Source organism: Polypterus senegalus, chromosome 9 (assembly GCF_016835505.1).
Source record: "Polypterus senegalus isolate Bchr_013 chromosome 9, ASM1683550v1, whole genome shotgun sequence".
Classification (NCBI taxonomy): Eukaryota; Metazoa; Chordata; class Cladistia; order Polypteriformes; family Polypteridae; genus Polypterus; species Polypterus senegalus.
The window spans coordinates 147,341,327-147,485,505 of record NC_053162.1 but is presented as its reverse complement, the minus strand read 5'-3'; the positions used below and the strand labels follow the sequence as shown (position 1 = coordinate 147,485,505).

At 38.0% G+C, this 144,179-nt stretch overlaps 1 protein-coding gene across 2 annotated transcripts; it reads right to left on the bottom strand.

Moving 5' to 3' along the window:
* Positions 1 to 45,982: 45,982 nt before the first annotated feature.
* Positions 45,983 to 100,779, bottom strand: LOC120535882 (uncharacterized protein DDB_G0271670-like). Of its 2 annotated transcripts, none has more exons than XM_039764032.1 (2): positions 100,704 to 100,779; positions 45,983 to 47,334 (listed from the first exon to the last, which is right to left on the bottom strand). In XM_039764032.1, exons 1-2 carry the CDS (start codon positions 100,735 to 100,737, stop codon positions 46,673 to 46,675), a joined length of 696 nt encoding a protein of 231 aa, XP_039619966.1. In that variant the 5' UTR covers positions 100,738 to 100,779; the 3' UTR covers positions 45,983 to 46,672. The 2 variants fall into 2 exon arrangements, with proteins under 2 accessions (XP_039619966.1, XP_039619965.1); XM_039764031.1 differs by lacking the exon at positions 100,704 to 100,779 and adding an exon at positions 55,294 to 55,411.
* Positions 100,780 to 144,179: the final 43,400 nt, after the last annotated feature.

Genomic DNA, 144,179 nt, shown 5'->3' with positions numbered 1-144,179 from the left:
TGAAATTTCTCAAATAAATTGTGATGCGTAAGGTGTGACTAAAGCTGATTGGTGACTACTTTCTCAAGTATTTTAGAGAGAAAGGGTAAAGTTGAAATGGGTCAATGTTTAATAAGAATGTATCGGTCTAAGTCTGACTTTTTAAGTAATGATTTAAAATGATGACTGACACTTTTAGTGCCTCATGTACTGTGTCATGCAATAATGACCTATTAATAATGTTAAGAACAGGCACTGCAAGAACATCCATTGCACTTTTTACTACTTTTGTTGGCACTGAATCTAGGGAACAAGTAGTAGGTTTCATTTTAGAAATTACAGTCTAGACTTCCGACTTTGTTACAGGATTAAAATTTCTAAAGTGTTGAATGGAATGTGAGACAGGGTCTGCCAAGCTAGTATGCGGCTTGCACGGTGATTCTGAGATCTGGGATCTTATGTTTTTAATTTTCTCTTTAAAGAAGTTCATAAAGTCTGTACTACTAATGTCTGTTAATATTTTGCACTGTAGATCTGAATTCCAATTTATTACATTAGCCACTGTTCTAAACAGTAGCCAAGGATAATTATTATTGTTATCTATTATTTTAGAATAGTAGTCTGAGCAAGCTTTAAAGAGAGCTTTTTTTTTATATTTTTAACACTCTCTGTCCATACACTTTGAAAAACCTGCAGCTTTGTTGTTCTACATCTGCACTCCAGAGGGGTATTTTCTGTACGTCGCTTAAATCATCCGAGATCAGATGCCTCGGAATATGTTGGTTTTCAAACGCAGCTGTGTAGTAGATTAGTCTAGCTGAATCTAATCAGCCCGTGCTGATTGAAAAGCCCATATACAGTCACCTAAAGGATTATTAGGAACACCATACTAATACGGTGTTTGACCCCCTTTCGCCTTCAGAACTGCCTTAATTCTATGTGGCATTGATTCAACAAGGTGCTGAAAGCATTCTTTAGAAATGTTGGCCCATATTGATAGGATAGCATCTTGCAGTTGATTGAGATTTGTGGGATGCACATCCAGGGCACGAAGCTCCCGTTCCACCACATCCCAAAGATGCTCTATTGGGTTGAGATCTGGTGATTGTGGGGGCCATTTTAGTACAGTGAACTCATTGTCATGTTCAAGAAACCAATTTGAAATGATTCGAGCTTTGTGACATGGTGCATTATCCTGCTAAAAGTAGCCATCAGAGGATGGGTACATGGTGGTCATGAAGGGATGGACATGGTCAGAAACAATGCTCAGGTAGCCCGTGGCATTAAGGGGCACTAAGGGGCCTAAAGTGTGCCAAGAAAACATCCCCCACACCATTACACCACCACCACCAGCCTGCACAGTGGTAACAAGGCATGATGGATCTATGTTCTCATTCTGTTTACGCCAAATTATGATTCTACCATTTGAATTTCTCAACAGAAATCGAGACTCATCAGACCAGGCAACATTTTTCCAGTCTTCAACTGTCCAATTTTGGTGAGCTCGTGCAAATTGTAGCCTCTTTTTCCTATTTGTAGTGGAGATGAGTGGTACCCGGTGGGGTCTTCTGCTGTTGTAGCCCATCCGCCTCAAGGTTGTGTGTGTTGTGGCTTCAAAAATGATTTGCTGCATACCTCAGTTGTAACAAGTGGTTATTTCAGTCAAAGTTGCTCTTCTATCAGCTTGAATCAGTCGGCCCATTCTCCTTTGACCTCTAGCATCAACAAAGCATTTTCGCCACATACTGGATGTTTTTCCCTTTTCACACCATTCTTTGTAAACCCTAGAAATGGTTGTGCGTGAAAATCCCAGTAACTGAGCAGATTGTGAAATACTCAGACCGGCCCGTCTGGTACCAACAACCATGCCACGCTCAAAATTGCTTAAATCACCTTTCTTTCCCATTCTGACATTCAGTTTGGAGTTCAGCAGATTGTCTTGACCAGGACCACACCCCTAAATGCACTGAAGCAACTGCCATGTGATTGGTTGATTAGATAATTGCATTAATGAGAAATTGAACAGGTGTTCCTAATAATCCTTTAGGTGAGTGTATATTGAGTCTAGAAAACATGATCAGCAAGTCTTTGATAGGCTGTAACAAAATGACAAATGAACGGGTGCATTTTTTCACACAAGCAGAGTAGGACCTTTTATTCGAAGGATATGAAAAATTTCAAGATTTAATATGCACAAAGGGTAACACTGCAAAATCAGCCCAAACCAGAAAAGACGGCTGGCAAAAAGAGGTCAACAAATTAAACATGTAAGTAGTGTGCATTGTACTTACTGAATGCAGCGTTTCATTTCGTATGTGTCAGATTAATTATTATTTAATACTTCATAATTCCAGATCAAACGTGAGCACAAGGAGAACATGGGAACAGGTTAAAGTGAAGTAAAAGAATATACTTCAAACTGGTAAATATTGGTACAGTATATAACTATTTAAAGAATTGTTGACATAAAGAATCATATATAATATAAAAAACATTAATTGTAAAGTTTATAAGAAGGCAGACAAGCAAAAAACAGGTGGAGGTCCACACTTTCCAGACCTAACCCCTGCAGAAGAGTTGGCTCTCCAGCAAAATGCACCATCGCCCTGTTTCTGAAGGCATTCCAGGGCGAAGCTCCTCCTCAGAGCCAGTGGCAGGATGCAGTGGTCACCTCATTTCAGGTAAAGGATGGTCATTGGATATATTTGTCCTCAATGTGTACCATAGGTATGTTCCATATAGCCCTCTTTTTTTGTTGGGTCAGTAGCAGGGAATGTCATATCCCTAGCACCTGTGTCTGACCAACGAGATATTGACGAAGGTCAAATATTTGATGAAGGCACAGTGTCTGATTATTATTCAGGAGGAGAGGTAAATTTTCCAAATAATGTTTGATCAAACTCCAGTCTGATCAGTCCCATGTGCCCCTATCACATTTGGAAATCCTTGGTAATGATAATGTTAGGCTGATTGTGAGATTCTTTATGGAACTGTGGGTGTTTTTGCCTGTGTATTACCTACCTGCAAATGACATGAAACACCTCTTTTATTGTCTGCACATGCAGGTGTCCAGGAACCACTATGACAACCAGAAGGAAATATTTCAGAGCCAAACAGACTTTGCAAATTGCCTGGCAAACTGCACTTTTACATAGATTTTCTCCATCACCTACAATACATAAAAAAGTGCAGCTTGCAAAAAACCTCAGAGCAATGCATACTGTCTGTGTGGTTGAGAACCTGACTTCGCCTAGTTTGACTTAAAATATAAGGTGCTAATAAATCCTTGAGGTACAATATTCCCCACCGGCTAAAGCGGCATCTTTCGAAAAGAATTTCCTCCGGGAGCAATAAAGGATCTTGCCAATCACCCAAAATCCTCTGCATATGAAATTCTCTTCTTATAATTTGTGCACCGATATCAATTAGTCTCTCATTTATGAACGGCGAAGCCATGACTGAATAAATTCCATGCACGGACACTGATTAAGTGTGTGAGCTAATCCTTGTTTACATAGAACAAACCTGCTCCGAGCAGGTTTGAAGATTTGGATGTGCTGCTATGACAACACATCCAGCAAGAGTTTCAAAAAACCGACAGATCCAGGATCATGCCAAATCGTCAACAATTACATCCGGCTAAAAGAGTAATTCACGTACGAAAAATACCGCCCCAGGTTTGACTATCTAATTTAAGAGCTCTAGTGTTCTCATTAAACCAGGGAGAGTTACTATGTGCTTTGATCACTTTTATTTTAAGGGGACCCACTTCCTCCAGAGCATCTCTCAAGGTCATATTGTAATGTGATGTTAGCTGATCTAAATTGTTTTCCAATGACTTATTCAAGGTATCTATAGATTTTGAAGCAGAATTACAATCTAGTCTTTGTTTTAATCTGTAAGTGCATTGGCAAGGGCAGAACCAAACCAAATGTAATTAAGTAGTGATCAGAAATAACTCAATTTAATAGAGTAACATTTAAAATTTGAATTTCAACTTTGTAAGTTATAATTAAATCTAAAGTGTGGTTATATTATAAGTTGGACGCTTGACAATCTGACAAAGTCCTACTGAGTTTAACAAATAAGTAAAACATTTGCTAAAAGTAAAAAATCCCCCAATCAACACTATGTGATCATAATTTATAGCCAAATCAGATAAAAGGTTGCCAAATGCAGTCATGAACAATGAATATGCCCCTATTGGTCTGTAGATTAGCATGACAATTGTGTTGAAATCTGTTTTAATATTTAAAATGAATGCCTTAAAGGATGTGAAGTCGCCTAAATTTTTAGCAGCAATTTGCATTTTGTCACAATTAATTATTCCAAGGCCTTCCCCTCGACCAGAAACTTTATGAAGGAATGTGTATCCATCTGGTGACGCCTCAGCTAGGGGTACAGTGTGACATTTACTAAGCTAGGTTTCAGTGAGAAGACACAGATGAGATTTTGTGCTTAATATAATATCATTTACCAAAACAGCTTTACTTCCAAGAGAGCGAAAGTTCAATAAGCAGCATTTAAAACTCCATACTTCTTTCTGAACTGATTATATATTTTTTGTTTTTCTTGGTCTAATTATACACCTTATTTTTTGGTTATCAAGTAATTTAAGGTCTGCATCAAGACTAAATTTACTGGATGCCCCACAACAAGGATTATGGATAACAGCTTCAGGTAAGTAACATATGGAATAAACAATAGCCTGTGATTTAAGATCACACGATTGCAGCCTGGATGGTGCTCTAATCAGTCAGCCAGGCAGTTTTATTGCCATATTTTGGGATAATACAAAAGATCCCCTCCCGTTAGAATGAAGACATCCAGGCCTTTCCCAAAAATCATCCTAATTGTCCACAAAGGCTATGTTTTTATTAGCACTCCAAGTTTCTAGCCAGCAGTGAAGGGAACGCAATCTGCTTTAAATCACATCCCCACTGTATAATCTTAGTAAGGGTCCAGATAAGATTAAATTGAGATTTTACTTTAGCTTTGGTGTATAGAGAGATGAAGTTCCCCTTTAGTACCTCAGATTGCTGTAAATAAATATCATTACTGCCGACATGCAGCAATAAGGTAGATACTTCATCGTCTGCGATACGGTCCAATTGGGCCTCTGTGTCAGAGACCTTCATCCCTGGGAGGCATGTAACATTAACTGCTGGTTTAAAATTTAAAATAGTCTGCAATTCTAACATTCTGTATTATGGAATCACCAACTATGACCATTTTGTTGTTTCTGGATCCACAGGCATGCTGCAGAGTGCTGGGAATCTGTTCTGGGTCTGAATTAGTGACCTGGGTGCCGAGGGACTAAATTTTGGCTTCTTAGACCCCTGTTTTACTGTTACCCACTCACCCTGTTGCTGCATTGATGCTGCTGATTTCGGCCGTGCAACGACTACAGTGGGACCTGTAGCTAAAGTAGCTAAATTGTCTAAACAAACTGAGTCGATCCAATTTTCAGTTTGCCGAATTTCTATCAGGTTCCTAACACAGTCCTCCAATTCACACCCTAAATCAACTAAACACTTTTGGCAGGTGAAGCTGTCTACATTGTTGGCCAGAAAACCTGAGCTGTACATGCTGCAAGACTCACAACATATAAACATGCCTTCAACGGGCAGAGAACAGATGGAACTTAGTTTAGCGCTGAGTTCATCTTCTCTGTTTCTGAAGTACCTTCAGTGCTTTTGCCACTTTTCGCATTCAACTGAATCACTAGGCGACCCGTCAGCTTTAAGTTTCCACCACCCACTGGGTGATCGACTTTAACTCACCGCCAGTAATTTTTCCTCGTCGGATATCGGCTTTACTCAAGTTGACCTTACTCTGGTGTTTGTGAACTGCTACTTGCGTGTGGGAGACACTGCTGCTCTGTGCTTCCGCTTGCTGCTGCTCAGAAGAGATGGGGGCCTGAAAGATTTCTGGATTTCAGTAATTCACTATTTTCTGGTCTCTTTATTAAATTCTGTAATAAATTAGAATACATATAAAATTAGCTGAACAGGATTTTTGAGGTCTTTGATAAAACTTTCATGGAAAGCTGAGAGCTGTGTACCACAAATAATATGAGTTGACCAGTCTTTCTCGCTCTCTCTAGTAATTGGAGATCCTGGATTATTCTTTACACCAATAGCAGTAATGGAGACACCTACATTAGACATTTCTTCGAATGACTTAAGATGTAAACATGTGGCACTCCTTCTTGATGATAGCTTAAATATTTTGCAGTTAGGTTAGGTTACTGGTGATGGAGATTCCAAAAAAGTAAGCTTTTTGATTGATATGTCAGTCACAAGGAACATGAAATGGTTTGAAAAGTCTTAATGCAAATGTTCACAGCCCACCTTCCTCTCGAAATGATCTGGCAGCTTTCTTTTCTGACTGCTCCAAGTTTCATGCTGGTATGATGTTTTATGAAGGTGACTGGGAGATGCACATTTACTTCAGGAACAAAATAAAAAGGCTTCTTTTTCTCAAAAACTGAGAAATAAACTCTTAAGCAAATGATAAACTTTTTGGTGCACAAGTAGTCAGAATGGAATTAGAAAGGAATTGTTCACCAAGAAAATCCTATAGAATAACAAGAACCAAAAAACAAAGACTTTAACCTGGTCAAGAAAAACAAATCCAGTTTCCTTTTGTTGTCACAAGACATGCCTCAGCAACATGGGTGTCATGTTTTCTTGACTCAAAACTTTTGTGGCTTGAAAACCAACATATTCAATAAGTCTTAAGACTTTTGTTTTCATGTTTAACTTCACTTTTAAACACCTATGTATTTTTTTCAAACTATTAAAGTTTCACATTAGAACACAATTTTATGTGGAAAATTAATATATACTATAAGTACAGTAATAACTAAGACGTGGAAAAAGCTCACCTTAGCCTTTAACATTATCTAATTGATGAAAATATTTTTTAAAAGAACTAAAAAAGGAATGCTCAGGGTTAAATGTGTTTAGTTCTTTCTGTATATAACCATAAAATTACACATCCTTTTCGTTTGTTGTATTTCTTGACCTTGATTGTACCTCATTCGACAGCATCATCATTTTTAACTCGTGATTCTGGTGTGGAGGTTGCTAAAAGAACATATAAAAATGAAATAAATGTTATTTACCATTGTCATAACTGAAACACCTTGCATAACTAAAGCTTTGTAAAATATAAAAATGGATAGATATTATGTGCACCAATACATATTTCCTTAATGTGAAGCTTCACCTCCTGTATTTGAAAGAATTTAATAACCTTGATTCCAATTACATTTAATTTTATTTAAAAAAAAATCGTACAAAGAAGACCTCATTACACATTGTAAATAGATGGCTGTCAAGGCTGCCTGCTACTTTAGTAAAGGTGACTTTATGCTAATATAATACTGGATTTTAATAATTATAGATGTTTCTTGAAAAGCCAAACATAGTTGGATTTTTAAGTCTATTTCAGTTTAATTAATTGTCATATACTGTGATTTGTGTCCAAAATAATTAACTAAATTAGGAATTTATTACATGTGTTACGGGTGCAGCAGTTTTAGAGATACTTTAATCAGAGACTTTGCTCTACTACTGTAAAAAGGCACATTTAACAAACTCAATGCATGAATTACAGCATAGTGACACTCTGACTACCTTATAACTCTTCTCCATGAAAGAGTAACAATTGCACGTGGATACTGAACAGTAAAGTGATTTTTTTTCAGTTCTGAAATTAGAGGATTAGAATCACATTAAATTTATATCAGTGTCTCAGAATTGTGATTATTATAGATGATTCTGACTACTACCTCACTTTGGCATATAAGTTCATACACTTGATAAAGATCATTTAAATCATCAACTGAAATTCTGAAAGAACAAGCTTTATTTCATTTCCTAATCCATTTTCTATTTAGGTGTCATGTTTGATAGCTAACTACTCTTTACTGCTCAAATTCTATCACTAAGACCTTCTTCTTTCAGGTATGAAATCCTTCAGATTTAGGAAGATCTCCCTATGCAGGACAATGAAAGGACAGTCTAGCCCATTTATTTCTTTCACACAAAAATGGCCACTGCAGCACTGTTATTTCAGACTTCTCAGTAACAATTTAATTTAGGTACTGCAAAATGCATCTACTGTATTATTCATTCACTCTTATGTAACAGGACCTTAACAAAGGCTTCTTTTGGTTTTCATAACACTTATAAAACATCAGTAGATAGGTCATTTATCTCTGTACAATGTGGCATTTTGACATGATGATAATATTATATGTTAATACAGTATGAAGGATTCACAGCTCTTATACTAAATATGTAAAATCAAGAGAAATGCGTCTCAGTTAAGCCACCTCAAACCACTCAAAGTGAAGTTTTGTTAGTAGGATACACTGCAGATATGAATAAACACTTTAATTAAGCTTTGTAAGTGTTATAAGGACCCAAATAAGTGTATGTTTAGGTCTTATTACAAATGAGAAATAGATGCATTTTTGCATTACCTAAAGTATTATCGACTGTTCTGATAATTCGGTTTCCAGCAAGATATTAATTCAAAATCCTGCCACAAAAATTGTTCCTATACCTCCAAAGAATGTTGACATGATACTTTTTCTTTAATGGCTTCCCATTATGTATAGGGATAAATTCAAATAGTTTTTGTGAAATATAAAGCTGCATAGCAATACTATCTTATTAAAAATCCATCCATCCATCCATTATCCAGCCCGCTATATCCTAACTACACGGTCACGAGGGTCTGCCAGAGCCAATCCCAGCCAACACAGGGCACATGGCATGATCTTATTAAAAATATCACATAAAATATTTTAATAGCAAACAACAAAGAATATAAAGTTAACTTAACATAGAATATAACATTTTTAAATATTAAAACGAGCAATTCTTTAAAAGTTGTATAAAAATTTGCCCTGATAATGGAAAAGGTGTTTCCAAAATGCGTTGGCCTGGTGAGTATCACTGAATATCAATTAGATGGACTTTAGTCTAAGTTGTTTCCCCATCACGTCTTGATAATTGCAGGGATTCTACAGTTGTTTCATTTAAAAAAAAAACTTAAAAGCATATAAGCTCACATTTGAAGGTAATTGTGCTGAATTTAGAATATTTAGTTGTAGCTATTAATTGTAGTTTGCTTGACTAAGTTTGTTACATATATTTTGTATCAAATTAATCTGCTGTTCCTTGTTGTTTGCTAAAAATGAAGCTGCCAATGCATTCAATCCACTGTGTTAATGAAACATATTTGTAGGATGAGATAAAACACATCTGACAATTCCGAGAATTCCAAGTAAAAATACTGTAAAGCTTTTATTCATTGGACACTTAAACATTTTAGTACTTGCAATGGTTTTGACATCAAAATACACAATGAAGACCTATCAATATACTTCTATTCAGATCCTGTCAATCCAGTAGACAACACAGGCGACTGCCTAGGGTACCGTCATCTGCCAGAGTATGCACTCTGGATACCAAGGGATACCAATGTTTTCGAACTCTGATCATTCTGAGTGGGTTCTGTTGCCCACCATTTATTACAGTAAAAGTGCACACATTCCATACACAAAGGGGCAGGCATCCATTAAAGTCTGCAGTATATACACAATTGGGCATTGTTTATGGTACAGTTTGGACACAGAGCAGGACCACAAGGTCGTCGAACTCTGAAGTACTGAGTGGCTGTTGTTACCCTCTTGGCACCGTTTTTGAAAGTAAAAATATGCACACTCCATAAACCAAGAGGTGTGCCTCCTTAAAGTCTGCAGTATATGCACAAAGGTGTGCTGTTTGTGCCACTGAAGGGGAAAGTGCTCCAAACATTGAGGGGGATCTAACAGGTCATCAAAGTATAATAATACTGACTACATTGACAAGGACTTCAAATAGGCTTTCACTGGCACTGCTTTCACTAGAGCTCCAGATTTGACAGGTCCCACAGTAAACACCTCTGCTGGTGTAACCGTTTAAACTTTCACAATCATCTTCATCCCTGCTTCACACTATTATGTCTGCACTTCATGAACAATCTTGCAATGATTCTCCAGATCAGTAGGGGCATACTGGTTCATTCAATCAGTCAGTGTACCGAGATGGACATTGCCACTCAGTCAGAGTGAACCGATCAGTGAGAGGTGCTTGTTGTCCTCTACCATGTCGGTCATTGGTTAATTATCGTCATGACTGTTTTGCTGAAACAGTTTACTGATACGCTATTTCCTGAAGACAGTAGCAATTTAAGTGAAGTTAAGATGATAGTCACGGAATGCAATATTAAATGTAGCACACACTGAACATGCCTCAAAAAGACACGTTCTTTAATGTCATTGTACCAGTTTGTTATTCAGAGACCAAGACAAGTACAAAATGAGTAGTTTGTTTGTTCATTACACATCGCTACACATAATCCACAACTCCTCCTGCAGGTCAACCTAACTGAAGGGAAAATCAGTTACTATGCTGGTCAAACGTATTGTTAGAAAATTTAGTCGCCGGATCCAAGCACGGATAATGGAGGAGGGTTGGAAAGGTGGTTGCTCCACTGTTGTGAAAAATATGTCAAAAATAATGGTCAGTCATCACCTGTGATAACAAAGGCTGTGCTCTAGCTTTTAAACTAGAGAAACTGGAGACACAATGATCAGCAATAAAGAAATCAAACAGGATAGTCACAGTAGATTTCAAGATCAAAGTGAGGAAACTGGTGGTGTTTGGAAATGTATGCAGGATGAAGGATGACAGAAGAACAAGCTCAGAATTCAGATGGTAAAAGGAAGGGGATACAAGCTCTTGTTTCCTGCTAGCAAAAGATGCTTAAGTTTACAAAGACATACAGAAAAATATGATGTTTACAGCATCTTATAGGTTATATAAATTCTAATTATCAGTAAAAGTCATAAATAATCGGAAATTAAATGTAAGTGTATAGTGTTATTAAAATGTATAGCTTATGAATTTACCTCTTCTAAAAATATATTGTGAATGTATTGTTTATTGTAAATCTGTAATATTTGCAATTTCCTTTCTGTTTCACTCTATCTTCCTTTCTTCTTCTTCCTCTTCCCCTTCATCTTTCCCAATTCTATGTGAGGTTAATGTTTTATAGGTTTAGAGTGATTTCTACAGCCGGATGCTGTAAAAATCACATTGACTTCATATATCCAAAATAGGTGAAAGGTGTTATTTACTGACTCTATGAGACATTGTGAAGAAGAGCTTTGCTGCTGTTTAGTATCTGGAGCTAACATCTAAGAAGAGAAAAATATAGCAGTAGTACAACATAAAATCTTTTCTATGCTGTTTATCATCATCATAATTTGGGAGATAGGCTAGGATTATATTACTATGGGGTAGCACTGTATTTATCTATTACGTAGTGTTTTTTGAACTGTTAATGTATATTTCATACCAAAGTACTCTTCATAAAATTTGTATTGCTGTATGCAATGAAAAACAAAGGTCCCTTCATCTGTTTTACAAATTAGTTTGCTTATTACAATAAATGAAAATATATATTATAATTCTTTCAACTACTTTATGCTACTTGGGTAGTGATCTATTCAATCCTATGTTTCTCTTTAAATTTAAAAATCTAACAAGGCTTGTCTTTCAGTAAAAGAAATAGATAATTCTAATGCAATTGCATAAACTACAAATTTTATTTTTGTCTAATAAACATTAGTATAAAAACATTTTTTGAATATAAAACTTTTTTGCATTTTATCAGGCAGGGTCTCTGAATTGAGAGGTCCGTGAAGCAACACTGCCATCTTCTGTGTACATAAAGTATATCAATTAATATTTTTTGTGATATAAAATGCACTTAGTAACACTCTTCTTTCCATCTGTTTATTTTAAATGAAAGGTGTAATAAATGCAGTATGGAAAATATGAACATAAATAGATATATTTTTATTACTGCTAGTATAAGACAATGCATTCTTAAAAAAAATAAAAACACTAATAGAAATACTACCAAATTATTTGTAATTTATTAACTCCATGATGAATTGTTTAGTAATATGCAATAAATTTTACCAAATTATTTATAACAATGGCTGACCTTGCACTCCGACCCCCAAAGGTCATGTGAAAAGACAATTTCCCCTTGGGGATTTATACAGTATATCATCATCATCATAATACTTTATTGACTCTAAGATGAATTATTTAGAAATATTCAAACTATGAAAGGGTCAGTTTCACAAATGGCTACAAGATAAGAAATACAAAGATTGCACGAGATAATGGAATAGCCAAAGTTTGTCCAAATGAGAAAAAAAAATATTTGTGAATAAAGAATCAATCCAAATGCCAACAGGGGCATAGAGGAGTGATAACCCAGGTTTATGTAAAATGTATCCTAAAGGAAATTTCCCAGGGTCAGCAGGATAGGAATATGATAAGGGGAATTTTCTGTGATGATACATTTCTTTCCTTGAACTTCACTAATGACAACAGGCAGGACAGAGAACGTATATTGATGCAGCAGCTTTTAGCTGAGGACTGGCACCACTATGGTATTCTGGTTTTCAGGTTTAAATGCAGACTCACCACTTCAGTGTAGAATTTCCTGATTAGAACTGCTGAATAGCTGTGCATATTGCATCTAAAACCAATTTACTAACCCTACTTTCTCTGTATCTTGTTGTGGCACTTGGCACCACTGCTCTACTGCCAAGCTGTTCTCCTGCTCATGGAAAACTCATTTGCAATACTAGGAGCCTTGTAATCACTGGATGCTATCAGATTGGATGGCATATCAGAGATTACTGTAGAATGCCCTGTCCTGGGCAGCCCTTTAGGGCTGTAAGTAACTATGTCTGACTTTGTCTATAATTGACCATGGATTCCCCCCAGAGGTTTATTTTCTCCAGGGATCCTGCTGAATGGATATTTAGTTTTCCTCTCCTCTGTTGTCATCTGGCCATAGTCCATAGTTTAACAGTTAATTAGTAGGCAGATACTGTTGGGTTTCAAACTACTTTGTTTTCCTGTGTGTTTATACAGATCTTTGTCCTTATGTGTATTCATTATGTAATTAGTAAGTAAAATGTACACTGGCATTTTACCTTAGAACTTGTCACAGTGCTTTGTGCCTACACTCAGTGAAGAGTGCTACAGTGATCACACGCCTATCGTGGAAGTTACATTCCAGACCCATCAGCGATAGGTGAAAATCCGCGATATAGGAACACCATATAAATAAACTTTTTTTTTGTAGTTTAACCCTTAAAATACCCATCCCACACGCTTTACACACATGTAAACATCTCTCTATTATAAAACATTTTAATGTCACGCAAGACAAGGCAGTTAGATAGAAGAACAGCTGCTCTACAGGCTTTTAAATGATTGACATGCAGAGCGACAAGCAGAAAGAGCATCTTGGCAGAAGCAGCACAAAGTCCACTTCTCCTTAGCGTGCATTCAGCTCCACCCCTTCACAACACGAAGTGGCAGGAGCGTAGCATGCCTCCGGGGGGAGTTTGAGCAAATCGATCGAGACCAGATCATCTCAGACAGACACTTTGACGACACACCCTACTTACAAACAATTTAAAACAACCATGCCCGGGGCAGGAAATATAGGACAAATATTGTTTTTACAAAAGTTTTAAAGTAAAAATGAAAATAATGCATATGTAACAATTCCCATGAAAATTACAATCTCTTTAAATTGTTTATACAGTAAACCAAGGCGAGCAAAGTGAGCGGGGGCGGAGCCCACTAGAAATAATAATAGTATTAATAAATCTGCGATGTAGCGGGGGCGCGATAGCTGAACCGCAATATAGCGGGGGATCACTGTATACCAAAAATAAACTGAACTGAATTGAATTTTACATTCCCTTTAAGTACAAAAGGGTAAAATGAAGTACAAAATAACCTAAGGCTTCCTGAAATACTCTAAACAAGAATTCAAAAGACTTGATCTCCTGAGCAGTAGAGCAATGAGGACAGAAGAATGTGCTTAGCCAGAGTGGAGTAGGTTGTCGACATTCAGGGCTGGATGATTGAAAGGGCACAGAGATAGAAAGCATAACATGGAGGAGAATTCCTAGAGCAAGTAAGGTGGAGAGGAAGATTCACCAGAACAGTGCCTTCTATGATGACCTCCATGAACTGTGTGGTGTTGGGTGAGATTCAGGGCTGGATTGATTTCTTTTTGAATTCTGAGAGTTTTTTGTTTTCTTTTTACTTTTTGAACATTTTGATTTTTCTTGGTAATTCTATTTATTATGTTCTTTAAGTTACATTTAAATTTAAATTACTATGCTGCTAATTTCTAGACTATGAAAGAAAAACCTACACACTTTTAATGCACCAGTGTTGGCATAGGAAAAATTAATTACATTTTTTTTTACCACCTGTATAGTGGTCGGTGACTTTCATTGTTTCTCCCTAAGTCTATGAACTACTGGATGTCGCAAACAAGGATGCGGACACAGAACATTAGATCCATGACCAAACAAATATGAGTTTCTCCAAAATGTGTATAGTTTTCAACAACTTCTTCTTCTGGTGTACCCCATACTATTTGGCCTTTAAATACTTTAACAGTGCAATAAGGAATTTGAAACTGTGCTGAAAAGTCATGATGGATTTTTGTAATCGGTCATGCCTCACAAATTCTGGTCAAATAATCTAACATTTTTATGTAGGACCCAGATTAACTGCATTCATTATATGTGTAATCTCTCCAAATCAAGGCCATGTACTGTGATGCTGCCTTATGCTATATAAATAAAAAGTATTATTATTATTATCATTAATAATAATAATAATAATAATATTACTCAAAAACTGTAGAGGACATGATAGGATTATGTTAACATTGTGCAATTTAGGGGTTAGAAGACCAGCCAAATAAGATGATGTGACTATCTTATTACTTTTGCAACCCCTAATCAATTATAAGGAAAAATAATGGAACCCCTATTTCGTTTTAATAAATTTAAACATTTAACATTGTGCAATTTAGGGGTGGGATGATCAGCCAAATAAGATGATGTGACTAGCTTATTACTTTTGCAACCCCTAATCAATTATAAGGAAAAATAATGGAACCCCTATTTCGTTTTAATAAATTTAATAACATTTAATAAATCACACATTGTTGATATTTCTTTACTCTATTATTCTACCTGCCCTAATGTGACTTGGCATCACCTAATTTCGTAATCTGTTTAGTAGCTGAACCATGGCCTCTCATCCACCTGTACTGCTTCTGTATTCCTGGCACGTTTACGCACATATACTGGGTTTATCTTCTTGTGTTGGCTTTTCAGTCTTTGATATCTGTTGCAATTCCTTTTTCATTAAACTACAGCTAACTTGGCTTTTCTCATGCTCCTCTCCTTAATCTTTATACCTTCCGTATTCCTGGCATGTTTAAGCAAATGTACTGGTTTTATCTTCTTGTGTTGGTTTTATGGTCTTTATTTTTTTCTTTAATGTCTGTTGCAGTACTTCTTTTATCACAAAATCATATGGTATTTTCCTAGACCTCTATAGTCTTGTTCTCTTTCCACTCACCAAAGTAAGTTCACCTCTTTGGCATAGTAGATGTTAAATTTCTCCTTGCTTCCTGATGGATATCTCCTGAATGAATCACTTTTTAAAGAATTGGCTTTCTCATTTCTATAATTTGATTGACCAGTAGTTATAGTGAATTAAAAGTTTACAAGGTATCTGGTGAGTCACCCAAAAATGTGATTTTGGTACTCTACTGGTTTACACCTTTGTTACGTGTGGTGAGATAGTGTCGCCATTCTTCCTGGTAGAATTTCATAGAGGAATGTGGGTGGGAGAAGAAGATAACAGGAACCATTTGCTTTTGTTATTTGGTATATTTATATAATTTCTTACTACAAAGCTTTTTTTATTCTTTGTTCATATTATTAAAAAATTGATGCCATAAAAACGAATGGGTACAATGGGAATCACCTGAGTGTAATTAGATCATCTCAATGTTTATTCATGAAACCTGTCACATCTGACTCAACTTAATGGTGAGAATTCATTGAGCTTGTGTTCATATTTTGTTACTGAGAAAGACTAAAAACAATATCACTGATGGCATTATGGAGTTTCATTGTATCAGGTGTTTTTAATTAAACTGAATGGCAATGCTTAAACAATATTGCAATTACACTTTGAAAGTTTTTCTGCTTTTTACTTTTGGTGTTTCTTTTTTTAATGTTGTAACCTGACTGATTGGTTTGTTTTATTAATTGAGTTTGAATTTACTGACTATGCTATATAGCTTTGAGGAAAGGAAAGTACTGGGGGGCAGTCATGTTAAAACAGCAAGGGGCCTGGACAAAATGAAAGCAGGCAACAAAGAGAAATATGATATGGAAGGACTTGTGGTGGGAACAGCAATACTGTGTGAAATTCCTGATCTCGGCATTTTATGATGTTCTTCTGAGCTCATCCAATCTGCACTGCAGAAGCCTTGTGGAGAAACCTGACTGCCACCTTTGCCCAAAGATGGGAATGCTGAAGCTCATTCTCTTTTAGCTGAAGGTCTCTATAGGAGGAAACATGACCAGGGGCCTCATGCATAACGCTGTGCGTAGAATTCACACTAAAACATGGCGTACGGACAAAAGTTGAAATGTGCGTACGCACAAAAAAATTCAGATGCACAAAACCATGGGTAAGCCAACTTTCACTCACTTCCGCTACATAAATCCTGGTCATCAGGAAATGTAACGCTTGTGCCCACGCCTGCTGCCATACCACATCTTCTCCCAGAATTACGCCTCTTTGAATATGCAAATCAATGTAAATATTCCCTTATGTGCCCCATTCTGTGAAAAGACAATGGCAAAAGCACAGGGAAAAAGAACAATTTCAGCAAATGCAAAGTGGAGGTAATGAAAAACCTACTATTTGTTGGATTAAGCAGTTGTATAAACAACAAAAGGAAGCCAATAGAAAGGTCAAGTTCAGAAAGTTGCACAGTGCCCGAAATAAAAAAGAAGTTGTCAGATATCAAAGTCACCATGAAAAGGCGATTCGTAGCCTACCGTCTGAGTGTCATACAAAAGTGTATTAGGGTACAGAGGAAAAAAAATACTGACACGGTGAAAAAAAAGGTTGAAATGTCCACATTAATCTCATAGTTTATTTTGTCATTGAAGTAGAATGTCGTAAACTTAATCTTGAAATCAATGTGCAATTAACTAGATTTTCTCAGATCCCATCATAACTAAAGTAGCATTTTAAATGCTGTGTATTCTATTTGTTCTTCTACGTGCTCTATGTGTGTGAATCACTACGTGCTTTTTAACACTAGAATTACCAGAGCCTACAAAAAAACTTGTAAATCCTGCCCACCTTAAATCCCTTCGCACCTCTCTGTCAGCGTTTTTTGTCTTGTAAATATGTCGATAAGCCCCAGCAGCAAGCAGCCTGCAGCTATACCATCCCCCAACCCCACTGCCGCAGAATGAGCAAGAATTTCTCCCAGTTCCTGCCTTGATTATCTGGGAGAGAGCTGTCTGAGTGATTGGTCTTTATATGTCCATGTGGGATTTCTCCAAGAACTCCAGTCTTTATCCCACACCCTAAAGATGTGCAGCATTGATGGGCTATTCTAAACTCTCTCCATATGAGTGACTTTATGCATTGGTAAGTGGTACTACACCTAGGATTATCTCCCAGTTCCTACACTTCCCATCATAATCCTTTATTAGGATAAGTAGATTTAATAAAAGAATACATTTCTTCTCCAGAAGTAATGTGTTTCTTGTGTGTCGACTATTCATTGGTTATTGCTCCACTCCTGCCTCATTCACCAAACAAATGTTTAGAGCTGACCAACTATGTCAGTGAAGATACTTTTCCTCCTAATGGTACTGCACTGTGTTTAAACGTAGTCTTGTAGTAGGCTACTTAATCGTGGCAAGTCATATAAAAAGAGAAATAGTGTTGTTAAAATGTCTAATGGATGAAGGTAAATGTAATTAGTGTCACATGTATCAAATGGAGGTTTTTAGTTTGGAAAAAACTGAATATTCTGGGTCAAGAATTATTCTGTCTCATCCTGTAGGCAGAAGGCTAATTCTTGCCATGCAATTTCATGCATTTGATATCAGAAAGAAAAAAAAAATACATCCATAAATATCTTAACTCACAGCCTTAATATAATTATTAAGGATGAATCAAATCACAAGTTGAAAATATTTAAGCTCTATAGCCTATGCGAAATATCCTCAGAATCATGTAGAGGCCCCACTGACCTCAGCATTTAAATCAATGTTTAAAAGGCACAAGATTAGTTTGCTCATATTTATGGAAAGATTTTTCGTATTGCTTTTCAATAAATAAATTAATATTTTGATTGGGTCTTACTAAGTTTTTCCCATTTCATTTCCTTCTTTTTTTAAGTTCTTTGATGGCACTGGTGTTGCTAATGAAAATATCAGGTCTTGAATGTATATTATAACTAATGTACTATAGTATAGTAAATGATAGTACAGTATAGTCTACTATAGTCTAGTATTTTTTTTTTAATTTTAAGAAAGCTAAAAGGAATATATACAGTACTTCTGTATATTGCATGGTCTTTATGTTTTAAGTACATGTTTTGTTTTTTCTTTGCAGGTTAGCTTCTGTTTTATATATTTTTAATTATCTGTTTTATATTTTTAATTTATAGTAAACTGAGATTATTAATTGAAGTGCACTTTGTAAGAATAAATTGAACTTAACTTAAATTACAATTAAACAATTAAAATACATTTCAGCTTGTCATAATTTTCTCATTGCCCATTTCTAAGCACGATTGCACATTATTCCCATGAACGCAAATGCCTCAGCTTATTTAAGCGAAAAAGTCTGCATTTATAGAACAAATTGCTGTTTACTACGCATTAAGATAAATTTTGTTAATATTCTGATGTTACAGCTTGATTTTTTACTGACGATGTATTTTGACGCTGCCTTACAGTTCACTGTTCCATCAGAGAATGGAAATATTTCCCTGAGTTTACAGAGGAGTTCTTCCCACATACCCAAAGTTGTACATGTACAATGAATCTGGGGCTTATTCTGTGGAAGACTGATGTTCTGTCCATGAATGTTTCCATCTTGCACCCAATGCTGCTGCAAAAGAATCTGCATCCTTTTGAACTTTTAATTAAAAATATATATATATATATACTGTATATATATAAAATTTATATAGTATTTAAATATATATATAGATACATACATACATATATATACAGTGCATCCAGAAAGTATTCACAGCGCATCACTTTTTCCATTTTTGTTATGTTACAGCCTTATTCCAAAATGGATTAAATTCATTTTTTTCCTCAGAATTCTACACACAACAACCCATAATGACAACGTGAAAAAAGTTTACTTGAGATATTTACAAATTTATTAAAAATAAAAAAACTGGGAAAGCACATGTACATAAGTATTCGCAGCCTTTGCCATGAAGCTCAAAATTGAGCTCAGGTGCATCCTATTTCCCCTGATCACCCTTGAGATGCTTCTGCAGCTTACTTGGAGTCCACCTGTGGTAAATTCATTTGATTGGACATGATTTGGAAAGGCACACACCTGCCTATATAAGGTCCCACAGTTTACAGTTCATGTGTGAGCACAAAGCAAGCATGAAGTCAAAGGAATTGTCTGTAGACCTCCTAGACAGGATTGTCTTGAGGCACAAATCTGGGGAAGGTTACAGAAAAATGTCTGCTGCTTTGACATTCCCAATAACCACAGTGGCCTCCATCATCCGTAAGTGGAAGAAATTCAAAACCACCAGGACTCTTTCTAGAGCTGGTCGGCCATCTATACTGAGCGATCGGGGGAGAAGGGCCTTAGTCAGGGAGGTAACCAAGAACCCGATGGTCATTCTATCAGAGCTCCAGAGGTCCTCTGTGGAGTGAGGAGAACCTTCCAGAAGGACAATCATCTCTGCAGCAATCCACCAATCAGACCTGTATGGTAGAGTGGCCTGACGGAAGCCACTCCTTAGTAAAAGGCACATGGCAGCCCGCCTGGAGTTTGCCAAAAGACACCTGAAGGACTCTCAGACCATGACAAACAAAATTCTCTGGACTGATGAGACAAGGATTGAACTCTTTGGTGTGAATGCCAGGTTTCATGTATGGAGGAAACCAGGCACCATCCCTACAGTGAAGCATGGTGGTGGCAGCATCATGCTGTGGGAATGTTTTTCAGGGGCAGGAACTAGGAGACTAGTCAGGAAAAAGGGAAAGATGACTGCAGCAATATACAGAGACATCCTGAATGAAAACCAGCTCCAAAGCGCTCTTGACCTCAGACTGGGTCGATGGTTCATCTTTCAGCAGGACAACGACCCTCTGCACACAGCCAAGTTATCAAAGGAGTGGCTTCAGGATAACTCTGTGAATGTCCTTGAGTGGCCCAGTCAGAGCCCAGATTTGAATCTGATTGAACATCTCTGGAGAGATCATAAAATGGCTTCCCATCCAACCTGTTGGAGCTTGAGAGGTGCTGCAAAGAGGAATGGGCAAAACTGGCGAAGGATAGGTGTGCCAAGCTTGTGGCATCATATTCAAAAATACTTGTAATTGCTGCCAAAGGTGCAGCGACAAAGTATTGAGCAAAGGCTGTGAATACTAATGTACATGTGATTTCTCATTTTTTTTTAATTTTTAATACATTTGCAAAAACCTCAAGTAAACTTTTTTCACATTGTCACTATGGGGTGTTGTGTGTAGAATTCTGAGGAAAAGAATGAATTTAATCCGTTTTGGAATAAGGCTGTGACATAACAAAATGTGGAAAAAATTATGTGCTGTGAATACTTTCTAGATGTACTGTATATAAACTGTTTAAAAAAAATTAAAGGAACACTTTGAAAACACATCAGATCTCAATGGGAAAAAGAAATCCTCCTGGATATCTATACTGATATAGACTGGGTAATGTGTTAGGAACGAAAGGATGCCACATCGTTTGATGGAAATGAAAATGATCAACCTACAGAGCCCTGAATCCAAAGACGCCCCAAAAATCAGAGTGAAAAAATTATGTGGCAGGCTAGTCCATTTTGCCAAAATTAAATTGCAGCAACTCAAAATTGTACGCAACACTTCGTATGGCCCCTATTTTGTTGTATACATGCCTGACAACATCGGTGCATGCTTCTAATGAGATGACAGATGGTGTTGTGGGGGATCTCCTCCCAGATCTGGACCAGGGCATCACTGAGCTCCTGGAGAGTCTGAGGTGCAACCTGGTGGCATTGGATGGACCAAAACATAATGTCCCAGAGGTGTTCTATTGGATTTAGGTCAGGAAAGTGTGGTGGCCAATCAATGGTATCAATTCCTTCATCCTCCAGGAACTGCCTGCATACTCTCACCACATGAGGCCAGGAATTGTCGTGCACCAGGAGCCACTGTACCAGCATAGGGTCCGTCAATGGGTCCAAGGATTTCATCCTGATACCTAATGGCAGCCAAGGTGCCTTTGTCAAGCCTGTAGCGGTCTGTGTGACCCTCCATGGATTTGCCTCCCCAGACAATCATTAACCCACCACCAAACTGCTCATGCTGAATGATGTTACAGGCAGCATAATGTTCTCCATGGCTTCTCCAGACCCTTTCACTTCTGTCATGTGCTCAGGGTGAACCTGCTCTCATCTGTAAAAGCACAGGGCACCAGTGGTGCATCTGCCAATTCTGGTATTCTATGGCGAATGCCAATCGAGCTGCATGCTGCTGGGCAGTGAGCTCAGGGCCCATTAGAGGACATGGGGCCCTTGGGTCACCCTCATAAAGTCTTTCTGGTTGTTTGGTCAGAGACATTCATACCAGTGGCCTGCTGGAGGTGATTTTGTAGGGCTCTGGCAGTGCTCATCCTGTTCTTCCTTGCCCAAAGGAGCAGATACTGGTCCTGCTGATGGGTTATGGACCTTCTATGGCCCTCTCCAGCTCTCCTAGAGTAACTGCTTGTCTCCTAGAATCTCCTCCATGCCCTTGAGACTGTGCAGGGAGACACAGCAAACCTTCTGGCAATGACACGTATTGATGTGCCATCCTGGAGAAGTTGGACTACCTGTGCAACCTCTGTAGGATCCAGGTATCGCCTCATGCTACCAGTAGTGACACTGACTGTAGCCAAATGCAAAACTAGTGAAGAAACAGTCAGAAAAGATGAGGAGGGAAAAATGTCAGTGGCCTCCACCTGTTAAACCATTCTTGTTTTGGGGGTCATCTCATTGTTGCCCCTCTAGTGCATCTGTTGTTAATTTCATTAACACCACAGCAGCTGAAACTGATTAACAACCCTCTCTGCTACTTAACTGACCAGAATATCCCATAAGTTTCATTGACTTTATGCTATACTCTGATTAAAAAGTGTTCCTTTAATTCTTTTGAGCAGTATATATACTCACTATACTAAATATATATACTGTATATAGTATAGTGTTCAGAAAATATATAAATTACAAATAAGTTATTTAATGCTCTTTTTCATCTATGTGGTTAAAAAAACTGAATATGTGTCCAACTTCAAACACGTGCCTCTAGCGCTAATACCCAATCATCTTTCAAATACACCTAACGGCAAATTGCTTAACAAAGTGGGGCTGGATGCATGTAATGTGCAATCACACTCTTGATTATTTTCACAGCTCAGTTTAGTCAACTTGTCACTAGTGATCAGTAAAGTTTAGGTTCACATACAGTTTCATAAAATTGATGCGTATATTCACTTTACAGATGATTTTGCATTTGAAAAATGAGAAAGTCAATATAAAGTGCATTTTTGGGTGTAAAGGTACAGAATATTGTTCTACGGGTTTGCTCTTACATCAGTTTTACACAAAAAATATAATTCAGAAAAAGGGTCCAGATAACAGCAAGCGCTTGGGGGAGTTGAAATTGACTAACAATGTTTTGGTGTTTCTTTTAGCCAATTTCTTGATCTGTGGAATGTTTCAGTCAGGAATGCATGGTGGCAATAAAGAAAAATACATGTGATGGGCATGCACCTGCTCAAATTTTTGATTATGGATAATATAAGTTATGGGGGCAAAACTGAGTTGTGCGAGTGTGGTTTTGCTAATCAGCCTACACATAAAACAGGTCATACGTTAGACTTAAAGTTGATTTAAAGAAGGTCATTGATATTGGTCTATCAGACCATTTCCTTCTACTATTTAATATAGAAATAAAGATAGAAAACACTCATGAGAAGCATTTTGTTAAAAAACGCTTCTTTGACTCATCAGCAGCTTTAAAACTTACAAACATTCTAAGCAATCAGTCCGTTTATAATGCCAGCTATAATAGCGAGGATAATGTAAATAGTAAAATGGAAAACTTTAATTCTAAAGTAAGAACTGCTGTTGACATAGTTGCACCTGAAAAGACAGTTAAAAATCTCTAGTATTGTTATTCCATGGAAGACCCAAAGAGTGTCTGATTTAAAAAGAACATGTCGTAGAGCTGAGCGTAAATGGAGGAAAACTAAACTAACTATCCATTATGAGATATTGAAGGCTAAAATAACAGAATACAATAACACTGTCCGTCTTGAGAGGCGCTGCTATTTCTCTAATATTATAAATAACAATGCTAGTAATCCCAGAGTCTTATTTTCTACAATTGATCGTCTGTTAAACCCAGGTAACACAAAGGAATGCCCCAGAATACTTCCAGTGAAACCTGTGAGAACATTGCTGTATTTTTCAATCAAAAAATTAATGATATTAGAGATAACATAGTATATCTCCCCAACACTGCAGAACCTCCAAAGCCCCGGTACTCCATTATAAACAAATTAAATGCTTTCACCAGGATAGATTTACCTGAATTACATAGTATAATCTCTCAACTGAAACCCTCCACCTGCGTCCTTGACCCAATACCAACAAGGTTTTTCAAAGAAATATCAGGCTGCTAATTGACAATATTCTGGACATAGTTAATTTGTCATTAGATATGGGGGTCTTTCCAGACTGTTTTAAGACTGCTGTAGTTAAACCCCTGCTCAAGAAAAATAATCTTGACCCTCTGCCTTTGAAAATTTTAGACCCATCTCTAACCTGCCCTTCTTAAGTAAAATTCTAGAGAAGGCAGTCATTATGCAGTTAAATGACCACCTCAATAAACATGCTATTCTTGATAAATTTCAGTCAGGCTTCAGAACAAATCACAGCACAGAAACTGCACTTGTTAAAGTAGTAAATGACTTGCGAGTAAATGCAGACAGAGGCCATTTATCTGTTCTCATCCTCTTAGATCTGAGTGCTGCATTTGACACCATTGATCACAATATTCTTAGAAATCGCCTTAGTCAATGGGTGGGCCTCTCTGGCAGTGTCTTAAATTGGTTTGAATCCTACCTGGCAGGTAGAAAAGTCTTTGTGAGTTGTGGTAATCACATCTCAAAGACACATGATATCCGATATGGTGTTCCACAAGGCTCTATCCTGGGTCCTGCTCTTCTCAATCTATATGCTTCCGTTAGGTCAGATTATCTCAGGTTACAACGTGAGCTACCACAGCTATGCTGATGACACACAGCTGTACTTATCAATAGCACCTGATGACTCCGACTCTTCGATACACTAACACAATGTCTTACTGGTATTTCTGAATGGATGAATAGTAATTTTCTCAAACTAAATAAAGAGAAAACTGAAATTTTAGTAATTGGCAATAATGGATTCAATGAGGTTATCAGAAATAAACTTGATGCATTAGGATTAAAAGTTAAGACGGAAGTAAAAAACTAACCGTTGACTGTAATCTGAATTTTAAATCGCATATTCATCAGACCACTAGGACAGCATTTATTCACTTAAGAAACATAGCAAAGTTAGACCTCTTATATCATTGAAAGATGCTGAGAAATTAATTCACGCTTTTGTTTTCAGTAGACTAGATTACTGTAACGCACTCCTCTCAGGACTACCCAAAAAGACATAAATCACTTGCAACGAGTGCAGAATGCAGCTGCTAGAATCCTAACTGGGAAAAGAAAATCCGAACACATTTCTCCAGTTTTGATGTCACTACACTGGTTGCCTGTGTCATTCAGGATTGACTTTAAAATACTGCTTATGGTTTATAAAGCCTTAAATAATCTCGCTCCATCTTATATATCGGAATGCCTGACACATTATATTCCAAATCGTAACCTTAGATCTTCAAATGAGTGTCTCCTTAGAATTCCAAAAGCTAAACTTAAAAGAAGTGGTGAGGCGGCCTTCTGCTGTTATGCACCTAAAATCTGGAATAGCCTGCCAATAGGAATTCGCCAGGCAAATACAGTAGAGCACTTTAAAACACTGCTGAAAACACATTACTTTAACATGGCCTTTTTATAACTTCACTTTAACTTAATACTGATACTCTGTATGTTCAATTCATCACAATAACTATTCACAGTGGCTCCAAAATCTGTACTGACCCCTACTCTCTCTTCTTTTTCTTTTTCCGGTTTCTTTGTGGTGGCAGCCCGTGCCACCACCACCTACTCAAAGCATCATGATGCACCAACATTGATGGACTGAAAGCCAGAAGTCTACGTGACCATCATCATCAGGTCCTTCCATGAAAACCCTAAATACAAAGAGGACTGTTTGATTTATGTTAGGTAGATTGCCCAGAGGGGACTGGGCGGTCTCTTGGTCTGGAACCCCTACAGATTTTATTTTTTCTCCAGCTTTGGAGTTTTTTTTTTTTCTGTCCACCCTGGCCATCGGACCTTACTTATTCTATGTTAATTAATGTTGACTTATGTTTATTTTTTATTGTGTCTTCTATTTTTCTATTCATTTTGTAAAGCACTTTGAACTACATTTTTTTGTATGAAAATGTGCTATATAAATAAATGTTGATTGATTGATTGAAATGTTGAATTGAATCGTGGTCATACTAGAAAAACATTTTGCTACGGATTTGCGCATGGAGAAAAAGATTACAGATTGGATAAAAATATAGTGGAGAAAAGGTTTTTATATATAAAGTTTGTGACAGATAGGGGGCACTATCGCTCCCTTGAACCCCTGTCCACGACTCCAGACACCAGGTAAAAGTCCAATCCTTGACTTCATTAAATTGCCACAGTGCACAAAGCACCCTCTCCTCCACTATACTCATATAAATCACAATAATCACAATCAATAAACAATCCTCCAACTCCCAGATGCGTTGCCATCCTTCCACCCAGCTTAGCTCGCTGTCTGGTAGCTCCCGTAGTCCTTTTATATAGCTTGACCCGGAAGTGTTCCCAATCACCAGTCCATGTGATCCTGTATCACTTCCAGGTCAGGTAAAAGTTCTTTTCTTCACCCTGGAAGCACGTCATTCCTCTTGTCCACGTGTGCTTCCGGGGCGTAGGAACAATATCCGTTATTCCTCCCTGCAGCATCCCCTAGGCCCCCATGGCATCCAGCAGGGCTGCGTATAAAAACTACAATGTCCATGATGCCCTGCTGGTCTTCTGGGGACCTCCATACTGCAAGGAGGGCTCCACCTGGCGGCTTGGGGGTAGTGGCCGGGATAAATGGTCGGCCATCCATCACAAGTAAAACATCTTTCTTTTTTTGTTAGTGACATGAATTTTGCTGGTTGTGAAAAGCCATAGTTTTCAATATCACAGAATTAAATTTCGAGCAAACTGCGTATTCACCACTATGTGTCATGTGTGTTGCTCATGTGTATACTTGTGCTTTCTAGGGCATCATTGCTCAAAAAAAAAAAAAAAACAAGGATGATCAAAAGGCAATTCTTTTGAATGTGACTCTTGAAAATAAAATTGTGTAGGTAAATAGGGTTATTAAAGAATATTTAATGAGGGAAAAATTCCACATTAGGGTTTGTCCATATACAGTATACTGGTGTTATTTGAGTAAAAATGGGTGTAATTTTTTGGTGTTGTTTAAAATTTAGGTCCTTTTAAATTAATTATTTCAAATTGTCTTCACATTATAACAATTGACCTTATGAGTGGATTTCTTTTTAAATTATTTAGCCTTACAAAGTGTTGAAATCCTGGATAAGACATTTTTTTGTCTTGAAAACTAACGCTCGTATACATAGTAATATGATATCTTTGTACATCCAAATTTTTGTCTTGTTGATGTTATATGCTTGCTTTAGTGACATCAGTGTTCCTATTTAGTAAAAAGTTTTGTTATACATTTGCCATTTGTGATGTGGTCTTTGGCCGGCTTGTCATTCCGGCCAATACCCCCAGGCCGCCAGATGGAGCCCTCCCTGCAGTATGGAGGTGCCCCGAAGACCAGCAGGGAGTCTTGGACTATGTAGTTTTTATACATGACCCTGCTGGATACCACAGGGGCCACAAGAGGGAGCTGCAGGGAGGACCGAAGAATCATTTGTGCCCTATAACCCGAAAGTGCGTCACAGGAAGAGCGACAACAGGAGTGACGTGCTTCCGGGGTGAGAAGAAGGACTTGTACCTGACCCGGAAGTGATAGAAAATCACATGGACTGGGGATTGGGAACACTTCCGGGTCAGGGTATATAAAAGGACTGTGGGAGCTCCCAGACGGCGAGCTGAGCTGGGTGGAAGGGTGGCAACATGTTCTGGAGTGGAGGATTGGTTTATTGTTAGTATTGTGTTTTGTTTATGAATAAAGTGGAGGAGATGGTGCTTTGTGCACTGTGGCATTTAAATAAAGTCAACATTTGGACTTTTACTTGGTGTCTGGAGTCTTGGACAGGGGTTCAAGGGTGCGATACAGCCTTAATCTGTCACAGTGCAGAAATTAAATTCTATTTCATAAAAATGAGAGGACTCCAAACTTTTATCTCTACATTGAAAAAAAATCACTTCCTACTAGTATAGGCTCATCATGCGGCTTATTAAGGGAAATCCTGCATTGTGGAACTATTTTGCTTTAGGACTCCCTCCACATTCATATCCTCACATATGTAAATAAAAACAAAAATAAAAAAAAAAAATTATAGAGTATACTGTTCTGAGGATGTTTTAAGAGAAAGTTCAGCTGAATATATAGGTTTTGTGTGATCGTAGCTCATGCATACATGCTAACTAACTGTCTAGTGTAACAATGGAACTCTGTATTGACTCAATGGCAAGCTACTATTCTAAAAAAGGGACATGAAATGTTCATAACAGATAGCATGATAGAATACTTTTATTTTTAGCATGCTTTTCCTCTTCTTCTGTTTTTGCTTTCGAAACTGTTCACCTGAAGTCTTCGCATTTTTTGTGATTAAGGAAGAAGATGCACACATGCACTTTTCAGAGAAAGAGCATAACAACTTAAACACATTTTTGATAACTTTGTCATCACAGTCGTACAACAAAAATGTTGAATTTGCAGTTTGTCATGTATTGCACTGGTTGGAAAATATACAAACTGTGCCGGATGTGTTACTACCCTAACGAAGTGCTGGTGGGGTTTGGGGAATGCATGCGCCTACATGAAAACGCTACCGTAGGTAATTGACAACAACGCCTGTGCTAAAAACTGCCACTATGTCCAGGTATCCTTGCTTTAGATCAAAAGGCTAAAAGAAGCAAACTTTTGTTATTGCTATTTAGATGTAAAAATACCAAGATAAAATTAGCAATCTTTACTTACAAACTTTTTTGGTGGACAACAACTTTAGTTTTGTGATTTTTGGTTTGACAATCTCTTCTTTATGGTACTTATGATTCTGTGATTCTTTTCTAAAGCTCTGAGCATGAGTTTTGTCTGCTTCTTTGTTCATTGTTACCCTTTAGTGGGATTCAGAGAGAATGAGGTCTTTTCTCTTGAATACTGTAAACCTAACCAGCAGAAGGATTTAAGACCTGAAATCTTGTGGTTTAAACCTTAGCTCCAAAGTAATATGTATCAATCATCTGAATATTTAGAATGCAATAAAAATTGTGTACTACATACAACACACATTACACGAGCATTTAGACTTAAATTAATATGTACAAACCTGTAACTTTACAAAGACTGAATGATAATGAATCTGGTAATTATTACATTTCAGGTAATAGGTGCTGGCTTTTAAATATACACAAAATTATGCATGTACAATACAATATAAAGCTGGTATGTAAACAGGTCCTGTTCACTGAGGAATGGAACACCCAGTGCCTGGGTGTGCATCTGTAACTAAACAGATGCAAAATGCAAAAGTAAACAGTATCATCAAACAGAAGTACTTATTAATATTTATCTTTCAAGTACAGTATATTAAAAGATATACCAACTGCTAGAATATAATATATAAAAAATTACATACTTTATTCAAATACACTCATAGGGTGTCATGAAATGTGTACCATTGTCCTACACATTTTCAGCTAAACTACATTTTATTTTCATTTTATCCTAACAGGTTTTTTGAAAAGTTTGTTGAGGGTTCAGAAAACATCACACTAAGGCAGAGGTAACTGATTCTCCAGTTCACTTTCTATAATTGCTCTTCTCGACTAAATTCTGTTGGAAAAGACAACCACACTCCTATCATTTGTGGTGTACAGTAAATCCAGCACCTATTGGATTGAATAACCTTTTTAGAAATGGAGGGTACACAATATTATACATTACTGCTTTCATTGTATGAAGGCAATTCCTAAATATTTTAAAGGGAACAGCATAATTTTTCTGCCTATGCAAGGATATTTAAATAGTTCTCTTAAAAGGTAGGTTTCACTTGTCTGTAGAGAGTACCTCACCTAGATTCAGGCAGTTAATAAGAGAGCATGTCACTGTGTTTATTGTGTGTCAATAAATGTAAATCATCAAATACAGTATTTTACTTGACCACATTCTCAAAAGCATAAATTACAGAATGTTTGCCTCTTGAGAAAACATATGTACAAGTATGACTGGAGATAGAACATAATCTCAGAGGATACCGCCATATGCTGAGCTAATCAAACTAAGAAAAAAATAAACATAGTTACATTTTTTTAATATTTAGCAGAAGCAGAAGTTCTCAATGACAAATCAAATTAATCACTTGAAAAAATGAAATTAGTTGTCTGAAAAATACATTGTGAAGATGCAACTCTGTGCACTGAGGCATAGCTGCATTTATTTGCAGTGCTTATCATACAGAATATCAAAAATCTAATGATTTGAACAGAAATGTGGTATATTGTGAATATTTAGCCTGACAAACAGGTACAAGTAAACCTTATCACTGTTCACTATAATGCAAAAGGAGACATTTGCACACTCCACACAACTCCTTTATCCTATAATGGTACTGAAATACATCCACCAGGGAGCTAATAGAGTTAAAACAAGTAGATTTAGCTTTTTATAAAGGGGTATCTGGCAGGACAGAACAAGAATCAAGCTTTAAGATGTCCTGTGGGCACGCACATCACCTGTGCTATCAATGCTACTGAAAATAAGCCACCATCAAAGTTGGACACTAATGTCCCAATATCATGCAGCAATTAACTCCTGGGCCACCAATATAAGTCCATAACACTGGTGACCACACTGAAGCACCCCATACCATTAGGTGGTGGCAGAGAGTTATTAATGATTGGTTAGTCATCTGTGAGTTTTTTTAGCAAAAATTAATGTAATTATGCCTTTTCTTGAGCCAAAATCTGCCAGTTTAAACTCAGATTGGATATGGATGACTGTAACTGAACATGAATTCAGTAAGACAGAAAAAAAGCAGCCTGTATCTGATGTCAAAAAACTGGATACATGTAGATTGTGGGTGTTTTCAGAGTCAGGTCACATCAGGGAGGAAAGTGTACGTACACAAAATGGTAACGGCCAGGTTTAGCATGTACCATTAATACGATGTAATTAAAAGCACACAACATGTGTCACAACATCAGACTTTTTTTTTTTAATTTTTATTTATTAATTTTATTACAATCAATACATAGCAATCAAGTTTTTACAAAAAAAAAAGAATTATGCTAAGAACAGATCGATCTGTTCTTAGCACAACATCAGACTTTTGTAGCTGCAAAATTAATATTATCTTATTTAAATACATTTTGTCATTTAGTGAACAAAAAATATGATCTGAGGAAACCTGAGAAATTGGGATTTGTTGATTCTTAGGTAGTACTAACTACAGTGGTTTGTCTGATCAACAGGTCAACTTTTCACACAAAGATGACTGACAGATCCCTTCTTTTTTAATCTGCGTATATATGTTTATGGGACACAAAAACCTATTCCAATAGCACACACATTCTGTTACCAGGCAAGTATTTTAAGCATAATCTTATAAAGCCATGAACCTACAGAACTAAAAACTGTGTCACCATGCCATTCACAGTGAAAGATCCAGTATAAACTATATATTTCTTGTGACTTATATGGGCAGGTTCCCACATTTGTGTGCAGAGTTCTTGTGTTTTGAATAATATCTACATTGCAATTATTGGTAACACTTTAGGTACTGCAAAAATGCATCTGTTACTTATTTACCCTTATGTAACAAGACCTTAACAACAGGCTGGAATGGGTGGAGAAGAGTGTGAGGAGTAATGTGTGACAGAGTGAAAGGGAAGGTCTACTGGATGGTAGTGAGACCAGCTTTGTTATATGGATTGGAGATGGTGGCACTGATCATAAAGTAGGAGACACAGAGCAGGAGGTGGCAGAGTTAAAGATGCTAGGATTTGCATTGGGTGTGACAATGAGTACATTAGAGGGTTGGCCCAGGTTGGATGGTTTGTAGACAAAGTCAGAGAGGTGAGACTGCATTGGTTTGGACATGTGCAGAGGAGAGATGCTGGGTATATTGCGAAGAGGATGCTAAGAATAGAAGCGCCAGCCCAGAGGAAAAGAGGAAGACCTAAGAGAAGATTTATGGATGAGTTGAGAGAGGACATGCAGGTGATGGGTGTGACAGAACAAGATGTAGAGGACAGGAAGATATGGAATAAGACGATCAACTGTGGCAACTCTTAACAGGAGCAGCCAAAAGAAGAAGAAAATGTAACAAGACCTTAACAAATACATTTTTTGGTCTTTATAACACTTATAACGAATCAGTAGTTTATTCATCTCTACAACTTCAGTCTGGAGTGGTCGTAAAATTACATACTTAGTATAAGATCTGTGAATTCTTCATATTAACAAATAATTTTACCATCTTGTCAATATGCCACACTGCACAGAGATGAATAACCTGTCAACTGATGATTAAGAAGTGTTATAAAGACCAAGAGAAGCCATTGTTAAGGTCTTATTACATAAGAGTAATTGAGTAATGGATGGGTTTTTCCAGTACCTAAACTAAAATGTTCCTGAGTTATTAACTGATAAGTATCATTAAGGAATAAATTAAATGTACTGTATGGTAATTTCATTAGAAAACATTTAAACAAAACGTTATCTTTTTTACATTTAATACAGCTCATTCTGAATAAATGATGATCCAGAAATATAGGCTTGATACTTCACAGTTTATTTTTGTTCCTGGTTCCCAGAATATATGTGGCATAAATGTAATCATTTTAACAGTATTTAAACTGACATTTCTTTACTTGTTTCATTATAGATTTGAATTATTTTTCTAACTTCATGTCTTCAGAAAGAATTTAGTTTTAAATCAGGATTTTATACAATTCCTTTGTATTTGTCTGATAAACTGTCACTGAATCATTTTGTGTACTGGCAACCCTGGTTCATGTGCAGTACACATTGTCATTCCTTATCACATCTGTCTGAAACACAGTCTTGGTCAGGGCCTGCTCAGGGAACAGTGGTAGTCAGTGATAGGACTGCTGGGTAATTCCTGTCTGTAGTGACCACTGAAAGTGAAATGTGAGTCTTGATGGGCTAATTTAATTATTTTTTCTTCCAGCAGGTGGAAAGGCTGGCAAGCAACTGGTATAAGTTTTACAACCAGAAGATGTACATGAGTCTATCAGTATAGCAATGGGCAAAAATGGAGAAAAAAACTACTGACTATTTACACTAAATTGCTAACCAAAAAGAAATGATTTCTAAAGGAAACTAGCCAGAACTCATAATACTACAATATACTATAGTTAAACATATACAAAATCTTTCACAATGTATCCACAATCTTGGATCTTCCATCTTTCTGGAAATATAATTCCTACCAATGGGGAGTTGCATCTTGGCAAGCAATGCACAAAACAAAATGATGAAATAGTAAAAAAAAAAAAGAAACAGTTTTAAAAAGAAAGATTACTCCAGGGAAAAAAATATAATAAAATACTAATACATTTTAATTCACTGAGGTTCAAAAGTCCTGAAAAATAATACATATGAACAAGAAAAACAAATGTAGAAAAAAAAAAATTTACTGAATTGTAACATTAGTAGAACTGAGGAGAAGTCAGAAACAATAAATTTAAAAAATATGTGTTTGACTTAAAAAAACATTAAACATGAGGCTGTAAACAAGATTAGATCCAAAATCACATAATTCAACCAGCCGGTTGCCAAAAAATAAAGTTTTTTTTTCTTTATGTCTTTTTCTTATATTACAACAAAGTTCGGGCACTACTTTACAAACTTGGCCATCTTATCATATAATATGGCTACCAAGATATCATGAGTCAAATGAAATGTGCTTCATGTGTTTGGCAATCACATATCATTTTAATGACAAAACACAAAAAATAGCAGCACCCATGAAATCCAGAAACACACAATGGAAACATCAATGGAAAATAATTTACAAATAGTGCCAAAGATAATCTTCTTATATAATACGCTACTGTAGCTGTCTGTTTATCTGTCCAGGATTTTAAATCACCTGTATCTCGCAAACTGTTTGAACTATTGTCATGAAAGTCAGTATACATATACTATGTGACGTCTACTATCCACTTTCAGGTTGATGATTGACCTCCAAGGTTATTGCTCTTTTTATTTTTATTTTATTTTATAGTAGAATCAGCTCTCGACAGCGACCAGCAGAGTGGCTGTGCGCCGCATGCATATGGGCGCTATTCTCAACCCTACCACCTTCACCAACATTTCCCCTACCTCTCCATATCTTAAATCATTCTTGGGGCAGATTGAAGACTTGCCAGTTTAAGTGAAAAATTAGGGAAAACGTACTAAGTCATTGCAACACAAACACTGACTTAATCAGTTTTAACGCAAAAAGATTCCGACAAAAGAAGAAAAGAAGTGGGCTGCTAGGGTGGAAATAAGAAGAGCTGATCAGGAAACAGCAAGCGCATCAACCTCTGAACAAATGAATGCTAAACATACAGAGAAAGAGTATGAAAACTATGAATGCTCATGTCAAGTGTATTCACTGCATGTTATCGTGCAGTGCACCGTTACTGGTGTCACTATAATAGTTATAAAGAAACAATAAAGTAAAAGGAAAAATAACACATTCCTGAAAATGGAAAACTTTATTCAAAAAAGAAAAAACAAAACAAACAAAAAAAAAAATAACAAAAGAACAATGATGTTGTGCACCTCTAAGAAAGATGCATTCGGATTGCAGGGATATTTCAAGAAATTTCTATGACTCCAAGTATTTTTATACATAACAAGCAGGTTTTGGGTAATGTAAAAATGTGACTGCTGAAATATACTGTAAATGTGTCAGAGATAACGCCTAAGTTTCACGTTGATTTAACAAGCTAATACTGGGGCCTTTTAAGGTAAAACATGACAGCATCTTACAGCAGTCTCTAACATTTCCTCTTATTAACGTTACCATTGGTTTAAGGACCATTCACCTTTGTGTTTTAATAAATGAAGAAATTCATGAAAGAGACACCTGCAGAAACAATGTCATGCTTTATTGATATGTACAGCTGAGTGTTGTCACGAGCTAAAATGAACATTATGCTTTTAAAATATATCTAGAAATTGAATCATTCAGTAATGATTCTAGTACCTACCAAGCTTTGAGGGGATTATCTAATTTCTGACAGTAATTATGGAAAATTATGAACATTTCTGTACATATTAAAAACCTTTTGACAAGTTTCACGGAAGCCATAAAAGAAACAGTGCCTGACAGCTGAATATAATTCTCAAACCTTTGTAATGGAAAGAAGTGGTCAATGGCATCAAAAGCTGTGTGAAACTTGAGCTGCTTAATTAAAGTATAATTATTAACACAGTGAAAAGTAAGAATATCATTGACAGCATATATTAAGTTTGGACAAAATGCAGACTGAAACTTTGCGATTCATTTTTTTATTTTGAAAGTGAGAATGATATTTTGTGGCTTTCATGGACATTAAGGAATTGAGAGAATAAACTGTTCAATAATAATTGATTTATTTAGCATAGGTCTCACAATTTGCTAATTTTAATGCATCAGGAAAAATGCAAGAGTGGGTTAATAGTATTAACAATGTTAGGGGAAAGTAGTTATTGGGTTTTACCTTTATTTTCAGATATTGTATGATCACAGTTTGCTGGTCATGTTTTGGCTCATTTTGTATCTCATTGTTGTTTGGCTGCTAATTAAGGAAAATGAAACAATTAAAGAGTTTTATTCTTCAAGAGCAAGTTAATTAGCAGCAAAAAGGGTCACTAATTAAGAAAAATGTTAGAATGAAAACCTGCAGCCACTGTGATCCTCCAGGACTGGAGTTGGAGACCCCTATTTAGCAGAATAAAAAAACAATACTTTTTTTTTTATTTTTATTTTGACAAACACTATAGTTCCATGTACCAGTAGTGGCACTAAGACAGCACAGTGAAAACTATCCAGACACACACACGCACACACACACACACACACACACACACACACACACACACAAACATACACACATATATATTTTCACACATGTGCGAATAGGAGGCAGCTGAAGGACTTCAAGACTAATGGTAACACATCTGCCCAGGGGCTTGCTGGGTGCGCTAACTCTCTTTCTAAGTTGTCTTCAGACCTTTCCCGGGAAATCCCATCAGGAACCGCTACCTCACTTCCAGCCCCGAGGACGTCATCAGTTCCGGTCCCAAGGACGACATCACTTCCAGCCCCGAGGTTGACATCATTTTCGGTCCCGGCCCCAAGGACAACATCACTTCCTCCGGACTCCTATAAAGTGCACATTATGGCTGCTTGGTGATGCCATTGTCAATATAACATTACATATAATAATTCTGAGTAACAACAACAGCATCCGAGTGGCAGCCTTTCCAGCAGCTCCGTATATGACTATCTTTTTACCTTTTTATCTCTATTTTTCTCTATTTCACTGATCACTTCTACCACTTTCTTTTATGTGGAATTGCTCCCTGGACACTTTTTACACATTTTTACTATTTTACTATTTGACATGGATTGTTACACTCCGAGAATCGCCTATTCAAGTAGTCAGCTTAAAGCACTGAGAAGAAATGCTTATGCCGGTGTGGTTCCTTATTTACCTGACGATGTAAGAAGACGATATCGGGGCAGCCGAGCCGGCGCAAAGATAAAAAATAAGATTAAATTGAGACAACTTGAGAGAAAATGGCGTTATAAACTGCCGGTGCCTTCTGTGATCCTGGGAAATGTAAACTCACTACCAAATAAGATTGACGAACTGGCTGTGCTGGTGAAAAATGTCAGAACCTACAGAGAATGCAGCTTGCTGTGTTTTAGTGAAACGTGGCTAACGTCTATCATCCCAGATGCTAACGTGGAGCTACCCGGGTTTAGCACAGTTAGAGCGGACAGAGACGCAAGTACCTGTGGAAAGAAGAAAGGAGGAGGACTCACTCTCTATGTCAATACCAAGTGGTGCAACTCAGGACATGTAAACGTTAAAATCTCCACTTGCTGCAGGGACATCGAACTGTTGGCCGTAAGTCTGTGCCCCTATTACTTGCCCAGAGAGTTTGGACACGTGATTGCTGTTATTGTTTACATCCCCCCTCAAGCGAACGCGGAGATGGCGAGTGACATCATCCATTCCGCAGTTGCTAAGTTACAAACGCAGCACCCTGAGGCACTTGTGCTAATCGCTGGAGACTTTAACCATGTAACGCTGGATAAAACATTACCTGCCTTCTCCCAGTATGTGGATTGTAACACTCGGGGAAACAGGACTATTGACCTACTATATGCAAGCGTTAAAGGCGCATACAGCGCCACCCCACTGCCTGCGCTTGGGAAAGCAGATCATAACCTGGTTCTGCTTCAGCCTCAATACAAACCAAGAGTGAGGGCGCTACCTACAACCACACGCTCATTCAGGAAGTGGTCCCCTGAGGCAGAGCAGGCTCTGAGAGACTGCTTTGGAACTACAGACTGGGATATATTGCTGAGATCACATAGTGAGAACATTGAAGAGGCTGTTGAATGCACAACTGATTACATCAGCTTCTGTATGGACATTGTAGTTCCAGTAAGAACAGTACGCTGCTATGCTAACAACAAGCCATGGATTACAAGTGACATCAAGGGCCTTTTGAACCAGAAGAAAAGGGCTTTTAAAGGTGGTGATAAGCATGAGCTGAAGTGCGTGCAGAAGGAACTCCGAGTCCAGCTCAGGGCGGCGAAAGAGCAGTACAGGAGAAAGCTGGAGCAGAAGTTGCAGAACAACAGTATGAAGGAAGTATGGGATGGGATAAACAACAACAACAACAACATTTATTTATATAGCACATTTTCATACAAACAGTAGCTCAAAGTGCTTTACATATTAAAGAATAGAAAAATGAAAGACATAATTATAAAAAAATAAATCAACATTAACATCGAATGGCCAGGGGACAGAAAAACAAAAACTCCAGAGAAAAATAAAATCTGTAGGGATTCCAGACCATGATACCGCCCAGTCCCCTCTGGGCATTCTACCTAACATAAATGAAATGAATGAAAAGATTGGATGAAGATTATCACTGGCTGCAGCTCAAAGCGGGGTGCCGCCATCGAGGCAGACGTGGAGAGAGCAAACCAAATGAACAACTTCTTTAATAGGTTTGATCACAGTAACCCACTCTCACCTCGGAGTACTGCATCCTCCAACCATCCTTCTGCTGATACCAGCATAGGTGAGACATCCCCACCCACAATTACAGCAGCCCAGGTGAGCAGAGAGCTGAAAAGACTTTGTGCCAGCAAAGCAGCGGGTCCAGATGGTGTATCGCCACGATTGCTGAAGGCCTGTGCGTTGGAACTGGGGAGTCCTCTACAGCACATCTTCAACCTGAGCCTGGAACAGGGGAGAGTCCCAGGCTTTGGAAAACATCTTGTATCACTCCTGTCCCAAAGGTATCACGTCCTAGTGAGCTGAATGACTTCCGGCCTGTTGCTCTGACGTCACATCTGATGAAGACCATGGAGCGGCTGCTGCTTCACCACCTGAGGCCACAGGTCCGTCACGCCCTCGACCCTCTGCAGTTCGCATACCAGGAGAAGGTGGGAGCGGAGGATGCCATCATCTATATGCTTCATCGATCCCTCTCCCACCTGGACAGAGGCAGTGGTGCTGTAAGAATTATGTTTTGGACTTCTCTAGCGCCTTCAACACCATCCAACCTCTGCTCCTTAGGGATAAGCTGACTGAGATGGGAGTAGATTCACACCTTGTGGCATGGATTGTGGACTATCTTACAGACAGACCTCAATATGTGCGTCTTGGGAACTGCAGGTCTGACATTGTGTGCAGCAATACAGGGCACCGCGGGGACTGTACTTTCTCTGGTCCTGTTCAATCTATATACATCAGACTTCCAATATGACTCGGATTCCTGCCACGTGCAAAAGTTCGCTGATGACACTGCTATTGTGGGCTGCATCAGGAGTGGGCAGGAGGAGGAGTATAGAAACTAATCAAGGACTTTGTTAAATGGTGCGACTCAAACCACTTACACCTTAACACCAGCAAGACCAAGGAGCTGGTGGTGGATTTTAGGAGGCCCAGGCCCCTCATGGACCCTGTGATCATCAGAGGTGACTGTGTGCAGAGGGTGCAGACCTATAAATATCTGGGAGTGCAGCTGGATGACAAATTGGACTGGACTGCCAATACTGATGCTCTATGTAAGAAAGCTCAGAGCAGACTATACTTTCTGAGAAGGTTGGCATCCTTCAACATCTGCAGTAAGATGCTGCAGATGTTCTACCAGACGGTTGTGGCGAGTGCCCTCTTCTACACGGTGGTGTGCTGGGGTGGCAGCATAAAGATGAAAGACGCCTCACGCCTGGACAAACTTGTTAAGAAGGCAGGCTCCATTGTAGGATTAAAGTTGGACAGTTTAACATCTGTGGCAGAGCGACGGGCACTAAGCAAACTCCTGTCAATCATGAAGAATCCACTGCATCCACTTAACAGGATCATCTCCAGGCAGAGGAGTAGCTTCAGTGACAGACTTTTGTCACTGTCCTGCTCCACTGACAGACTGAGGAGATCGTTCCTCCCCACACTATCGACTCTTCAATTCCACCGGGAGTAAATGCGAACATTAATTTTATTTTAATTCTTTTCATTTTTATTACTATTTAATTTAATATTGTTTCTTTGTATCAGTATACTGCTGCTGGATTATGTGAATTTCCCCTTGGGATTAATAAAGTATCTATCTATCTATCTATCTATCTATCTATCTATCTATCTATCTATCTATCTATCTATCTATCTATCTATCTATCTATCTATCTATCTATCTATCTATCTATCTACACCAATCAAAACAAAACTAAATATGAATTACACAGAGTAATAGTTTAGTAAGTTTACTTACTGAGGAAACACTTCTGAACTGTTGTCTTGTAGACTCTGAAAATCAGCAAGGTCTTTATCACTGTCTTTGGAGATAGTCTACAGAACTCGCTGATAGTACATTTTGGTAGCCTTGAAGCCACATTTTTTGGAAATTATGCAAAAACGATGCTCAATTATTTTCTTCGATGTTCTAACTACTCTGTATGTTGATGCTCCAAGTGTCTTTGAGAGACACATACAGTCCATTGCGCACACCCCCAACTGTGTTTTATTATGTTCATACATAGACATCTACGTATCATTGGATTGTGTGACCTATTAAGTCTGAGCTATTGACTTGGAAACGAGAGGTGGGATGAGCCAAAACTTACGCTGCACTCTACTGTACAATATGTTTATCCTCTTGAAAATTTGACACATACAACTCTTCTTACCCTCCATGAACCTACCCATGGTATGATCATTTGCCATATTTTATGGGTAACTTTGGAAGGAGAAAAGATCTGTTTCTTTTGCTGTCATTGGGGCTTCTCTGTGTCATTTTTTTTTTGTAAACATACTACGTGAGATAATTTGCTTCAGCACTCCTCCTGTGAAAATAATGAGTAAATTAACACATACTCTCAAGCTGTGAAGTATTTATAGTGTGCATTACCAGTCATAGTCATTTCTGACTGGATACTGCATTTGAAAAGTATTTTCTCCCATCATGTTAACTTAAGAACAGATGATTGCTGACTTTGCCACACCCACCATGCACCAGACTAGAACTCATTGTGAGGAAACTGACTGTTTGCTTTTGCATGTGAATGTGGAATCTCTCCAGTCGGTTTCCTCCTTGGCATTCTGTGGCTCATTAGCCAGAGATGACCTTCACCCGAAATAGGTTAAAAAGAGCCTGAGCAGGATAGTAGGAGAAAGAAGAACGAGTGGGTGATCACCTGTAAGGAGGACACTGAGGAGGTATCTGTGAAGAGGAGAGGCTTGGTGCTGTTAAGCAGTTTGAAGTAAGCAGTGCCGATGGCAGGTGCAGAGGTTGTGGGGAGCATCAGGTTTAAGTCTGTTGAGTAAATAAAGGAGAGCAGCCAAGAATGGAGATTCTAGGCAATAGACAGGTAATGTGACGGGCTGTGCTTCCAGGTAATGTGAATACCTCATGTTGGATTCCACGGTATTTATTGCACATCAAGAAACTGTATGGTTTTGTCATGGATTATTTTTTTATTTATTCAACTGTGCCACATTCTTCTTTGGTCACTGTTGTAATAAAATCACTAAGCCATTTTGATTTGCACCATCTGTTGTTGTTGTGTGTCCTCATTCACCCTAGCCTATCTCAGTCTTTCCTTATCTCCATTCTAGGTACAAGGATATTATTCCAGCTGAGGGCAACCAAGGCATTACACATACCCCTTAAGTATGGATCCATACTCTGTTTCAGGAGAGATCTACTAAGCTGATAACTGCGCTGATTTGTATTTGTACTGATGCTCCACATAATTACGGAGCATAACATTTCCTTAGAATCCCTGTGTACCTGCAGCTGGATGACTCTGTTGCCTCAAGTAACCCTTCACAATACATAAACGTGCATGTACACATTCTGTATAAACTATTTTGTTGTTTTTTTTTTTTTATTATTTGAAGGTTCCAAACCATTCTGCTTTTGTAATGTAAAAGTCTCTATGGTGCTGTTTTCAACTGCACTGCTTGGTAATTATTTCAGCCTTCCTAATTTCCTGCATATCTTCAGATATTTTCCAACATTAGTGTAAAAATTACCTTAAAAGATCATTTATATGTGCTTGATGAAACACAAATTTTAAAATAACAACTAACACCCATCTTTCTTACTACCTTTATAATTTTAAAGACTCTTACCTGGTGTGATAACAAAGAGACATTATAAAGATTTGGGGCAGCCACCTGTCTATTGTATTCCTGATTGCAAAAAGTTGATTTAAAGTAGCATGATGTGCATAGAACAGAGTCCAGAACATAACTGGCTGCATGGAAACAAGATGGCGGTTTTAACTGATAAAACAGGAAATTACATCATCAGCAGTGGAACAAGAAGTCATATCTTCATGATTGGAAGTGACGTCGGTGCTGGAACTGGAAGTGGTGTTTACTTGACCGGAGGTGACGTCATTGTCAGTGCCAGAACCAAGCAGGATTTCCCGAGAATGGTCTGCAAGAGACTGAGAGAGACAGTTACCACATTCCATCGCTCCCTGGTCTGGCGTAAAATTACCATTTTCTAGACCCTTTAGCTGTTTCCCATGTGCACGTGTGTGACCCTGGTCATCTATGGTTGTATAAAGCTGAAAATATTTTTCTTTCTTGATTACGGCATTGTTATGTCATTTTGTAATATGAAGACCTAAACAGCACATAGTACTCCAGATGTGGCTTCAAAAGCTTTAAGACTTAATGTGACAAGTGTCTGGTCACACTTGCAGATAATCTAATTAAGACAGAGTTGAAATATCTGACTACGCCACCCAGTTTTATTAAGAGATTGGGAACTCTTGAGATTTACAGATAGTAGCACACAGGTTTCTTTAAATTGGGCGGTGAGTAAACAGACAATGAAAGGCATAGCAGCAATTTCAGGAAAAGCAACGGTAACTTGTATTACACAAGACAACATAAAGTATACCAAGAAGATAAAAGAACAAGAATCTAAAAATATCAGGAACAAAAACCTTTTTTTAAAAAAAGAAAATACACAGTCCATACTCTAAAAGTCCATGAAAGACATAAAAGTGCAGAATATGACCTTTAGCGTTGCAGAGTCCAATTTGCACACTGTGTTACCACAACAATTAATCGTCCAACTGTCCATGGATACTCTCTGTTCGCTGGATGCTTGTTTTCCCAACAGAAGTTTTGCCAAAATTATCGAATCCCTGTCAGCGTCTCTTCCTCGTGGACCAATCATGTACACGTCTGCACTTTTGGGTTGCTATGACGACCTAAGCACACATCGCTTCCTGTCTGACTGTTTCACTCGGCGCTTTAATGAGTCTTCCCTCTCTTGCTGGACCTACAACCAGTGTCTCTCTGGTGGAACTGCCTCTTCCTCCCTGGACATAGGTGTCGCTATCCAGGTGCCTCACGTCTTGCAAGCCACGTGCCCTCATCTGCCAGAGAGCCCCTATGCCTTTTTCCGAGTGGTCTTGGCAGCATTCTCAGTGGACCGTTCCTCACTCTATGCTATCTCCACATCACCCAATGCAAATAAGCATATATCTGCTTCAGTCTCTGCCTAGATTAACAAGACAATTCATCAAACAATGGTACATATCAATTGGCTTTGATCAGCAGTAGTGTAAACATATTTCATTGTGTAAGCAACAGAATCAAAGAAGGTAAATATCTACAACCTGTAGACTGCCATAAACAATAACCTGTAACAGAATCAAAGCAGGTAGATATCTACATCCTGTAGACAACCATCAACAATAACCTTATTTTCATTGTTTAAACAACAGGATCAAAGCAGGTAAATATCTATGTCCTATAGATAGCCAGCAACAATAACCTGTAACACAGTTTACTCAGGAAATTTACCTTTCCACTTACCACCCCAATCCCAACAATGGCTGCCTATTGCCCCTTCACCTACTGGCTTTTACATTTAATATTTACATGTTTCTTTGTGTAAACCACTCAATGTACAAAAATGTTTCCCTCTGACACCAAAATGTTCCCATCTGGCACCTAAGCTTAAACTGTCTTGACATGTTCTCCGCAAAGCACAATTATCTCTCCTATACTATTTGCCTTTTTAATTACTTGTGTACACTGACTGGTTGTGAACTAGTCAAAAATTGTGAAGCACTTAATATGAATCATTGTCAAATCTGCCTTGAGCATAATGTTTTTTTTTCCATGCTATGATCAAATATGGGTCTCATTTTTATATTTTGGAATTTAATATTGTGTGTATCACTTCACACCATTCCTTAAAACAATCTGTTAAAATCTTTTGCTTAACCACTTAAAATATATAAATAGATAGATAGACAGGCAGAGAGATAGATATACTTTTCCATATTATTCTGCTTGACAGTTTTCCATTTATACATCCAATGAGGAACACTGAATTAGGCCTCTAGGATGTATACAATTTAGAAAATAAAATGTTATTATTGCAAAAAACATAATTATGTTCTGCCGTGAGGTTTGTGCACTAGTTCAGTTATTTAACCTTTATTATTTATATAAAAAAGCAAGCAATAGGTGACTGCTCTTACTTCTAATTTTTCAGTATATATGGGTATTCTTTTTTGTTATCTTTAGTGCTGTGTCAGTTTTATATGTACTCATTTAATGATGTTGCAGCCATGTAATAGTTAGGTAATGCAATATAAAATAAAACTTGAAATTATGTTGAAATTATTATCTATGTATTAATCTGGCCTTTCCTAAGACCCTATGCTCCCAGTTCTTCCTTTCCCTAGTTTCTACAGGTTTAAACTAAACTATACATATACAATAAGAATAGTGGATCTCCCAATGAAATGTAAATTAGTGTACTAACAATTTTAGAGATTAGAATTATATCCATTAACAGTTAATTGTAATAGTTAATTGTATTGAATATCACTGTGCATTTATGTGTTTTCTTGTGGTTTTTGTTAATATTAAATAATTATTTGTTATGTAATTTCTGTTATTTTGTTATAATCTGTACTGTCTCTTGAAATGTCCCGGTATATCATGTGTTTTTTGAGTGGAGCCTCAAGAGGCTGGGCCACTATGACATCATCGCTGCTGGTACCTCCCTCTGCCTTTATTAGGAGAAGGCCAAGGAGTACTCAGCAATGGATTGTTTTGATTTTGTTTTTTGAAGTGGCTATGTTGAATATTGCCTTGATCTTTGTATTCTCTGGTTTAGCTGGCTTTGCTCACTTTAAGGATTATGAATTTTAGATTTGTGTATTGAGACTTGTTTTCTTCAGCTTTTGCCTTCAGGCTGTACCTTTTGCCTCATTTTTGCTTTTTTGAACTTGTTTGTCGATTTTTATTATTATCAATTTTAAAGATCATTTCTCTGCCTTTTACAAACTGTAAGTTTATGATAGTTTTTCCTTCTGGTGGGGGGCTTTGATAAGTTTTTTTAAAACAATTACAGGCTTTTTCCCTGCAGGCTTGTTAGGCCAAGAAGTTGGCCCCTATAGTGAGGATCAAACCTATGAAGGCTGAAGGCCTACTGCCCAGTAGAGCCTGTGTTTGTGGGGCTTATTGACAATGCTGGCTACAAGGCAGGAATCATCTACTGCAATCCCTTTGTTAATGTTTCTTCAATGAATTCAAGTACATGAAAGTACAATATTGCCATGACATGAATTATGTTTTTTTGCATTTACAACAATCATGTTTAGTAAGAATTGAATAGTAAACATATCTATTCATTTAAAGACAAGTGACACCAACAGTACACTTTCAACAGTCTGTGGGCAAATGTTCCATAAGATTTCTTTAACAGATATTGCATACACTCTTAAAAATAATGGTTCTTTAATGGCATTTTATGGTTCTTTACTAGATAGCATGGTCTCATGTAGATCTATTGCTTGGCAAAGCACCATTTCCTTCTGGGAAAGGTTCTTTGCATATGATGTTAGTTCTTTATGCTTTGAAAAATTCCTAATATGGAGAACAAAGCAGAAATCTTTAATGTTTGGTAGGCTACCTAGCAGAATGCGTAGAGATTAAGAAAACCTGGACTTAGCTTTTCTTATTGTTTGCAGCAAGAGTCTTTTTTAAAGGCATGATCCATGGTTTTTTCACAAATATGTTACCATCTCTTTATCGTTATTTACTGGAGCTTATTATGGATCTAAATAGGATGTAAATTCTTTCCGGAACCTTCCTGTGGTTGTGTCTTTTGTGAATCAAAAATGGTTCTCCTATGGCATCTCCTGAAGAACCACACTGGCAACTTACTTTTAAGAGTGTAGTCTTTACTAGTGTCTTCTTCTCTTTTTTGGTGTCTGGCATCAGCCATATACTAATGAGGACATATTAAAATAATTTTTATTAGGTCTTGCATGCATAACTCACTTCCAGAGTTTTTTGACACTAATGCAAGTATTTTAAAGCCAGTTGCACTTGCACTGTTTGGGTATACTCAAAAATTGATTTTAGTGTTATTTCAGAAGCAGATTTTTTAAAGATTTCATAAGTATAAAATTAGTACTTCATTTCTTATCCTGTATAATTAAAGTAATTACCTATAATTGCATTTTAATGAAGGATAGTTGACACATCAAACAAAGTCAAACACAGTCAAAAAGACCATAGAATTAAAGTATTTACAATAACTAAAGAATAAATAAAGATCATGGAGTGTGAGATATTTTTATTGTTTTATCTGTTATACATAAATCAAGGAGCCAAACTCAATAATATGCCTTATCCCCCTATTTTAAGAGCAATATTTCATTGACAAATTGGAGAAGTAGATGACTGCATGCTTTTCATCCAACAAAAAATTCAGAATTACAATTCCTTCTTTTTTTTTTTAGAAAAAAATGACTGGATGGATTCAGTCTTACAATACCAATACCAATATTTATTATCATTTTTTTTAAATTTTAAAGAATTTTTGGAACTTGTGGCAAATTGTTTTCATAGTTAAATACATGTATAAAAAACCAATTAAAAAATAAAACAGAGCATGCCTTTCATAGTGGTAGAAACATGAGCCTTTCTTGCTAGATGCATTGTAGACCTTTCCATCGTTCTGGTTTTAGACTCAGTATCCCAGTTACCAGTAAAGTTGGCTCATTGGACCACTGAGAATGGTGCAATTGCCTTTCAGTTTTCAACACCCATTCCAGGCAATCTGTACATTTGGAATAAATTATACTTCATAAAACACATATGTACCAATCATGCACATGTCTGCAAACTATTAAGTCTTAATTTGACATACAAATTGATATATATATATATATATATTAGGTGTATATACATATGAAAGATCAAATTTTAGGTTGATTTACAACTTTAAATCAGTTGAATTTTAATATTTATTTGAAAATAAATGCCTGATTAAGAAACACAGCAATTAGAAGAAGTTGTGCAGTCTTATAAATTGAACAGGATATCAGAGTGGCAGAATTTTTGGTGGTAGACTTAGTGGTGGAAGAGACGGGTACTGTGTTAACCGAAGATGATGTTGCATTCTGGGGAGTAGAGTTGTTGCCACTTAGTGCACTATTTGGGCTAACTGAAGATAATGTTGAACTTGAGGAAATAGAACTGTTGATTGTTGCATGTCCTGTGCTCGGTGAAGATGAAGAATTTGATTTATTTGTAGTTGTACTTTGTGCGCTAATTGTAGAAGATGTTGAAAAAGTTGAGTTGTTTATTGTCATACTTGTGCTAATTGAAGATGGTGAATTTGCAGAAGTGGAGCTGTTTGTTGTTGCATTTCCTGTACTAGTTGACATTGAAATTGAAGTTGCTGAAGTGGAGCTGTTTGTTGTTTCATTTCCTGTACTAGTTGACATTGACATTGAAGTTGAAGAAGTTGAGTTTATGACTGTTGTATTTCCTATGGAAGTTGAAGATGATGTTAAGGTTGAAGAAGCGGTGCTATTTATTGTTGAATTTAAAATGGGTACAGATGATGCTATAGTCTGGGTAGAAAAGGAAACACTTGAAGCACTTGTAGGGGATAGTGAAGTCCCTGTGGTGGAGCAAAGTGAAAGAAAAGGGAAAAAATGATTGGTTAAAACATAACAAAAAGGTTTCCTGCTATACCTAAAATAGTCACATACAGACTAAGAACTAATTAATGCATGACTGAAAAGCAAACCAAACATTTTAAAAACTTGTTGATGGGCAAAAAGAATCAAAACGTTTTTGTACACATTTCCTTTTTAAGCATAAAACACATAAGCTTTTTTGAAAGACGTATGTTTTGGCTCCATTCTACTCAAGAAATTAATAAGGCACTTAGATGAAAACAATTGTTCATCAAAATAAGCTATACTCTCAGGAAAGATATATAAAAAATATCAAGTAGCTCAGATAAATATAACTAAGTTAGGATATTTATTACTAATACTTGTACATTTAGGATTTTTTTTTATTACTGAATACCTGCTTGCATACACAGGGTATATATACAATATATTATATGACCCATATATATTTATTGTTTTGATTTCCTGTTATTGTTTGGATTATTTGTAATAAAAAAATCTAATATAGAATAATCTTAATATATTACAAAATGTATTGTCATATAAGAGGCCATTTAATTGATAGGTTACTGAATCATTACCATTTTGATCATGTTAATACACATAATGTCAGAAATAGAAGTCTCACCATTAATGACAGACCTAAAGTCAGCCATCTGTCAAATTCAACCAAACCCATTAAACTAAATTCGTCTATGCAGTATTACATCTCGGTGAGGAGCCAGATGACCTGTTAGCTCAGGAAAGAGAGGTGTCTCTGACATTTGTGTGGACAAGAATTTTATTTTTTTCCCTCCTCTTTGATAGTTTACCTTAGGTTAATTTATTTATCCTTTACAATTATTTATTAACTAGCAAAATACCCGCGCTTCGCAGCGGAGAAGTAGTGTGTTAAAGAAGCAATGAAAAAGAAAAGGAAACATTTTGAAAATAACGTAACATGATTGTCAATGTAATTGTTTTGTCACTGTTGTGAGTGATGAGTGTTGTTGTCATATATATATATATATATACATATATATATATATTTACACACACACACATAAACATATATACACATATATAAACATATATATACATATACATACATATCTACATATATACACACACATAAATACATACACACATACATACATACACACACATATATACACACAAATACATATATATATATATACATACACACACACATTTATAAACATATATATACATATACATACATATCTACATATATACACACACAGCTATTTCGTATCAGTGCAATACGCTGCTTGTTAAAATGGATAACTCTCGCTCTTACGTTCAAGTCTGCGTGGATATTATAAACTATCGTATTTGTTCAAGTTCTATTTAAATTTTAAATAGAAGGAATTTTTATTTAGTCGACAGAAATATCTTTGGTAGGAATGGTAAAAACAGACAGGAATATTATTTGTGAATAAATCAACTCAAACCTTAAGCAACTTATAATATTTTGCTCTCCATAAAAATATATCCTGTCTAAATTATACAAGTTAGAAATAAAGTAAACGTTAAAAGAACAAACATTCAAATTTCTTTACTCTTATGTAATTTTATATAAAAATAATCTTAGATTTTAAATATCCCAAAAGATTTTGCTCTCCATAAAAATATATCCTGTCAAAATTATACAAATTCAAATATGAACATGCTGCATAACAAAACCTGGAAATATAAATAAAATGTGTTCCTTTCAGCAATGACAAATCAAATCATTCAGTTGTCTTTGCTCATATGTCATTTTAGAGCTGGACGCCTGGCATCTTTTTTGGCAACAGGTTCGTTTCTGTTTGGTGTGAGGTTCTTTGTTGTGGAGATTCTCAGGATGGATTGCAGGTGCTCATCAGTGAGGCGACTCCTGTGTGCTGTTTTGTTAGTCTTTGTCACTGAGAAGTGCTTCTCACACAGATATGTGGTACCAAACATGCACAAGGTTCGAGCCGCATGTAGACGGACTTTTTTTGTTCTTCAAAGTCACCAAAGCGCCGTGCAAACTCAGTGCGCAGTGCGCTCAGTTTATCAGCAAAGTGCGTATTTGGGAACACCGTAGTGATGACTTGGTATAACATTACTTGGCAACAGGGAAAGTGGGGCAAGGTGTACTGGTGCATTTGTGTCTCCCATAAAAGCAGCTTCACTTGAAATCACTTTGTGATTGTGCACGGTAAAAACGTCCGCTGAAGTGTCAGATTCTTATTTAATTATTCTGCTTTCTGTATCTTCTGCATTGCATTCAGGTTACCCTGATGTTTTGTCTCATAGTGCCGTCTTAGATTAAATTCTGTAATTACAGCCACATTAGCTCCACAAATGAGACACACGGGTTCAGTAAACATATACTCAGCCTCCCATCGGTTTTTAAAGGCTCTATTTTCAGAATCAACTTTTCTCTTCAGCATCGTGTGAGCTAGCTTCGCAATAACTTGCAGCATCATAAGCTAGACTTGATTAACGCGGTAAGTGTTTGGCAAGGCAGCTGAAGCACTGCATTATGGGATCTGTAGTTTATTGTGTTACCAGCGCTTCATACACCCGGGCCATTAATAACAATAATACAGTATATAAAATGATCTCGCGGCCCTTGAGTTTGACACATATGGACTAAATAGAACTTGAAAAGATATATTTTTTCAAATGTGATCGCGTAATTCAGATAGAGTTGACGCGCACTACAGCCTGCATGCCATGGCGAATAAAGTATCCATTTTTCGAGTATGTAGATCGGGATATCTACATATCGCAGTGGAGAAGTAGTGTGTTAAAAAAGCTAGAAAAAGAAAAGGGAACATTTTAAAAATAACGTAACATGACTGTCAATATACATTATTTGTTTTGTGAGTGTTACTGAGTGTTGCTGTCATCAAGGATTTGATTATCATTATTTCTTTCAATCAGGTTCGTATTTGTAGGGTGTGTTGTGTTCAAGTTACATTCCGTGTTTGTCAGTCGTTGTAAAGATGACAGGTTTCATTCATCGATTCGTTTCTTACTGCATCAATAAACAGCTCGTCTTCTTCTTTATCTGAGACCTGACACACTGCATGCACGGGTTTTTTTTACACTGTCTTCCTTTAGCGGGACATTGACTTTTTCCACCGTGTGCTTTGTTTCCGCAGTAGCTGGATTTATGAATATGCTTGTATGTATCAGACGCTTCATATTTTTTGCTGCCTTTTCAATTGTGTAATTCGGTTTTGTTCAGCTCTTTGGAACTGTTGCTTTTATCTGTGCACTGCGTCCAGTTCACGTGAGCCGCTCGGTGTACATGCATCGAAGGTTCCCAGCTGTGCTGGTGCCATCTCGTGCTATGTCCTTGGCTGTATTTAATGTTACCTTAGTCCTGGCACTTAAAACTGGCAGTTTCGCTGAGTTTGTGTCAAACACCACCCTGACCATCTCATCTTCCTCTCCATAAGCACAGTCCTTCACCCGTGAATATTTAGTGGGAGTTTGCTATTGGATTGCCGCTGACGGACGGCCTTATATGGGCAGGCACTAAATTACAAATGCCAGCGCAGCCTGTCTATGAACTTAATTTAAAGTGTAGGTTTACATCGTGCTTTGTTTCCGAAGTAGCAGAACTCATGAATATGGTTGTATATGTCACTCGCTCGCTTCTTATTGTTTCGCTGCCTTCTCAATTATATAATGCATGTTTTCTTCAGCGCTTTTTGGAGGTCTTCCTGGTTTTCTATGTACTGCGTGATTACGTGGGAGGCGTGATGATGTCACACGAAACTCCGCCCCCACGGCGTTGAAGCTCATCTCCATTACAGTAAACGGAGAAAAACAGCTTCCAGTTATTACCATTACGCGTAGAATTTTGATATAAAACCTGCACAACTTTTGTAAGGAAGCTGTAAGGAATGAACCTGCCAAATTTCAGCCTTCCACCCACACGGGAAGTTGGAGAATTATTGATGAGTCTAATAAAAGGCAAAGCCCTCACTCGCTCACTCACTGACTCACTCACTCATCACTAATTCTCCAACTTCCCGTGTAGGTAGAAGACTGAACTTTGAAATTCTACGCGTAACGGTCATAACGGTCAACAACGTCCGCCATGTTGAACTTTCTTATTCATGGCTACCATCTTCACGAAATTTGGTAGGTGGCTTCCCTGCGCTAACCGAAACCAATGTATGTACTTATTTCGGTGGTATGACGCCACTCTCAGCCGCCATATTGAACTTTCCAACGTCACTAATTCTACAACTTCCCGTGTAGGTATAAGGCTGAAATGTGATACTTATTTCGGTGGTATGATGCCACTGTCGGCGGCCATATTGAACTTTTCAACGGTCTTTGTTACTTATGGGGCCATCTTCAAGAAATTTGTTACGCGGGTTCCCAACGCTAACTGAATCCTACTTACGTACATATATACGTCCATAGCCTGCAGCTCGGTCACCGTGTGAGGCGGCGTTGGGTCCCCCATCCCAATGCCTCCCACGTTGTTGGCTGCCTGCCTATATAAGGCTGTCCGTCACCCCATCTCTACATTCCCTTCCTTGCTTTGCCACGGGATTCACGTCTCCCTGCTGATAACTACAGCCTTTTTATTTAATCCACGGCTTCTCCGCTGTTTTATTGTTCATTTATTACGATTATAGTTATTGTGTAGGTATTTTAGACTTACTTTAAATTGTTCAGGTACCCATTTCCTTTATTATTCCAACTGTACCCCCATTAACATGTCTATCAAGGTAATCACCATTGATCAAAGAACTGTCACTTACCGAGTGGTTTCCATGCCCGAAGATGGCTCCTACCTTTTCCATTCTCTTTGTTACATATTGCATGGCCATATCAGGCTCATTCTTGATATCCGGAGGAACATTGTGTCTTATGTATTGAACGACTGGGACAGGTTCAAGGTGTGGACTGATGACGGTACAGGAGATAATTATTCTACACAGGAGCACTAGAAGAGTGAAATGCTTAAGCCCTTCACCTATGCATCTGCTTGTCAATTGATCTCTGCTGGTGAATTCTTCGGTTGTCGCTTTCAAGTGTACTGAAATGGCCAAATATTTTACACCTTTCGACAACCGCCAATGCCTCTTAAACATCTTAGATTGACAGGTGACGATTTCAGTAGTGGACGTTTATGAATGTTTAAACTCTTAAAAGCTGGATGTGAAGTTATCGATGAAACCGGTTGTATACTTACAACGCTTGACAGATGCCGAATGTCTCTTCAACACAAGTCCTACCAATACTGTCGTAATTGAAACAAACCATGAAACTCAAACCGATTATGACAACAGCAATCCAAGCTGTGAGATTTGAAACAAGATTACTGTTCACATGGCCAACTGTACATTGCATGCTCAAGAGTAAGCTCAGTGCACAGCTTGGTCATATTACAACCGGAGGGCCGAACTCACAATGTGGTATACAAAGAGATCCTTAACAAATAATTATTTTCCCTCAGTTTAAAAAGGTTTAATTTTCTTCTTAATAAATATTTTAAGGCAGTACTTCACCGATGCGATGCACGGGTATTTTGCTAATATATATATATATATATATATATATATATATATATATATATATATATATACAGTAATCCTCGCTATATCGCTTTGACTTTCGCGGTTTCACTCTATCGCGGATTTTAAATGTAAGCACATCTAAACATATATCACAGATTTTTCGCTGGTTCGCCGCTTTCTGCGGACAATGGGTCTTTTAATTTAGGTTACATGCTTCCTCAGTTTGATTGCCCAGTTGATTTCATACAAGGGACGCTATTGGCGGATGGCTTAGAAGCTACCCAATCAGAGCATGTATTGCATATTAACTAAAACTCCTCAATGTTATAAGATATTCTTCCCGCGCTGTGCTTGTTTGCTTCTCTCTATCTTTCTCGTTCTCTCTGCCTGACGGAGGGATGTGAGCAGAGGGGCTGTTTGCACAGAGGACACGGACGCTCCTCTACAAAATGCCGCTTTATCGCGGTGCTTCTGTATACTTAAAAGCATGTATTGATTTTTGATTGTTTGCTTTTCTTTGCAGCTCTCTCTGACATTCTCTGCTCCTGACGTGCTCCTTTATGATGGCGCTCCTTTGAAGATAAGATATGTTTGCTTTCTTTTAATTGTGAGAAAGAACTGTCATCTCTGTCTTGTCATGGAGCACAGTTTAAACGTTTGACTAAAGGGTGTTATTTCATGTCTAGAGGGCTCTAATAATGTTAACAGGGTGGGAGAGTTTATAAGGGCTTAAAATATATAAAAATAACCACACAAACATATGGTTTCTACTTCGCGGATTTTCACCTATCGCGGGGGGGTCTGGAACGCAACCCCCGCGATCGAGGAGGGATTACTGTATATATATATATATACATTTTTTATATGTTTACTTGAAATGTGTAGAGCACTCTGATAATACAATATATAAGAATACATTGAACTGCCAATAATATTTTTCCATCCATCCATCCATTTCCTAACCCGCTGAATCCGAATAGGGTCACGGGGGTCTGCTGGAGCCAATCCCAGCCAACACAGGGCACAAGGCAGGAACCAATCCCGGGCAGGGTGCCAACCCACCGCAGGACACACACAAACACACCCACACACCAAGCACACACTAGGGCCAATTTAGAATCGCCAATCCACCTAACCTGCATGTCTTTGGATTGTGGGAGGAAACCGAGCCCGGAGGAAACCCACGCAGACACGGGAGAACATGCAAACTCCACGCAGGGAGGACCCGGGAAGTGAACCCGGGTCTCCTAACTGCGAGGCACCGTGCCGCCCCAATAATATTTTTTAAAGGCAAAATCATCAGGCACTGACGACAATATACTGTATGTGCTCATTATCTTTGGTTATTTCAGTTAATGCATATATTATTAATGCATTAACATTTAATGTTTAAGACGCTGCAAATGAATATCTATAAAGTTAATTTAATCTGAAAGAACTATCAGTATAATAATTATGTTTACTAGAATGTTGAAGTGTAGTTTATAGACTAGTGTTTCTTGTGTTGTAAAAAAGCAGACAAAGGTGTGTCTGTAGATAATTCAAGAAATGCTGCATCTAAAATAGTATATACTATTTACTATACTACAGTGCATTAGCACATATTTTATAATTCCATCACAATTGATAACTCCATCATAGAAAATAAAGGCTTTAGTTATTCCAAGCACTTTTCATCTGATATGGTATTCTTTTATCGTATTAGTCCACATAATAAACATAACTCCAGAAGAGGGAGACAGCATGCCCTGATTTGTTCTGAGTACTGCACTCCTATAATGAAGCCATGAAAATGAATCTGTATGATTTATTGAAATAGATGTTATCCATTCTTTTTTTTTTTTGTATTTTCTAAAATGTTTTAAATAATAATTTTGAGAAAGATAGACATTGTGTTCTGTATGTACTAGCATATTGTTTTCTGATATGTTCTAAATAATCCCCTTTCAATTCTCTTTGCCAACTCTAATTGCATTTTAAACATTATACAGGGGCGATTGTTACTTTTTGAATAAATTACTAAATAAAGCAATTCATATTTAGCATGTCTTCATTTTTAAAAGAGATAAAACAAATTGTACTTTTTTAATTTTAGGTTAATTCAATTGTTTTATGTCTTCTGAGAAGAAAAAAAAAATGAAAACATAACTGATCAAAATTATAATACACCTTACTGCACTGAAACAGATTTATGTTAAATTACCATTTTTAGCCTTAGATCAAACATATTTAAGCTAGGCAGAAATATCAATACAAAGCTTATTTCAGGAAAGATTATTTTTAAAGTATACTTTATTAACCTGTTATAATGTAGTACTTAACAATCCCTTAGTAGTATAATTATCATTTATGTGTAAAGTGTGTCTATGTTTTAAATAAACCTGAATTGTTCATCATAAAGAAATTCAAAGAACGGCTTACCCTGCATGTAGACTGGCTCTGCAAAAAGAATCAGAACCAATTCCATTATTCCAAAATACATCATATTGGCACGCATTTTGTTTGTAGTAACAGCAACTTCTACCTGTCCAGCTGTGTGATCTATATTGAAATCCTGAGACTTTTTATAGCTGAATTTGTAGGACACACCCAGTGAGAAGTAGTAGGCTGTCAAAGTCACCAACATTACAGACAACAACCCAGAGAAAAATTGAATAAAAAACAAAACATACACACACACATATATAGCTAACAAATGTGAATTCTGAAATGAGGTATATAGCATATGACTATAGCATATTAAGCTACCTTTAAATAAAACTGATTAAAAAAAAATTAAAATATGAAATTTGCAAAAAAGGTTTTCTTAACAGCCATATCTGAAATAATCCAGGTAACCTAATTTGTGTTTTCTATTATATAAATTATGTAATGTACTTTAATGAATTCTTGATTATTTCAGTTACAGAGAAGAGAAAATTACCACTGTGTATTCCACATTGTCTGTATAAATTGGCAAGGATCAGTTATAATGAATCTATTTGGATTAGTTGGAATAGCTCTTTAACTCACTGTCCTGCTGACGTTAAGCCACAATATCACTCCTCTAGATCACTTCTGATTTGTTCTACAGAGTCTCTCCTGACCACTCTGTCCTCAAGCCAGTTTACTATTTGCCAATGCTCACTTCCACGCTTCACAATCACAGGAGGGTTAATTTTCAGGCTATCCCTGGTATCATTTGATGAGGAAGTGATCAGAAATGACTCACAGAGTCTTAAGGCTATGAGATAAGAGTGTGTTTCAGGGGTCTAAGAAATAATAGCTAGATAAACACATAGCACTTTATTTGTCCTTTTTCCAGATGCTCAATAAATAAATAAATATTATGGTAAACAACAAACTCCTCTCAAATACACACCTAAATGACTAATAAGAAATGAAAACTAAAATGAAAGAAAACTCCTGCCTTGGCTGTAAAAGATGCAGTTTTTAAACATGTTTGAACTGCTTGACCTTTGTGATAGGTTGTAGTATTCCATTCTGTCTCAAATTAGTCTTTATGCTCCCACACGCTGGATGTCACAAATATAGGAGTTCTGAGTTTGCTTATGCTATTTGTATTGGTCTTCTAACTTTGTCTGAGTTAGTATATTTTCTCCATGTTTGTGTGGATTTTCCACTGGGTCCTCCTTGTGTAAGTATATATCCTGTGATTGGCCCTGTCCAGGGCTTCTTCCTGTGTTGTAACCAATGATGCTTGGATAGGTTTTACCTCCATGTGACCCTAAACTATATTTAATGGAATACTCAACACAAAAATTATTTTTTTATATGTTACCTTCCAACAAGTAATTTCTAGTGTAATTTCATGTTTTCATGGCGAATGGAGAGAAAGAAGTTTATGGTATAGCAGAACGCACTGATAGCTGGTTTTGTACAATAATAAACAATTTGAAAAACAGAAAAAAAATCTCATGTTACTTTGCCACATAATCAACATATCTGATGTCTATTTGCTTACTCAAAATGTGCAAAATGAATACATTTTAATTACTTCCAGAATTTTTAGTGAATAAATAAACTGCAAAAAAGGACTCACATGACTGAATTATTCTGCAGAATAAGTCATTGTGTGATAGCATGTCAGAGAGATGTGCAGCATTGTTCATAATCGCTTTAAGTTTAGTCTTCTTACTCTCCTCCACTGCTACCTCCAGAAGGTTGAGAGCAAGTCCTATAGCTGAACCTGCCCTCTTAATCAGCTTCTTGATTCGGTATTCCTCTAATGAAGTGATGTTACTAGCCTAGCACCCCACAGTGTAGAAAATTGCAGAAGCGATCACAATGGCCATGTGAAAGGTATCAAAGTAGACAAAGAAAATGTACATGACATAACAAAATATACCACTAGCTAGAAGATTAGTGGAGCTAACAACTGTAAAATAAGGAGCTCTCAAGAATCTGGTTCACATCCTGACTTCCACAGTCATTGGAGACACTTTCCTATTTAACTACTTTCTAAATGAGCATTAAAATATCACAGAGCTGAACAAACATTGAAATAGTAACAGACTTACAGAAAGAAAGGAAACAGGATCACTGACCAACCAATGTGTCAAAAAAATGCAATGAAACAATGTGCAAAGACAAAAGTACAGAAAAAAAATATAAAAAGTGGTTTAAACATTGAACTAATAGGATGTCAAAAAAACAGAGCTGGGCTTCTTTGAAAAGGTAAGAAGAGCTAAGGATATGATCCCAAAATGTGTCCCTAAAATGGTCAGGAAGACAAGATGAGCACAGGATTATGCCAGTTATTTCTTGAAGGGTCTGTATCAGGAATCCACATTTCTAAGTTAGATCTACCAGGGGTAAAGCTGAGGGGTTGTTTGTTCACACTTGCTCACAACATCAACATAGCTGATTATCTCAAGGCTGGACTACTTTAACTGGCTCTGTGGAAGATTTATTCTGTCTGCATTTTTGGTTATTACCATGAGATGCATTAGCTTTATATATTCTAATACAGCTTATCTGATTTAGTGCCTTCAGTTCTATGTAAATTGCATAGAAAACATCAACAAAAAAGGTGGATCCCATAGGAAAAAAACTCACCAGCCAAATCTTAAAATCTTCCATATCTCCTCACACTGCAACCATTTGTGTTCTTTACTACATTTAAAATGCTGGTGTTGGCTTTCAAGACTATCTGCAGGTCTGACCCTGCGTACCTCCAAAACTCTGAAGACTAGTTATCTAGTTATCTAAGGGAGGCAATTTAATAATGCTTCTAATGAGGAGCAACAGATCTGTTTTATGCTCCCTCAGAAAACTGGTCCCTTTTTGCCATAATAATGACTATCCTCAAAAAGACAAAGGGCCTGCAGTAACCATTAGTTAACCATGGAGCCGTCATAACATATACGGTGAGTTGCTGTGTTTAACTGGTTCTGTGGCGTAAGCTACTTGTGAAGTGGTTGTTTTGTTTTACTTTTCATTTTCATTTTAACTAAACCCGGTTCAATTGTTTGTGATAACTTCAATCAGCGCTTTATTACTTACTAGCCATGCTACCTGTCAAACACAGATAAAACAATTTTTAAAATATTTGCAATCTCTCGCCGTAAGTGTACCTTCAGCTCCTTTCCTCGGTGTACGCTGTGGGCTATGCCCGGCAGTTTATCCTGGCCAAGTCCCCCAAGCCGCCAGATGGAGCCCTCCCTGCAATGTGGAGATGCCCGAGTTCCAGCAGGGAATCATGGACTTTGGAGTTGTAGTGCACAGCCCTGCTGGATAACGTCGGGGCCGCCAGGGGACACTGCAGGGAGACACAGAGACATTGGCTTTTCCTACAGCCCGGAAGTACTTGCTGGTCACGAGGACGGAAGGAATAAAGTGCTTCCGGGCTGACAAAGAAAGAAGAGTTTTGATTTGACCCGGAAGTGCTAGGAAGTCGCATGGACTGCAGGTCAAGGAGCACGTCCGGGTTGTGGACTATAAAAAGGACAATGAAACACCAGAACGTTGAGCTGAGCTAGGTGGTAGGAGGGCAACGCGTCTGGGAGTGGAGGATTGTATTATTATTGAGTATTGTATTGGTTTATGAGTATTGTGGAGGAGAGGGTGCTTTGTGCACTTTATTTTCCTAATAAATCAAGTATTTGGACTTGTACCTGGTGTCTGACGAGTGGTCTGAGTGTTCAAGGGGTCAAGAAGGCCCCTATCTGTCACAACGCATGTGTAGAAAACTTATTTTACCAGTGCTACCTCTGTCGAATGCGTTCCTGTGAAGCCTGCTCCTCAGACTCTTGTCATTATTTTTGAGGCACTTTGATCACCTCTTGTCTGCTTTATTGCTTGCCAGCTTTGAAGGTGTTAAGGTGAATCACTGCATGCCTCCCATGTCATTTCTCCTCCTTGTGTGTCGCACTCTCACACTTCCTGTTCTGTTGCATCACCAAAGCCAAGCAGACCAATCACGGCAAAGCCAAAATAACCATTCAGATTGCTCAGAGGTACTAGACACACAGATTTTAGTGTTTTATTATATTTTAGATGGTTTATTGCTTACAGAGTCACTATCACTATAAAATACAGTTCCTGGTATGTAAAAAATTCAAATATAAATGACTCATATGTGGTAAAGTAAATATTTATTAAAACTCTTAAAAAAACAATATTTGGAATACTACTTTACATATAACATGTGCCATTTCAGATAAGAAACAGTGAATGGTTGGATGGAGTACATTTTATTTCAGAAGAGACTTTCATTAGATCTGCTTTGTAAACAGAAGATCCTGTTTCATTATTTGCTGATAAAACACTCTCACAAGACAGATCATGCTTCAGTGGCTTTTAAGACAAAATCAATATTAGTAATGAAGATGCAACTCAACAAGGAAACCATCAAATTTAGTGTATTTTGTAGAATGTAACCGAACTACAACGTTTTTAGGTTCTTAAATTCAAAGCTTCCATTGAGATCTTGCATAAACTATACACTTCTGTGAATTCAGAATGACTGATGTAGTCTAAACCATTTATTGCACTTCATGTTCCCCATCTATTCCCTGCAACTTTTTAATTTTCCCTATTGAATTCCTAAGTCTCCGATGTTTTTTTTTTTTCCTTATAGTCAGTTTAACAGAAACTAATGGCCTAATGGCTATAAAGAAAACCTTGTATAATTTTAAAAAGTTACACATACAAAAAGAGAGGACTTTCTACAATGATAAAATAATGAGTAAAAACATTATTTTGTTAATCATGGAAGATAAAGGGAAAGGGTGTGACACAGAAAATGTGGTGATTATTGTATATAGTATTTTTTAGTGATCCTTAATCCTTTATTCACCATATACTGTACATTTTTTTGCATACACCAACTTACTGTCCAGTGAGTTTTTGTGGTCAGAACAAGCATAGTGCAAGCACGAGCCCATCCACAACTGGTTTCTGCTAAACAATAAAATCCGGAAAGTAAGTTTTTTTTTTTGTAACTTTACTTTGGAATTTTATTTTGGAATCCACTTCTCAAAACTGATGCATAAATGCTGAAAATTACCTAAACTAAATGTTCAACGCTTCTCATGTTGTTAACAGAAGGTGGCTATGGAGGTAGTAGATGTTTTGGCCAGGCACATGTGGCATCCATCATGGACATGTCTACCAAGCCACCAGCACCACACAGCATGGTCTGCTGAAGTTAAAATCCTCGTGGAAGCGCACCGCCGCATTTTAGTGACTTAAAAAGATAAGTGCCTGAACTTTACTAAAAGTCAATCGTTTGTACATTGTTCATAAGACATGCTTTTTAAAATTGGTAATACCTGGCAAACAGATTGCCCCACATGGATATTTCATTCTGCTAATGCTCCTTGGTTTTCTATGTTTTAGAAGCAGAGCTCGTAAGTATGGTGAGTCAGAGCAGAGCATAAATTTCCATCAACAGTTAAAGTTTTCCACCATAAATCCTTGAGTAAAAATGTTATTTACATTACTGTTTAAACTCTGATTGGATAAGATTAACAGAAGTTGAATTTAAATTAAGTACCACATATGAAAACAGCCAAAAATCAGATAATTTGTGGTTTTGGGTGTTGTGGCCCACCAGGCTGGCACCGCCAACTGAACCCGACACAGACAAGCGTGGGACACAAGCTCAAGGCACACAAGGTTTATTTTTTCTTTTCCCCTTGTGGGAAACGCCTTCCCCATTCCCTACAAGTATAACACAGTTCATGCACAAACACAGCACAATACCACAAGTCTCTTTCTTCACTCTTTTCGTTCTCCTTCTTCACTCCTCAGGTCAAGCTTTGTCGCTTCTCCTCCCGACTCTGGCTTCCCAAGTAGTGGCTGCTGGCTGATTTTATAATGCACCTGGAAGTGCTCGTTTCCGGCAGTACTTCCGGGTGTGGTGGAAGAACTGCCCATAAGGGCTCAGCAGCTCCTGCTGCAGCACCCCCTGTGAATCCCAACAGGGCTGCACTACACTCCAACTCCCATGAAGCCCTGCAGGAGTCTGAGGCACCGCTGCAACCCAGGGTGGTTGCCATCTAGGGGATGTAACGCTCTGGCCACACTTACTCCACTGGTCCTCCCAGCGTGGAGGCGTCCCAGCTGAGCAAGAGCTCAGGCAGCACGCTACAATGTTTATACCAACATCCAATTTATGCCATGTATGTGGAAAAACAAGCATCTAGTAACATCAGAGTGGTAATGTAAACACGGCCTAACAGTTAGGAGTTATATAACAAAAGCAAACACAGAGGCAGAACTTAGCTTTTGAAATATTCACCTGAATTTTTAAAAGAAATTGATTCAATAAATAAACAACTGCCATTTTTTCAGTATCCTTTCATTTTACACATGCATTTTTACATATAAATCTACTCATCAATTAGGACTAGAACTTTGAGATTCCAGATGATTTGATAATGTTGGGTGTAAGTGGATGATTAACATTGGTGCTGTGTAATTATAGATTAAAAAAAGGCACTGCCCAAATTTATCAAGTGTCTCAGAGTAGTAAAACAGTTCTAACTGGCTCAAAAACCTCAGGGTGATGCACATTTGGTTCTACACTTAAGAGTAGGAGCAATAGCATTTTATTAGTTTTCCTAATTTGGAACAACTCCTAACTTCACCAGTTGTTTGGAGATCTTGTGAGCTGTTCTAACTTGCAAGGCACTTCCAGATGATGGCTTTCAGGCATAGATCATCATCCACATTCCAGAAAAGGCAGAATGTTTTGGAAACATTGCAGAACAATGAACTCATAAAAAGATTTTGGTTTGGCTGATATGCAATAATATTGTGAACAATTCTTGTAAATCATGTGATCACTACATCTACATGTAGAAACCATGCTATTTATAATGTCATATTTTTTTGGCAATAGAGCTTTGCAATAGTGATGATTTGTGTTTGTCACAAATAACCATTTTCACTAATCTTGGAATGCCCTTACAACATGTGATGCAATACACAGATTTAGACATTATCACACCCCTCCACATAAGGTAAAGTTAAAGCAAACTACACTCAGTTGTGGTGCAACTGACAGCACATGCAAAGATCATTGTCCCAAGTGTGGATAAGCACAGAACAATACAGAGAAGGTCATGCATACATGCTTTATTTTTCTTGATGTTTTTGTAAAGTGGCCTAGTTAAACGTATGACTCTTGAGTATTCCATGAGAGTGGCATAATCCTTTCATTTGATTGTAATCCAGTCCCCCTGGATGCCATCTTGTTAGAAGTAAGGTATACGCTCGGAAGAGATGGTTGATGACTCTTTTTCCAAGCCTAAAAGCTGGTGTTCAGCTTTCTTACTTTGTATATTTATTTTAGCATCATTATTATCATCATCTTTGTGGTGAAACATTAGCGTTAGTACCATCCATCCATCCATTTTCCAACCCGCTGAATCCGAACACAGGGTCACGGGGGTCTGCTGGAGCCAATCCCAGCCAACACAGGGCACAAGGCAGGAACCATTTATTTATATAGCACATTTTCATACAAAAAAATGTAGCTCAAAGTGCTTTACAAAATGAAGAATAGAAAAATAAAAGACACAATAAGAAAACAAAATAAGTCAACATTAATTAACATGGAATAAGTAAGGTCCGATGGCCAGGGTGGACAGAAAAAACAAAAAACAAAAAAAACTACAGATGGCTGGAGAAAAAAAAAAATCTGCAGGGATTCCAGACCATGAGACCGCCCAGTCCCCTCTGGGCAATCTACCTAACATAAATGAAACAGTCCTCTTTGTATTTAGGGATCTCACGGAAGGACTTGATGATGATGGTCACGTAGACTTCTGGCTTTCAGTCCATCAATGTTGGAGCATCATGATGCTTTGAGTAGGTGGTGGTGGTGCAGGCCGCCACCACAAAGAATCCGGAAAAAGAAACAAAAGAGAGAGTAGGGGTTAGTACGGATTTTACAGCCACTATGAATAGTTATTATGATGAATTGAACATGCAGAGTATCCGGATTAAGTTAAAGTGAAGTTATGAAAAGGCCATGTTAAAGTAATGTGTTTTCAGCAGTGTTTTAAAGTGCTCCACTGTATCAGCCTGGCGAATTCCTATTGGCAGGCTATTCCAGATTTTAGGTGCATAACAGCAGAAGGCCGCCTCACCACATCTTTTAAGTTTAGCTTTTGGAATTGTAAGGAGACACTCATTTGAAGATCTAAGGTTATGATTTGGAATATAACGTGTCAGACATTCCGATATATAAGATGGAGCGAGATTATTTAGGGCTTTATAAACCATAAGCAGAATTTTAAAGTCAATTCTGAAAGACACAGGTAACCAGTGTAGTGACATCAAAACTGGAGAAATGTGTTCGGATTTTCTTTTCCTAGTTAGGATTCTAGCAGCTGCATTCTGCACTAGTTGTAAACGATTTATGTCTTTTTGGGTAGTCCTGAGAGGAGTGCGTCGACTGAAAACAAATGTGTGAAATAATTTCTCAGCATCTTTCAATGATATAAGAGGCCTAACTTTTGCTATGTTTCTTAAGTGAAAAAATGCTGTCCTAGTAGTCTGATGAATATGCGATTTAAAATTCAGGTTACAGTCAACAGTTACCCCTAAGTTTTTTACTTCCATCTTAACTTTTAATCCTAATGCATCAAGTTTATTTCTGACTAGCAAAATACCCGCGCTTCGTAGCGGAGAAGTAGTGTGTTAAAGAAGTTATGAAAAAAAAAGGAAACATTTTAAAAATAACGTAACATGATTGTCAATGTAATTGTTTTGTCACTGTTATGAGTGTTGCTGTCATATATATATATATATATATATATATATATATATATACACACACACAGACATATAAACATACAGTATATACATATACAGTAATCCCTCCTCGATCGCGGGGGTTGCATTCCAGACCCCCTGCGATAGGTGAAAATCCGCGAAGTAGAAACAATATGTTTCTATGGTTATTTTTATATATTTTAAGCCCTTATAAACTCTGCCACACTATTTATAAATATTCCCCGCAGAGTTATACAGCATAATCCCTTTGTATTCTCTTAGATATTAGGTAAGATTCATTGAAATTATGTATATAAACACACTGTTTATATACAGTAAAACCTAAATATTATTTTGAAGATATTGAGTGTCTCCGATAGCACATATGTTACAGCCATTACGATAGACAGGCCACCAACAATAAATACGTACAATGCAACAAAAATAGTATACAGTAAATGTGTGTGTACAGTGACACTAAACGTACGTACATGTACTAAGTACTGTAAGTAGAAAATTAATTATGGTTACTCACCAACAATGACACGATGCCTTGTCCGATAACAATGAGTTTTATTTTACTGCACAACAAAGGAGAGCATTACAGCCCTTAAAGGAGCCACTTCAGGCGATTGTGTAGCACCGCCGTTGTTCTTCTTCTGGCAGTTTTCAATCCAAATCCCTAAAGCAGATTCCATCCACACTACTGCCTTATTACATCCACTTACAACTTGTTTTGCACCCTGGTTAAAAGGACACTGCAGCTGTAGATCTTATATTCCTTTCCTACTTTTTAAATAAAAAGAATCGTAGCCTTCAACAAATCCAAAACGCGTTTACCTTTTCGGCAATCGTTAACATCTTCCATTTGCGCTTGGGCACGGCCCCTGAAGCAGTAGCAGATCATTTTGGAGCCATAATGAAGGGCTTGAGTATGCACAAAGATAAACACAAAAGAGCACAACTCTTTACACAGCGAAACACGTTGATGCTGAATGAGCGAGACGAGACTTCCTGGTTAACACTGCATTCAGCAAGCAGGAAATTAACTGCGTGCTCTGATTGGTTAGCTTCTCAGTCAGGAGAACTTAACTGCGTGCTCTGATTGGTTAGCTTCTCAGTCATCCGCCAATAGCGTCCCTTGTATGAAACCAACTGGGCAAACAAACTGAGGAAGCATGTACAGGAAGTAAAAAGACACATTGTCCGCAGAACCCGCGAAGCAGCGAAAAATCCGCGTTATATATTTAGTTATGCTTTCATATAAAATCCGCGATAGAGCGAAACCGCGAAAGTCAAAGCGCGATATAGCGAGGGATTACTGTACACATATCTATATATATATATACATATACACATCTACATATATGGAGGGACACCTGAGAAGACAGGAGGAGGGCTGGTGCCTCCTCCAGACCGCGAGGGGGCGACCACCCTGGAGGCCTTGAGTAAAAAGCTGGGAAGCTCGACCTTGTAGGGACCCGGGGTTACCGCCAGGGGGACCCCAATACCAGAAAGACCCTAGACCTCAGCACTTCCGCCACACCCTGAAGTGCTGGGGGAAAGAGAAAACGGGGACACCCAGAGTGCTTTCAAGGAGACAGCCGGCACTTTCGCCACACTGGGGCGTGTCGGTGGGAGATTGCCTGGAGCACATCCGGGTGCTTATTTAAAGGGGCAGCCTCCCTGCAGAAGGGACAAGAGATTATTTATGTGAAACTGGCTTTTCTGCAATGACTGCTATCAAAACAAAATACAGAAATAGACTGGATGCTCATAACGACCTGAGACTTTCTCTTTTGACGATTCAGCCCAGAATTGACAAACTTGTAAACAGTATGCAGTCACATCCTACTCACTGATGCGAGATATCGCAAATACTGTATGGACAGGCTATTATAGTTACACTGTTTAAGTTAATTAAAATAATATGATTATACTGCCGTCTACACAGTTATCCATCCATCCATTTCCTAACCCGCTGAATCCGAATAGGGTCACGGGGGTCTGCTGGAGCCAATCCCAGCCAACACAGGGCACAAGGCAGGAACCAATCCCGGGCAGGGTGCCAACCCACCGCAGGACACACACAAACACACCCACACACCAAGCACACACACTAGGGCCAATTTAGAATCGCCAATCCACCCAACCTGCATGTCTTTGGATTGTGGGAGGAAACCGGAGCGCCCGGAGGAAACCCACGCAGACACGGGAGAACATGCAAACTCCACGCAGGGAGGACCCGGGAAGTGAACCCGGGTCTCCTAACTGCGAGGCAGCAGCGCTACCACTGCGCCACCGTGCCGCCCTACACAGTTATACTAACATAAATTCATTCAATATTGTAGTTAGTGTCGTGAATTTGCTGTATATTACCTAATTAAGAATTAATCATTCATTGCAGTACTTGCTTTTTAATTTTTTTGTTAAAGATTCGGGTGGTACGCAACGCATCTCACTTAACCTCAGGTGGTACTTGACGTCCAAAAGTTTGGGAACTCCTGAACTAGGCCACGGGTGTCGAACTCCGGTCCTAGAGGGCTGCAGTGGCTGCAGATTTTCGTTCTAGCCATCTTCTTCATTAGTGACCAGTTTTTGCTGCTAATTAGCTTCTTTTGCCTTAGTTTTAATTAACTTGACTTAGGCCCCTTTGTTGTTGCTTTTTCCTTACTAATAATAATGAGACACAAAACAAGTCACCACATGACCAGCTCACCTGTGCCCATCACACAATATCTGAAAATAAGGAAAGGTGAAGGCCTCACTAAGGTTGATCTCTCAGGTCAGCAAAACATTTTGATGGTGGTCTTAGAAAAAACAGAAAATCAACAGTTTTGGAAATGTCTGCTATTGCAAAATGAGAGCAGCAACATGCCATGGAATTAAATAACAAGTTTAATTACCGTCAAGAATTGGGTTCTTAATAAGAAACTGGTTGGAGTGAAATTGGCTGGAATTTGATGTTTCAATTTAGTTGGTCATCTGTCGGCTCATTTCACATCTCATGTCTGTCTGCCTGTCATTTAAAGAAGAAACAAATCAATTCAGAGGACTGAATACTTAAAATCAGGGTTATTAAAATGAAGGGAAAATGAGTTAATTAGCATTGAAAACTGGACACTGATTAGGAAAAGGGTTAAAATGAAAACCTGCAGCCACTGTGGCCCTCCAGAGCTGGAGTTTGACACCCCTAACCTAGGCTATCAAATATAAAGTGTACATATGTGTCAGTTTGCAATTTTCCTACCCTTTGTTTTGAATTTGGTTTTTTCCTGCTTGAAAACACAGTTCCAAAATTAGAAACAGTTGCAGAAACAATCTTTATTTAGAATGTTATTATTTCTCTGTAAGAATTGTGCATTGTTTCTGCTTTTCTGACTTCTAATATTAAATGTATTAAATGGATATGAAGAGTTTTCTTACAATGTGGCACAGCAGTAGAGCTGCAGCCTTGCAAAAAGGATACTAGGGTTCATGCCCTGGACACTCCCTAAATGAAGCTTACATGTTATCCTCATGTCCTTGTGGGTTTCCTCTGGATGCCCCACGTTCCTACCATATGCAGCGGCAGAGACGTGAAGTTGTTGGAACGTAGCACAGGCAGGGCTGTTGGCAAGCGAAGCGAGCATGGGGCGAAGCCCCCCAGTACTTGTAAAATATTTTTAGAGGTGGTCATTTGAGTTATGTGAAGATGATATATCTGATGTCCTGTTTTTGTTAAAAGAGTATCTTGGGGTCCAAAGGTAAGCAATTACTGATAAGACAATTAATGATCTCTGTAATAAATACAAATGATAAATGTGTGCTAACTAAGGGTCACCAGACATGACCAAATTCTTGTTTGGAAAGAACTAAGCAGTGGCAAGAGGCAGGTGTGGTTTAAGCTGTAAAGAGTGCAGACTGCTTTAACAATTCATTCCGGACTTTAATGTAAAGTTCTGAATCAACGTTAATGCTACAGAATACCTCCTTTTGTTAAATGAAAATATTGTGGCTTATTTTCTTCCATGGCAGTTGCTCAGTGAATTCTGATGTGTACCACAACATTTTATCTGCTCAAGTTCCAGTACATGCCTTTAAATTCATTGGATGGTGCTTCATCCTACAACAAGATAATGATCCCAACCATACTGTTAAGGCAACACAGGAGTTTTTCAAAGCTACAAAATGGAAAATTCTCGACTGGCCAATCCAGTCACAAAAATGCTCCAACTGTTAATGCCTTTCATATGCCGAAGAGAAAACTTAACAGGACAGGACCCGAAACAATCAAGATGGCTGCATTAGAGGCTTGGCACAGCTCAGTACCTGGTGATGTCAATGAATCACAGACTTCATTGCAGACAGGGGATATACAACAAAATACTGAATATGGTATGTCCCAAATATTATGGTGCCCTGAAATGAGGGGAGCATGTAGAAAAAGTGTTGTCATTTCTAAATGGTGAGACTGAGATGCATGCAATTACCGTTAAATTAAAGTCTGCAATGTTCACTTTAATGACATCAAAATTATTTCGTTTGTAATTTTTAAATGTGGACCAGGGGGGTAAATCAAAGAAAAATGTGTCTTTCTCCCAAACATTATGGAGGATAATCACACTCTTGACAGAGTTGGTTTAAACTTTTTAATATGTTGTGCGATCAGTCTTAAGAAAAGTGTTCTTGTGTGAACTAAAGCAACTATACCAGTCAATTCCATGTTAGGAGAAATATGAAAATAACTTAAACTAGTGGGATTGTTTGCATTTCCTTATTTCTGTTTGTTTGTTTTAATTAGTCATTCACTGTACAGTATACATAAGTAAGGTTAAAACACTGCAGATCTGAATAACTTGATATCAACCTCAGCTATTTTCCTTTGTTGGTCTTGCCAATTTTTAAGGCACATTGCTGAGTTTTATTGAGGAAACGATGTGTAAAGATAAACAAGGATATATCTTGAAGCAAAGGAATGAATAGTTCTGGTAACCTTCAGAGCAGATCAGTTTCGTTTTACAATAGGGTGCAAGGTGAACATGTAACACCAGATCTGGTTTCAGGATGGCAGTCTCTTCAAAACCGGAAAACTTGTCTGAAAAACCACACAATAATTTACTACACAAAACATAATGGGATTATTCATTAGTAAATATCTTTGAAAGTTTTAGTCTTCAGTGTTTGCCACTCAAGGTTTATTAAAAATGTTGTTTATCATAATTTCCTTAAAAAAGTACATCAGACACTTTGTCAGAAACAGTACCCTTATTGATAAATCCTCGGACTTAATGGTAACAATTGACATCACATGCATTTGTGATTACTCAGATGTGTTCCATTGCTTCATTAGTGCAGGCATAAGGCACCTAGATATGCTTCTACCCTTTAGAATTTGTAGTTGCCATTGTCCAACATGAGGGAATGAACTGTGCCAATGAAAGCCAAAGAAGCCATTATGAGGCTAAAAAATAAGTTAGGGTAAAACCTTAGTAATATTTAAATCAACCATCTAGAATATCATTATGAAGAAAGAACGAATTGGTGAGCTCAGTAATTACAAAGGGACTAGTAGACCAAGGAAGACCTCTAGTGCTATTGTTTTTTTTTTGTTTTGTTTTGTTTTTTGAAATTTTATTATTTTTATTGCAATCATTCCATAGAAAACAATCCATTTTTACAAAAAGTAAAAATAAGAATAAGTCGACCCCCACCCCTGACCTCCAGTGCTATTGTAAAGAAAACATCCCAAACGCCTATCCGACAGAAACAGACTTCATGAGGCAGATGTGTATATGTCAGAGACTACTATCCACAGAAGAGTTCATGAACAGAAATACAGAGGTCACACTGATAGACGAAAACCACAAGTTAGCCACGAAAACAGGATTACCAGATTACAGTTTGCGAAAAAGTACTTAACAGAGCCTGAACAATTGTGGAAAATGGTTTTGTGGATAGATGAGACAAAGATAAACCTGCATCATGCTGATGACAAGATCTAAGTGTGGAGACGAAAAGGAACTGACCAACATCCAAAGTATATCACCTCATCTGTTAAACAGGATGTTATGACTTGAGCATGTATGGCTGCCATAGGTACTGGCACACTTATTGTAACTGATGATGTAACTGCTGATGACAGTGGCTGTGGAAGAATATATGCTCAATTTGTATTATACTTATGTGAATATGTGTGTCTACTCAGGGTTTCCATTCTGCTCTGTTAACTTTAAATCCTATCACTAGGAAAATATATGTTGTTTAACAATAAGTAATGAAGTGGGTTTCATGTATGTTAAATAGTTTCATACTAGTAATTTTCTTTAAGTTTTAACAAAATCCATATCTTTAGAGGTGCTTATTAAGTATATTATCTTTCTATTATAATAAAAAAAATCATGGGAGACGAGACTTTTTATCCTGCTACGAGACGTGATATTTTGAAGAGAGACAATTATATATATCACAAATATTGTAAAACTAGCAAAATACCCGCGCTTCTCATCAGAGAAGTAGTGTGTTAAAGAAGTAATGAAAAAGAAAAGGAAACATCTTAAAAATAACGTAACATGATTGTCAATGTAATTGTTTTGTCACTGTTATGAGTGTTGCTACACATACATACATACACACACACACACATTATATATCTATATATCTATATCTCTATATATCTATATATATGTATATATCTATATCTATATATATATATCTATATATATACACATACATACACACACACATTATATATATATCTATATCTCTATATATATCTTGTCAGGGATGCCAGGGGCAACCACCCGGCCGGAACACCGTGAGGGACCGGAAGAGGGTCAAAGCCCACCCTGGAACACGTGGGGGCCGCCTTCCTGGTTGTTCTGGGGGCCACGGGTTGAGGGCATGGAAGCCCTACCCTGTAGGGGCCCATGGTCTCCGCCAGGAGGCGCCCCAATGCCTTGGGGACCTGTTGCCCCAGCACTTGCGCCACACCAGGAAGTGCTGGGGGGAAGACTTTGGGAGACACCCGGGGAGCTGCTGGGAGGACAGCCGGCACTTCCGCCACGCTGGGGCGTGGCCAAGCAAGGAATGCCGGGAACACCTGGTGCTCATCCGGGGACTGCATAAAAGGGGCCGTCTCCATTCATTCAGTGCTGGAGGAGCCAGGACAAAGCACAGAGGAGGTGTGGAGGCGGCCAGAACAGAGGCATTGTGGCCAGGACTGAGTGTGTTGGGGTGTATTGTGCACTGAACTGGGTCTGTGTGACCAATTTAACAATTGTAAATATTGTAAATAAAAGTGTGGTGGTTAAGAAACAACATGTCCGCCTGTCTGCGTCTGGGCCAAGTCCACAATCTATATAAATATATCTATATATGTATATATATACACATACATACACACACACACACATTATATCTATATCTATATATATATATATATATATATATATATATATATATATATATATATATCTATCTATATATGTATACTGCATATCTATATATATATGTATATATCTATATCTATCTATATCTATATCTATATATCTATCTATTTATATCTATATCTATATCTATATATGATATGCTTATTGTCTCTTGACTCCTTACTCAAAACTTTCTTCCATCACACCTTCCTTTTTTCCTAACCTTTTCTGTCACTCAACTCCTATGAAGCTTGTCCGCCCCTTACAGAACAGAAGCCCTTCTCTCAGTCCCATCAATTATAGGATTCCACCCTTTCTGCTCCTCCACAGCACATCACCAGCTGCCTGCAAATAACAATACATTAACGAAACATAACAGAATTGAAAAAGAAAATTACAATACAGAACATTAACATTAATACAGAATAACATTACCATCAGTGGTTTGCATTTTTGACAAGTTTTTCAATTTTGTCAGCATCACGCTTTATTTCGTGCACTTTGAAGCACTTTTGCTGTTTCATAAACGGTTAAAAATTTCTAGTTTTTGTGAAAATTCCAACAGCAGTCGCTTATTTTTATCAGCCATAACAATTTATAGTAGATTAATTAAAACAAACAGAAAATCTAATCTATGAAATGTTATTAAACTGAAGGTACATAACTAACACTGTGATTTCAAAATGCAGCCTGACACATGGTGCTGGGGAAGAACACTGATTTAAAGGCTGTGACTGAGTGATTTAGATGGCAGGTGAGTGGACTCTCAGATTAACACATGCCCTACCCAGAGCTGGATCCTGCTTTGTGCCAAGTACTACTGGGATAGTGTCTGCCCACTCACAATCCTGAATTGGATTATGAGTGTTTTTTATATATGAAAAATGCTTTCCAATTTGTATTCTTTGTTTTGCCTTGCAATTCTTCTGTAGATTATCCAATGATTCTTGTTGAGTTTTTGTTTATGTGTCATGAGCATCTAAATTTGTGAAGTGATGAGAGGGAATTCAATCTTTGCTTTTTACTATCATTTATTTGTTGTATTTTGCACTGTATATGCATATGGAAAACTAGTGTTTGGTTATTGTATATATTTAAAGTGACAGAATGGTAGCTGCTGCGGTGGGCTGGTGCCCTGCCCGGGGTTTGTTTCTGCCTTGCGCCCTGTGCTGGCTGGAATTGGCTCCAGCGGACCCCCGTGACCCTGTGTTTGGATATAGCGGGTTGGAGAATGACTGACTGACTGACTGACTGACAGAATGGTAACTGTGCCATTGCTTACTGCATATCATTGTTCAAATAATTTTTATTTCTTAATAATTAATTTTTACAATGCATATTAACTGGTTTACCAGGACTGCATTTTCTCAATTAAGCAAAAGTTAGACTCTTATAACTTTACAAGATGCTAAAAAATTACTGTACGCTTTTGTATTTAGTTGACTAGATTACTGTAATGCACTCCTAACAGGACTACGTAAGAAAGACCTCAACGGCTGCAATTAGTTCAGAATGCAGTATCCAAAATCTTAACTAGAAAAAGAAAACTTGTGCACATCTCACCAGTTTTAGCATCATTGCATTAGTTACCCGTGTCATTCAGAACTGACATTAAAATACTATTAATAGTTTATAAAGCCATAAATAATCTTGCTCCATCCTATATTTTGGAATGCCTGTCCTCCTACACTCCAAGTCATAACCTTAGATTTCTAATGGTCGTCTGCTTATAATTCCAAGAGCCAATCTTAAAAGAAGTGGTGAGGCAGCGTTTTGCTGTTATGCACCTAAAATCTGGAATAATTTACCAATTGAAATTCGCCAGGTGAATACTGTGGTATAAAACCCATTATTTTAATTTGGCTTTGTCATAGCTATATTTTGTTGTATTCCTCATAGACTCTATGGGCATAGAATTGGCACATTCTTCAGGGATCTGCAGTCTTTATTAATCTGTTCTTTTCTCTACTCTACTGTTCTTCTGTGATGGCAATCTACACCACCGCCACCTGATCAGGGTGCCATGCAGCAATCTGAGACGATGGAATGAAGGTGGGTGCCCCAGCTGTCCACGAGACACACTTCATTGAATCCTGTCATATGAAGCCTGAAAACAAAGAGGAAGGAATTAAGAAAATTTATGTTATGTAGAATGCCCAGTGGGCTGGGTGATGTTTTGGCCTTGTAACCCCTGCAGATTTAGTTTTTTTCTCCACCTTAACTGGTGTTTTTTTTCTCTGTCCTCTCTGCCATCTGATCATATCACTGGACGTATCTTTAGAGACATCATGATATTGTATATAAGGACTCTACTCTTCTGCTTGGTATTTCTCTGTTTTCAAGATCATCTAGATTTTTTCTATCCTGATACTTAATCTTTAATATTATAGCCTAATCTTATTTGTTTTTCTTTTCATATAATTTTTCTGACATTTTGTAAAGCACTTTAAGCTACATTATTTGTATAAAATGTGCTATAGAAATGAATGCTGTTTTTGTAGTTGTAATTAAAGGTCATAAGCTTTCAGCTCCAAAGGTTAGGTGGGAGCAATGATCAGCATACCTGAGTGTAGATGTATGTTACTGCAGTTTTACTTTACCAGAAAGCAGTAAGTTGAATTTTCCAGGCAGCCAAGGAAGTACGTATTTTTATTTCAAATAACCATTACAGGATTGCCTAAGAAAGAAACGTGAAACACTGTCCATATTTAGAGCATTTTAGAATTAGGTTACATGTGTCTTAGACAATCCCACCTGGAATGTCCTGACAAGCTGCATTTTTTTTGCCTCAGTATTCATACAATATTTTTCAGTTAGTGATTTCACTTTAAAAGTATGTGATATCTCAGAGCACTCCTTCATAAGGGTATGATGTACTATAACGGATAATTAAGCATGATAAAGATAATCATCTGTCTGCAAATATTTTTTTACACGCATAGAAAAAGATTAACCTTGTCCCAGAAGCAAATAATTCAAGGCAGGAACCATCATAGAGTCTCCAGTTTTTGTAACAGCATGTACTATATATGAACAGTGGGAAAAATATGTGGTCCTTAGGGGAAACTCATATAATCATACATAGCACTTACAAGCTACATATAATATATAAATGTCACAGTAGTGCTGATCAAGCAGGGGTTAATATGCTATGAGACTAGGCTGCTGTGCAGCACAATTTCACAGTTTAAATGTGTTATATTCAGTTAGTTAGTTAGATTATATAAACTTGGATTACTGTATAAAGTCAAACCAGTAAATTTTTCATGATGTAGAAAGAAAAGAGAAAGTAGCTGAGGGCCTGATTTTATTTGTTTTTTTGTTCTTTTTTTTCAATAAATGCTGAACAATTAGCTACTGTATACATAGGACCCCGCTGATAAAAAAAGAAAAGTATCAGAAATATGCCCTTTTCAGTTTTAAGACAATTCCTAGTTTTAGTTTACAATTCAGGACGTGTAAAATGAAAAGAATGAAAATAAACTTATTATATTTGTAATAAATCAGAAATCCCAAAGAATGTTGTCATTTATTATTTATATTTTCACCCTCTTTAAATTGAAAATGTCCAGGCATATACAATATTTTACTAGCTTTTTTTGTAAAGAAAGCTTATTCTGACTAGAAACTATGCTATGTGAGGTCTGTACATCCAGAAAAGTGAATGTAAAACAAAGAACAATTGCATTAAAAAATTATACAGGTGTTTTCTTTTTAATTAAATAGAGTGGTTACTGAGCATCTTATTAGAAATAATTTGCTATTGTCCTTGGTGCATAACAAAGCCACACAGCACTGTTCTTAAATCTAGTGAGGAATCTGCTTACTGTCTACTTTTACTCATGCTTTTGTTAAAGGAAATGTCCTCAAAGGAGAAGGGTCCCAGAAAAGCAGGAGAACATTTAGGCAAGGTAGCAATATGGTATAGTGGCTAAAGCACTGGACTTTAAACTGCCTGTAAATATTCAGTCAGTCAGTCATTGTCCAACCCGCTATATCCTAACACAGGGTCACGGGGGTCTGCTGGAGCAAGTCCTAGCCAGTCCAGGGCGCAAGGCAGGAAAAAACCCCGGGCAGGATGCCAGCCCACCGCAGGGCACACACACACACACTATGGACAATTTGGACTCTTTGGACCATGGGAGGAAACTGGAGCACCTGGAGGAAACCCATGCAGACACGGGGAGAAACTCCATGCAGGGAAGACCCGGGAAGTGAAACCAGGTATCCTTACTGCAAGGCAGCAGCACTACCACTGCGCCACCATGATGCCCCCCTGTAAATATTACCATGAACAATTTGTTCATGTTGCCTCTGTCTATCTGCTTTGTAATCTATTGGTATCTTTTTATAAGAAAATCTCAACATTAAAAAGCTAGGGTAACATTATTTAGGGATTTGACATTTTAACTGCTGAGTTAATATCTAAAAGATTATGGTACAAAGAAAGCAAATGCAGGTGCAAGCATGTGAGCACTGCTAACTCTTAGATCTGTTTTAGTACAGAGCTTGCCAGGAATTGAATACACAGCTACTCCTGTTTTGGCTGCTAACATTCAATTGCTTATATGACATTTTCAGCACAACATGTAACGGCCGACCCCTTAACCAGCCGGCAGCTACACCTCCAAGACCTGTGGCCTGGATAAATTACTGAGGTGAATCTTATAAAATCAAGCTGTACCTCTAACAAATACAATTTTTCCCACAATCGATGGTTTAAACATAGGCACACAAAAGCAGATATGTAAAATTAAGTGATTAATTATATTAAATGAAATAATAACAAAAAATACAAATTTCACACACAAAAAAAAAAGTATATATATATAAATATGTATATCCCTCCACCAAACTAACGTGACAACACCATATATACAATAACAAAACTCTCCCTTATCCCAGTAACATATAACAAGCACAAAACTCGAATAAAGATAAATTGATACAGAAATGCCAATGATCATGAATTTGAATCTGAGTATAAAACTGTCCTGAATACGGATGGCTGTTCGACAGATAAGTGATTTGTTTGAATATCCTGGAAAAATGTGAAGCAACCTCACCGTGAATCCTCGGCGGGTGGTGGACAATGTAGTTCAACCCCGGGGTCTCTGACAATGATTGAATCGATGTAAGTTTGGCGGAATGAAAAACAAACAGGATCCCAAAGCGCAATATAGAAAAATAGCAGGTACTGGCGGTTCGTGGTAATGAATTGTGATATCTGTCTTTCTCCTTCTCCTCTTTCTGTTCCTTCCTGATTGGTTATATAGTGATGAGCTGGCTGTACTTGATTAATTGTAAACAGGTGCTTTCCATCTAGGGGCTGTGGTCTCCCTCCATCATCCGTCCTCTCTGTACTTATGGGGATACACAAATATTGACAACACTAATTCCATGTAGCCCCGCTACAAACTAATGAGATAATACTTTGTCCTTCTAAGTGTAAAAGATCACACTGCAAAAATCTCAGAGAAAGATATGGAAATAGGGTGACACAGAGCTTAGGGCTGCAGCTTTACATCTACAAGGTCCTTGGTTCAAAACTTTACATGGGCAGTGCCTCAGTGGAGATTCTGTGTTCTGCGTGTGTATGTGGCTTAGTGATAAATCGCACTAAGTAGAGCATAGTGTTTGTCTTGCATGCACCGTCCTGGGAAATGTAAGATTAAATATCTACCAGTACAGAAATGTTACGAACTTTGAATACTTCACTATCTTACACTCTGAGGTCTGTTGTAACACTATGCCTCCCTGTGTTTTTATTTCTGAGATGTCATACTGGTTAACTCAATTTTGTTGCTAAATGATTTAAAAATGCCTGGTACCCCAAGATTTGCATTTTTGCTGATTATTTCTTGAATGTGACACTGTGTTTTTATTTTATACATACTTTAACTGGATTTTATCTGCTCTTCTGCTTTTCACCTTCATATTTATTTTCACTATTTCAAATAATTTATTACACATTTTCCAAGAGCTGCTACCCATTCCACTCATAAAATTCAATGCAAAAATTGTAATGCTATCATTTAGATTTTTCTAATAAGTTGTTTGTTTAGTAGAATAATGTAAATGAAAATACCCCATCATCTGTACAAGAGCTACTGTAGTTTCATACTAAGGTAACATACATATAGAAACAGTAAGTACTTTTGTTCTTATCTGATTTTTTTTTGTCTTTGTGCATCCTGGTTTATTTCAGGACATTAATCTGTGAAACCAGCTGGGTGTCAGAACATCTAAGCAGGAAATCAAAGTTGGCTATTTATGCCCTTGTGTACTACAAAGAAACTATCATGCAGGTTGTTATTATGTTATCAGATCCCCCATGACATGTACCTAACACAAAAGGTACCAACTGGCAAACAGCTGCAGTGGTGGTATAAAGGTGTGCCAAGGATAGAAATGTTGCTGGCAGTTTAACGTGAATGAGAAGGCCTGTCACTCTCTTTAACATTTAAGGGCCAGCATGCTGACAACCCAGCGTTACTTCAGTACATACCAATGAAGGATGTCCGTTTGACTGCAAAAACTGAGTGCTATTATGAACAATTCTGCACATCCTCCCTCAGACACACCAACACTGAGGACTTTCAACCAATAAATTATTCATCAGAAGTGTGTCAAGAAATGCTACTGGGACTCCTTCATACCAACAGCAATATGTCTGCATAATGCCTCACTGTGACAGTGACAGCCAAGTCAGAATTTTTCTTTCTATTAAAGTTACTAGCTTTATACTCATTCCAATGTGTGTTGAGAACAAAGTGTGTGTGTGTATTTATTTTTTGTTTGTTTATTTATTTACTTATCTATTTATGTATTTAACAAGTTTCTGCAAAAAGCCAAATTTCCCCCTGGGGACAAATAAAGATCTATCTATCTATCTAGCTAGCTAGCTAGCTAACATACTCTAAATCATTACTCTAAGTCGTGATTTGCCTTTCCGAGAATACACTGCACTGCTATTTAACATGACAAGCCTTTCACCTGAGATATGCCTGCTGCTCCTTTGGGAGAACCGGCTAGCACCTCTTATTTAATTCGCCATTTTAATGCTGGGAAAGTCTCGTTGGACTGGGTGGAAAACTCAGGAAGGAGATTTACATGACTAAGCACTGTACAATTGAAATCAAAAAGTGTGATCAAGACATTGAAATGCAGGCTGAATTTTTTCACGTTACTGCCCAGGATATTTTTAGTTACGCCCTCTGTAACAGAAACGATTAACTCAGTAGAAATATCGTTTTGATGAATCATTGTGAATGCTGGTGACTTCAAACAAGGAATTCCTGTTTCTATTAGATATGTTCAATTCATGGACAGTACAAGCTGGACCTGCCCTATCCAGTGGGGAGAAGGGTGTTTGATATTTTTGTTTTTGTCTTTACTTTCTTGGGAACAAATAAAGTATAATCCAATCTAAAAAGTTAAAGTAGCTCCCATACACAGGCAAAATCCACTTATTATTCAGGAAATGTTTCTGATTTTCCAGGGGCAGTATGTTTTTTCCAATAACTAACAAATAACTACATCCTGTTACTGTAATAGTGAATTCATCAGGTTTAAAGCTAACTTACTTAATGAATTCTTTAATTTTATTTTTTTAAAAATCACCTTCATTGTAGAATGAAACTTCTTCAGTTCCATCCACTAAATACTAATTATATTTTAGTTTACAGATTTCTTAATTAAATGTTTTCAAATCCAGAGCTACTACTTATCTGCCTGACCCCATGCCTACTAAGGTGCCTTTTGTCTGAAAATATCAAGACATGACAGCATTTTGGATTTGTTCCATGTGAAGTTAAAAAAATAAAATAAAATTATTAAAATGTTACTGCTTTCCAGAACACTGCACTCAGTCTTGAAGATTATAAAAATTATAGGTCAATGTCCAGTGTGACCAATAGGAGGTTCTGCAGCCTTACAAATTTCATACACCACTATACAAACACAAGTTCTGGGTTCAAATAAATGATTTATTATCAATAACACCTTCACAATGACTCTCAAAACACACAATTCCTCTTTTATTCATCTCTTCCCTCTTCCTCCATACCTCCAGACAAATTTGGTCCTCATTCCTCCCGACTCTGACTCACCCGGATGTGGCAAGGTAGTTCCTTTTATCTTGGATCAGGTAGTACTTCTGTTGCCAGGACATAGCTTGATGGAAGTCCCAAAGATTAGAGATCACATGTCCCTGCAGGACCCCATGTCGGCTACCCACGAAACACGACAAGGCTGCTGTATTTGACTCCACTGGTAGCGTCGCCAAGAGAGGCTGCATCTATTGTGTCAGAGGAGCACGCGGTCTTGCCAGGCTGTCCCCCCTTGCCCTTCCATCCTATTGGCCTTCCTGATGGGTGAGGGATCAGAACCCTTCCCGACTGTGATCCCCACACATGCATGTTGTCTGTCACACCAGTCATTCTTTTCTTGCAAAGCTTCTACAGTAAATAGTGGTAGCCAAATGCAATCATACATGGCTTGTCATGACCTGCATGGAATTCTAGTGAAAATTTTGTATACAACACAGTACTGAAATCTCTGTAGCTCAGGTTCTGGATGGTCAGCTAATAACTGTATATTCTGGCCATTTTAATATACTTATCAACCTTGACTTAACAATTATCCTGGACACAAACAGTCACAACAGACATGTGAATATGACAGAGACACCCTTGGGCATTTCTGGTTTACTTTAGTTGAATTTTACCTATAAAATAGGCAGTTTGACTTCATTAGTTCTCTTAGACTATTTCCTGCCTCCATTGTTTATGGCATTGTCATTGTTTGGTCTATTGTTTAATAGTTCTGTGTTTCTCCTTGGTCAAATTATTCAATATCATGAACTAAAATTCCCATGTTAGATAGGTAACATGTTTCTACTTTTATACCAGTCCATCTCATACATTATCCACTGCTAAGCTGATTTGTTGTTTAGATGAAAGCAATAGCTGGATGAGTTTTTGAAGCTTAATGAATAAAATACTTAAGTTCTTATTACTGCCACACCAAACACCTTTAAGGTTTTATTACTTTATCTTACTTAATTACAGTAAATGGAGTTTTACAATAAAAGAGGACCATTTTAAAAGTGTGATTCCATGTTGTGGAATAACTTGTTTAAGAAATGATAATGTATACTGAAAATGTATTTTTATAATACCTTAAATTGAAAGAGAAGCACACCCCAATATGTATAATATCAATTTACTCATTCTGTTTAACTGTTTAATGACAAATGTATTCTGAGATTTTTTTAGGCATTAGAGACAGAAAGGTTGTTACACTTATATGCAAATAATGGTGTCAGAAAGTGGCAACATGTTGTATGTTGACTAGCACATACAAGTAAGAATTTCACTGTACTGTAATGAGACCACATGACAGTAATGACCTTATAAACACATGAATCTATATAAGTGAAGAATCTTTGTGTTATCATAGATTATACACTTTCTTTCAAATCCCAAGTCAGGCACATCATTCACATATCCAAGCTCTGTTCTTTCTTGACAGAGAATCCTGCTAAAGCCAATGTCACATTATGCATCTATTTGCACTGGTGTATGTCAGATTTGCTGACCGCAGTCGCTGATGTCGTTTCTACACCATGTCAATTTATAAGACAGAAAATCACAGCAGAAGTCATATTTACAACCTGAGTGCTACTGCAGTCATGTTTGTCCCTTTCTCCGACACTCACTAGTGTGCTGCCTGATGGAGAAGTTAAGGTTTAACAGGTGTGGTGTGTTCAATCTCTGCCCTTTTCTTTTTTCCATTCTGTTTTAGTACTTAAGCACAATACATTAGAAAGAAGAGCCTCTTTTCTGTTTGTGAAGTGCAAAGCCCCCATGCTGAGCCAGCACTCTAATAGCACTATGCGAAGGGTAAACAAGTTTTTGCCATTTCTACTTTTTTCCACTCTGTTTTAGTATGTAAAACACAAGCCTGTCTTCTGTTTGTGAGGTTTAAAACACGTGCTTTCCTTATTCCTTGTTGCTACATTCAATACACTGAGCTTCATTTGTTGGTTGTTAACTTTCCTGCATTAACAGCCAACCCCTCCTGATTAAAGAGAAAATGAGACCTGTTTCATTTTATCACAGCTAGTCACAGACTAGTTGGTGTCAAACATTAGGTGATCTTCTTCATGGGAGCACGCCGCCAACTGCCTCTGATTGGCCAAAATTATAAAAATGAATGCTATGACTGAATATAACATTAGAAAAGTCATCTAATGTGACAAGGGCTTAAGACTGTCATTCACAGTTTTGTTAATACCACTTTTATTAGTAATTTCTACATTTGCTTATCATGGTCTTGATAGATGTAAGCTTTTAACCAAAAAGGAGAACAAGGGAGGAAGTGTGGGTTATGGATGATTGTCCTTCAAATTTAGCATTAAGTAACTGTGGCACAAAGCAGAGATAGTGCTTGACAAGACCTAAAGCAAATAAAAATATGCAGGGCTGATGGGGGACCTGCAACATCATTCAAGGATTTTTCCAACAGAAAGTGAATAAAAAAGTATATTAGTCAATCTTACTGAGAAAATTAATTTGTATTAAGAGAAGATTGATGAATGTTTGGTGGAGTGTATTATGTACGTTGAGGAACACCAGGGAGATGAATCTCACTCACAGACAACCTGACAAACTGCATGTGTTCTGCCATAGACAGAAGAGGCAGAAGAAAAAAAAATCTTTTAATTGCCAAAAAGCTAGCAGTTCAGCAGGTTCACAGTGTAGGAAAAGTTCACCTGTTTTTAAACCCAGCTGCAAAAGTAATAAAAAAAAACAACTGGCAAAAAGAGATCAGGAGACTGAAAACTTCAATGAAGTGAAGTATAAACCAGGGGCCTCATATACAATGCTGTGCGTAGAATTCACATTAAAACATGGTGTACAGAGAAAAGTGGAAATGTGCGTATGCACAAAAAAATTCAGATACATAAAACCATGCATAAGCCAACTTCCACGCACTTCCATTAACATAAATGTAATGCATGTGCACGTGCCTGCCGCCCCACCCCGACTACTCCCAGAATTATGACTCTTTGAATATGCAAATCAATTTAAAGATACCCTTAAGTTCAGCGTTGTGTGAAAAGACAATGACAAAAGCACTGGGAAAAGAGAAGAATTTCAGCGGAAACCTGTGGAGGCAAGAAAAAACATAATATTTGTTGGTTTAAGCAGTGGTATAAACTGCAAAATGAAGTTAATCAAGTGACATAGAGCGACTGAGAAAATTCAAGTTCAGAAAGTTGCACAGTGCCAGAAATAAAAATGAAGTACAGTGATCCCTCGCTATATCGCGCTTCGACTTTTGCGGCTTCACTACATTGCAGATTTTAAATGTAAGCATATCTAAATATATATCACAGATTTTTCGCTGGTTTGCAGATTTCTGCGGACAATGGGTCTTTTAATTTATGGTACATGCTTCCTCAGTTGGCTTGCCCAGTTGATTTCATACAAGGGATTCTATTGGCCGATGGCTGAGAAGCTACCCAATCACAGCATATATTACGTATTAAATAAAACTCCTCAATGATATACGATATGCTTCCCGTGTGGTGCTTCGCATACTTGAAAGCCCGAACAGCACATATTGATTTTTGATTGTTTGCTTTTCTCTGTGTTTCTCACTCTCTCTGACATTCTCTGCTCCTGACGGAGAGGGTGTGAGCAGAGGGGTTGTTTGCACACTGGCCTAGAGGATATGGATGCTCCTCTAAAAAATGCTGAAAGACTGCCTTCACATTGCTCCCGTCTTTGCAGCTGCTTTGTACGGCGGTGCTTTGCATACTTAAAAGCCCGAACAGCCCTACTGATTTTTTATTGTTTGCTTTTCTCTCACTCTGTGTTTTTCTCTCTTTCTCTCTGACATTCTCTGCTCCTGATGTGCACTCCTTTGAAGAGGAAGATATGTTTTCATTCTTTTAATTGTGAGATGGAACTGTCATCTCTGTCTTGTCATGGAACACAGTTTAAACTTTTGACTACAGGGTGTTATTTAATGTCTAGAGGGCTCTAATAATGTTAAAAAAATGTATTTAGACGGTCGTAAACAGGTTTTCTATGCTGTAACTGCGAAAATATACTTCGCAGAAATTCATTTATCGCGGTAGAGACTGGAACAGGTTAACCGTGATAAACAAGGGTTTACTGTAGTCAGTTATCAAAGTCTCTGTGAAAAGGCAAGGCGTAGCCCATTGTCTGAGTGTCATATGGAAACTTATTAGGGTACAGAGAAAAGAAAAAAACAGGGACACAGTGGAAAAAAATCTCAAAATGTCCACTTTAATCATGTAGTTTATTTTGTCATTAAAGGAGAATGTCATAAACTTCATCTTTGAATCGTTTAGTTTACTAGTTTCTCAAATCTCACCATAACTAAAATAGTATGTTAAATGCCTTGTATTCTATGTGTTCTTCAATGTGTTCTATGTGTGTGAATCTCTTATTCTCTTATGCCGATAGGACCCAGAATACATTACATTAAGGATATTACAACTCTCTAAACAATTTAAATACTAAAATGTACATTTTGATATCATTTTCATTATAAAATTAATGAAAGCATGTATTAAGCATGGGGGCACAGTGGCGCAGTGGTACAGATGAGCTGGCGCCCTGTTCAGAGATTGTTCTTGCCTCTGACAAGATGCTTGATGCGCTGTGCGCAACCCTCAATAAAATAATTTATTACAGCTGTACTGTCTCTTTGAAATGTATTAACCTCCAATTCCTGTCCTTCCTTTTCTTTCTTCAAGTAACCAATCACCACACAAGATCTGTAACAAATGTCAAGCCATCTGTAATCTTAGAATGAGAATTCTTCAAAAGTTTTAAGGAACATTGAAATTTCTTCATAGTACATGTTTAATTTCTTCCAATCATCTATCCATCCAGGGTCGCACCAGCAGGAAAAATCCCTGAATGGGGTGCCAGTTCATCAGTACTGCTGCACCGCTGCACCCTAACTTTTAATTATTATCAGTATACATTATTTAAACAAATTTAAAAATGTATCTGTATTATGTAATATAAGTACTTTACATTTTATCTTAAAAATATCAAGAGCTCCAAGAAGGTAGCACTTGAAAACCTAAATTGACTTATAAGCCAGTCGTCATCATACATAAATAAGCACTTTATAATGTGGCTCAGGTTGTGCAATACTATAACTGTAGTGCAAGTTTACAGTGAAGTGATTATACTCATAAGTACATACAGTTCTACCGGGAGCACTTGATGGAATGATTGAGTGTGTTTATAGTTCTTGGGATAAAACTGTTTCTGAACCAAGAGGTCCCTATAGGAAAGGCTCAGAATGTGTTTGCCATATAGCAGCAGTTCAAATAGACTGTGTACATGGCTGAGGCAGCATGTGCTAGATGCTGTATCCCTGATAATCCTCTTTCCGATCACTTGCTGTAGAGCTGTGATTCCCCACTCAGATACAATAGGTTAAAATGCTCTGAGTGGTGCACTGAGAGTAACAACACTAAAGCAGCGATGGTATTTGGAATAGTTTAGCCATTCCGTGCACCATTATATGCTTACAGGTTGATTACAACCACATGCCTTAAACTAATAAACAATATGCAGTTAATTTCAGTGTATTTGATAAAGCCAAGTCAGGGATGTGAATCTAAAAAATAAAGGAAAACCACACAGGAACAGTAGCACTGCTTTGACGCTGGGTGCCACCAGTTTGCAAAACTGAGCTGAAAACTTATGTACACAATGGATTAAACTGGCATGAGAATGTGTGTGGATTTACGCCAAGTTTAGTTTACATCATGATATGAGCATGAAAACCGGTGTATGTAACATTTATGTGTGCATGCACCATTTATATATGAGGTCCCCAAGAAATTCAGGTACAAAAGCCAAAGCAAATTCATTACTCATAGTATAATTCTTACACTGTAATTCGCAAAGAATAATCAAACACAATAAAATTAATCAACACCAATCTCAGATGTCAGATTGTGGTGCTTTGATTTTGATAACAAATAGGTAACACAACATCTGTGGGTGTGGCCTACCAACTGAGACCCACATCCAAGTAACAGCTACTCAAATTGGCACCGCCCAAGCATAAACAAAATATCACTGGGGCAAAACAAACAAATATTAGTAATTATTAACACATGCCTTCAGACAATATCTTTGTAAAATACCCTTATAAGTATATATGTAATGGAAGAAACATCTGTTACAGAGACTATAAGATTAGGGTGTGGGCATCTCTTGTAACAAAACAATAGGTATGTTGCAACAAGTCAGACTGAATCTATAAAGTTTTACAATGACAGAATGGAACAAATCCACTGAGGGGTAAAGACAGTACACATCATTCTCCCTAGTTGCGTCTCGTGCTTGACAGGTAATGCCATACCTCATATTGACACAGAAGGTTAGAATAATTTCTGTTGCATATGTATAAAAAAGAGTGATTATTCTTTGGTCAGATTTCTGTTTATCTTATTTCAGAAGAAGGGTTTTTTGCAGATATTGATTCTGCTTCTTTGAGGTGATAAATTATCTCTTCCAATTCTACTCATTATGAAACCTTTTAAATTTAAAATTCTTAAAGACATTTCAGCTCCAAAATATGTGAAGAAACAATTTATTTTTCAGCACGATCAATTTTGATATTCTAAAAAGTAATATGTGTACTAGTGAGTATTGTAAAGGAGGACTTGAATTGGCTGGCATCCTGACTTAAATGGATAATGTTCCCTTTGCAGATAGGGATTCCAACATAATGAAAGGACAAAGGGAGACTGCCTTCTGGGGGCTGGGGGTCCTCCAGTACACTGGGTGGTGGCATCCCATTTGGACACCTGCAGGCTGCATGGGAGTTGTAGTTGTGGAAGACAGTCTTGTTGGGGTCCATGGGTGCTGCTTGGAGATGCTGCGGAGAGGAGGCTGTCCTGTCAGCAGGTGGTTCTGCCTTACCTAGAAGTGCTTTCTGGATACAGTGCTGATGTGCTGGAAGTACTCCTGAGTTTCAGCTTGACAGGGAGTCCACTCCCTCACCTTCGTGAGTCAGAGTCAGGAGTGGAAGAGAATGAACGTCACCAGGGGTGGAGGTGGTGGAAAAGAGAACAGAAGAAATAAAGTAAAGAAAGAACAAAGACATAATATTGTACTTGCTACCTTGTTAAAGGGGTGTGTAATAAAAGACTAATTTTAACCAAGGATTTGTGTCTGAGGTTTCGGGATCTGTTACACACCCTGTAGGGCACACCATGCATATATTTTTTATATGAACATTCAGTTTCATTTCAAAATTCAGGAAAGCACAGATTAAATACATTAATTGTGCTACATTATTTTAAGTGGTACAACAATAAAGGCTTTTTGCTAAATTTGCTACTTTTCTTTTAAATATTAATTGTTCACTAAATTTCATTTTTACAGAAATGCAGAAGGAACAAGATAAATCCAATTTTAGTAATTTCTTGAATTAAACTGCTTTGGATTTAAAATTGTGTGGATTTTGTATATTTATGTTATAGACTCCAAGAAGCATGGTATTCTTTTGAGGTAGTAATAATGTGAATTATATTAGTCAAGGTTATTGGTAACTTGTAGTAGATCCTGCTTCAGTTTCAATTTCTCTGATATCCTTTCACACAAATTAAGAGTCAAAGAAATTCTTAGATTTAGATTTGAGTTTTATTTTCTTGGACTTGAATAACTACTGTTAAACATTAGAATAAACTAGACGAGAACATGTCATTCAGCCCAACAAAGCTCACCAGTCCTATTCACTTAATTCTTCTATTATTGTGGTATTTCCTTCTACTTACCCTTTACCTATTTTCTTTAAGAGTACAAAGACTCAACATCCCCAACTATAAGCCATTTATCAACCAGTGAATGTTTTACTTTAACGCTACTGTTTATTACTGGACAGAGCTTTTCATCCACAGCTCAATCAACCTTGAGCTGGCGCCCTCCTCCAACGTCATTCTGTTCCCTTCTTCTTCAGACAAGGCATATTTATTACAAAATTCTACCTGGGGTTTCGCAGCACATGATTGTTAGTTATTCCGGTTGGCTGGCTGTCAATATGATGAATTAATATTCTCAAATTCTTTCATCAGTTTGAGAACATCAGTTTTCCCAAACAATACAGTTTTTTTTATGTTTTAACAATCTCCTGTAAACCAATTTAGTCCTGACGCCTTTTCCTTCATAGCTGATAAAATCATCTGCTTGAGATGTCTCCTGGATTCCTGCTCAGATGAAACAAATTGTACTGTGATTCAGGAAAACAGATTACTTTTATGTTAACTGTCCATGCAAATATTTAAATATTTAAGTTCATCTGTTGTTTTGTTCTGAGCAACATATAATAAAAATATAGACCAAAATGTGCAGATTTTGTACCCCACAACAATTCTAAATTAGAAAAGTCTACCTTTGAACATCACTAAAGTGGTAACTTACTTCATATGTCTATGGTTCTCTGTGTGAAGAAAAACTTCCTAATGTTTGTGCAAAATTTACCCATAAAAAGCTTCCATCTCTGTTTCTGTATTCTTGCTGAACTCATTTTAAAATATCAGTCTCGATTATATGTACTAATTCCCTTCATAATTTTAAACACTTCAATCATGCCATCTCTTAATTTTCATTTACTGAAACTAAAAAGGCTTAGGTCCTTTAATCTTTCCTAATAACTCATCCCATGCAGTCCTAGAATCAAACTTTTCTAGTACTTCTATGTCTTTTACCTGTACATATCCCGGAAACTAAAACTCTTCAGTGTCGCCTGTCCAGTGTCTTATAAGGCTTGAGCATAAACTCTTTGGGCTTGTGCTCCATGCGTCATGCTATAAAACCTACCATTCTGTTAGCCTTCTTAATGGATTCTGAACACTGAACACTGAAAATTGATGATGAGTGCACTACAACTCCTAAATCCCTTTCATGAAGTATACATTACATTTTCAGACCTCCTATTGTGCATACAAACTGAACATTTTTGCTTCCTACATGTAATAATTCACATTTACTTACATTACATTTCATCTGCCACAAATCTGCTCTAGCCTGTATGCTGTCCTGGTCCCTCTGCAATGATTCAATGGATTCCACATTATCTGCCAATCCAACTAGTTTGGTATCATCTGCAAACTGCAGCCTGCAGGGGGCGCTGCTGCTGCCCAAGCCCAACACAGATAGGCGCAGGACACAAGTTAAGCACACACACTTTTTTATTCTTTCTTTTTCTCATGGGAGACGCCTTCCCTGTTTCCCACATTTCTCTTTCTCTTTCCTCCACTACTCCAGGCAAGCTTTGTCTGATTCTGGCTCCCCGAGTAGTGGCTGCTGGCTGTTTTTATAAGGCACCCAGAAGTGCTCCAGGTGCTCATTGACCCACTTCCAACAGCACTTCTGGGTGTGGCGGAAGAACTTCCCATAAGGGTTCAGCAGCAGCTGCAACACCCCCTGGCAGCACCCATGGAACCCAACAGGGCTGTATCATACTCCAACTCCCATGGAGCTCTGCGAGGGTCCGAGGCTCCGCTGCAACCCAGGGGGGCTGCAACCTAATGCTCCGGGGGAGGTAATGCTCTGGATATGCTCTCTGCCCCATCCTTCCAGGATGTAGGCGTCCCAGCCGGACAAGGGCCCTAGTTGTACAACACAAAACTTAGCCAGCTTTTTATTTACATTCCTATCCAGATAATGTACAGTAGATATATAAAAAAGAGCAGCGGCCCTAGCACCGACACCTTGCACCATTCACCCTCTGCTTCCTATGTTTTAGCCAATTCTCCACCCATCTACAAACTCCTTCTTCTTTTAGTTCTTTTAGGGCTGAGCTGCTAAAATATTAGTTTAAATTTAATGACTTCCATGTTGGCACGTAGAGAATGTGTTATAGCAGGGTTTTGATATGTTATGGTACAGTTAAGAAAGAGTAGGTGATGTCTTTAGCATTGAACTGCTAAAGATGTCAAACTAATAATGTGCATGCTTTAGTAGGCAAAACACCAATCACAAAAATAAGATATAATAAAAATAAAATAATGGGCCTCATATATATCTGTTTATGTTGTAGCTATCAGTATAGGTGGTGTTAGTTGGCCCGAAAGACCCAGGGTGCTTTGCGGTCCTATACAAGTTGGTGAGCACAGCTGGAGAAATCCAGGCTTTTGTCAGGCTGATGAGCCTACTTGATAATAATCAAGCCATCTAACCCTAACCCTACATTAATAAAGGTGACTACAAGAAATGTAAAGCTTGTGACCCATTCCCATTATCCCTGCTGATGTACATCAAGCAATATTTTCTATTCTGTTTCTTTTTAAAGTAAAGCAAGAACAAGCATGAACATACATTTCAATTTTGTTAGTAAAACAATAAAGACATCTGGTCTCTTACTCAGAATCCCCAAGATCCACGTACAGCAGTGATGGATGGCTGGAAGACTCCCTTCCCTTACCTGACCAGAAGGTCCACATGGCCAGTGGACAGCAAAAAGTGGCTAGGAAAGTTGGAGAAGATGCCAGTACAGAAGTGGGCATGCTGGCATCCCAGCAATGGTGGACCAAGGAATAATAATACCCTGCTGAGAGGCCAGTGTATTGGACAGACAAGGGGAGAAAATATGGCAGGGGAAAAGGCTTCATCCAAGATGTTGGGTGACAGCAAACTCTGGGAAGTGCTACCAGTATGGATACCAACAAGGGATGCTGGAAACTATAGTCCCATAGGGCAGCCTTGTTGGGTTCCATGGGTACTGCCAGAGGGTGCTGTGGTGATTTGTGATCCCTGCTTTCAGGGTCTTCCACTGAACCCAGAAGTGCTTCCAATGTGCTATGCCCTACCACTGGAAGTACTACCTGTTCCAGCTTTATCCAGGCGAATTGGAATCAGGTGGAAGACATTTGAAGCTCATCTGGAAGAGTGGAAGGAGAGGAAAAAGAAAAAAGAGAGGAATACTCATGTTTATGTTACTTTCAAAGCCTTTCTGTAAGGTAGTTGTGTTAATAAGCCTTTTATTTAAACTTGGGAGATGTGTCTGTACGGTTGTGTCTGGGGTTTAGGGTGCTGCAATGCCCACTAATGGCCACACAGTATATAGAGTACACAGCATGCTTTGGTATGAACATACTTATGGATTCTCTACCAAGAAGAGATAATAGATATAAAATGTGGGCCAGTCTTAATGTTTAAACCCTCAAATTTACACTAAGCCACTTGAGAAGAAAGTGAAAGTTAATGACTGATAAAAAGAAAGGGATTCATTTGCCTACCCACCTACATTGAGAAAGGCATACTCTCGCTGTACGAGATGGAGTATTGCACCAGACAAAAGGTAATATACTGAGCACAGAAAAAAAAGATTGGCCTCCTAGACCTGAAGTCATTCTAGTGGCCACCAGTGGGCTATGGCTGATGCAGATACAGCAAGAGACTATAAAAGCACATATTCTCCTTTCTGTAAAAAACAAACCCCAAGCAAATTCTCTAACTGTTGGTATAACCAAGGGTAGAACCTACCATCACTAAATCACAATCAAATCTTCCACACTTATGCCATCCCCATACAGTATCTCCACCCTGTTATTTTGTGACAATACACCATAACCCTAACCTGAACAAGCAGAGTACAAAATGGAAGGGCAGACACAGACCTTAATATGAAAGGTTTAACTATATAAACCTTTATTAGTGCCTAAAATAGTGAGACTTTTGTTTTCTATTTCCCAAGAAATAGGTAATTGAATGGTTATGTTATAGAATCCAAGAAGTTACTGAGTTAGCAGCAAGGTGATATGTTCGTAGCACATTACTGCAACGCATTAAAAATTCACAAGACTGTGACTGCTTATACTAAATACTATTATTTTGTTTATTCATTTTGTATGATTTGTCACGCTTTGCATCATCAAACACAAGTTTCAATTTTCCGGAAGGTCATATCCTGGTATGGTTTGTTTATGTTTGCTTAAACTTGTTCTAACTGAACAAGAGAATTGGAGGACCTTTTGTTCACACAACTAATATATTTACTTTTCAAATTCAACTTTAGTCATCTGGAGAGTTTAAAAAATTTACTTCTTTAATTGTCTAATTGCATTGTTGAATGCCTCGCAGTTAGGAGACCCGGGTTCGCTTCCCGGGTCCTCCTTGTGTGGAGTTTGGATGTTTTCCCTGTGTCAGCGTGGGTTTCCTCCGGGTGCTACGGTTTCCTCCCACAGTCCAAAGACATGCAGGTTAGGTGCATTGGCAATCCTAAATTGTCCCTAGTGTGTGTGTGTGTGTGTGTGCACCCTGCGGTGGGCTGGCGCCCTGCCCAGGGTTTGTTTCCTGCCCTGTGCCCTGTGTTGGCTGGGATTGGCTCCAGCTGACCCCCGTAGTTTGGATATAGCAGGTTGGATAATGGATGGGTGGATGCATTGTTGTATTTCTGCTATCTTGTTAATAATCTAAATGATGTTCAGGCTGAAAACAATTCAAAAAATATATAAATAGACTGAGCTTAGATTATTTTATTATGTGTTGTGTGTTCAGATCTGTGAAAATTTAAAATATGACATTAAATAAATCCTTAATGCAACCTGAAGGATGCAACTAATGTATGCTGTAAGCAACCATTTTTAAACGATGAGCTGAGCAGTGTAAGTGCTTAGGCTACCGTAGCCAATTAAACAATCAAGAAAAAGTTTTCTTCTTGTCTGTGAACTTTCACATGTTATTACTATTCTGGATTTATTTAATTTAGCTCTTTTTATCATAGGTGCTATCACAAAACACCTAATACATACATTAGCATTACATGATGAGTGAATGAGTTTATGTAACAGTATATAATCAAGTTAGTAGTAAAAAGGAAGATGTCAAGAAATTTGTCAGGAGAAAATTACTGGTAAAACAGATTAAATAATTTATCAAATGTACCCATCAATGAAAACTGAGCATTGTATCAATAGTTTAAACTAAGTCATCACTTGTATCTTTTAGTTTTTCATCACTATGCATTATTAGGGAAGGTCCAGGACATGTCTAAAGTATAGTAAATAAATCTGTACAAGTGTCAACTGTAAATGACAAAAAGCAAAAAGCTTGACTCCACAGAATGTTTATGAGGCAGATAACGCATAGCAGAAGGTTGGGAACCTGATAAGAGTGTTTATTGGTCTTGTGATTCTCATTAGATTTGTTGTTCACTTATTCTGCTGAGATTAGTGGTGGTAACAAGCTAAGCAAGACTGACTTGACCTTCCTGTTGTAAACAACACCCTTCAGCAACTTCTGCAGAATTTCCACCCTCTCTGAGACTACAACAACATTTATTTATATAGCACATTTTCATACAAATAATGCAGCTCAAAGTGCTTTACATACTGAAGAAAGAGAAAAAAGACAAAGTAAGAATTGAAATCAGAGAACACTAATTAACATAGAATAAAAGTATGGTCCGATGGCCAGGGAAGACAGAAACCAAAACAGACAGAAAACAAAAAAAAAACAACTCCAAAATAAAATCTGCAGGGGTTCCAGGCCATGAGACTGCCCAGCCCCCTCTAGGCATTCTACCTAACATAAATGACATCAATCAGTCCTCATTGTATTCATGGTTCTCATGGAAGGACTTGATGATGATGATGGTAACGTGGACTTCTGGCCTTTAATCCATCAATGGTGCTTTGATTAGGTGGTGGTGGTGCAGATCGCCACAGAGAGATTTATTATACATAGATTAGTAATTATATCTTCCATTGAAAGTACCCGGCTGGCATTCTTACTACATGCCCATGCTGTTTAAAATCGGCTTCTCCCTTTATAGAGTAGCATTGGGACATTTGATGGCCCTTCAGGAATTTTTTGATTTACTCAGTTTATTAAAACAAATAGCACAACAAATCTTTTGGAAGAGGCTCATTTGGACCACTTGAACTTCATGGAACGTACTTCTCAACAATGATGGCAAGGATGGTGATGTGGAAGTGAAGAGCTTTAGCTAGGATCTTAGCTTCCATTCGCAATCAACACCTTGTATATCACCTGCATTGATGCTGCTGTATTGGTTATTCTCAAATTCCCCTCTACCATCATTTCAGCACAAGACTATAGGGTACCCTGTCACATGAAGAAATGGTTCCCTCCCATCTACCTCTTGCAGGAAGAAAGTGACTAATTTGCCAGATGAGAACTAGAGTTGTAGGTGTTGGTTCTTATTTCAAACATTTTTACACATCAACCTGAACAGTTTCAGTATAGCTTACATATGTATTTTACATTAAAATGTAATGCTAATTATATATCCACCTTAATAAAAGGATAATTGTCTGTGTTTCCTTTCAGTTGCCATTTCGTTTTTATTCCAAAAATGGTGCATCACCATCATTTTTAGTAATAAAATGTATTATATTGATCATTCCCATAATTGGCGCATCACAAACATTAACACTTCTTTCATGAATCTTATACCAAATTGCGCATAACAGAGGCATATGCATTGCAAGGTGCACTGCAAACATTAACACTGAGGTCTACATTGATTACTTAGATTTCAACCTGTTTTAGATGGTGTGGTGAGTGGCTGAGGGTGGTAACCAGCCAGGATGCCCAGGAGGACTGGAGGAGGGCTTGCACCTCCTACAGACCACAAGGGGGTGGACCGCCCTGGTGGCTTTGGGGACCATGGGAAATGAGCTTGGAAGCTCAACCCTATAGGGGCCCGTGGTCACCGTCAGGGGGTGCCCCAATGCCTGAGGAGCCCTGGCCCTCAGCACTTCCGCCACACCAGGAAGTGCTGAGGGGAAGATGACCAGGGACACCCGGGGTGCTTACGGGTGTGCACCCGGTGCTTCCACCACACTGGGGAGTGCCGGTGGAAGCTAATTGGGAGGCACCTGGAGCATGTCCGGGTGGGGATAAAAGGGGCCACCTCCCTCCATTTGATGGCTTGAGTCGGGAGAGGAGAAAGACAGAGCTCGGGGGGAGAGGAAAGGAGGCGGCCTAAAGAGAAGAGAGAGGCATTGTGAGGCATGGACTTTGGAGGGGGTTTGGGGTTGTGTGCATTTATTGTAAATATTAGTTGTAACATAAATGTGTGTTGGGTGCTAAAACGATGTCTGCCTGTCTGTGTCTGGGCCATGTTCCACAATGGGTAACACAGCTATTTTTATATTTTTACAAGATGGCTACTGTACATTTCTCATTATGGCCTTTTGTAAAAGCCCTCAGCTGGTTAGTGAGATGCCCAAGGAACCTGCAACCTGGTGTCTTCCTACATAGGACATCAAGAGTCATGACTAGGATGAACCAATGACAAGTGAGACAAAGAATATTTTAAACTCAGAATCAAAGGCAGTTTATTAATAACAGACAATTAAAGTAAAACAAGTGTGCAATAATAGCTCAAAAAATAAGCCCATAAATTGATCAAAATAAAATTCTTTAAATCTGTGCCAATAAAATCTAAAGTCTTTTGTCTTGCATGGCAAATAAAGTTAAAAAGTCCAAAAGAAAGAGGTAAAACCATTATGCCCTTTTTTGCACTTGATCTGTCAATTGCAGCCGGTCACGTCCTTTACCTAAAAATCAGATCAGAAATGCACTGTACACAGCCTCCTGGGTTCCTGTAAGGTGTTCTATCCATCTGCTGATGTTACTGCTGTGTCGGCCTCATTCCCCGACACAGCCTGTCGCATTCTTGATCGATCCCTTGTATCTGAACCCTTGCCATAACGGTCTCCTCACAGCTTCCAAGTTGCCTTGCCCATCTAATACTGCCTTCATCCATCCAGCTCTCTGCTGTTGCTCTCTCTCTCCCTCCCATCAGCTACCCTGCTCAGCTGACACGAGCATTACCAATTCTCTAGGCATTCATAGCATTCATTCGAACTCTGTAAAATATAGCCAACCAGACCGACACTGCCTTTTTCTGCAACCCGTTACATCTCCCACCTGTGATTGCCCGCACTACGTATTTTTCTTCAAACAATTTCTCTTTCCTGCACTAACATGTTCCCCTTTATGTTACAGCTGTGTTGTAGCTGGTTATCTGCTAGCTGGTGCACTACACTGTAATCATTTCACTAGGCTGGATGCTGCCTGCTTTCGTGTTAAAGTAAAAAAAAACAGGCACTAAAATCATTAAATAATTAAAAACACATCCTCATCCTATCACAGTTGGTCTGATATTTTCTGAAAGTTAAAATCATACACTTTTTTGCTGACAATGCAAGGCCACTTTCTTTAACTTTGACTTTCCTGCTTTTGTTCTCAAATTGGTTCTAGCGTTATTTCACTGAAGGAATTCAACCAACTTTCTTACTATTAGGGCAAGTGAAAGTTGACCAGGAGATGAAATGAAAGCAAGAAATCATGGTGCAAAGCAAAAGGCAAATAATAATAACAATAATGACAGAAAAATACCAGAGACAAGCTGAAATTGGACAACCAGAATCAAGAGGCAAATCAGAGACAGAAATTGACAAAACCAAAGAAACAATCTGAGCACTTTTTATACTTGAATTAGAAACTAACTAGCATTAAAGAGGATATAAGTATTTTTTTATTCACAGAGGGATTACCAAGGACCAAGTGCTACCCTTTTTACTGAAAAATCTCATGAAATCATATGAGTCAAAAAAGGTGGTCACATGATCACAGCAGACAGTGTCATATAAATATGGGTAAACAAGATTGTAATAAAAATAACCTTTTTTATTACACAAAAAACATAAAATAAATGACAGATTCAGAATCTGCATGCCTTAAAGCCAAACAACTGAAAAATATACACTAAAGTAAAATTAATTTGAAAATTACACAGTAACCGCAATGAACAGACACTTACTAAATACATTGCAAATCGCGATGGCTTATGGGTAGTTTGAGCAAACACAGTGCTGTGCTCTGCCGTTAGTCTAGTTGAAACCAAGGTCAAATGATGGCACCATTGATGAACAACACACTGTACTGAGATTTGTTTGGGCAATAGTGAGATTTCTTTAACCTGCTGAAGTTCAAAACAACAATTCCAATCTTAGAACCAAATCTACACATGAATATCTCAACAACAATGTCAATGTCTTGGAGTAGGCAAGTCAGTCCAGGTCTTAGTCCAGTTTAGAATCTGTAGCTGGGCTTTTCAATCATGAGCTCCATGTAGCCTGACAGACCTCAGGTAGTTTGCATGTGAGAACTGGGAAAAATGGCAGATATGCAAAGCTGATAGAGATCTGTGCACAAAGACTCAAGGCTGGAATAGCGGACAAGGGGTCATCTACTAAATACTGACTTGAAGGTGATGAATAATTATGTGATCAAGTATTTTGTGTTCTATATCTGTTATTAATTTAAGTCACTTTGCAGAGCTCTGTGATCACTTTGACATTAAAGAGTCTTTTTCTATTGATCAATGTCAAAAATGCCAAATCAAGTGTTTCAATGTTGTGTAACAACAGAAGGTGAAAGCTTCCAAGGGGACACATACGTTTTTTGGGCACTGTACATTTATGTAGCAATGAAAAATAGGTTCTTTACAGGAATGTTTGTTTTCATTCCAGCACAACAGGACCCGCATATCTATGCTTCAAGAATTCTGAAAACTGCTCTCGGTGCCGAGTAAGGTCCTTGCTAGGATCGCTTGCTCACCTACCAGTGACCAGAACAGTATGGTTTTACACCTAAGAAGTCTACCATCAACCGCATCCTGGCACTGAGGGTTCTCATGGAGCGCAAACACGAATATCAGCAGAGTTTCTTTGTAGCCTTTGTCGATCTCCATAAAGCGTTCGACTCAATTGATTGAGATGCCCTGTGGGACAACCTGAGTGTTTGCGGGATCCCCTCAAGGTTGCTGAATATAATGAGCGGCCTGTACACTGGTACTGTGAGTGCTGTGCAGAGTGGAAGTAGAACCTCTGTCTTTTTCCCAGTTGATTCTAGGGTTTGTCAGGGGTGTGTTCTTGATTCTACTCTGTTCAATGCTTGTATGGACTGGGGGTTGGGCGAGGTCATGGGGTCCAGCGGCTGTGGTGCATCTGTTGGTGAAGAATGGTGTGGATTTTTTTTTCTCCCTAAATAATAAAAACCATCATTTAAAAACTGCATTTTGTGTTTACTTGTGTTATATTTGACTAATGGTTAAATGTGCTTGATGATCAGAAACATTTTGTGTGACAAACATGCAAAAGAATAAGAAATCAGGAAGGGGGCAAATAGTTTTTCACACCACTGTATACTCCTTAGCTACTTTATATACTCTTTTTTATATAAGGCAACATACAGTATACATCACTTCCCTTAACTTTGCTCTTCCTCAAACACCACTTTTCCTTTCCCTTCGCCCTTGCAGTCAGTTTCATTTTTGGTATTTTCAATTTCTCCAGTGACCCTATTTATTAAGAAACCCAGTTAAGATGTCTTCATTGAGATGATCGACTGGAGCTTTGAGATTCTGTTGCAGTGTTAGTGCAATGCACTGTTTATGACTTTCTGACATTCTCATTAGTAAAAATTCCCTTCATCACATTAATCACTATAAAATATTTGTAGATTTAAATTCTACTTCAAGTTCAAATTTATTGTTATGGGTATACAGTACAACAAAATTCTTACTTGCCGTTTCTCCTATACATTAGTGACAGTAGTATGATAATACAAACAATGAATACAAACACAGTGAATGCAAATCAGTATTAAATGTAATATCAGAAGATTAATATAAAGAGGATTCATGCAGCTGTCAGTATGAGTGGCTGGGGAGCAGCATTAGTTTGCCAAAATGGAGGGGAAAAAAGCAACTGGTCAGGATGGCTGAGGTCTTTAATGTTACTGTTCGCCTTTACAAGACAGTGTGGTATGATGTATATGTCCTCTCATGCACCTAAGGCAGACTGGTTTTTAGTTGGCAAGTTTTAGTTTCTGTTTGAGTGGCTTATGGATGCACTTATGCCCTTAGGTAGAGGAGGGCTCTTCCTTTATGTCTGTTAATTAAATTAAATGTTGCAATGAACAACCTGAAATGAGAGGCTTGGGGATCATTGAAAGAAATAATTTCTATGTTTTTAAGTAACAATAATGATTCAAATTATATACAAAAAATGTATTAGTTAAGTTTAAGACCGCAAAGTGAGTCTCAAAGTTCTCTTTTTGGATTTCCGTTTCAAATTTTTCTCTGAAAATCTTGGAGCAGTGAGTGAAGAGCAGGTTGAACGAACCTGGTGAGAAGGTACAAGGGACATTGGGATGTTAGTATGGCGGCGGACTATGTACATCAATGTACATTATATGTACATCAATGATATTGCTGATTTCTATACATACAGTAAATGATTAAAAAATTAGATTGACTAAATATTTTCATGTTAACATGATTTAGAACAGTATTGGATTGGATACATTAATAAACTGTGTAATTTATTAACATTATATTTATTTTCAATTTTGTATTACAATGTGATGTGATGAAAACATCTTAGTTTTTCATTTTGTTCATGAATGCAAAAAAAAAAAATAATTAAATTAAAGCAAATTTTTGTGAGTGTGATATTATTACAATTAAAATAATACTAACTAGTATTAAAATAATAACAATAATAGATAAGAGTGTAGAGTGGTGGAGACAACAAAACAAATGGGGAAATATAAACAAATGTATATGCCTCTTTTGGTCCTACCTAAACAAGAGTTTAATTCCTGTTTGTTAGGTAGAGTGTCTGATCCCTTTGCCAGCTGAACATTATCTTATTTTGACCCCTTTTGACTTGCTCCTTCTGCCTTCTTTTCTTCCACTCGCTTCTATTCTTCCCATTTCTATTTGAGAATACAAGCTCAGTGCTGTCTCTAGGGGAAAGCCCAGTTATCACTCTGGGGCCTGTTATGTCTAGATATTGTCTGGGGCCATCCTCTTACACCATAGGTGACCTGTTCATTATAAAGGGGAGAATGGAGCAATATATATCCATCCATCCATTATCCAACCCGCTATATCCTAACTACAGGGTCACTGTGGTCTTCTGGAGCGCCAATCCCAGACAACATAGGGCACAAGGCAGGAAACAAACCCTGGGCAGGGCACCAGCCCACCACAGGGCACACACACACACAGCACACATTAGGGACAATTTAGAATTGCAAATGCACCAAACCTGCATGTCTTTGGACTGTGGGAGGAAACCCACTCTGACACGGGGAGAACATGCAAACCACGCAGGGAGGACCCGGGAAGCGAACCCGGATCTCCTTACTGCAAGGCAGCAGCGCTACCCACTGTGCCACCATGCCTCCCTATATATATATATATATATACACAGACAATACTTGAGGGATGACTACTGTATTTCCCATCCTGCTCCACTTGGTCTAGTGACACTAGCAATCCTTCAGCCTAGCCCTTGAGCTTTATCACTTTAACATGCCTGCAGTGGCACTCCCCTCATGGCCCACAATTTTAACAGTAGTCTGAAAATGGATAAAAGCCCAGTAATCAAATGCCACACTGTAATTCAGAAAAAAGACAAAAAGCCCTATTTAATCTGCTTTTTCTTTATAGCAGCGTAGACACAAAAAAATCATCTTAGCTGGCATGCAAGGGCCTTACTGACATAAAAGTCACACTAGCCTCAATAATGGAAGTAAATAAAGGTAGGTAAGACTGTTTCTGCCAGTCTGCACAGGTGGATTTTCTTTTTGTTTTTGTTTAAAGAGGTAACAACAATTGTAGAATATATTGAGTTGCACGCCTTACTCACTTAACTTGCAAGACACCAGTACTTCTCATTATATTGAATAATAATAAGAGGGACTTTCCCACAGAAAGCTGTATAAGCCCTCTAAATACAATGTTGGCATCCTAAGCCCTGAAACCTCAGGTATGCATATATCCATAGGATTCCATTGTTTTCAAAACCAGGGTCAGGTGAATCCATTATCTTTTGTGTTCTACCTGGCCCTAGTAGCTCTTAAAATCCTTGATTATAATCCCGTACCATACCCTATTATTTTATCTGTCCTATCATTCACTGTGCCGCAATACCACAATGTTTGATCATTCTATTTTAGCGATGAGAACAGACTAACAATTTTAAAATAATACATGATTTAGTTTTAAAAATAAATAGAAACAATCAGCATTAACAGTATTTCTTATAAAGAACACAGAATATTTTCTTACTTGTTCTTATGAAAGATAACCTTTGGCCACTCATCAGTTAACTGCGATGATGACATAACAGTTTTTTCTGAGTAAAGTGCACAAACATATTTATGTTCTTTTATACACAGCATTATGTAGTTAAGCACCTACTGGGTAGGGCTTATTTGTACACTTGTAAACTGATCAGACTGGTTTTTTCCTCATTTTTAACTTATTTGTTTTCTACCTGATAGATAAAAGATCCAGACAATGATATGGTTTTATAGCACAGTGCAGTTTTGCTAAATACCAAGTGAAATTTAATCAGGTGTACATTTTTAAATGTAATCCGGTAGAGCATAGAACCATTGTGTTCTGTGAGCTCATATTAGTTAAAATCCTCTTAGTTCTCAGATAACTGCCAGCCCCCCAAGTTAGGCTTGTAGAGGGCTGATGTTGGTGCTTAAAATGGTACAAATGGGGTAACTGGTTTCTGACAGGTTCCATTAGCTAAGGGTCATCCTTTTTCCAGGAATACCTTTTTAAAAGACATTAGTGAAATTTCAATCACAAATCGTGAATGGAAAGCTGTACTTCAATTAATACTGAACAATGGAGATTATGCTTCCTGCACACTTTTGGGTGCATCTTATAAGTTCTGGCCTGCTACTTACAGATATCTTCTTTAAATTTTCCTGTCAAATGCCATATTATGGCAATGTCCTATTGTTGTGATCTATACTAATAAAAGGCAAAGCCCTCACTCACTCACTCACTCACTCACTCACTCACTCACTCACTCACTCACTGACTCATCACTAATTCTCCAACTTCCCGTGTGGGTGGAAGGCTGAAATTTGGCAGGTTCATTCCTTACAGCTTCCTTACAAAAGTTGGGCAGGTTTTATATCGAAATTCTACGCGTAATGGCCATAACTGGAAGCAGTTTTTCTCCATTTACTGTAATGGAGATGAGCTTCAACGCCGTGGGGGCGGAGTTTCGTGTGACATCATCACGCCTCCCACGTAATCACGCAGCACATAGAAAATCAGGAAGACCTCAAAAAAGCGCTGAAGAAAACATATAATTGAGAAGGCAGCGAAACAATAAGAAGCGAGCGAGTGACATATACAACCATATTGATGAGTTCTGCTACTTCGGAAACAAAGCACGATGTAAACCTACATTTTAAATTAAGTTTATAGAGAGGCTGCCGCTGGCGTTTGTAATTTAGTGCCTGCCCATATAAGGCTGTCCGTCAGCGGCAATCCAATAGCAAACTCCCACTAAATATTCACGGGTTAAGGACTGTGCTTATGGAGAGGAAGATGAGATGGTCAGGGTGGTGTTTGACACAAACTCAGCGAAACTGCGAGAGAAAGTTTTAAGTGCCAGGACTAAGGTAACATTAAATAAAGCTATGGACATAGCACGAGATGGCACCAGCACAGCTGGGAACCTTCGATGCAAGTACACCGAGTGGCTCACGTGAACTGGCGCAGTGCACAGATAAAAGCAACAGTTCCAAAGAGCGATGAACAAAAACCGAATTACACAATTGAAAAGGCAGCAAAAATATGAAGCGTCTGATAAGCATATTCATAAATGCAGCTACTGTGGAAACAAAGCACACGGTGGAAAAAGTCAATGTCCCGCTAAAGGAAGACAGTGTAAAAAACCCGTGCATGCAGTGTGTCAGGTCTCAGATAAAGAAGAAGACGAGCTGTTTATTGATGCAGTAAGAAACGAATCGATGAATGAAACCTGTCATCTTTACAGCGATTGACAAACACGGAATGTAACTTGAACACAACACATCTTACAAATACGAACCTGATTGAAAGAAATAATGATAATCAAATCCTTGATGACAGCAACACTCAGTAACACTCACAAAACAAATACTGTATATTGACAGTCATGTTACGTTATTTTTAAAATGTTCCCTTTTCTTTTTCTACCTTTTTTAACACACTACTTCTCCGCTGCGATACGCGGGTATATATATATGTATATATATATATATCCTGCTCTACATACTCGAATAATGGATACTTTATTCGCCATCAATGATTGTTTTGGTAAAGCCATACTCAGTGTATTCATTAGATGAACGGTAAAAAGTAAGAGCGAGGGAGGATGACTCATTGAGGCATGCAGGCTGTAGTCTTGCGTCAACTCTATCTGAATTGCGCGATCACATTTGAAAAAATATATCTTTTCAAGTTCTATTTAGTCCATATGTGTCAAACTCAAGGGCAGGGCCACATCCGCCCAGCGTGTAATTATATCCGCCCGAGATCATTTTATATACTGTATTTTTGTTATTAAAGCCCGGGTATATGAAGCGCTGGTAACACAATAAACTACAGATCCCATAATGCAGCGCTTCAGCTGCCTTGCCGAACACTTACCACGTTAATCAAGTCTACCTTTGATGCTGCAAGTTATTGCGAAGCTAGAGTTATTGCGCACTGAGTTTGCACGGCGCTTTGGTGACTTTGAAGAACAAAAAAAGTCCGTCTACATGCGGCTCGAACCTTGTGCATGTTTGGTAGCACATATCTGTGTGAGAAGCTCTTCTCAGTGATAAAGACTAACAAAACAGCACACAGGAGTCGCCTCACTGATGAGCACCTGCAATCCATCCTGAGAATCTCCACAACACAGAACCTCACACCAAACAGAAACAAACTTGTGGCCAAAAAAAGATGCCAGGCGTCCAGCTCTAAAATGACATATGAGCAAAGACAACTGAATGATTTGATTTGTTATTGCACGTAAGAGCGGGAGTCAACCGTTTTAACAAACAGCGTATTGCACTGATACGAAATAGCTGTGTGTGTATATATGTAGATATGTATGTATATGTATATATATGCTTATATATGTGTGTGTGTATGTATGTATATATATATATATATATATGTATTTCTGTGTATATATGTGTGTGTATGTATGTATGTGTGTGTATATATGTGTGTGTATATATATATATATATATATATATATATATATATATATATATATATATATATATATATATATATATATGACAACAACACTCAACACTCACAACAGTGACAGAACAATTACATTGACAATCAGGTTACGTTATTTTCAAAATGTTTCCTTTTCTTTTCATTGCTTCTTTAACACACTACTTCTCCTCTGCTGGTATTTTACTATACTATATAAAAGAAAAGGCAATTTTCCTTTCTTTACACCTTTTTCCTTTTATCCCAAACCAAAGCCTTTCTCTCTTAACACTGCAGAGGACACAAAACTAATTTTCTTTAAATGCCGGTAAGGCACATTACCAGAGGCACAAATTTGAATGTTCACATAGAAAATGTAATTTCAATGTACCTGTACTTCTTAAAATGTTAATGTTTTACTGTTTAATAACTTATAGACTATAATTTATTATTTTTCCCTTGCACTCAGTGACCAAACCTATACACACACATATAGACACATACAAACATACACACAAGTATATGTATGTGTATATATATACACACACACACACACACACACACATACATACATACATACATACACACATGTATATAATTTGTGTGTGTGTATGTATGTATGTGTGTGTATATATGATGTAGATAGGTATGTATGTGCGAGTGTGTGTATATGTAGATATGTATATAGATATGTAGATATGAAGATATATATATATATGTATATATATATATATGTATGTATGTATGTATGTATATATGTGTGTGTGTGTGTGTGTGTGTGTGTGTGTGTGTGTGTGTGTGTATATATATATGACAGCAGCAATCCAAGCTGTGAGAAAACAGTAAAACGGAGGCGTGTCAGACGTCGTAGTACATTTTCTGATGCAGCTACCGAAAACAACTTCGTGACGCTGCCGCCAAATACACAAAACAATTACTTTGACAATCATGTTACATTATTTTTAAAATGTTTCCTTTTCTTTCTCTTTCCTTCTTTAACACACTACTTCTCCGCTGCCAAGCGGGTATATATATATATATATAGATAGATAGAGAAATATATATATAGATAGATATGAGAACAACACTCATATCAATGACAAAACAATTACATTAACAACCATGTTACGTTAGTTTTAAAATTTTTCCTTTTCTTTTTCGTACCTTCTTTAACACACTACTTCTCCGCTGCGAAGCGCGGGTATTCTGCTATATATATATATAGATAGATAGAGATATATATAGATAGATAGAGATATATATATAGATAGATAGATAGATAGATAGAGATATACAGTGGTGTGAAAAACTATTTGCCCCCTTCCTGATTTCTTATTCTTTTGCATGTTTGTCACACAAAATGTTTCTGATCATCAAACACATTTAACCATTAGTCAAATATAACACAAGTAAACACAAAATGCAGTTTTTAAATGATGGCTTTTATTATTTAGGGAGAAAAAAAATCCAAACCTACATGGCCCTGTGTGAAAAGTAATTGCCCCTTGTTAAAAATAACCTAACTGTGGTGTATCACACCTGAGTTCAATTTCCGTAGCCACCCCCAGGCCTGATTACTGTCACACCTGTTTCAATCAAGAAATCACTTAAATAGGAGCTGCCTGACACAGAGAAGTAGACCAAAAGCACCTTAAAAGCTAGACATCATGCCAAGATCCAAAGAAATTCAGGAACAAATGAGAACAGAAGTAATTGAGATCTATCAGTCTGGTAAAGGTTATAAAGCCATTTCTAAAGCTTTGGGACTCCAGCGAACCACAGTGAGAGCCATTATCCACAAATGGCAAAAACATGGAACAGTGGTGAACCTTCCCAGGAGTGGCCGGCCGACCAAAATTACCCCAAGAGCGCAGAGACGACTCATCCGAGAGGTCACAAAAGACCCCAGGACAACGTCTAAAGAACTGCAGGCCTCACTTGCCTCAATTATGGTCAGTGTTCACGACTCCACCATAAGAAAGAGACTGGGCAAAACGGCCTGCATGGCAGATTTCCAAGACGCAAACCACTGTTAAGCCAAAAGAACATTAGGGCTCGTCTCAATTTTGCTAAGAAACATCTCAATGATTGCCAAGACTTTTGGGAAAATACCTTGTGGACCGATGAGACAAAAGTTGAACGTTTTGGAAGGCAAATGTCCCATTACATCTGGCGTAAACGGAACACAGCATTTCAGAAAAAGAACATCATACCAACAGTAAAATATGGTGGTGGTAGTGTGATGGTCTGGGGTTGTTTTGCTGCTTCAGGACCTGGAAGGCTTGCTGTGACAGATGGAACCATGAATTCTACTGTCTACCAAAAAATCCTGAAGGAGAATGTCCGGCCATCTGTTCGTCAACTCAAGCTGAAGCGATCTTGGGTGCTGCAACAGGACAATGACCCAAAACACACCAGCAAATCCACCTCTGAATGGCTGAAGAAAAACAAAATGAAGACTTTGGAGTGGCCTAGTCAAAGTCCTGACCTGAATCCAATTGAGATGCTATGGCATGACTTTGAAAAGGCGGTTCATGCTAGAAAACCCTCAAATAAAGCTGAATTACAACAATTCTGCAAAAATGAGTGGGCCAAAATTCCTCCAGAGCGCTGTAAAAGACTCATTGCAAGTTATCGCAAATGCTTGATTGCAGTTATTGCTGCTAAGGGTGGCCCAACCAGTTATTAGGTTCAGGGGCAATTACTTTTTCACACAGGGCCATGTAGGTTTAGATTTTTTCTCCCTAAATAATAAAAACCATCATTTAAAAACTGCATTTTGTGTTTACTTGTGTTATATTTGACTAATGGTTAAATGTGTTTGATGATCAGAAACATTTTGTGTGACAAACATGCAAAAGAATAAGAAATCAGGAAGGGGGCAAATAGTTTTTCACACCACTTTATATACATAGATAGATAGAGGTATATATATATAGATAGATAGAGATATATATATATAGATAGATAGATATATATATAGATAGATAGATATGAGAACAACATAGATAGATAGATAGATAGATAGATAGATAGATAGATAGATAGATAGATAGATAGATAGATAGATAGATAGATAGATAGATAGATAGATAGATATGAGAACAACACTCATATCAATGACAAAACAATTACATTAACAATCATGTTACGTTATTTTTGAAATTTTTCCTTTTCTTTTTCGTACCTTCTTTAAAACACTACTTCTCCGCTGTGAAGCGCGGGTATTCTGCTAGTTTCTCATATTATAAATTGTTATGCACTTGCACATGGGCATCATCTTCGGAGCTTGGCTAAGATAAGAGATTCCACCTCAAACAAGGAGGAGGTGCTGTCACTAACCACATTTGCAGTACCGAGAAGAACTTCAGTGCCTGTCCTTGCTCGAAGCACCGCATCTCATTCTTATACCCAAGAGAGGAAGCAGCTCCTGAGCCACCCAAAGCAGATAAATTTAATTTTGCTAAAAGTTATACCCATTGCTGTGGCTAATTTATGTCATTACGAAAGGTTGGAATGACTGACGTTTCTTTCAGTGGTGAGCCACAATACTTTTGAGTCTTTGTCATTTACATTTGAAGAGCTGAGTTGCAAAATCAGCTAAGTACAGGAGACAACTTTTTGTGAAAAGGAGAAAAATAATTTTTAAGTATTCGAAATGATATTTTTAAAATTCTTTTTGCAGAATGTTGGTTGTTACATTACTGAAGGTCAATTGCTGGACATCTGAGAAATCTGAATATTTTACATTTTTGTAAAAAATAGGAAAAAAACATACTTAGCAGGTTTTGACGCTAAATCAATGCTATTCCATAAACCTATAAGTAGAAACTTTCATCAAAAGTGCTCTGGATCTTGAAATATTTTATATTATATAACAAAAGAAATTCAGAGCTTTTAGTCTCTAAACTATTTAGCTAAAAAGTAATGCTAAAAGTCATGAATTCCTGTTAAGCACTGTTTAAGTAGTAAATTAAACAAGTTATAAGCAATCTCTAGAATGTCAATATTCTACATTGTCTTCATCATATATTTTGGTATTACTGTCTGCCATTGGTTTAGTGTTTTTGTTGGCTGTTCCAATCATTGGGAGGTAGAACTCTTTAACTTTTTCTGATTGCAGATTGTCCATATTGACTCCCATTTTGCTAAGCAACATTTCGACATCCTTTGCTTTTACTGGATTAACACAACAATTCAGTGGAAGTGGGTCAGCTGACAAGTTTTTTATTTTGCTGCCACATTTCACAATACTGTGACTGCAAAAGTCACCTGAATACGTGGTCTTTATGTTTATGTTACTTCTTGTTATTTCCACCACTTGAACTTTTGTCAAGTGAAATGGGAGCTTTTTTTTGCAGACTTTTGCAGTTGCAGACTTGTAGTTAAGCACCTGCCAGTCTCTTCCTAAAACTCTGAGTGTGGCATATTGAGATGATTGGCTGGTGTACTTAGCAGCTTTTGGAACTAAGCTGGTTATGTATTTAACAGGTTTTGGAACTCACATCAAAATTTATAGCACTATATTTTGGTACTTAGCAGGTTTTGAAGCCCACTTCAATGCCAAGCACATAGCCGACCCTTTGATGAGTCAGAACCATGCTTCACCTAAAGTTCACCAAAAAATGTACTTAACAGGTTTTGGAACTCACCCCTTCATTTATATAGCACTTTTACCACTACTCAAAACACTTCTCATAGAGAAAGGGAAGCCACATTAACCACCAGCAATGTGTAGCATCCACATGGATGATGTGATGGCAGACATTTTTTGTGCCAATATGCTGATCACACATTAACTATTAGGGCAGAGGAGATGGGTGTGTATCTAGGTGACGTCAGACGCCGGAGACTTGGCGGAAAAATTTTGAATGAACAGCGAGGACAGCAAGGAGAATTTGGAAACTCTCCAGGAATACATTGACAGATACTTCGAGGCTATAGTCATGAAAAAACACCAAAATACATCGTCCCCAGCCAAAGACGGGACCCCGTCCTCCAAAAGAACTCGTCCAGCAGACTCCCCTGGATCAACATCCCCGACGGGTAAAGACTTTGCCGACATTCTGGATTCAATCGACCAACGGTTGTCCAGCTTCGACGCGAGGTTGTCTCTGGTCGAGATCTTACATCGTGAATTCAAATCCCTGAGGGAATCATTGGAATTCAGCCAGCAGCAGGCGGAAACACTGGCTGCAGAAACGCTTCACTACGGGACTCGGTCAAGTCTCTAACTGAGCATATGACTCATCTGAATGAAGAAAATAAAAAAATTAAAGAGACTATTATAGATCTCCAGGCCCACAGTATGAGAGATAATCTGGTGTTTTCAGGTATCCCCGAATCTGCTGAAGAGGACACAGAAGCTACAGTTAAAACCTTTATCAAGACTCACCTGAAAATACCGGAGGACTCCGTGAAAAACATCCGCTTCGAAAGAATCCATCGGCTGGGAGCCAAGAGGCCTGGAGCCCAGAGGCCGTGTCCAATCGTGGCTAAATTTGGATATTTCAAGCAGAAGGAGCAGGTGAAGAGCCGCGCAGGGAGCTGAAAGGAACAGACTTTAGTGTAAACGATCAGTTCCCCAGAGAGATCCTGGAGCGACGCAGAGTTCTGTTCCCGATCCGACGCAGCTTCATCCAGAAGGGCTCCCAAGCTGTCATCGCCGTGGACCGGCTCTACGTGGACAGGCAGCTCTACCGCGACCTCAACACCACTCCCTGGTTATATTAACACCAGTCCAGATAAGATATACTATTATTATTATTATTATTATTATTAGTATTATTTCTTTTTACTCCTCTCCTTCTATTACGCTAATCTAGTTTATCCATGTCATTTCGCTAAGTTAGTGCGATACATTACCGTCAGTCTCCACAGCGTTCAAGTGCTGATAATAATGATGTTTTCGTTTCTTTCTAGTTTTTTTTTCCTTCATCATTCCCCACTTGCCCCTTTGTACGTTCCTCTTATTTCTCCTTTCTTTCACTGCACCGATCACCTGCTTTCCTACTCAGTCACACACAACATCCTATGTATTTACAAATCTGCAAGGCACGACCACGAACATATACACCCAGCGTCAACGCATCCACTCCGACCTCACAGCGCACACAGTCATACAGGACATACACGCACACTTGCTCATATCTCATTCAGTTGAACATCACACGCAGCGTGCAACATTAGCTACACACACACATCTATGGGCACCCTAAGGTTCGTCACATGGAATGTGAATGGAGCTGGCTCCAGAGAGAAGAGGTTAAAAATGTTTAGCCAACTTAAAAACCTACAGGCAGACGTTGCTTTATTACAAGAGACTCATAGACCTACCTCAGCTGCAGATGAACTTAAAACACCTGAGTTTCCTAATGTGTTCTCAGCCTGCTATAACTCTAGGCAAAGGGGGGTAGCAATCTTAATACATAAAAATGTTAATTTCAAAGTACTCAACACAGTCACAGATCCAGAGGGTAGATTTCTAATCATTAAATTATCTATTCTTAACAAAAAATTATGTATTGTCAGTATATATGGTCCAAATGTTGATGATCCCTCATTTTTCCACGCTTTTTTCACTGCACTCTCTGAACACCTAGATTGCGCACTTGTTCTTGGGGGTGACCTCAACTTTGGGCTACATAAAGAAATGGACAGGCTCAGTACAGTTGGAACTCAGCGCAATTGGGAATCTATTAATATATTTAAACAGTACATGAGCGACTATGGACTTTGCGATGCATGGCGTTCTCTTCACCCCAACCGTAGGGAATATACTTTCTTCTCACATGTCCATCACTCTTACTCTCGTCTGGATTATTTCTTAGTCAGCAGCTCACTGCTGAGTGACATTTCAGACACAGAGATACACACTATAGCTATCAGCGATCATGCTCCTGTATCTCTAACTCTAATAAATAAGAAGGCCATTCCACCAAGTAAAAACTGGAGATTTAATACATCATTGCTTAAAGATGTAGATTTTATTAACTATTTCAAAAAAGAGTGGGCTCTGTATTTAGACTATAATGACCTGCCTGGAACATCAGCATCAGTTCTCTGGGAAGCAGGCAAAGCTGTGATGAGAGGTAGAATAATTTCATTCTCATCACATAAAAAGAAAAGAGAAAGTAAACATATTCAGGAATTGGAAGAAACCATCAAATTCTTAGAAGAAGCCTACGTATCCTCTCAGGAACGGGAAATGCTGAACAAAATATGTAAAGCAAAACTAGAATTAAATGAAATTATCAATAAAAAAACTCAATTCTTAGCACAAAGACTTCGGTGGCAAAACTTCGAACATAGTAATAAGTCAGGTAAATTTCTAGCTAATCAGTTAAAAATAAATAAAGAAAAAACAACTATATGTGCTGTTAAAGATTTATCTGGGGAAACAGTATATGACCCTGAAGGAATTAACATCACTTTCAGGGACTTTTACAAATCTTTATATTCACCACAGATAAACCCATCTAAATATGAAATTGACCAGTTTCTTGATAATATAACTCTTCCAAAATTATCAGATTTACAAGCAATGGCATTGGATTCTCCTCTGACCTCAGATGAACTCCAGGAAGCCCTGAATAGTATGCCCAATACAAAGGCTCCAGGTCCAGATGGTTTTCCAGCAGAATTCTATAAAGAATTCTGGACAATTCTGGCACCAATATTCTACAGGATGCTGCAAGAAGCCAAGAGGGATGGCATTCTACCACCAAATATGAATTCTGCCAGCATTAATCTCTTGCTAAAACCAGGCAAAGACCCACTATTACCTACCAGCTATCGACCAATATCCCTTATTAACGTTGACCTTAAAATAATCTGCAAAGCTCTGTCAAAAAGAATAGAGAAGATAATGCCTCACATAATTCATCCTGATCAAACTGGTTTTATAAAAGGGAGGCACTCCTCAACAAATACATGTAGATTACTTAATTTGATCGACTATTCGTATAATAAAAACCTTCAAACTACAATATTATCTCTAGATGCAGAAAAAGCATTTGATAGAGTTAACTGGAATTTTCTATTTGCAACTTTACAAAAATTTGGTTTTGGAAACTCTTTCTTAAATTGGTTAAAAATAATATATAATGCTCCAACAGCATGCGTCAGGACAAATGACCAATCATCTTCCAGCTTCTGTCTCAAGAGGGGCACCAGGCAGGGATGCCCTCTCTCCCTCATTGTTTGCAATTTTTATTGAACCACTAGCAGCAGCATTAGACAGGCGGCAATGATTAAAGGCATTAAATGTAAAAATATAGAACATAAAATCAGTCTTTACGCAGATGATGTGTTACTTTTTCTCCAACATTCACAAACCACGCTCTCTGAGGTAATCACATTAATAAATTCTTTCTCAAGTGTCTCAGATTATTCGATAAACTGGTTAAAATCTACAGTTCTTCCGATTAACTGCTCCTTCCAGAACTCTTCTTCCACTGCACTTCAATCTGGAAATATTAAATATTTAGGTATTAATATTTCACCTAGGCTAGCGGATTTAACTAAATTAAACCACATCCCACTCTTAAAGAAGGTGGAAGATGATTTGGCTAGATGGAAGTCTCTACCCATATCACTCATGGGAAGAGTAGCCTCAATAAAAATGATGATTTTACCAAGAATTAATTATGTATTTGCAATGATCCCAAGCAAACCAACACCGGACTGGTTTAGATCTCTGGACTCCTCCATCTCTAAATTCCTTTGGAAAGATAAACCCCCTCGTATTAGCTTAAAAACGCTACAAAAGACTAAAGATAAAGGAGGACTAGATTTGCCTAACTTTAACCACTATTTCTTAGCCAACAGGCTTCAGCACATCTCAGGGTGGTTTAAACATACCCTCTTAGATGAACCTTGGCTAGACATAGAAAAGGCACTATGCAATAAGATAGAGATCTCTGATCTGCCATTCTTTAGCATAAACATTAAACGACACATATGTTTCAAAAGCATCAGCATCAGCTCCTCTCTGATGGCTTGGTGGGAGTTTCTAAAATTGACTAAGTCTTCATTAATCCCATGCAAACGCACCCCCATCTGGAACAACCCTGACCTACTACAAAACAATAATATGATAAACTTCCCAGATTGGAGTTGTAAAGGTATTAAGTACTTAGAACATATATTCGAAGGAACAGACTTTATTTCGTTTGACAGATTAGTAAAACAATATGGGATTAACAAGAATAGATTTTAGAATATCAACAAGTAAAATCTATAGTAAAAAGGAAATATAAGTTTAATCAAATCGAATTGCAAATACCATCAGGTGTGGCAGAACTATTAAATTTCAAACCCCCTAAATTACTGTCTAAAATATACAGGACACTCTCCAAAATAGATGAATCGGTATCCCTTCCTATTGCGAAATGGGAGGCAGATTTATCAATCAGCTGGGACCATAATTTCTGGTCTCAGATAAGTTTAAAAGTCTTTAAACTGATTAGAAATCCCAGTTTACAATTAATACAATACAAAATCCTACATAGAGTGCACTATACAGGTCAACGGATGTTCAGGATGGGTTATACGTCTTCTAACAACTGCTCTCACTGTCAAGGCGACACACCTGACATCTACATCCACGCTCTTTGGTTCTGTCCACCTGTTCAGAGGTTCTGGAGCAGGATTTGTGAAGACTTATCAAAGTGTCTGAAATGCACCATTCCAACCTCTCCTTCAGTCTGCTTGTTGGGCGACCTAGACTGTGTCACCACGGAGATTAATACAATCCATATGGCTTATATCGCTTTATGCATTGCTAAGAAGACTGTTCTCATGAACTGGAAAAATAAAACAATCTTAATATCAACCAATATAGAGACCGTTTGTTGGACTATATTAGTCTTGATACAGCTTCTGCCACCACATTAGATCAATCTCCCTGGGCTCCTTTGATCGGTTCCATTACTTAGTGGGGGTGGGGATCGCAGCTCTGTCCCACTTTGGTCTTTGTTGTTGATGTGGGGGGGACATACGGGCCTGGGGCATCTGGGGGCTCACGGGGGGCAGGTTTCTTGGGGGTGTCAGCGCTGGGGCTGTGGTCCTGGCCTGGACGGGCATAGGGGCTCTTGGATGGTGCGTCTCTGGTAGCTGCATGCTTCGCTACTGGCGGAGCCTGTGCTGGTGGGCGTGGCTGCCAGCCTGGTAGCCGTGCCGCGCCCGGGAGGCTCCGGGCGGGCCTGGGGTTCTGGGGCTGCTCCGCCTCTGGGCTGGGGTTCTGGCTGGGTCTGGGGGGCTTGGGTCCTGTGGGGTGTGTCGCCGGGGTTGTGGGTCAGTGAATATACTTGGGCCCGGCCCTGGCGCGGGGGCTCTCAGCGCATCGGCGGAACTGGGGGCCTCGTTAGCTGGCGGGAAGTTGTTGCCATCTGTCTGCAGGTGGTCCCTGCTTATGAGGTGCCCACTCTGCAGGCGGGGGGAGCCAACAGAGGTGGAGGATGGACTCGGCCTGGGTTTCTATTGTCATATGTAGTTTGGGAGTTGACTGAATGTTGGGATGGGCATAGTTTTTGCATGGTGGTGGGGCCGGAGGGCTGCGCCGTTCTCCGGTCGCCTGGTGGTACGCTGGCGTGGGCCCTGGTCTCGTGGGCCTGGGCCCCTGCCCTGGATGGTTTCTGGGGAGCGGGGGTGCCTATGGGGGTCAGCAGGGGAGCTGGCACCGGGGTGGGGGTGGCATTCCCCCCCATTCTTCCTTTCCTTCCCATCCCTTAATGCTCCCTTCTCCCGCTCCATCACACCAACACTCATGTAGGGCCTGGAGGTGCAGGTGAGTTGCTGGGGTGCAGGGGAGGTATTCCTCCTTTGTCCCCTAGTGACCACCTGTATCTCTATTTTAATTCACAAATTAGACATTCCCATTACCTACCCTTTCATGACACATACATATAGGGCCTTGGGGGTGGACACACTGTCTGTTCATTCATCCTTACCTCTGGCCAGTGTCTACTTCTCAATTTTAAATCACACATAGACAGTGAGGGTTCTCGGGAGGAGAGGTGTTCAGAGCCATATCCTCCTCCTGTTTTAAAAGCACTTCAGAACAACACTCACCAACATCATATTAGAGCGGAGAGGCGGGCCCGCTCTTTCTGTTCGCCGGCTGGGGCTGGGGGCTGAGAGGAGGAGCTGGCCGTCGAGTCAGGTTCTGGGCTGGTGGGCCTCCGGACTACTGCGGGAGCTGGGGCGGTCCTCCTGGTCTACACCCCAGAGGTAAAGTATACATGGGGAGTGGGAGTGTGTGTACAGTGTTCATTTTTGTATGTCTCCATGTTGGATGAGTGTGTGAGCGATTGTATACGTGCACATGAAGGTGGGAACGTATGCTTGTGTATACGTGTGCCTGTATGTCTATGTCTTTGTGTCAGGTCAGATCTTAGACTCCACCTCACTCAAAACATCGCAAGCTCCCTCAGGGGAGGGGGCCTTACTCTCCCCCCCCCCCACTCCCTGCCGGTGGATGATCCCCCCAACCGCTGTTGTGTTGGCGGTTCTCGATGTCCTGGGCTGGATACTCGGGTGGGTGCTGGCTCACTCCCGGCGATTGCTTGGCGGGACCTGGACCTCACAGCTGTGTCAGGCCCCTGCTGGTGGGCGGGGGGCTCTTGGATCCCGGGGCACAGGGCCCGGTCCTCCCTGGTGCGGCCGACTGCCGACGGGGCCCGCGGGCTCGCCACCATGGCCCCCCAGGGCTTTGGCACAGTGGCTGCTGGATGACCTTCCTCCGGGGCTCTCCTCTGCTCTTTTCTGAGTGGGGGCTGCAGTCATCCCTGCGTGGATCCACCTAGGACTCCTGTGTCCGGGGGTTTCTCTGGATGTCTGGGGCACGGGTCTCCTACATATCTGCTTGGTCCTGGGGAGCGGGCTGCTGTTCCCCACACACACTATTACACTATTAGACATTTACATGGAAGAACCTTATGAATACAAGTGCACTCACATATACGGGTGTGCACACAGGTGAACACGTGTATAATCAGGTAATCACAGACACACACTGTCTTGCCTAGTGGCTCCCTCTAATCCTATCCTGTAATATTAGTACTATGTGCTGTTCAATAACATTTAATATTTATTAATCACTGTGATTGATACAGATGTTGGTTGCTGTGTTTTTGCCTGTTTTTTTTTTTTCCCTCTCAACAGGTATTGAAGCAGATTGTCGTGTTTTGTTTTGTCTCCCCCTCTCTCTCTATCCTCCTTTTTATCTTTTCTTCCATTGTCCACCATCTGACTCTTTCCCCACTTTCTTCCTTTTTCTTTTGTTTTTGTTTTCCCCCGGTCCTGTCTGTGACTATAACAAACCTATTTAAAAGAAAAATAAATATATATATATTTAAAAAAAAAAAAAGCCATGAATGATGACAGCACAGCTACACATACATTACATATGCATGTGTCATCTGTGTTACTGACAGGCTGGTAAAAAAAAAAAAAAAACTATTAGGTGGTGAAGTGGAGAGAGAAAGATAGCCAAGGGAGCTAGAATGACTAAGCCATGGAGGGAAGTTTAGCCTGGACATCGGGATACACCCTACTCTTTACGAAAGATGCCCAGGGATCTTTTATGACCACAGAGAGTCAGGACCTCGGTTTTATGTCTCATCCAAAGGACAGCATCATCTTTACAACACAGTGTCCCCATCACTGCACTGGGGCATTGTGAGCCACATACAGACCACAGGATAAGTGCACCATGCTGGTGTCACCAAGACCTCTCCCAGTTGCAACCCAAGCTTTTTCCTAGATGGTCTCTGATCCAAGTATGGGTTGGGAATGAGCATATACATATCACTTCTATCAGTATACATATACAGTACAACAACTACAACTGGAACATCTGTAGTGATCTAAAAGTAGTGGCACTGCTACCAGAAATGCAGCTATTATATAACAAGTATGGTTGCTTCAGTTAAGAATGGGACAGCCATGCTAAAGAGTCTAATTAAAAGAACTGGCTAAGCATATGGTTTCGTGCAGAAATGTGGCATATAAACCATTTATTGGCTAAACAAAGATATTTTTACCTCCTGTTTATATAAAACTTGAACTGATGAAAAATTATGTGAACATGATAAACAAGGAAAATGAAGTATTTTGTTATTTGAGACAGATGTTTCAATAAATAACTGATACAATGATTATTTTTTTTTTGGTATCTACAAAACACCAAACTATGTCCATCTGGTTGACAGCATGCCTCAAGCATACAAAACCATGAAGTGCAACATTTTGCTAAAGATTTGTTTATTGTGTTCACACTTGGACTTCTTCCCTGAAAATCTTAGTGCACTCAGTGAGGAGCTTGGTAGAAGGTTTCACCAGGATTCTGCAATGATAGAAAAGGGGTATCAGGACAAGTGGAATCCATCAACACTGTCTAACTATTGTTGGGCAGTAAAACAAGAAGCATCAGATGCTGAGTACCAATGAAAATCAACAGCTAAACATTTCTAGCTCTATTGAACTAATGAAAAGTGTCAGCATCATTAAGTACTACACACATTAAATTCAATAAAAGTTAAAGGAATACTCTGCCAAAAAATAATATTTTTTATATGTGTTACTTATGTAGTTTGAAGTGATGGGTGAGAAAATATTTTTATCTCATATTTTCATGAAGAATGGACATAAAAATTTTTTATGATAGAAGAGAAGCCCATGGTGACCAATGTTGAACAACAGCAAACATCATGTCACATCCTCCACATGTGAAATCATCCAATCCTATGTTCACAATAGATTCCATCAGGTGTCTTTAATCAGTCTGCTGATTGAATCTAGCTCTACTTGTAAACTTAAAATATTAAATCAGAGAAAAAAACACCACTTTAGGTTCTTTCAGTTCAAGGTAGTGGTTGACCAGAAACAAACCCAGAGTGACAATCCATACCAGGTATGACAATTTATGTCCACATTTTTAAAGGAAATGAATATATTCAAGGAAATGAGTTGCAGCAACTCAAAATCATACATAAGTAGTTTGTATGGGCCTCAAGTGCTTGTATGCATGCCTGACAACATTATTTGGGGCATGTTCCTAATGAGACAACGGATGATGTCCTGGGGGATCTCCTCCCAGATCTGGACCAGGGTATCAATGAGCTCCTGGACAGTCTAAGGTGCAACCTGGCGGCGTCGGATGAACCACAACATAATGTCCAAGAGGTGTTTTATTGGATTTAGGTTCAGGCGAGGATGGGGGCCATTCAATGGCCAGGAACTGCCTGTATACTCTCGCCACATGAGGCCAGGACATTGTCGTGCACCAGGATGAACCCAGGACTCACTCCACCAGCATAGGGTCTCACAATGGGTCCAAGGATTTCATCCAGACACCTAATGGCAGTCAAGGTGCCGTTGTCTAACCTGTAGAGGTCTGTGCATCCCTCTATGGTATGCCTCCCCAGACCATCACTGACCCACTACCAAACCAGTCATGCTGAAAGATGTTATAGGCAGCATAACGTTCTCCACAGCTTCTCCAGACTCTTTCACGTCTGTCACGTGTGCTCAGGGTGAATCTGCTCTCATCTGTGAAAAGCACAGGGCACCAAAAGTGGACCTGCCAATTCTGGTATTCTATGACAAATGGCAATCAAGCTCCACGATGTCAGGCAGTGAGCACAAGGCCCACTAGAGGACATCAGGCCCTCAGGCCACCCTCATGAAGTATGTTTCCGATTGTTTGGTCAGAGACATTCACACCAGTGGCCTGCTGGAGGTCATTTTCTATGGCTCTGCTGTTCCTCCTTGCCCAAAGGAGCAGATACTGGTCCTGTTGATGGGTTAAGAACCTTCTATGTCCCTGTCCAGCTCTCCGAGAGTAACTGCCTATTTCCTGGAATTTCTTCCATGCCCCTAAGGCTGCGCTGGGAGACACAACCAACCTTCTGGCAATGGCAACAAAAACAGTGACAAGGTTTGGGGTAGCTACCCCATATACTTGCCAATCAGGTTAGAGTAATGCAATATGTCTTTACAGACATGAGTCTAAAGCAAAACTGAGGTACAAAAGGAAAAATGGCCGATGTACAGTCGGGTGACAGGAAGAAGTATATTCAGAGGGACCAGAAGCAGAACTGATATCTCTAACAGGTGGGGTTTTCTGTTGGTCTACAGAGGAATAAAAGGAGAAAGATTTAGAGTATAGCATAATTTTAAACTGTTCCCCATGTGCACATTTGTGACAATATACAATATATCAGGTACTTGAATAGTTAATAACATTTATATATGTATAGTTTGTATAAGATTAAGGTAGGATTCAAATATGAGAAATGACAATTAATAAGCTATTTCTAATTTCATTCAGTATTTGTCACGGCGAATAGTGCTCTAAAGTGTTTTTACATGTACTTTACATTATAAGACATCATAATTTTTGCCCTTTGTCATGCAGCAAGGCAGTAATGGATACTGATTTGTCACAATTTGGTTTCCCACCCGAAAGTAACGCTACATAACTGTTTATTGTGAGTATTTAATATAAATAAAAAAATCATTGCACCTGTCATAATTTTAATAAATTTTACTGGTGGTGTTTAAAGTTATTGCATATATACATTTTATATTAATAATTTGACCATTAATCTGGCTTCAGCTAGTCAGAAAAGAAATGTCACTTTAAGGCCAGAGGTTGATGTGATCTTGACTGCAGTACAAACCTGTTTCACGTACTTTCAACAGGAAAAACCATACTGTCATGTGCCTGAACAGTGTCAGAACGTGTTTCAACTAACTGTAAAAAAAAAAAGCCTGGGAAAAATGACACGCAAATATGAAGGTAATACGAGAAGTTTCTGGATTTTCTTTTTTACCAAATGCCTGTATGGCACATTCACACAGTGCGTTGAGAAGTCATTAAAAGAAAGCTATGATGGGACATTCACAAGTCCCAGCAGATGGCGATAATTAGACATAGATGTTATTCAGATTTTACTGAATTTGCTGAATGCTTCAGACTGTTGCTTTTAAACTTCAGTGAAACCTTAAAATTCACAAGTTTCAATGCCAGGATAAAGAGGTTCCTGTTTATCGGTTTGCAATGTTCATCAGTGCCCAGAATGTTTTGCTAATTATATATTATAGGACTATTTAAACATGTTCATTGCATAACCAGATGGATTTTCTACAGTTTTAATTCTACTTTATGTCAGTCAACTTCAAAAGCCTTGCACCAGGCAGGAACAAACAACATGTATCCTCTACTTCCACCAGTCTGAATTCTGCACTTTCAGTCACTTCTTCATTTCATCAATAATTTCTTCATCATTTTCCATCATTCCCATTCCTTTTCCTTATGGATCTTCATTTTCAACTCACTCGATGGGAGTTCTATTCACCTGCTTTATACTGGGCGTGAAGACACACTGTTTACAGTTCTTAACATGGCTACCAATACTTTCAACCTCACATTAACTCTGACTGCTTCATCATAAGTACGAACAACAAGCACCACTTACAGCTTGTAGCATTGCATATTTCACTTTTACCACTAACCCAATGAGATCTTTGAAAGTATAATCTGGTTTTAACAAATGGTCTTTCCTTTGCAACAGATTAAGCTTTTTTTAAACATATTTAATGTGTTGTTCAGCAACATAGGAATAAATTGCCTTCAGCTAATCAGCACAGGCTGTAGCACCAATTTGACGAGGATGTAGCCAGAATCAACAACTCAACTGTAAAGGGGTATGTAGATAAATAACTCGAGACTTTGACCACAGTCATTGTCAGCTTTGCGGCATAGAGGTTTTGCGTTGATGAGCACAAGTCAAGTAGTCTATCTACACCTTGAATCACAGTGCAGAGAAGATCCATCAACTAAGGCAAGAACTTTGGATGCTGTCAAGACAGTTCAAACCCTGTGTAGAGCAGAATGACACAGGAGACGGAGGATAGAGAGAGCCAGGAAGCAAACTGCTTTCTTAGCAGACCACTTTGTCTACACAAAGCAGCTAATAGGGCAGCAATGCAGTGGTTGTCTTGGTTGCTGCATGGAAACATTTGATCTTTTTCTGCACAACACTGAGTAACCCTGACAGAGTGCAAGTCCTGGGATGTCAAGAGATCCCTTTTGGACATATCAGCCCCAATGGTACCTAACTCACCTGAAAGTAAGTCCAAGAGTCCAAGAGCTCTGCTCCAGGACCCAGCGGAGTACCCTATAAAGTATACAAGCACTGCCCAAACCTCCACAGAATCTTCTGAAAGGTGCCGTGAATGATTTGGTGAAGGAGGATGGTAGCAGAACAGTGGAGGCAGGCAGAGGAAGTCTAGATACCCAAGGAAGATAATTAAGCTAAGCTGAAGCAGTTCAGATCCATCTCACCTCACGAGTGATGGGGGAAGATGTTTATTTTATATTCTAGTAACCACTTGAATGACATCAAATCTGTTTGTGTCTCTCTCGCACATACACACAGACGCAGACACACAGAGACATACACACATAAGTCTTTATTTTTATACAATCAGAAATTAGAACCAATTTTGGGTTGGGCGTTGTAACGCAGCAACACCCTCAGGTGATGCCCATGCCACACTCCACCAGGACATGTACAACATGGCGACCAGCATCTGAATGCATCTCATACATTCAACAGGATTATTTTCTGTAGTGCCCCATGTGTTTTTGGATTCATTAGTGTATTATTAGTACTAAAAAAATAAGCAGACTCAAATCAAATTTATTTTTATTATGTAGTAACAATAATTATGAAATAATAAAAATGAATTACTCAAAGCACTCCACACCAGGATGACCCGGGATGTGAACCCATAATCTTTACGTCATTAGGCAGCTGCTTTATGTTTGCACCACTTGCGTTGCTATCAGAAGTAAAGACTTTCACAAAAAGGCACAGCCTGAACCCCTTCACAGCGATGTCACTTGACTTGGCGGCGGTGAATGCATACGTACTTTGTCATAGCTTCCTAGAAGAAGCATGCCCTGGAATATAAAATTAACATTTTCACACAAGGTATAATGAAGTAAGTGTGCTTTTACTCAAGAATAAAAAGTGAATTTAAAAAAATCGTTCAAATGACGTTGCTGTGAAAGGGTTCAGACTATGAAGTCCACATGGGAAAGGTGCTAAATAAAATGTATTACTATTATTTTATTAAATACCGTTTTCAAATATTTGTTTCAAATTCCAGCAGTTATATTTAAAATAATAAATTCATTTCATATAAGTAATAGTCTGTGTTTGTTTCATTTACACTGATTGTTGCAGAAACAGAACACAATTGAAAGGTATGTACTGTATTTCAAATAATTCCTTATAACTTTTTGCTATATAATTTAAACATATATTCAATGCATACTTGTAAGTGAGAAAATTATGGCTGTGATGGGGAGGGTTACTGTGTCAGGAAGGCCATTATGCTGGATGAATGGGGGATGGGCGAGTGCAGGTTCGGTGTTGCTATTTGACACATTTGCACAACAAAGGTGGTAATCAGTGGGCAGTTGCAGCATTGATAAGGACCTACAAGTTTTCTCATGCCTGTTTTGGGAAAGTAGGCTTCTCAGGAAGAGCAAAAAAATTTGTAGGCTCTGGGAATGCTATTAAGCAGTGCAGCACTCTGTGGGAGGAGTGATAAGTTCAAGCTCCTGATAAGCAGCCTTCCAGAAGTTTAAAGTGTCACGCACAATAGAGGCAATGCTCTATCGGGACTCCAGGGACTCTAGAGTGGTATCAGCAGACATCTTGGTACAGACAGGTAGGATGTAGAGAGCTTGGGATAGTCTGTAGCTAGCAGAGTCACAAAACACAAACCTCTGATGGGTGTTTTGGCAACAGGGTGCGCAAGTGGGAGTGATCCCACAACCTCGGTATGAACAGGCTCATGGCAAGGACAGGCTCAATGTAGTCCTGGAGGAGGAGTGAACCAACAGGACGGTGGGCATGCGGCAGCAGGGAGCATGGACAAGGTGGGAGGAAATTATCTTGGGGTGATATCTGGCAGGACGAATCACAGTGCATCAAGTTCACTGTTCAAGCCATGTATGATGTCCTCCCCAGCCCAGCAAATCTACATACTGTACCTTGGGGCAAGTCTGAGTCTCTGATATGTCCTCTCTCCACTGGAAAAGGCTCACTAGAGCACATCCTCAGTAGATGCATAGTGGTCCTCAATGAGGGCCGCTACACCTGGCAACATGACCAGATGCTCGAGTCAGTGGCAGAGGCCATCTCTAGAGCCGTGGCTAACAGCAGAATCATCCTCAGCCAGAGGGGCATCACCTTTGTCTGGGTAGGATAGCATGCTCAGCCTCAGTGTTCAGTAGCAGCCAGCCAGCTCACCTCAGTGTTGGACTGAGAACTGCGAGTAGCCTTGGACAGACAGTCCAAGTTCCCAGATCGTGTTACACCAACCGCTTCGAGGGCAGACATGGTGTTAACATCTGTCTTTTAAAAACAGGTGTTTATAGTGGAGTTGACAGTCCCTTGGGAAGACCGCATTGAAGACGCTAATGAATGAAAGTGGTCCAAGTACCATGCGCTGCTGGAGCAGTGGCAAAGGAGTGGCTAGAATACTTGTTGTGAACCCATTGAGGTGGGGTAGAGCCTTTCCTGGCTGCTCTTTATGCAAGGTATATGCCTATTTGACATCACAGGAGCTGCAAAAAGGAGAGCCATAAAGTCCACCATATAGGCTACAGAGAGGGCCTCCAGGTGGCTTTGGATCAGGAGGTCTGAATCATGGGCTATTGCTGCTGGCTGGATCCTGTGGGCGAGGGTGTATGATGTTTTGTGAGACCCGAAACACGGGATGACCTCAGGAAACATCACTGATGATGTGTCCCTGTGCATCCTTGGATGTATCTTTAAATTAACACTGTTTTTCACACTTTATAAACACATGTTTATCAATGATCTTTTTAGGAGATGTATGTGAAACAAGAAGGGCAGTATGGTGCAGTCATGCCTGGTTTAATGTCTTTTAAAAAATCAGTTTTGTTGTATTTTGTGCTTAGATAAAAAGCCTGCTTCTGGGAAGTATGTGTAATGGGAGGGGATGGCAAGAGAGAGGCAGTAGGAATGAGAAGGGGATCTGTGTGATTGTTTAAAACAATGTTAACATAATGTGCATTTATGTGACAAACATATTAAACCTCAAAAGTGATAAATATGATGTACACTTTATTTTAGGTGACTTTTAAGATAGCTAAGGCTTTGCATTTGCACTTGTTTTCTTGCCTGTGTGGTCAGTTCTCAGGGAACTGGACAAAAGGTCAGGAACATCTCAGCCAAACTTCGTTCCATCATGTCCACTGTGCTGGAAGTCATTAATCAACTGATAGGACACAACATTAAGTTTTTTTTTATGTTGGAAGTTGGAAGTGTACATACATAAAACATTGCTGCAGTGTCCGGTTTTCCTATCATAATCTGAGTAAAAATTAATTTTTACTAAACTCATGTTGCAATAAGGACACCTAGAGAACTTGAAGCTACTGTTATTAACCATAAGCAATATTTATGGTTCTATGTGGCATTTTTGTCCTGCGCAGGTGTTGTTATTTTGTTTTATGGTGAATAATTCTCATTGGCTGTGTTTCGTTGCTTGTTTTCAGTGGCTACCACCCCACTCCCCACTTGAAACCCCATAATTATTGACTATGTGTTGTTTCCTCACAGTGTTCAGGATCATCGATCATGTGTAGTGGTTTTGTGACACTCTAAGCTTCATAGGGGACTCCACTCCCTCTAATCCTGCTCTAAAAAAATAAATCTATTTTGAATCTGCAATGTTATTCACATCCACTTTTTAGTATACGAATATTTTCACGCTTGAATCCAAGCAACATTTCATGAATAAAGGCCCATGGTGTGGAAATGCTCAAAAAGTTACATGTTTTGGAATTTTGGGTTAGGATTGCTCAGCCTGTATATAAAACTGTATAGGTGTAAGAATAGTGTACTTGGTTGCAGAAATCCTAAAGTACATAACAGGTAACAATTACAATTTTCACAGCTGAATTCTCCAGACCCCAATTTGAGACTTATATCTCACAGATGTTACCATTTCTTGATATTAATGTTCAAGTACAGATAGAATTGTATTTTATACTTTTAATTTGTAAGTCCACTGAGAGAAGCTCATTATTTTACACAAGATTTCATTCTAAGAATTTAATTGCAGATTTATCATTTGCGTATTATTTTTCAGCTTCAGCACATATGTTCTTAGCAGAAACAAGTTCTTTTGCTAGGCAGCTGGAATGAGGAGGAGGCTTATTGAACATACATAGCACTCAGTAGCCATAGCAAATGGTTACTAGACAGCATTTTTTTAATTGTGATTAATTATTATTGCCTTTCAGGAAATACTGCACACTGGCAATTTATTTTGAAGTGTTTTCATATATTGTCCATCCTTGTAGCTTTTTTTTAATGCCCCATGCTCATTTTCTCATGAGGATGTTACATTAAAGACAAAGTTGTTCATCCAGGTACATAAAGTAATGATAGAAGTCCAAGTCATATCATTGGTTTTGGAATTGGTAGATTTGGTCGCAGAGTTTTTTTTAATACGTGCTTGCCTATTTTGTTGACATTATAGAAATTAATTATTTGAATTCAATACTAAAATGTGGTTCACATTGTCTGTTGCCCTTACTCTCTTTTTTGCCAAAGGACTTTGAGCAGTTCACACCCATATTAAATTCAGTCCACGGTGTCTCCAACTGCTAATTATTTTAGAAAAGCTGTACATTGTATCTCTTCACTCTGATTTTCTGTCCTTCAAATTGTGCAATTAGTGGCCCGTGGTGGTAACATTAACAAATTGCTTCTCCAGTGTGACTCTTATTGGATCTTTACATTTAACACAGTTGCTCCTAATGGGCTCAATGAGTATAATGATTTCACCTGTTTCCTATGAGGTAAAAATGAAGTGTTTTTAGACCAACAGTTGGTGATATTTATGCAGTCTTAATTTAACATTTACTGGGTTCATTAGATGTTTTGCTGAGGCAGGGCTAATGTCAATTTTTTTGTTTGTCTTTTTTTTTATTTTCTCTTTAAAAATGTCTAAGAACAATGTCCCACACAATTTGTTTACCTGGACAGGTGTCCTTTATATCTGCCCCATTTAGTATAGTCATTATGTGTACAGATATTTATTAATCACATACTGCTTTCTGGATCATCTTTCTCATGTTAGGTTTACTGTGTTTTCTCATTCAAGTATTGTTTTTCTTTAATTGTTAAGTCTTAATGTTAGCAACACAACAAAGGTTGATGTATTATTAAATGTAGGATAAGTAAAGTGGGTGGCACGGTGGCACAGTGGTAGCGCTGCTGCCTCGCAGTTAGGAGACCCAGGTTTGCTTCCTGGGTCCTCCCTGCGTGGAGTTTGCATGTTCTCCCCGTGTCAGCGTGGGTTTCCTCCCACCTTCCAAAGACATGCAGGTTAGGTGGATTGGCGATTCTAAATTGGCCCTGGTGTGTTTGTGTGTGTCCTGCAGTGGGTTGGCACCCTGCCCAGGATTGGCTCGTGCCCTGTGTTGGCTGGGATTGGCTCCAGCAGACCCCCGTGACCCTATTTGGACTCAGCGGGTTAGAAAATGGATGGATAAGTAAAGCAGATTGCTAGTTACATCTAATGATGAATACCAACATCTCAATTTGCAAAAGTTTTTTTTTAGATTTTTGCACTTAATCTAAGCAAGAGTGCTTGCTATCTCATTGCTAACACTGATGCTCAGTTGCTTTAAATTAATTTTATAATGTTGGAATTTTCTAGGTTATAACCTGCTGCCCCTTTAAATCGTGATCCCTGCGTAACCCTTGATTCTCCAAAGCTTGTGCCCATATTTTTCAAGTGCCCAAGGATTACTCCTGTGGATTAAACTAAAAGTCTGATTATGATAAGAATATGTCCTTTTTCAAAGTACACCAATCAGGAGCAGTTAATGAAGTTCACACTTCAGAATGAGCGATGTCATAATTTTATGGCACTTTGAGCCACAAAGTGTTTTGTAGTTTTCTGCTAATAATGCTAAGGCTTTAAAACAAATGTAATAATAATAACAATACCATAACATACCATAAGAAAGGTTGGGGGGAGTAATAATAATAAATAATAATATTCAAAGTAATAGGAGAAGAAGAAAACATAATAAGGTAGGATATTACATTAAGATGTATGCAACTGTTACTAATCCCCATCAACATCAAGAAAAATACTAGAACTGGCATGAAGTTGGAAAGACAAAAACACAATAGTCGAGTGAGAGTAACGCTCAACAACAGGCATGTATATTTAGCAATAAATGATTTATGGCTGTATTTTCATAAGAATCGCTGTTATGGCCATGGGAAGCATTGTGCAAATTAACTGTTACTAAAACTCACTATTTTCACGCTGCTTCTGAAGGCATTTTCATACTTCCATTGTTCTCAATCTTTTGCCACTCTCTGTGAATCCCCACTTACCTTCTGTTTGGCTTTATTTAACCAGCGCCCCAGGAGTCCCCACCTACCTTCTTGAACATTCCCTAGTTTGTAAAGTGTAATGCAAATGTTCCATGGGTTTGTGGGATGCGGAGCTCAGTTTACATGTGTGATATTTTGCTGCGTCCATCGCCCATCCATTCCCAGTTATCTTCATGGTAATATGATGGCTACTACAATATAGTTTGCATGCATGGTCACCTGTGTGTTGATACTGTGATATTGCTTGCAATTCACATATGCATGCTCATCCACACTTGGAGGTAATGATCTTTATGTGCATGCTGCCAATCACTCAAACAAATCCATTAAAAGCAGAGATTTGCATGAATGCGTTGGCACCCTGCCCGGGATTGGTGCCTGCCTGGCGCCCTGTGTTGGCTGGGATTCCGGCAGACCCTCGTGACCTTGTGTTCGGATTCAACGGGTTGGAAAATGGATGGATTTGCATGAATGCAGTTTGCTATATCTGTACCTCAAGTGGAGTGGGGGGGAAATGTATACATCTGCGTATTACCTCACATGTTTTAAGGGCATTAAAAGTTTGGTGCAAAATTTGAGAAATGGATGATTGTGACATACCCATATCACTGCTAAAGGAAATGTGCATATTCTATGTAGCCAGAAAACATAACATTATCAAAACTTCTATTTTTGCTGACAATACATGGCTTCATTGTACAGATGATCATGTGACATACAAGATTTGTTATGTATGTTATTCCTCTTTTAAATCGATATCCTCTTACCAGTTCACTGCTGTCCAGCAAAACACTCCACCACTCCACCAATGACATCTTCTGCCAGCTCTGAGTGAGTTAGGACAGCTCATGAACTCTCCTAAACCCTAGGGAAGTTAGAAGTAGTTTCCTAAATTAGGAAAATTCATAAAATGCTGTTATTTCACTTTGAGATTTTTTAGCCAGTTGGGACCAGTTTCCTGCTCTGAGACGTTTGATAATTACAGGCATTGGTCTCTCTTGCATCTTTCTCATTGAAGCTATTGCTCCAAAGTCTTCCCCCAGTTCCAAACTCAGATTGTCTTTAAATTCTGTCCCAAGATCATTTCTACTCAAGCCCTAGAATAACTTACAGGGTTGGAGATGGGTCTCCATTTTTTGCTCCAGGGGCACCAAGCTAGAAATGATCGCTGTTATCTCAGTAGTCCAGGACCTTCCATTGCTCTTATGGAGTTGGGTCTCCCAGGCTGAACCCCTACTGTCTGCTTTTTTAAAGTGAGAGCACATACCTACTAACTCGAACTATATGACTTCTACTGTTCTGCAAGCCTTTTAATCTCCACACAAACAGAGTTTGCTGACCCCTGTCTCCACCTGGAATTTCACAAATTAGTTGTGCCAAGCACCTCAAGTTGCCACCTGTTGCACCTAAAATGAAAACAGTATGGCACAAGGGCAAAAAGAAAACAGACCCAGTGAAGATGGAAGTTGAAAAGGAAATTGTAGCCAGAGAGATATAAAAGCCTAGCGTCAGCACCAAAAGTAAAATCCTAACTTGTAGCTGTAAAACAAAAGTACAAATTGTAAACTCAAACTTTAATCGTACATGCGTATTATTTCTTTCATATCCGCAAACTCAGATAATGCAGAAGTCCAATGGACTGAACTTTATGCCCCTTAACCTTTGACAAAATGCTTAGTGTGACCCCAATTGTCACTCCATAGCATATGCATAAAATAGCAACATGCAAGCATTGAGCAAATGTAAAATAATTTTAGCTACAATAAAAGGAAACAATTCAGGGGAAGTAATAGCAAAAATGAATTTTATGACACAGAACAATGTAATAAAAAGAAAAACAGAATTAAATTTGCTATATTAACATAACAAAGAAAATAAATTCAAATCATAACACCAGCATGGCACACTTTATCACTGAATGCCTTGTATGGGTGTTTTGCCTTTTAAGTGCAAGTCTGAAAATTTCTTTACCCATAGTGATAACTCACACGTCTTTCTATATTTTAGGTATGCAAGGAGTCAAAGTATATTTTTTAGGATTGGTGTAACTTGTATATAACCTTACTTAAAGAAATGTGTAAAATTATTTTATCAGTGAAACTAGTTAATCATTTTATTTGCAATGAATCTTTTTTTTATTTATTTTTTTTATTTTTCCTGAGTCTGTGGTCCCTATCCAGCAACCCTGCATAGCTGATCTTTTCTTTTACTGTGAAGAATCACCTCATAACTTTAACTCACTGTGTACACCTACTTTAAGTGAAGGCAATATGTTACTTGGATTGACATGATGTATGTCACACATACATAATTCAACTAAAATGGTCCTTTCTAGCAAAATTACTGCACAAATAAATTGTTCTATTGGGGATGTCTCTCATATAGAAACAATTTGTATTTTTAAAACAAAGAGAAAAAAATTGTTAGACTCTGTTATAAAGGTCTGAATAGTAACAAAGCTTGATGGAGATTTTAAAATTGTGTATTAAATTCTGATACACTAGAGGGCAGCAAAGACATTTAGGTTTAATGTGTTTCACTTAGCTGCCTCAAACTTCATTGAAAATTTGCTTTTATAAATGGACTGGGTTAAAGGGTTGAATCTGTTTTTTCATGCATCACTTTCAAGGATAAGAATGGTTAATTCTGCTGAGGTACCTAGACAAATGCATTTGCAGAAATTTCTCCATGGTGTGAAAACAAAGATATGCATTAGGTTACAGCTGAATGAAAGTTAACTTAAAGCATTTTGTTGCACTACTAAAAATACTTTGGTTATTGATTGGCAATTTTAAAATTTCTTTACTCATAATTCATATTAATATCTTGCATTTTATGACAGTATTCTCACAAAGCATCTGACTGCTCTACACTATATACTCATGCTTACAGACACACACTCACACATACTGGTACCATATAAACTGTGCTCAAATTGATCGCTTATTCTGCACCCTAACTGATACCCACACACTTCACCAGAAGATGGCAGTATGCATATACATTGTGCATTTGAAGCTGTGAATTTCTCCAGCCATACTACTCTACAAATGCAGATGGGTTAAATCATATCTTATATTCCATGTCAGGTAGATTTACTCAACAGTTACATTCACCTGTTTAAATGTTAAAGTAGAAAAAATGACTAAGTGCAAAAACATGGTTGGGGAGTTAATAGAGAAAAGTCTGTCATGCCTCACTAATTTCTCTCTCTTTCCCTGCCTGTTCTCATTTATAGGTTCATATCCAGCTGAAATCTAGGGATGCACATGATTCCAATGTGAGTTAACGCATGTAACTGAGGAGACAAATCACCCTTGTCTCTGCCCATTGGCATGTATTAATTCCCAGACTGAGATGGATCATTGTAATGAGGGGTATGCTGTACTTTTGGAACTGGAAGGGCCGAAGTCCAGTGAATTGCTAGGTAGAAACACAATTACAATTCAAATTGCTTTCCCAGGCGGTACATTATTTAGTGGAAACTGTGAAATCTTTACTATTGATAATTTGTTGCCTTTTTGCCACTAATGTAATTTGCTATATTAAGGGACTGCTGATACTTGGGGGTAAAGCTATAACAATAATGAGGTAGTGTTTTCCATTGATTTAAACCTTGATTCTTTCTTTCTTGTAACAATGAATGAATCAGAAAAAATGAATCACTCCAAATTTTAATGGGTGTTTAATGGGATATTATCCAACCTGGCAGTAACCTTTTTTGTCGCAAAATCTTATGGGATGTTTTGTTCAAAAATCAGAGGTGGTGAAAGTAGATGAATTTAAATACCTCGGTTCAACAGTCCAAAGCAACGGAGAGTGTGGCAGAGAGGTGAAGAAGATAGTGCAGGCAGTGTGGACTAGGTGGAGAAGAGTAACAGGAGTGTTTGTGAAACAGTAACTGCAACTGTGAAAGGGAAGTTCTATAATATGGTAGTGAGAACAGCTGTGTTTTATGGTTTGGAGATGGTGGCACTGACAAAAAGACAGGAGCCAGATATGGAAGTGGCAGAGTGGAAGTTGCTACGATTTTTGCTCAGAGTAACAGGGCAAACAGGATTAGAAATCTGCATTTTAAAGGGACAACACAGGTATGACAGTTTGGTAACCAAATGAGAGAGGCTAGATTAAGATGGTTTGGGCAAGTGCCCGAGGAGAGAAAAGAATGTTGAGGATGGAATGACCAGGCAAGAGGAGAAGTGAAAGTCCAAAGAGGAGGTTTATGGATATAATAAGGGAGGACATGAAGCCAGTGGAAGAAAATGATGTAAAAGACCGGGATAGGTGGAAATGGGTGACCTGCTGTAGTGACCCCTAAATGCCAGCAACCAAAAGAAGAAGAAGAAGAAGACTTTTTAATAATTAGTTGGATCAAGAACCAGATAAGTCACCTATTTTGAAAAAAAAAAGAGAAATCAAGCGGGAAATATTTGTTTTATGAATGATGCTAAATAAATTTGAAACAATGTTTTAACATTTGTGACAAAAAGTGTCATTAAAATAGGCTAAATATAGAAACAGCAATGCGAGAGTAGCAAATATAGATATATAAATAATAAAGTTTCTGTGTCAATTATCCTATGACTGCCACTAAAGGATCCATACATTGGGTTCTCCACAAAAGTGAGATAATTATGGTGACCTCAGTTCACAACTGAAGAATGTTTGGATGACCTATTAAAACAAATCAACAAGTTATAGGTGTCATCAGTCCTTGTGATGCCAAGTGGTCAGCTCAAAAAATGACACCTTATATTAATTATATGGATGTGACTACCTTCATGGCTTCTATTGCAATGTTTGCCTTTAACCTCTTACCATAGCTTGGATTGGTCTTAGGTCATCTTTCATTGTAAGTTCTACTTCTCCCTAGGGACTGATGACTATCAGATTTACACAATGAATAAGTAATGACTACAGAGCAACCTGGAACATGAATGTTATTATGCAACAATACGCTGTGGAAGTGTGCTGTTTTGAAAGGTCTTCTTGAAGACACATTTTAAAGAGACAATGCCCAACCATACAAGGGACCCATGCACAGGGAAGGTCAACATGATATCAACACCCTGCTGTGTTTATGACAAGACATGTAGGAGATATGCCAAGGCAGATCAAACTGTTTTTAAAAAGGAGCGACTACACAGTACTTGTTTGGGTGTGCTTCAAAATATCTGCCACCTCCATGCCATAAGGCACAGTAAGAAATACTATGGAGATTTTACCTGATACTAATGACTCTTTCCTTCTTTTTCTGGAATAACAAATCATTCCTTTGCTTTTTGTACTTGTGTAATAGCTGTTCTGGACCCTTTTTTTATGTGCTATAAATTGTACCTATGTTCAACTATTTTTTGTTTCTTATATATTTTACCTCAGGTAGGTTAAGTCACCTAAAATTTAAGGATAATAATAAGGTTAACTTTAAAAAAATAAATTCCATAACCTGGCTAACTTAAAAGTGGAAAGAACATCCATCCATCCATCCATCCATTTTCCAACCCGCTGAATCCGAACACAGGGTCACGGGGGTCTGCTGGAGCCAATCCCAGCCAACACAGCACACAAGGCAGGAACCAATCCCGGGCAGGGTGCCAACCCACCGCAGGACACACTCAAACACACGAGGGCCAATTTAGAATCTCCAATCCACCTAACCTGCATGTCTTTGGACTGTGGGAGGATACCGGAGTGCCCGGAGGAAACCCACGCAGACACGGGGAGAACATGCAAACTCCACGCAGGGAGGACCCGGGAAGCGAACCTGGGTCTCCTAACTGCGAGGCATTACATTAGATATTCTATTAGATATGCTATTTATCTTATTTTAGATACCCTAAGCTTCTTTCATGTCCTCTTTTATTGTCTAAAGCCAATGCACTCCATAGACTGCTGGACCATTTATTATGAGGATGCTGCAGTACAGGGGCCTCATGTATAAATGGTGTGTACGCACAGAAATGTTGCGTAAGAACTTTTCCACGTTCAAATCGCGATGTATAAAACCTACACTTGGCGTAAAGCCACGCACTTTTCCACGGTACCTCATGCCTTGTCGACGCAAGTTCTCCGCCGGTTTTGCAAACTGGCGGCACCCAGCGCCAAAGCAATGGTACTGTTCTTGTGTGATTACTCCTTATTTTCATGACGCGGCTTTATAAATACACAGAAACTAACCGCATATTGTTTATTAGTGTAATGCATCTGATTGTAATTAACTCGTAACAATATAATGGTCCAGGGAACAGCCAAACTATTCCAAATACCATAACTGCTTTAGCGTTGTTACTCTCACTTCTATTTCTTCTTCTTCTTTCAGCTCCTCCCGTTAGGAGTTGCCACAGCGGATCATCTTTTTCCATATTTCTCTCACTGCACGACTCGGAGTATTTATATCACTGTATCTGAGTGTGAATCACAGCAGCAGCTGATCGGAAAGAGAATTATCGGTATACGGCATTAAGCACACGCTGTCTCTGCCACTGCAAAATGTTTTAAAGCCTTTCCTGTACGGACCTCGCGGTTCAGAAACAGTTTAATCCCAAGAACTTTAAATGCACTCAATCAATTGCACCTTGTAGAACTGTTTGTATTTATAAGTACAATCACCTCACTGTAAACTTGCACTATAGTTATAATATTACACAACCTGGGCCACTTTATAAAGCGCGTATTTACATATGATGACGATATCATTTTTAAGGTGAAATGAAGCAAAATATGTTTGTTAAATTATACACATAAAACTTTAACTTCATTTAAATAATCTATATTCTTCACTGGGAGTGTCGTGAAGGATAGAATAATTAAACATGTACTACGAAGATATTTCAATGCTGTTTAAACGTTTTGAAGAATCGGCGCTAAGCTTACAGATGGCTTAACGCTCTATTACAGAGCTGATTGTATGGCGATTGGTTACTTGGGGAAAGAAAAGCAAGGACTCTTGGGGCGGCCACGCCAATATATATTGAATATAAAACAGAAAGAGAAAATAACAACACAGCTAAAAACGCAGCGACAAATTTCGACAAAAGATAAATGCTTGTCATAAGCACGAGGCTAATGAAACACATGTTTAATAATGTGCTTTAGCTCCTATCATCATGAAAATGACATCATGTATACATCTCAGTATTTTAGTTATTCAGAGAGCTGTAATATCACAAATGTAATGGACTCTGTGTCCAGTTGGAGGAAGAGAGCCAGTTTAAGAAGCAAGTAGTGATCCACACACATAGATCACATACGAGTAGAAGATCAAATACAAAACAAAGCATTTAACGTGCTACTTTAATTACGATGTAATTTTGAGAAACTGGTTAATTAAACGATTTTAAGATGAAGTTTATAATGTTCTACTAAATGACAAAATAAACTACGTGATTAAAGTGGAAAATTCGAGATTAAAGTTGACATTTCGTGCTTTTTCCCCACCGTGTGCCTTTTTTCTCTGTACCCTAATAAACTTTCATATGACACTCAGACAGTGGGCTTACAACTCTTCTTTTCTTTATACTTTGATATGTGACTTCTCTTTTATTTCCGGCACTGTGCGATTTTGTGAATGTGAGCTTTCAAGTTTCTCCAACACGCTATGTCACTCGATCAACTTCATTTTGTTGATTATACCACGGTTTATTTGAACAAATAGTATGTTTTTCCTTTGCCTCCACTTGGTATTCGCTGAAATTCTTATATTTTCCCTGTGCTTTTCCCATTGTCTTTTCACAGAAGGCTGCGCTTAAGGGCGATTTATATTGATTTGCGTATTCAAATAGGCGTAATTCTGGGAGGATTTGGGGCGTTACATAATGCGCGTGCACGAGCGTTAGTTTTCACGCTGATCGGGATTTATGCAACGGAAGGACGTGGAAGTTGGAGTACGCACAGATTCCTGCATCTGGATTTTTCTGTGCGTAAGCACATTTCGGCTTTTGTGCTTACGCCATGTTATAGTGCGAGTTCTACGCACGGCGTTATACATGAGGCCCCAGGTCTATGCTTGCTGTATATTTTAAATAATGAACTCTATAACAACTCATATAAAAAGTGTAAAGAAATGTATTACAAAGCAATAATTTATTTTCAAAATTAACCGTCCAAAATGTAAAGAAACTGCTAATTACATTATTTTCACCAGTAAGACTAAAACTCTTCATTTGAATGAGAGTCCAAGAAGCGTGGTAGCTCACAGAGTGCAGACTTAGAAGAATATGTACTGTAAGTATAATGCATTTCTTTGTGCTTTCTATGCAAGTCGGATGCCTTGTGATGAAGAAATGACTTTGGGGCATACCAGAGCCTACAGATTCCAAATCATCTAATTGATTGTCACTATCTTGATTACAGTCATTATCATCAAAATATTCATCATGCAACAAATCTAGTTTCAAAATATCAGTAGCTTTATATGTTTTTTGTGATGACCTAACTACAGACTAACTATAGCACTATCTATTGCACATGAATCCCACCAAAAAAATATAAAAGTCTATTGCTATTCACTAGATGACAGCACTATAGTAGTTATATGAGATGCAACAGCAAAGCTTGTCAGCAAGCTGGCTGTGTCTATAGTGGTAACATACTGAAAAATGAGTTCTCTCATATTTCTCCCTTTGACAGGCTCAATAAGATATGACTTAACTTGTACCTTGTGTCCAAAGTATTTATTTATTTTTTCTTCAAATCAGAGCATTGATTTAATTGAACTGTATTTAATACCAAGTTCACCAGCTGTCATGACGTGACCCTATGTTTAAAGAGCATATTGTATTTCAGATCACTCCTCATTAACAACCTAACCACAATCATCCAACTGCAATGAAGGATACCAATATTTACACAAGCTTCTCCCCTTTGTAGCAAGTTAAATATATACTGAAGTCGAGATTTTTACTAAGATTTAAAGGAGAGAGAGTTAAGGTTCCTCAGCAGTCCATCTCTTTATTGCTATGTTTCAGATGCTAAGGTCAAGTGTAACAATGAGCAATTCCATCTGACAAACATTCCCTGTCTCATACATTACATCCATCTACTAAACATTAGCTTCATAAATGAAACAGATGAAAAAGCAGGGTTCTCTCTCTCTAATATAAAGAATATGGCTTTATGTCACGACTTTCTTATAAGGCAAGCACAAAAAACAGTGGGCAGAGTATAGGCACACATATTCTACAGCCAATAATTCTGTTCACATTCCAATTCAAGTTCAAGATTAAATTTACTGTTTTGTGTAGACAGTACAGTGCAATTCTTACCAACATGGAACATGCTGCCACTCTCTGTCACTATGATCAGTAAGTATTTAAAATGAGAAACTGTGTCTCATACTTTGTTGAATTGCAGTTATAATGAACAATGCGCCCTAGCTATAGGATGTATCTAGTGGCCCTCATAGGGTGCTCTTTAAACTTTCCTGAACCTAGAAAAAGCACCAAGGATTCCAAAGAATTATAAAAAAGATTTTTAATTAATACACATAACAATGCAGGAGGTAGTAAATATAAAGAGGGGAAAAATAACAAATAAACATCCTAAACCGACCCTGGCTATTCAAGTGGTTTAGCTAAACATTCTTAGCATCTCTGTCTATCTGACAGGGTAACTAATGCACTTGTCCAAATCTTAAATACATTAAGCTCTCCTTCATCATCATATCCATCTTCTCACATTCTTAGTTTGTCTTATCTTCCTCCTTCCAGTTGAACCCTTGTCACCATCACGTAACTTTTTGGTCCAATGATAGACTGGATGGAAGGAGCATCTAATCCTGATTAGTAAAACAATAGTGGTTATCTTCAAATCCAGATCCAGTGTAAGGAAAGTGCTCTTGTATTACTACACCTCTGGATAGAGACCCTATGGAAAGAGTTTCTAATCCTGATTAAATACAACAATAGTGCTTATCTTCAAAATTACATCCAGCATAAGGACTGTCTTTTGTTATTCCTAGGGTATCTCCCTACACCTCTGACTTGAGATCTTTTTGAAGGAGTTTCTAATCCTGGCTAAGTACAATAATAAGGGTAATCTCCAAAATTATATCCAGTGTAAAGAACGTTCTCTGACATTCCCGAGGCCATCTTCCTGTACTTCTAACTACAGAACCTACTTTTCCACTGTAGTCCTAAACCTGAGATACTTTTTCAAGAGCCAGGACAAAAAACTTTAAAAGAGATAAAAGTTAAACAAATTGTCCTGATCTAAATAAACATGATATCAGTATTAGAGTGGAACCTTTTAGCTTAGCAGAGTTCAATACAGCTGAAGACCTTATCCTCCCTTAGACTAAACATTAACATATGTAAGTTATAACAAATATAAATGCATTACTTGGTTACACAAGTGTACTTGCAGACTGAGGTGCAATTAAATGCAATTTCTCACTGTGAAAGTGATAATAGATTGGAAGCAAGTGATAATGTGTTGAAGAAGTGTGACTCCAGAGACTAGCTGGTCATTTTTTGTTCACAGTACAGCAATTAATGTTTATCATAAAACAAAATTGATGGAAGCATTCTTCATGATCTGTAAAACTCTGATATACAGTATTAAACTAAAGATATTTAAAAATAACCTGTAACATAGGGTTGTTAATAGTTATTGAGAAGACTATTCTAAAAGCAATTAAATCAAAGATCTCATATGGGAAAAACTACAAGTATTAATTAGCAAATAGGTGGAAAAGGCACTCTTCCATAAGGAATGGTTTAATCTTATCATGAGTTGCTCATCAGGTATTTCATGTTTTTCTGAGTATGCATAACATTTTAAGAGTTATTCTAAGAAAACCACTATGTATAGTGTATACTTGTTAGCTAGCATCTGCTGCCAAGCTCATCATTTTTAATTGTTAATTTTTTTTAATTATTGTTTTCAATATTAAACAACACTCATATAACAATTTAAATAGGATGTGCAAGTGAGAATGTTGTCAGTAAAAAAGGGAAAAGGTATAAATCCATAGATGTTAAACAGAAAACTGCCCATTTGGTAGGGATGTAGTCAAAAGTAAGCTGAAAAATCAATAAAATTAAAGGAATATAGTTTGTAGTTTATAGTAAAACAATCTTGTTTTCACACAGAATACAGAGAAAAAATATGCAGTATAATATACTGTAATACAAGCCTTTTTGAATTGAAGGTCCACCTCCCTCCCTTATTGGATGCTCGAGGGTCCCGTCTTCAATCCAAAAATCAATCCCATGTGGCTTTGGTTTCATGATTATGATGTGTGGTGATTTTTCCGGAGGAATCTATTTAGTGATATGTTAGCAAAAAAGCAAGTGTTTAGCACATTTTGAGTACATGACTGGATATTTGCCTTATGAATTATACAACATGAGTGAAGTAAAGTTTTTTTGGTTTTTTACATGGACCATTTCTCATATCATTTGCCACTGTACAGCAGTAGTCACTACCATCTTCTATTATATCATAAAGTTTTATTTCTCCATTTGTTATGAAACCATGTATTTCTTTAAATAGCAGAAAGTATAAATTATATTAAGAAATAAAAAATAGTTAACTTATATTGTTCAACAACTGTTTTTTTCACTTTGTATTAAAAAATGCCTAACTTTGCAGAAATTTTGCAATATTTCAAAAACTCCACACAGTTGTATAAACATCGTTATTTTCACATATATTGTCACACATGTGCATCAGAGGGTCACCTTCCTGGCTCATCAAAGAAGAGCACTACTATTTGAACTCTAGCTGGCACAATCGCTAAACATTTTTTCTCCTTTTTTACCTATGACCCAGAGAAGCTGCACATTGACCCCAACCCTTCTGGTCCAGGAGCTATTAAAAGAGTGTGCTCCCAGAACATGGTTGCTCACTTGGAAGACACTTACTTCCTGGAAGGAAGTCCAATGACAAGTGTAACAATCGTAAATAGGAAACGTGAAAATAGCTGATGGCTGTATTGATTTCTGTTCTGTTTTGTGCCATCGCGTGTTAGTTTGTGTATAAAATAAGTAAATGGGTGGCCTTGTTGGCACCCCAACATTTCATCTAAGTTTCTGTGGTTACTAGCGGTGGACAGCAATATGTAAAGTATTTACAGTATGCTAATATATATGAAAGATTATCGGTAAACAAATAATTATTTTACAATACACAAGGAAAGACAAACATTTGTGCATCCAAGTAATTAGTATCAAAGTATATTCATTCTCCCAGTAAAATTTATCTTGATAAAGAACTATTTAACCTATTTTTTCCAGTATTTGTTAAAACCTTCCTGACTGCAACCTAAACGAAAAAAGTAATTTTTTCCATTGTGTAAATCTGCTTTACTACATGAATCCATTGTTCATATATTGGAGACTCTTTTTTGTGTTATTGCTTTTTTACTAGCAGTTATAAAAATTTACAAATAAATGTTTGTGCAATGAATATTGAAATCTCTTAGGCTCAAAGCAGAAAATTCAAACAGTATATTAAATTAGATTAAATGGTAAATGGTTGCATGAAAACATTTCCAATATTACTGAATTTTTGGGTATGAACAATATACTGTATCTGTAAATGAGTTGTAAACTGTTCTCCACATAACCACCAGCAATGTGAAGTTTTGCTCAATAGCAGTTTAAAAACATACTCATATGATAGCAGCGTATCTACTCTTATCAGGTAGCTTAACTAAGTGCTTAGCCTTGGGTGGAGTGAAGGCAGGAGACAAGGGCCATAACAATACTGCATACAGGAGGACTGGTGAAAGACATGGGATGAAGCACATCTAAAGATTTGGCATCAGACTGTTTGCCATGCTACTAAATCTTGATTTGGCTTTCACCTCCTCTTGTGGATGATTAATTTATCTTAATTTACAGTATATTCTAGGAGACAAGAGCTGCTAGCATTGTTGCATATTGGAGAATTTGAAAAACAAAAGGGGGAAAATATGTGACTTAGGAACACAGCTAAAGATGCAATGGCTAAATTAAGAATCTGACAAAAACTAATGAAAAGTAATAGATGGTTTTATAGACAGATTACAAGCATGCTGTTGGAGCATGTGACTGAAAAAACCAAATACGACTTGGTTTTACATTTCAGGAGATGAAATGTAAAATGGTCCAAGCAAAAAAAAAAAAGTAAATGTATGTGATCTGATCTGATGCAGCACATGATAGCTAACCAGTCTTCATACAGTTAACATTGTCTTCTTGCCCACCCAGAGTTTTATAGATAAATAGATAGATGGATAGATAGATAGATAGATAGATAGATAGATAGATAGATAGATAGATACTTTATTAATCCCAAGGGGAAATTCACATAATCCAGCAGCAGTATACTGATACAAAGAAACAATATTAAATTAAATAGTAATAAAAATGAAAAAAAATTAAAATAAAATTAATGTTCGCATTTACTCCCCCGGGTGGAATTGAAGAGTCGCATAGTGTGGGGGAGGAACGATCTCCTCAGTCTGTCAGTGGAGCAGGACAGTGACAAAAGTCTGTCACTGAAGCTACTCCTCTGTCTGGAGATGACACTGTTAAGTGGATGCAGTGGATTCTTCATGATTGACAGGAGTTTGCTTAGTGCCCGTCGCTCTGCCACAGATGTTAAACTGTCCAACTTTAATCCTACAATGGAGCCTACATTCTTAACAAGTTTGTCCAGGCGTGAGGCGTCTTTCATCTTTATGCTTTTTTTTTTTTTGTTTTTGCAACTAAAACCAGATAAAGTAAAACCAGATAATACTGTATATAGAATAGTATCAATAGTTGGTCACACATTGTTTACAGAACACAGCCACTAATATGTACGCCTTGTTACCCAAAAGGTTATCTTTTTGTAAAATCACTAACATACAGTAGATGAAGACACTGGCTTTTCGGGGTTATTTTGAACTAGATATTGTAAAATAAAGTAAAGCAGTGGAATAGATCAGAATGGTTAGCATTCAACAAGAAAGCACAGATCACTAGCAGAGAATCAGAAAAAGAGATACAGTATGCAACAAGTTAATTTACAAAAAAAAAATAACACCTTTTAAAATGACCCTGAGGTGATGAAGAAGACAAGGAAATGACATGGCTGACCACTGATTGACATACACCACCACTGCACTACACAGTAGGCAATGTATTATATAAACCAGACAAAAGTGTACAGACAAAACTTTCATAAATCATTTCATACTGTAATATTCACAGGAATGTGTGCACTGAACATATACTAAGTCAGAATTAAAAGTAAACTCTTAACATTATTTTTTATTAGTTTTTAAATATTGGCTGTTTATTTCTGTTAACAGTTTCCATAGGCGAGATGGGACCAGCATGCCCTAGAAATCATGTCAGTTAAATCCAACATGTACCCCTCCTTGATTAACTCTCAGCACGCTTTCTTAATTTGCTTCCCACTATCTCTTGGAAGTGTAAACACTCAACTAATTAAGGTGTGTGATAACATCAAAGGCATTTAATGACAGTGAAGAGTAACAGTCTGTTTGCAATTAAGATTATGATATCCAATATTGTTTTACCTTGATGTAGGGCAAAATATTAACTTTTATAAAATTGTTCAGAGTAAAGTGAATTGAAGACCAGGGACTCTCAGTACATTATTTCGAGTTGGAGTATTAATGTGGTTGATATGGCAGAGTGGTCATACTGTTAATTAGGTTCTGGTACTTGCAAGTTTAACTCATGAATAAGTTGATTTACATTATATAAAAGTCAAAAATTTAGCCAAGCATTTGCCCTTTTATGTATACAGTTAAAAAATCAGATACCCAAAACAATAAATTTGTATTCAATTTGTACATAAAAGAGTCAACAATCATATCATAATTAAATCAGAATATAAACAAATTTAAATAACTAATTCAGATAGATAGATTACAATAAGAAACTCTGTACTATTGTAATCTGTTAATTTATTGTTCTTTCTCTTTCTAAAGCCTTGTATGTTACGTATTGCATGAATTACCATGCATTAGGAGATGACAGACAACTGAAATTCAGGAAGGACAGATATAGCCACCCTTTAGTGTTTGGAAGATTAAAAATAAAACTGCTAAGGTTGGCAGATATTTTACACAGACCTATGCCGAAGGCAGCTTGACAAATGCCCTGCAGATAGGGAAATCAATTCAAGGATGTGACAAAACTCTTAATCGGGCAAAGAAGATTAATGTAAATTAAAAGTAAAATTTTACATGCAGGGACAAAGAAGAAAATTAGGCATAATTACACAATGGAGAATTTACAGCTAGAATGTGTAAAAAATACTAATGTTTGAGAGATCTAGTGAACTCATTACCATTCACCACCAGGTATAAAAACAAAGATAAAGATAGATGGGAGGATGTATATAACAAGATTACGTCTACAGAATTTATCCACCAACTTTATCAATTTCCTGAAATTGCTTATTCAAATTAGTTTTTCTTATACATTTGTGAGGCCACATATGCAAAAGGTGTCTGGTTGTGGACTTCATAGGAAAAGTTTTTGAAATTCTCCATAATAGTGGTAATTTAATACTTTTTTTATTTTAGTTTATTGATGAGCTGTCAACTCAGTTTCTATTGAGTAGTCATAATGTTCGTAAGTGCATGGGAATATTTCAGTTGTGTTAAGTTTATTCATTATATCTGTTTAGCATTTTGGAGATGAAGACTTCAAACTCTATACTCAATGCAAGCTAATAGGAGGGTGTAGAAATAATGGAACTGAGTTTGCTATACTCTATGCAGTTTCCTTTTCAAATTGATGAGATTATTTCACACTGAAAAATACTTAATCAGAATGAATCCCTATATACTGTATGTTCTTTTGACATTTTTGCACCTTACAAGGTATTTAATAGCTCAGTTCATGCTCTGTCTCGGCTGTACTGGCTGCACAAGATGGCTTCAGAATGCAGTTGAAAAGCAATTAAAAATATAAACCAGTGTAAATGAGAGACAAAAACAAGAAAAAGATTTGGGGATTCTACCCCGTATACTGTAGGTTTTAAGCAAAAAGAAATTCAAACAAGTAAACAGTAAGACTGGCTAAAGGAGAGGAATGATTGGGTTTTATAGCTGGAGGGCAGGAAGAGGCGGATCCTCAGGCGGAAATGGGCTCAGTTTGAACTGCTGCCAGAAGTGGGAGGAGTTTTATGCAGGCTTTCCTTATGGAGGACTGTGGAAGAGGGAGAAAAGTCAATTAATCAACACCAGACTCTGCATCTTACTCCCACCTTGGACTGCTTCCCATTCGCACGTTTGTGACACCAGGTACTCAGTAATCTAGATAACAAAGCCTAATATGTGTAACAGGAATCAAAGAAACAGAACGGTTCCAATGTACATGTAACAGGAGCCAAAGCAAAAGACTTAAATCATCATCGGGGCAGAAGAGCACTTGTAACCAAAGAGGTTTTTAATGAATCACAAAAGTAGAATAGACAGTATATTATATGATTTTATACAAATTATTTTCAGAATTGTTTATATACTTTTGGATAATATGTTGTCTGCAAGTGTCAGCAATCTTTCGGCAAGCTCACAAGACCACAAATGTTAAATTTGCAAATTTAAATAAGAGCGACTATATTTCTTATTATTGTATAATTTTACTAAATTGAAATACTTATAATTCTACTAAATTTTAGTAAAAATTAAGCCAAATTAAAATAGCTGTGTTCTGTTAAAATAAAAATAAAAGACCTTGCTGATTATTTTGTGCATATGGTATTGATCAATTGATTATGCATGAATTCCTTGTGATACTGGACAAAAACTACAAAAGAAAGGAATGTCACTTTTAGAAATCATAGTTATCAACTTACACCTTAAAAATGTAATCACTTTGTAAGGTATTAATCATTTTATATCAAATTATTAATGTCTTAGATCTATATTTTACAAAGTATATGACAACAGATACATTCTTTTCAAGTAGAAAATAAAAACTGTGTGTTTTACATATATAATGTACTTGGAATGAGAACACCATGGACCTTGCAACACTGCACTACTACAGTATTACCTTTGTAGTTCTGACAAGTGCAAATGCTAAACACCGTAGATGTACCAATGATAATT

Coding starts and splice junctions, on each gene's coding strand:
- LOC120535882 (XM_039764031.1), bottom strand. CDS start 55,369: ATGCGTGCCAATATGATGTATTTTGGAATAATGGAATTGGTTCTGATT. Junction 47,335..55,293: donor AGAGCCAGTCTACATGCAGG/GTAAGCCGTTCT, acceptor GCTCCACCACAG/GGACTTCACTATCCCCTACA.